The 144,179-nt window shown below is 36.1% G+C and overlaps 1 protein-coding gene and 1 non-coding gene across 2 annotated transcripts; one reads left to right on the top strand and one right to left on the bottom strand.

Moving 5' to 3' along the window:
• Positions 1–41,250: 41,250 nt before the first annotated feature.
• On the top strand, positions 41,251–115,402 carry LOC149832367 (pentatricopeptide repeat-containing protein At4g39530-like). Its single transcript, XM_090013233.1, has 5 exons — positions 41,251–42,708; positions 43,263–43,379; positions 43,477–43,547; positions 115,078–115,292; positions 115,380–115,402. Exons 1-5 carry the CDS (start codon positions 41,251–41,253, stop codon positions 115,400–115,402), a joined length of 1,884 nt encoding a protein of 627 aa, XP_089869359.1.
• LOC149832368 (small nucleolar RNA R71) lies at positions 66,600–66,702 on the bottom strand. The gene has a single exon (XR_016433453.1). It is a non-coding gene; the product is annotated as a small nucleolar RNA R71 (small nucleolar RNA).
• Positions 115,403–144,179: the final 28,777 nt, after the last annotated feature.

Here is a 144,179-nt window from a genome sequence, read left to right as displayed (position 1 = left end):
TCATTGGGTCCAAACCCATTTACACAAAAAAGTCCATAATAAAAAAATCCAATTTATATTTAATAATTCCCAAAATGTTCTAACACTTAAAAATAATTTTTTATTCTACTTTAATCATATCAAATCATGAATTTTAAATAATTAAATCATGCCACTGTGCTCAACATAGATAAAATGCTCAATTTATCAAATTTAATTTTTTAAAATTTTATGGGTTTTACACTCCATGAACAATTAATGTTGTACATAATCAGATGATCACTGTAGAAGATGCATATGACATAACTAGGTATAAGTTGGACTTTATAACTTATGCTTGAAATGTAAGTGTGATAATGATGACATTATTGTAACGCCCCCCAAGATTTTCAACCCTTAGAAAATACATGAATATTTAAATTTTTTCTTTTTTTATTAAAATTGTCAGTAGAAACATTTTCGAACAAGGGTTCAAAAACCTTGGGAGGGTTATATTATACTGAAAATGATTATACTAAATTTAAAAGAGAATAATATGACACAAATAAAATACTTTCATTCTAAAGAAAAGTGTATCATTTAAAATATTACAAAACCAATACAATATCATGTGTCTGAATTCAATGTCCAGGAAAGGAAAATGATTGGCTTGTCAATAGAACCACATCATTCCATGTCTACTCTGCAACTTATATCATATTTTTTCACATGTAATTGTCTGCCCATAAATAGGGTTAGACTTGTAAAAGCCTAGTAGAGTTTCATACCAATTTCAAGTAAATGCATAATATTTAATATTTATATTACAGTGTTTTAGATTATATATTTTAAGAACTCAATAGACATATAGAAAAACATGATTCAGAAATGTTAATATAGTGAACAAAAATTCTGATATTACAGTAAAATACCATTCAAATGTCATAGTTCATTAGCATGTATACATGCTTTAATCAGATGAAGGAACGTGCTTTAAGTATAGTAACACAATAAAATAATTAGGATGACCAAAAAGTTCTTATGTTTCGATATTTAACTCCTCAGTGAGTACCCACAGAAGAAACTTTGAGTCAACTGAGACCATATGGAGGTTTATTATGCTATATATTTCAATAGTTTGTATGACTAACTAGCTCTATGATCACAGAGGGGGATTCAATAACCGGGAGAAAAGTCCATCCTAGGTCATAAATAATGATGCACCCTAACCTTATTGTAAACACCCCAAATTTTCACCCTCATCTAGTGTTTGTCCATTTCATAAGTCATTACAGATCATTGCATGTCATTGCATGTATTCTGCATAGCATTGCATGTCATTGCATAGCATTGCAGGTCATTGCATCTCATTTTCGAGATCCAGCACTCCTATTTCAAAACATTCAATCCAGATTTGAATTTTAAAGCTTTTATTTCAAAATCAATTTCAAAACCTGGGTTTTTATTCAATACTCTGTCATTTTCCAACCCCAGGACTTTATATTTCGAAATATTTTCTCAAGGAAACAATCTGGATTCATTTCAAATTCAAATTTTAATCGATTTCAATTTACAGATGAAACCCATTGAGGTGGTGTCGCTTCTGAATTCCTCTATTCATCAAATTTCTCAAAATTTTGAAAGTTTCAGTCCGATCAGGACTCTGTATCAGAGTCCTGATCCGGTCAGGAGTCTGTATTGAAGTCTGTTTTACTTCCATTTTTAATCTTTTTCGTTTGTTTTCGAAATTTAGGTCATTTTACAGAGTCCAGTTAGTTCAGGATTCTATTTTAGAGTTCGGTCGAGTTAGGAATCTAACCCTGACTGTGTTTTCTGACTTATTTCATCATTTCTTGATAAAATCTTTTGAAAATTCTTTCATTTGGCCGTTAAAATTTAAAATTTCAGAGTTCTAACAGTTCAGGACTCTAACCCGGAGTTCCAGTTTGCATGAGACCCTATTTTCAAAAATCTTGAATTTCAAATGTCAATTTTAACCCTTTTTCAAAGCCATTTTCAGTGTTTATTTCAAAATTTCTAAAACTCGATGTGGGCCCACTCAGTTGGCACCATATCCAAAGGAATTCTAATTCAGTTAGGATCCTATATCATTTCAAAAATTTTAATTTCAAAGTTTGCTTTTGAAAAGCTTTTGAAAACTCCTTCAATTTCAAGTTTTAAAATCGTTTTTTTTTTTTTGAAAAACTCAAGTAGGGCCCACTCAGGGTGGTGCCATATTCGAGTCAGTCAGGGCTAGACTAGGGTTAGTGGATGTCTTGGTTAGTGTTAGAGGTTTAGAAGAGTCAAAACCATTTTGAAAAAAACTCATTTTGAAAGTTAGTTTTTAAAACTAGTGTTTTTAAAGGTTTTTAAAGGTTTTTTTAAAAAAGCCAAATGTAGAAAATGCCAAGTGGCATTACATTTGGGGATTTTTTAGGAGAGTCTAGGGGTTAATTAGGTATTAAATAGGATAATTTAGGCTAGGGGTAGGATAGTCTTTACACCCCAAAATCGCCCCCCTTAGAAGAGTCCAATTTTTTTAAAACATTTAATTTTTAACCTAAATTTTTTTTATAAATAGAAGGCTATAGGGGGTCGATTTTCCCAATTGGCTTTCCTTTGGATTCTTGGAGCTTCTCTCTCCTCTCCAGCCCTTCCTCCATTGCAGCAACCTCAAGGTAACTATTTTCTCTAATTTTTAGTTTTTATTTAATTTTTTTCATTGTTTTAAACATGATTTAGCCATTGGTACCATCATCTTCATGGATTAAACCATGGATTCAACCTCAAGAACCATCAAGAATCAGCAAGAACGATCCAAGAAGGTGATCCAACCCTGTTTTGGGTGATTTACAGAGATTTTAATCCATTAGAATTGATTTTAATATGATTCTTTGCATTAATAACCAATAAAATATATGATTTGCCCTTTTTAATGGGTTAAATCTATGTTTTAAAGGTGATATCAAATTCCAGCCATTGATTCCCTGTTTTTATTTTATTTTCATGGTTTATTCATGTTTGTTTTACGTTCTATAGCATAGAAATAATTTTTATTTACTGTTTTATGGTTTATTTTATTTATTTACATTAGTTAATGCATGGTTTTTTAAGTTTCTTAAATTTCTGTGTGTTCTAGGTTTAGAACAGTAAAGATGATGTTATTTCGGATGGAAGCACTCATTTTTTATTTCTGATTTTTTTATATGTGGTGCATGCATGAGCTATTGAGTTACTGTAGAAAAATCACAGGTTTTGGATCTCGGGAACCCTATCAAAAAAATCAGACATCAAATCGGGTTTTTAAAGTTTTAAAATCGTGGTTAAAATCAAGAAGGTAACTTGCTGTTATGATATTTCTCTCATCTTATATTCGATTTTAGATCTGTAAAGTGCTATGGATTCACATTGAGTAGATCTGTCTTATGTGAAATTTTCGGATTTTTTGATCACTGTTCAGTATTTTTCCCATTTTAGAGAATCTGTTTTTAATTTTAAAACTCGTTAGGGTTTACCAAAACCCTAATCAGACTTGTGTTAGTCATAAATCCCAAACCACAGATCCGATTTTAGATCGATAAAAAGTGAGTATTGTTATTTTTCTATCTACTGTTCACCATTGAAATTTCAGAGACTTTTGTTTAGAATTGCTATTTATGTCTGTATTTTCAATCTGGAATAGCTGTTTTAATCCCTGTTAAGAGTGATATATTTTATCTCAGATTGCCGGAAGGGTTTCTCACTAACCGGAGATGATTTTTCCGATCTGTAAATTGAGAAATCTTTGTTTTCCTTCCTAGTTAGTCTCTGTAAAATTTCATAAATTTACATGGAGATTTGACCCCTGGTTCAGGTCTTGGACTGAGACTGGTTGGTGAATTAGGTCAAAATAGCATATTTTTAGGGTTTAATGCAATTTTCGGATTAATTTAATGTCAAAAAATTATTTTTATAATTCCAATTCGACATTAGGGTTATAACAAGTTCAGGTACCAATTTTTTTGGATTTTGGAATCCATTTGATGGCTGAATTAAGCAAATTGCAAAACCGGGTTCCTGAAAGATCCAAAAACACTGCAAAAATCACAAAATGTGTGATATTATTGGATTTTCGTGCATAAGCATATATTTTTAGGGTTTAATCATGTTCATAATCATATTAGGATGCTTTAGGTTTAATTTTGTGCTCATTTGATTTCATTTAGTGCATAAAACCTAAGTTTTTACCAAAATCTATTTCTAAAAACCCTGATTTCAAGGCCATAGTCTTGCTATCGGGGGCAATTTGGTCATTTGACCTAAATTTCGAAATCCCTAACCCTAATTTCATATTTTTAATCATGTCATAGCATATTTGGTTTGAGTTTATTCCATTCAAATTTCAAAATTTGCATTTTATCAAAATATCTTTCTAAAAACCCTAATTTCAAGGCCATAGTCTTGTTATTAGGGGTATTTTGGTCATTTTGACCCCAATTTCGAAATTTCATATCTTCTCTTTCATATTTATTCAATTTTATTTCATACTTTATCATTTTTATTTAAGGAAATCAAGGAAGAGGCTTATATCTAGCAAAATCCAACAATTTCCTGATATTGTTGGATAAATCTAGAAAAGACAACATATATTCATTAACCAAGTTCTCTAGTTTTGCAGGTACATTGAAGACTTTATTTTTCATGTATTTAAATTTCAATAGTGATGTAATTTGTAATTAAACTTTGGAATAAGAATTTACATTTCCTGCTTAGCTTAGGTTGCATTGCATATAGTTTATTTTTATAATTTTAATGTGTGATGGATGATGATTCATGCATATTTTTACAAATTCACCATGGTCTACACGAATGGCACATGCACTAGCTTCTATGAAGTTTATAAACTTGGTGGAATTTGTATTTATGGCCATAGTCAGAATATGAATGATACTTAGATTTATGATCTTCACATTAGCCACATTCAGCCTACACTCTTAGGCTAACTTCAAAAATGCACTGCATTTCTCAAAAATACAAAAAGTATTTCTCAATTCCTCAAAATCATATTCATTCATTTCATGCATTTGCCAATTCCAATTCAAATTTCAATTCAAAGAAGTTCATTTTCTCAAAATCTCCTAAGTCTTATAGCAAAATCGATTTTCCCAAAGACATTGAATTTCAAAGGATATTTCAAGTATTTCCCAAGTTCCAAATTCAAATTTTCTAAGTTAGAATTTCAATTTCCAAGTTTGAATTAAGAGAAACCAAGTCTCTCAGAATCGATTTTCACCAAATGTCAAGGATTCCTCAAAATCAATTTTTATTTCTCTCAGAAGTATATTTCAAATCCCATTTCACGATTTCTCATGTGATATCATTTCCAAGATTTACATTTTCTAAAAATTTCAATCATTCAAAGCAAACATCATGTTTTCAAATGTGCATTTTCTGAAAATTCATAGCACATGCCTGATTCTTTGTGCATTTAGAAATTAGAATATGATTTAGACAAGTTGAATAGAGTAGAGCATAATGATCCTTGGTTCAATTACCCCTGTTAAAGGTGGCAGGAACGGTTGAACCTCGTACCGACAGGCGAGTCCCATTCTACGGAATTTTCCCGCATTTTAAAAACGGAGGCGAGTTATTTTCAAAAACTTTTTCAAAGGTCAGTTTGATTTGCAAAAGTAAAAATTTTGCGATGATAACAGGTTTGGCGACCGTGATGGGACCTGTCTTTGCCTGATCAATTTAATGCTCTACTTAGTTCAATTTGTCAAAATCGATTTCCATGGAATGTCAGCTTTGCTTTATGATATCATGTGAACCTAGGAGCCTAGACTTGAACCCAGCTGACATGGAATGCATATAGACTAGGTATGGTTTGGTAGGACCATATTGAGGAGAATTATTCATGCTCACATAGACTTAGGTCTAATACAACACTCCTCAATTTAGGAATTGTATGAAAACAATGTTTGCTTCTTCAAATATTTCAAAAATCTATCTCTTTAGGACTTAGAGCCTTCTGTTTGATTGCATGTGCTCATGTTTTTCAAAAATCACCCCACCTATATTGTCCCGGTCTTCACGTTGCTGTGCTCTCTTTTAGAACCATAGTTCGGGACAGAGCCTCACAACTGGGCCACTTATTTGGGTGAAAACCCCCCTGCCACGTACCAAGGGCCATAGTCCAACGTATATCGGCAGGTGCTCAAGGATGTTGGAAAACTTGAACCTAGAACCGGAGAAATTGATTTTATGTCACGTACATCGAGCCTTGGCTTGAGTATATAGGCATAACTGGATTGGATACAGATGATCTGAGCCTTAGAGTTAGGATTAACGTCCTACAGCCATTTCAAAATTTGTGCATCTAGAGTCAGCTTTTAGAGAATGTTGTTTGTGCATACTTGTTTGTGCAGAATGTGATTGAATATGTTATAGTCATCTCCTTTTATTTTCCATATTTTCCCCAATTTTCTAAAATACTGGACGATTTTTTTAAAATTCCCCAGTCCATGTCCATGTATTGTCCATGTTTTAAATCCTGGACGATTTTCAAAATACTTCATTTTATAAAGTACTTCCTTATATTTCATTAAACCCTGGACGATTTTCATAAAGTTCCTCCATTTTCTTCAAAACTCCAGGTGATTTCCCATCTTTCCTGTCTTCTGGATCTCGAATTTCCTGCTTTATTTTTATCCTGCCTGCATTTTTCTCAAAATTCCTGTATTTTCCAAGTCTTATTCCAAATTTTCCATGTTTTCCAGTCTATTCTGATGGCATCCAGTCAGCTTGATTCAGTCTTCCCCGAGGGTCACATCTCCTACGAGGTGCGACAACATCTTCCCGAACATCGAGTCCTCAGCACCGGATCCTTCTTTCCCCGGTGGTATTATTCATGGTTCAAAAACTTCTCTCGTATGTTTCCGGACCATCTGGATGAGTGTGGATTGGAACTGGCGTCCGCAGTGGGAAAGCAGACAGTCAACGACAACTTGATCCATGCACTAGCAGAACGGTGGAATCCGAGCACTTCTACCTTCTGGTTCCCGTGGGGCGAGATGACAATACTGATGGATGAATTTTCAGAAATCATGGGATTGCCCGAGCCAGCCAGTCAGCCTGGAGATCCATTGGAGAAACAGTTTCTGATTAATGTTAAGGGTCTGGACCCTAAGGATGCCTTAGCTCGCATGACAGGACGCAAGTCTTGGCCATTGATTGAAGAAGATGGAAATGAATATGTGGATCTGCTCGAAATCTACAGACAGCATGGGGCATTTGTGGAAGTCAGTTCATTGTCCAGGACACCTCAAGAGAGCATCAACAACATCCAAGAGAACATTTGCAATACCCGATGGTCAATACAAGATCCAGAAAGAAAACCACATCAGTTGAAGGTGTCGCATATTCAGTAACTTCAGAAGAAGAGATGGACTCACCTCGATCAATCCAGAGTTAGGGTCAGCAGGCGGATGATGGCATCGATCCCCAAATGTATATCATGTTCAAAAAGATGATGACCAAGATGCTGGCAGAGCAAGCTGTGGCCAGTACTGAGCAAATTCAAACTAAACAGAAAGATAAGGGTCAGGCCGTCAAGAATGTGAAGATCAGCAAAAAGCAGAGTCATCATGAGGAAATATCTGATGAGTCAGAATCAGCTGACGATGCTGACAAGGAATGTGAAAATAAATATGAATTCAGAAGGTCGACTCAGGGTCAGGGGTCAGCTTACAAATCCAAGAATCAGTCTGTTGACCACCCTACGCAGTCACAACTGAAAGATGTGATGAAAATGGTTAAGGATCTGCAGGCCCGCGACAAGGGCAAGAAAATCTTCACCAGCGAAGACTTCTATGATGGATTGGATGGGGATGATGATCTCGATAACCTCCCCAAGAAATTCATTAAGTTTGATGGTTCGGGTGACCCAAAGGCGCACCTCGCCCTTTTCTTTGCAGAGTGTTCCAAGTTCAGGAGGAATAACAGGGCCTTATTTCTTTGTTTCCCTCGCAGTTTGGAGGGTATTGCAGCAAAATGGTATTCAGAGCATATTAATCCCATAGAGCTGAAAGAGTTTGATAAAGTGGTCAATTTGTTTATTGAGCGCTTTTTATTCAACGCTGAGGCACTCCCGACCCTCAGCCACCTCTGTGGCCTGAAACAGAGAGAAAATGAAAAGGCCCGAGATTTTATCCATCGCTGGAGGTCAGCTTGTAATAAAATGAGAGATCCCATATCAGAGGGGCATGCTTTGTCCTTAATTCTAAGCAATTTCTCGCAGCCTCTGAAAGGCCTCATCTCCACCGCACCATCCAGAACCTTTATTGAATTAACAGAGCGAGACGAATGGCTCGAATTAAGTCTGGAGAATGGCTTCTATGAAAGTTTCACTTTCACCAAGAACAGCGGCCAGAACGAGTCAAAGAAGAAGACTCACTTTACTAATTCTGTCAATAATAATAAATGGAATCATCGCAAGGGGCAGAATAGAGACTTCTGTTATGGGGCAGGAGGTTCAAACAGGAATGATCAGAAAGGGAAGTCGATCCCGCAATTCAATAAGCCGCTTCAGCTGGAGCAGGGACCAAAACCCTTAGAAAAAGTGAAGCATGAAGGATGGAGCTATGACAGGAAATTCACCCCATTAGATCAATCACTCGAGACTGTGCTCGAGTACATGTTGACCAAGGAGATGGTCAAGTTGCCAAGGCTGGCCGATCCTCCCATTCCTATGGGAAAATTCAAAGACCAATTCTGCAAGTTCCACAGAACAGTGGGGCACAATACTGAGAACTGCTTTGTTCTGAAGAATATTGTTCAGGACCTTATTGATAAAAATCTTCTGGTAGAAGGCGCGGAAGATGAAAATATAGATATTCTAAAAGAGCCATTTCCTCGTCATTCTACAGTAGTCATCACCGAACAGTCGTTTCAACCACAGGAGCATATCAGGCCATGCTCTGAAAATGACATGCAAGCTCAGTATCAAGTCCTGGTATTGCAGCAGGCTCGGTCCAAGGCCCAGAAGATGGACCTTATTTCAGCTTTCGGCAAATTGAAAGTGTCTGACAAGTCCGCTGGGATATCTCCCGAGGTAGCCTGAAGTATGCCATGGCTCCCTAAGCATCTTATTAAGTCCATGTAAACACCCCAAATTTTCACTCACATTCTTGACATTGCCCTTAATCGGCACATTTCAGTTCTCCAGAAGCAATGAAGGGCAAAATAGTCATTTTTAAATATTGAACCTGGCAGAAAGTCCTAAATTTCACTCTTGAGCCTCAAAATTTCTATATTTAGGTTCAGAGACATCTTCAAATTGCAAAATTTCAAAATCCTCTTTCTGGACAAAAAGTTAGAATTTCCAAGTTCAAGCTCAGAGTGACATTTCATAGAACATGTCTGTGCATAGCATTGCATCATTTCACTGCATAGCATGTCAATTTGAGATCCAGAACTCCTGATTTTCCAAATTGTCAATCCAGATTTTATTTTTAAACTTTTCAAAATTGATTTTTAAAACCCTGGGATTTTAAAATTGCCAATCTTTCTCATTTTACCCCCAGGACTTTGAATTACAAAAATTTTCCCCAAGAAAACAATCTGGATATTTGGATATTGATTTTAAAGATTTTATTTCAAAACTTTTTGCAAAAGATTTTAAATCTCCTTACAAAATTTTTACATTTACTTTATCCATATTTTGCTCTGAAAAACCAATTTTTCCAAATTCTTGAAAAACAAATAATGTTTTATTTCGTATCTTCAAATAAATGGAGCGGGACCCGCCTTTGAACTAGCATTATACTCAGATTCCCTGGTAAGTTTCTTACTTTCAAGCGGGACCCACCCGGAGATCATACCAATTTGCAAATTTTTCTTTTTAAAAATTCTTATTTATTTTTTTAGTGGGCCCACACACATGTGGCACCTCAATTGAAAATAAAAGATTTACAAAAACAAAATAAAGCTTTACTTTCAAAAGCATTTTAAAAGTGGGTTGAGGTGGCATTTCCCTAAAAGCCTCTCATTGATTTCAATACTCATTTTTTATTTTATTCCTTTTTATTAATTTGTTTACATAATTTTATTTATTTATTTATTTATTTTTTAAGAAGGAGACAGCCTTAAATGGCATAGCCGAACTTCCAAAAAAAAAAAATTAAATAAATTTCATTTTACCTAAAACTTAGGTAAATGAAATGAAAATTTTGAAAAAATCACAAGACTCGCCCCTTTTGAAAACGGCAGCATTGAAGTTCCAATTTGAAATTTTTTTCAAAAACCATAACTGAAAACAAGAAGCTGCGTTTTCGTTTTTCTTTTGGAAAGAGGTTGAAGGTCTTTAAAGGACCCAACCATTTGATCGAGAAGGGGGCTGGGCCGATTGATTTTGGGGATTTTTTTCTGTTCTTATTGCAGGGGATTCACAAAGCTGGGGAGCATTTCCTTCAACCTAAGAGGGTCTTCCACCATCACCACCAGCGGCAGGACCTCCACCAGCTCTTTCCTTCTTTCTTCAATCCCAGCAGCAAAAAGCTCCTTCACGTTACCCCCAGTCAATTGCCTACCCATTTTCCTTCAGCCCACCTTCCTCCAACCGGTTGCTGCCCATCATCCATCTCCACTTCCTTCAGCCACAGCCCAGCGTGAACTCCATCACCATCCTCCACGTTACCTTCAGCCTTCCCATCTTCTCCAGCCAGCAGGAACCCCAGCCGATCGCCATCCCCACTTCAGCCGCAGACCATCTAGCGTGAAGTAGTTGTTCCTGCCGTCCTTCCTCAAACATCCGGCCAGACGCTGATTGTTGTCCATCCTCATTTCTGTCAGCCCAGCAGCAGAAAAACGATTTTCATTCAAGTCATTTGGAACAGGGATACACAGACAAATTCCTATTTTCTGGAGTTATTGATGGAAGGAATATCTGGGCTAATGATCTGGCTGCATCTGTTAGCACCGGCCTGAGCTTGAGGCTGTTGTAGGCAAGGGTACGCCATCATTCTTTGATCTTTTCACTTGATGCACTGCTTCAAGCTAGTGGTGGAAGTTAGTTTTTTTAAGGAAAAAGAAAGAGTTACGTGAAAGTTTGCTGATGTTGCTACTGTATATCTTTCATTCAGATAAGTTTGTTGTTTTCACTTCTTGCTCTTTGCTGCACACTGCTGTTGATCTAGCAAATGAGACAAAGATTGACAATGAAATCAATACATCATCTTAGGTTCCTGTTCATCTTGACTATATAAAGTCCAATTCTCTGATTTCCTGTTTTAACATGAGAAGAAAACCTAAATCATTATCCTAATGTATACTTCTAGTTTTCAATTTTTTAATAATTGCATGTCTAGAATATTTTTTTTTTCCATTCTTGATCAAAGTTGTGTGCTGGACATTAACAGTCTATTTGAATAGGTCCCTAAGTGTTCTGATGGCTGCATTAACTACACCTGAACTTTGTGTTACAAACCCACAGCTGATTGTGAGCAGTGAGCTGCGTGCACTTCAGCCAATTTTCTAAATATATGTCCACCTTCAGGTATTTTTTGGCCCTGTGGTAACATTCAAAGTTTTCGAGGACAATGTGCTGGTCCGGGAGTTCCCTATCATTATTCCTTATTTTCGTGGAATAGTTGTTTTTTGTGGAAAGAACTGGTGATCTTAATCATCTAGTGGAAGTACCGGTGTATAACATATCAAAGTTCCATTATATATACTGTTGCATTTTTTTTTTTATAACTCAACGATACTCTTGAATGTACTGCTGCATCTGCTTCTATTCCCAATCATGAAAAGTATGTAGAGAAGATATCTCACTACTTCTTTTTACCAAATCCACATTTGTGCCATTATGAAATTCTGTTATTTTTTTTTTTGGTGGGATTGAGTCTCACAATGCAAGTGCTGTATATCAGCACATACAACGTCTGGGCCTGTGTATTTGTAATGGCAGATTTCATTTAATCGTTTTCCTACATTTGTAAAGCCCATAGCAGGGGCAGCAAGCTGTAAATTTCTGTATATTGTCACTTCGTCAACATTGTCATGGCATATATTCAAGGTTGACTCCACCGATTTCCCTGTGCTTGCTGTAGCTATTAATACCTTCATTTAACATAGCAACAATCATATCCTATACTCATTTTAATTCAGCATTTCTTTTGTTATGCCAGCTTATGACAATATATCTTTTTGCTGCAAAATTCGGGCTACCCTTACCTCCGCACCTTCGTTCAAAGCTACTAGTTGTATATTAATACGTCATTCATGTATGTAATGACAAGTAATCATACCCTGCACCTTTGAAATCATTCCATAATACCTTTGCATCATGTGTTATACACGTTTTGTATATCATGCATTTAGCCACTCAATTTTCTGCAGGAGTGCAGTCTTGATATTCGGCCACGTTCATGGATGGATATTTTAATATCCGTTCATGATTTCTTGGCCATCTTTTGCACGCGTCATTATTGATATATAGGGAAGCTCCATACCCAATTTCGTTGAAAAATATGTTGTAATTTGAGAAATATGATTGTGTAAAGTCCCCTACAGAAACTGTATATACCTGTATTTTCTGGTTTTACCCATTATATGGAATTTCCATTAAACATATATATTTTCTCATTATATGTATATATATATCTATGTATATGTATATGTATATCTATTGTATATCTACCTATATATATGCGTATATATGTATATATATATATCTATATATATATATACATGTATATATACTTATATATATATATATATATATATATCCCTTCATGTGTACTTGTTATTGCATATATTTTCCTTTTCTCTTACTTTTGTAAATATATCTTCATTGTCATATATCATTCATCACAAATTCAAGTATTTTTATATCTATATGTATATCTTTGTTGTATATAGTATATATATACCCATTCCCTTGGTTATCTTCTACTAACTCTCATTTTGCAGGAAAATCTAGAAGATGCTGATTCCTTGGCTCCATTTCATTTTTTTTTTTTACTTTATGTTAGCAATGTAACAATCCAATGTAAACCTTGGAATAAGATTTACTTTTACTGCTTAGATTAGGCCGCATCTCATATAGTTTTGATTTCAGTAATATCCTGATTCTATGATGCATATATCTCAATTTTCCAAATTCACCGTGGATGAACACGAATGGCACGTGCACTAACTCTTAGAGAGTTGATGAACTCGGTGGAGTCCATATTTACGGCCCTAGTCGGAATATGGACGAGACCCAGATACATCATCTCTCTACCAGTCACGTTGAGCCTACACTCTTAGGCTATCTTGAAAATGCACCTCATATTTCCAATGTTTTCAAAATATTGTGAATTAACTCAAATAAACCCTGAATATATTCATGGCCACAGTCAGAATATATGAAGGATTTACTTTGGCTTAATCCACATTTTCCAATAAAATTTTCAGAAATCTTTGCAAAAGTGCATTCATTCATTCATATCATCTGCATCATTTGTTTTTCTCATGATTTTCTCAAAAGATTTTCACTTCATGGAATCGATTTTCTCAAGAAACTATGATGATATTCGAAGTTGGATTTTCCAAAATCAAAGTTTTTCCTATGATTTTCCTTGGAATGTTATTTTCTTAAGATTCTTTTCAAAAGGAATTTCTCATTTTTCTCAAAAATCAAAGTTGATTTTCAGACATTTCAAAGACAAGATTCTCAGGATTTCAATTTCCTAAGTTCTAAATTTTCTTCTCCAATGAATCTTTCCTATAAATTTCCTATCATTTTCTTAAGAAAATTCTCAAAATCCAAGTTTTTCTGATAAGTGTTTTTCTTTTCAAATGATCATCTTTTCTCAAGAATTCCTTCGTTTTCCTGAGATTCTTATTTTTTCATGGTTTTCTAAGTCTTTCTAAACTTTCTCAAAATTTTCTTGAGATTCTCATTTCTTCATGGTTTTCCAAAGACTTTATAAACTTTCTCAAGATTTTCTTGAAATTCTCATCTCTTCAAGATTTTCCAACTCTTTATAAACTTTCTCGAGATTTCAAACCTTCTTCGTCTGAGTTTTCCTGTGAGATTGATTTCCATCTTTTCCTGAGAAACGTTTTTCAACTCCAAATATTTTCTAATCATACATCATATTTTTCAATTTACATTTTCCAAAATTCTCATAGCACAAGCCTGAATTCTCTGTGCATATAGGATAGAACATAATTTCGATAACTTCACTAAGTCAAGCACGATTTCGGTCCTTGGTTCGATTACCCCTGTTAAAGGCGGCAGGAACGGTCGAACCTCGTACCGACAGGTCGAGCCCCATCCCATGGATTTTCCCGCAATTTTCAAAACGGAGGCGAGTATTTCAAAACAATTTCCAAAAATCCGGTCAAGTTTGAAGCGCGAAAGCATTTCCCTCTCTCTTCCGGAAGGAAGGGAAGACGGGAAAAATTTTGCGACGATAACAGTCCACCACAAAGAAAAGCGAGACATCAACTCTAAAGCCTATTACAACATTATCAAATGTCTCAATTTTGGACTTAACTCAAGCCTCCGCCAAGCATCAGCAGGTGTTGAATGATCTGCTACAAAAGATCAAGGTGAAACCAAGCACAACTCCTGAAAACATGGCCCATATAGTCAATCAGACCATGACTAATGCTCCAATTACTTTCTCCGATGAGGATCTCCCTAAACCTCATGTATTTCACAACAATGCCTTGTATGTTGTAGTTCGAACCAGAGGGATGACAGTTCCTCATGTGCTGATCGATGGAGGCAGCAGCCTCAATATATGTCCGAAAATGACCGCCAAAGCTTTGGGCATAAAAGAAGAAGAATACATTCCAGATCCAATCACCATTTATGGGTTTGACAATCATGGCCAAACAGCGAAAGAAAAAATATTCCTAGAGATCTTCATTGACTACTCGGTCCATTCAATTCTCTTTCACGTGGTCAATGTGCCGCCCACTTATAATCTACTTCTCGGGAGACCATGGATCCACAACACAAACGCAGTACCGTCTACTCTGCATCAATGCATCAAGTGGTCAAAAGGTGGTATGATCACGACAGTCTTAGGCGAAGATCCGGAGCAGAGGCTATCACAGCCCATGGTTCCCAGGCCCTCTTTCACTACTGATATCCCTAGCATTAGGGGTATTGAAGAGGTCAGCTTCGAAGAGGATTCAGGAATAATGCAGACGGCAGAGCAGCCCGAGCATACAGTGGCTGCGACCCGATGGGGAGGTCCACAGTTCTTCAAGATTGGAGGACGAATTGATTACAGCACTTTTAAGGGTCATCCCCTATTCTCCCAATTTATGAAGGCTAAAAAAGGATTTGATTTACTAGTAAAGCATGGCTACCAGCCTTTTCGAGGCCTAGGCAAAAATGAAGATGGTCGTCTTGAACCAGTGATTCCTCAGCACTGCCCTAAAAGAGCCGGATTGGGCTTTAATGGTCGAAGGTCTCAGAAAGGGACTGTTTTCATTAAGGGAGCACATTAGAAGAATTCCTATGTCTTTCTTTTTCTATTCTGTTATCGGGATGATATCCCATTTCATTTTCATCATTGTCATTTTGATTAATTCTATCTTTCAATAAAGTTGCCAGTTTCCTTTGTCTATCTTGGTGCCATTTGTCTCTTTGTTCCTCAGTATTAAATCTTCACAAAATTGAAATCATTTTGCTCTTTTATCTTTCCAATTATTTTCAATAAAAGCAATTTATTTCATGATGAGCAATTTCTCTAAATCAATTTATCCTCCAATTTTCAGAATGTCTTCCCGATCTATCAAGAAGCTCGTCTTTAATCCAAAAGCTTGTTCGAAATCAGCAGTAATTCATCAGGTCAGAATAAGAGCAGAATGTAGTCAAACTGCAAAGCAGTCAGAAGAACCCGCAGAGTTCGATTCAGCTCTTCAGGAACTGCCAGAATTTGCATCGATTCAGAGGCAAGATGAGCCATCATCCTTGGTTCAAGATCCGACTGAGGATATCAATATCGGATCAGAAGACGATCCTAGAATTCTCAAAATTGGCAGTGGTTTGAGCCCAGAAGAGAAAGAAAGGCTCACTAATTTCCTCAAGCAGCATGAAGAAGTATTCGCATGGACTTATGAGGATATGCCAGGTTTAGATCCGAAATTGGTGGAACATCGCCTCGTTTTGAAGCCTGAGGCGAAACCAGTCAAGCAGAAGTTGAGAAAAATGGATCCTCGAATCAAGCAACAGGTCAAGGAAGGACTTGAGGATCTGCTTAAAGCAGGATTCATTCGAGCAATTGATTACCCGGATTGGTTGGCGAATATCGTAGCAGTTCCTAAGAAGAATGGGAAAGTGCGAATCTGTATCGACTTCCGTGATCTCAATAAAGCCACTCCGAAGGATGACTATCCGCTCCCAAACATTGATCTCCTAGTCGATAGCACAGCCGGGCATGCTATGTTTTCCTTTATGGACGGATACTCCGGATATAATCAAATCAAGTTGGCCGCTCGTGACCAATCCAAAACATCCTTTACCACGCCATGGGGCACTTTCTGTTATACAGTCATGCCTTTTGGGCTCAAGAATGCTGGAGCCACTTATCAGCGCGCTATGGCCGTTATATTCCATGATCAGATGCACAAAATCATGGATGCATATGTTGATGATATTCTAGTAAAATCCAAAGAAGAGGAAGATCACATCGAAGCTCTCAATCAAGTTTTCAAGTGGCTCATTCTTTACAAGCTAAGACTCAATCCACAAAAATGTGTTTTTGGAGTCGAATCTGGCAAGTTGCTAGGCTTCTTAGTCAGCAAGAAGGGGATAAAGATGGATCCTGCTAAGGCCAAGGCTATCATTGGCATGCCGCCTCCGACTAATCTCAAAGAATTGCGTAGCCTTCAAGGACGCATGCAATCAATTCGGCGATTCATTTCTAATTTGGCCATGAGATGTGAGCCTTTCAATCATTTGCTCAGAAAAGGAGTGAAGTTTGAATGGGGACCAGAGCGTCAGCAATCGTTCGAACGCATCAAGAAATATCTTCTCAATCCTCCTGTTTTAAAGCCGCCAGAATTAGGGAAACCCCTATTGCTATACATTTCAGTTAATCAAGTTGCTTACGGCGGATTTTTGGCACAATACGAAGAAGGCAGCTTGACAGAACATGCCATTTACTATGTGAGCAAGACCTTTATTGATTACGAGAAGAAATACTCTCAGATAGAGAAAACATGTTTAGCTCTGGTATGGATGTGTCAGAAATTGAGACATTATCTATTGGCGTCTGAAGTCAAGATTCTATCTAAATTAAATCCTCTCAAGTACGTTCTTGAACAATCATTTCTCAGTGGACGGATCGCTAAATGGCAAGTCCTATTAATGCAATACGACTTGCAATATGTCTCTCAGCAATCTATCAAAGGCCAAGCAATTGCAGACCAATTAGCAGATTTTCCTCTAGCAGAGGATGTTAAAGCTGAGGATGATTTCCCCGATGAGCGGATCTCCAATATTCAACAATCCCCAATTTGGAATTTATTCTTCGACAGTTCCAAGAATATGGCAGGCATAGGAATCAAAATTCTGCTAATTACACCAGAGAAGGAGATGATTCCCTTTTCTCTTAAACTGGATTTTCAGTGCACTCATAATATGGCCGAGTATGAAGCTTTGATACAAGGTCTGAAAAATCTACAGGACTTCAATGTCAAAAGAGTGCATGCTTATGGCGATTCTTTGTTAATCGTCAATCAAGTTCTGGCCGAATGGCAAGTGAAAGATCAGAAACTACTTCCTTACCAGAAGATTGTCTCAGCTCTTGCCAACAAATTCGAAGAATTCCAACTTTTTCATATCAAAAGAGATTTCAACCAAGTTGCAGACAGTTTAGCCAATCTGGGATCCATCATGTCTTTCAGGAGTGGAGAATCTTGTCGCTCATTTGAAATTGGCAGACTTGATCAACCCGCTTTCGTTCCAGTAGAGCAGATAAACCAGGCTGAGCAGAAGAAGAACCCTTGGTATCATGATATCAAAAATTTCATTAAAACTGGCGAATTTCCTCCAGAATTATCAAAGAGAGAGCAGCGAGCAATTCAACACATGTCTGCTCGATATTTTATTCTTGCCGACGTCCTTTATCGTCGTGGATTCAGTTCTGAGTATTCCAGATGTTTGGACGAAGAAGAAGCCAAAGAAGTCGTGCAAGAAGCACATGAAGGCATTTGCGGTGGCCATGTTGGCTATCAGACTCTCGTCAAACAAATCATCCGAGCAGGATATTATTGAAGAACTATGCAACAAGATTGCTATCGTTTTGTAAAGAAGTGCGTTCAATGTCAGATGCATGCGCCTTCCATTCATGCGCCAGCGACATACTTGCAATCTGTCGTCTCGCCATGGCCATTTTCCATGTGGGCTTTAGATGTTGTAGGCCCCATCACTCCTTCAGCCTCCAATGGTCATAAATATTTTCTTGCCGCAACAAAATATTTTACTAAATGGGTAGAAGCAGTCACTCTACGCACAGTAGAAGGTCGACACGTGGTTTCTTTCATCCATAAGAATATCCTTTGCCGCTTCGGTATACCGCATGATATTGTGTCGGATAATGGCAGTCATTTCAAGAATGAGAGAATGAGGACATTCTGCTCAAAATTCAGAATTCATCATCATATTTTCGCTCTTTATTATCCTCAAGGGAATGATCAGGCAGAGGCCACCAACAAGATTCTGATTCGAATCCTGGAGCGAACTTTAGAAACAGGCCGTGACTGGCATGAAAAGATTCATGATGCATTATAGGCATACAGAACCACCATTCGAACTCCAACGAATGCTACTCCGTCAGAACTTGTCTACGGAACTGAAGTAGTGCTGCCTCTACATGTTCAGAAACCTGCTCTGAAATTTGCATCACTTCTAGAATTACCTCTTGATCAGTATCAGCAACAGCGACTGGTACAGCTTGATTTGCTTGATGAAAGAAGGCTCAGAGCAGCAGAGCATGCTCAATCCTATCGCCAGAGGATAGCCCGACAATATGCAAAATCTGTCATTGAGAGAAAATTTCGGGTCAATGATCTAGTGCTCAGATCAACAACTTATCTCAGGCATCGCCCGGGTGGCAAATGGTCGCCAAATTGGGAAGGTCCTTATGTTGTCAAAGAGGCACTACCTCGCAATTCATATCGACTCATCAATGCTGATGGAATAGAATTACCAGATCCCATCAATGCTCGACATTTGAAAAAATTCTATACTTGAACAATTCTCTATTCTTTGTAATCCTTCCAAATTTTCTTCAATAATGATCAAAATTCTTTTCCCAGTTACACTGGGGCATTTTAAAATTTTGTTTTTATTTACAAATATTCCGTATGCAGGCAGGATAAACAAATCTCTCATTTCACGCACTTGTGCACGCCTGTGCACCCATTTACATTCATTTGCATTTGCATGCATTCATTCGCATTCGTCTGCATCAATTTGCATTAGCATCGATTACCCATTCAGGATAAGGGATAAATTCTGAGACCCCGACAGTTGTCCGAGTCGTCGTGAGGGTGAAGACTGAAAATTTTCCATCAAAATCAATTAGTAATTCTTCAGGATCCAGTGTTCGTGCTGGTAATTTTTCAAAAATCCAGTGTTCGTGCTGGTAAACTTTCAAAAATCCAGTGTTCGTGCTGGTAAACTTTCAAAATCCAGTGTTCATGTTGGTAAATTTCCAAAACCCAGCGCTCGTACTGGTAACCATTTAAAATCCAGCGCTCGTACTGGTAACCATTTAAAATCCAGCGCTCGTACTGGTAACCATTTAAAATCCAGCGCTCGTACTGGTAACCATTTAAAATCCAGCGCTCGTACTGGTAACCTTTTAAAATCCAGCGCTCGTACTGGAAACCTTCCAAAATCCAGCGCTCGTACTGGTAATCTTCCAAAATCCAGTATCCAAACTGGTACATTTTTAAACCGGTATGCATACCGGTATCTTTTCAAAATCGAGCACTCGTGTCATGTCAGTCGACCTCTTGAGTTCAGTCCTCGTGCTGATCACTCATCAAATTCCCAATTTCCAAATTCCCAATTTCCAAATTTCCAATTTCCAATTTCCAATTTCCAATTTCCAATTTCCAATTTCCAATTTCCAATTTCCAATTATCAATTTCCGAATTTCCAAATTTCTAATTTCCAATTTTCCAATTTCAAATATCAAATTTCAAAATTCCAATTTCCAAAATTTGACCCTTTTGAGCCACCCAATACCAATTTCAATCATTTTCTCTTGCGAGAGACCCTTTGTATAGGGAGAGTTCGAGGGAGCTCGCTCTTTTCGCATGCTATCCAATTCGTTCACTTAGCCCCTTTTCAGGGAGAGTTTGAAGGGACTCGTGTCTCTGTGAACCGTTTGCAAAACAAAATTTCAAATTTCACACAAGGAACCCTTTTTATAGGGAGAGACTCGACAGAGACTTGCTTTCCTTGTGGCCCCATAATTTCAGACTAGGCCATTTCATCATGAAGGACCCTCTTTTCAGGGAGAGTGTGATGAACTCGTTCCTTCATGACCAATTTACCAACCTCACCAATTTCGGCCCCCTTTCCATAAGAGAAGCCTAATGTTAGGAAGTTTTGACGAAAGCTTAATTTCTCTTCGAAAGTTCGTTTTGCAAACACCTCCTCTTCAGGGAAGAGAGGAGTAATTCCCAATTCCAATTTCTGAATCTTCTCCTTTGGGGAAAGGAGAAGAGAGTTTTTGTCAGAGATGTGTTGCGTTGTGCTTCAAATGCTCGATTTCACAAAAGGATTTCAAGAAAGTTTTGCCAATTTGTCCTTAAATATTTGTTGATTTCAAAAATCTTTATTGCACAAAATTATTACTTCAGAATACCTCCATTATTACTTCCGAAAGGGTAATGTTTTCGCGAAAAAGGATTCAAAGTTCAAAATCTTTCTATTGGCCAACCAAAAGGATGAAGAATAAATCCTCGATATGGCCAGCAAAGAGAATTCAATGTTGTTGCAAAGCCATGAGTGATTGATATTGATCGCAGTCAATGGCACATTTTTAAAGACCATTCTTGAAAAATAAAGTAGTCGAAATATCCTGGGTGATACAGAAAAATCCACTCAATTTTCATATCTCCTTAATCACCTAAGCTGCAATTAAATATCTGCAAAAGGGATCTCTCAATTGTCGTCAAGATGAAGGCGAATTAAGCGAGTCGACCCCCGGGGCCAAAGAAGATTTGGATCATCTCCAAGATGACAGAGTTTGTGACGGATCCTTCCAGGGAAAGTTCAGATCACCGTCGAGATGAAGGCGAGTGTGATGAGCCTACCGACAAACCCTAAAAGATATTTGATTCCAGCTATCATCAAGAGATTCCCAACCAATGAGCCAATAACTATCAAGATAATCCCTGAGAGAAAAGAAGGATCAGAACATCTCTGAGATGAAGGAGTTTGTGACGTACCCTTCCTAAGAAAAAAGAGAGAAAAGTCAGGACATCTCCAGAATGAAGGATGATGTAATTCCCGAAAAATCCAAGAGAGCTCCAATCTGCTAAAAAAAAAGAGTGCAGAAAGATCATCATGAGAAAAGAATCCCAGGATATCAGACTGCCAAATTTATCAAGAATTTTCTTTAATTTTGTGAAATTCTTTTATCAATATTCTTTCACCAATAGCTCTCGCAATATCAAGAATATTTTCTTTCTCGTCCATATCAAGGAAATTGATAGCTTCCTTGAAAGAAAGCCAATCGCAAGCAATTTGAATTCGAATCTTGATTCTACGGAGTTAAGCTCAGTCGGAGGTAATACTTCAGGTAGAAAAGAGGAAATACTTTCAAAACAATACGCATCACTTTCAATTATTTTGAATCAACAATAATTTTCAACATTTTGACAATATTTTCTAGCTATCCTGGCGTGAAGCGAGAGCTTGAGGTTCATCTTTGGCACATCCTGACATCAGTTGTTATCCCTTTTAGGACTTGATAACGGGAGTTTTCAAGATTCCTTCCCTTCTTTGGTATAATCTGAGCGCACGGGCTCTCAGATTCGCACACTTCCCTGTGTCCCCACTGTCCCACCATAGACAGTCCAATTTTGGCTTGAGGTTAAGCCACCAATTCCAGCAAAAGGCAATTTCAAAAGTTAATTAGTCTCAGCAATAAGGCTCCCAAAATCAATCCCTTTTCAAACTTTAGGGACCCCAATTTCCTTCCTTTTGCAAAACCCCTATCGGATTCATTGTGCGGAAATCCGAAGGTTCCATCACGGTCTCTTCTTTCGAGGATTCCGTTCATTTTCTGCCCGATCAGGTTAAGGGTACAAACCTGAGCCTCCTTTGATGAGGTATTTCATTTTCTGCCCGATCAGGTTAAGGGTACAAACCTGAGCCTCCTTTGATGAGGTATTTCATTTTCAACCCGATCAGGTTAAGGGTATAAACCTGAGCCTCCTTTGATGAGGTATTTCATTTTCAACCCAATCAGGTTAAGGGTACAAACCTGAGCCTCCTTTGATGAGGTATTCCATTTTCATTTCCCGGTCAGGTTAAGGGTCAAACCTGAGCTTCGTTTCTACACAAGGTATTTTCTGTCCCATCCAGGTTAAGGGCAAAACATGAATCTCACTTCTTTTCGAAGTAAAATTTTCTCCTTATTCTTCATTTCATATCTATCATCATCACTTGAACTAATTCTTTCATACCCAGTCAGATTCATCTAACTGGGGCATTTTTATGATCCAAATTTGGTGTGTTTTCTTTGCCACTAAGCTCGGCTTTCAACCGGCTTAGCAGCAAAGAGGGGCATCTGTAAACACCCTAAATTTTCACCCTCATCCAGTGTTTGTCCATTTCATAAGTCATTACAGATCATTGCATGTCATTGCATGTATTCTGCATAGCATTGCATGTCATTGCATACCATTGCAGGTCATTGCATCTCATTTTCGAGATCCAGCACTCCTATTTCAAAACATTCAATCAAGATTTGAATTTTAAAGCTTTTATTTCAAAATCAATTTCAAAACCTGGGTTTTTATTCAATACTCTGTCATTTTCCAACCCCAGGACTTTATATTTCAAAATATTTTCTCAAGAAAACAATCTGGATTCATTTCAAATTCAAATTTTAATCGATTTCAATTTACAGATGAAACCCATTGAGGTGGTGTCGCTTCTGAATTCCTCTATTCATCAAATTTCTCAAAATTTTGAAAGTTTCAGTCCGATCAGGACTCTGTATCAGAGTCCTGATCCGGTCAGGAGTCTGTATTTAAGTCTGTTTTACTTCCATTTTTAATCTTTTTCGTTTGTTTTTGAAATTTAGGTCATTTTACAGAGTCCAGTTAGTTCAGGATTCTATTTTAGAGTTCGGTCGAGTTAGGAATCTAACCTTGACTGTGTTTTCTGACTTATTTCATCATTTCTTGATAAAATCTTTTGAAAATTCTTTCATTTGGCTGTTAAAATTTAAAATTTCAGAGTCCTAAGAGTTCAGGACTCTAACCCGGAGTTCCAGTTCGCATGAGACTCTATTTTCAAAAATCTTGAATTTTAAATGTCAATTTTAACCCTTTTTCAAAGTCATTTTCAGTGTTTATTTCAAAATTTCTAAAACTCGATGTGGGCCCACTCAGTTGGCACCATATCCAGAGGAATTCTAATTCAGTTAGGATCCTATATCATTTCAAAAATTTTAATTTCAAAGTTTGCTTTTGAAAAGCTTTTGAAAACTCCTTCAATTTCAAGTTTTAAAATCGTTTTTTTTTTTTTGAAAAACTCAAGTAGGGCCCACTCGGGGTGGTGCCATATTCGAGTCAGTCAGGGCTAGACTAGGGTTAGTGGATGTCTTGGTTAGTGTTAGAGGTTTAGAAGAGTCAAAACCATTTTGAAAAAAACTCATTTTGAAAGTTAGTTTTTAAAACTAGTGTTTTTAAAGGTTTTTAAAGGTTTTTTTAAAAAAGCCAAATGTAGAAAATGCCAAGTGGCATTACATTTGGGGATTTTTTAGGAGAGTCTAGGGGTTAATTAGGTATTAAATAGGATAATTTAGGCTAGGGGTAGGATAGTCTTTACACCCCAAAATCGCCCCCCTTAGAAGAGTCCAATTTTTTTAAAACATTTAATTTTTAACCTAAATTTTTTTTATAAATAGAAGGCTATAGGGGGTCTATTTTCCCAATTGGCTTTCCTTTGGATTCTTGGAGCTTCTCTCTCCTCTCCAGCCCTTCCTCTATTGCAGCAACCTCAAGGTAACTATTTTCTCTAATTTTTAGTTTTTATTTAATTTTTTTCATTGTTTTAAACATGATTTAGCCATTGGTACCATCATCTTCATGGATTAAACCATGGATTCAACCTCAAGAACCATCAAGAATCAGAAAGAACGATCCAAGAAGGTGATCCAACCCTGTTTTATGTGATTTACAGAGATTTTAATCCATTAGAATTGATTTTAATATGATTCTTTGCATTAATAACCAATAAAATATATGATTTTCCCTTTTTAATGGGTTAAATCTATGTTTTAAAGGTGATATCAAATTCCAGCCATTGATTCCCTGTTTTTATTTTATTTTCATGGTTTATTCATGTTTGTTTTACGTTCTATAGCATAGAAATAATTTTTATTTACTGTTTTATGGTTTATTTTATTTATTTACATTAGTTAATGCATGGTTTTTTAAGTTTCTTAAATTTCTGTGTGTTCTAGGTTTAGAACAGTAAAGATGATGTTATTTCGGATGGAATCACTCATTGTTTATTTCTGATTTTTTTATATGTGGTGAATGCATGAGTTATTGAGTTACTGTAGAAAAATTAGAGGTTTTGGATCTCGGGAACTATGTCAAAAAAATCAGACATCAAATCGGGTTTTTAAAGTTTTAAAATCATGGTTAAAATCAAGAAGGTAACTTGCTGTTATGATATTTCTCTCATCTTATATCCGATTTTAGATATGTAAAGTGCTATGGATTCACATTGAGTAGATCTGTCTTATGTGAAATTTTTGGATTTTTTGATCACTGTTTAGTATTTTTCCCGTTTTAGAGAATCTGTTTTTAATTTTAAAACTCGTTAGGGTTTACCAAAACCCTAATCAGACTTGTGTTAGTCATAAATCCCAAACCACAGATTCGATTTTAGATCGATAAAAAGTGAGTATTGTTATTTTTCTATCTACTGTTCACCATTGAAATTTCAGAGACTTTTGTTTAGAATTGCTATTTATGTCTGTATTTTCAATCTGGAATAGCTGTTTTAATCCCTGTTAAGAGTGATATATTTTATCTCAGATTGCCGGAAGGGTTTCTCACTAACCGGAGATGATTTTTCCGATCTGTAAATTGAGAAATCTTTGTTTTCCTTCATAGTTAGTCTCTGTAAAATTTCATAAATTTACATGGAGATTTGACCCCTGGTTCAGGTCTTGGACTGAGACTGGTTGGTGAATTAGGTCAAAATAGCATATTTTTAGGGTTTAATGCAATTTTCGGATTAATTTAATGTCAAAAAATTATTTTTATAATTCCAATTCGACATTAGGGTTATAACAAGTGCAGGTACCAATTTTTATGGATTTTGGAATCCATTTGATGGCTGAATTAAGCAAATTGCAAAATCGGGTTCCTGAAAGATCCAAAAACACTGCAAAAATCACAAAATGTGTGATATTATTGGATTTTCGTGCATAAGCATATATTTTTAGGGTTTAATCATGTTCATAATCATATTAGGATGCTTTAGGTTTAATTTTGTGCTCATTTGATTTCATTTAGTGCATAAAACCTAAGTTTTTACCAAAATCTATTTCTAAAAACCCTGATTTCAAGGCCATAGTCTTGTTATCGGGGGCAATTTGGTCATTTGACCTAAATTTCGAAATCCCTAACCCTAATTTCATATTTTTAATCATGTCATAGCATATTTGGTTTGAGTTTATTCCATTCAAATTTCAAAATTTGCATTTTATCAAAATATCTTTCTAAAAACCCTAATTTCAAGGCCATAGTCTTGTTATTAGGGGTATTTTGGTCATTTTGACCCCAATTTCGAAATTCCATATCTTCTCTTTCATATTTATTCAATTTTATTTCATACTTTATCGTTTTTATTTAAGGAAATCAAGGAAGAGGCTTATATCTAGCAAAATCCAACAATTTCCTGATATTGTTGGATAAATCTAGAAAAGACAACATATATTCATTAACCAAGTTCTCTAGTTTTGCAGGTACATTGAAGACTTTATTTTTCATGTATTTAAATTTCAATAGTGATGTAATTTGTAATTAAACTTTGGAATAAGAATTTACATTTCCTGCTTAGCTTAGGTTGCATTGCATATAGTTTATTTTTATAATTTTAATGTGTGATGAATGATGATTCATGCATATTTTTACAAATTCACCATGGTCTACACGAATGGCACATGCACTAGCTTCTATGAAGTTTATAAACTTGGTGGAATTTGTATTTATGGCCATAGTCAGAATATGAATGATACTTAGATTTATGATCTTCACATTAGCCACATTCAGCCTACACTCTTAGGCTAACTTCAAAAATGCACTGCATTTCTCAAAAATACAAAAAGTATTTCTCAATTCCTCAAAATCATATTCATTCATTTCATGCATTTGCCAATTCCAATTCAAATTTCAATTCAAAGAAGTTCATTTTCTCAAAATCTCCTAAGTCTTATAGCAAAATCGATTTTCCCAAAGACATTGAATTTCAAAGGATATTTCAAGTATTTCCCAAGTTCCAAATTCAAATTTTCTAAGTTAGAATTTCAATTTCCAAGTTTGAATTAAGAGAAACCAAGTCTCTCAGAATCGATTTTCACCAAATGTCAAGGATTCCTCAAAATCAATTTTTATTTCTCTCAGAAGTATATTTCAAATCCCATTTCACGATTTCTCATGTGATATCATTTCCAAGATTTACATTTTCTAAAAATTTCAATCATTCAAAGCAAACATCATGTTTTCAAATGTGCATTTTCTGAAAATTCATAGCACATGCCTGATTCTTTGTGCATTTAGAAATTAGAATATGATTTAGACAAGTTGAATAGAGTAGAGCATAAGATTGATCCTTGGTTCAATTACCCCTGTTAAAGGTGGCAGGAACGGTTGAACCTCGTACCGACAGGCGAGTCCCATTCTACGGAATTTTCCCGCATTTTAAAAACGGAGGCGAGTTATTTTCAAAAACTTTTTCAAAGGTCAGTTTGATTTGCAAAAGTAAAAATTTTGCGATGATAACACTTATGCAGAAATATAAAAACTACCAACTGAGGATACATATGTGGTAGATCATGTCCCGTATCTCTTATGGCCAAGGACGTCGAGTCATTATCACTTGAGGGGCATATTAACAACAATATTCATCAGAGTTTGTACCTCCTACTCTCTCTAAGGTAGGCCTAGCTCTGAATGGAAAACACATATTTTTTTCTTTCGTAGTAAGTGTTTTATTACTGTGTCTGTGGCTATATTTCCTCTTATTCAGTGATAACTCTATATATGTGAGCTTGCGCCTATGAAGACGGATACAACTTTATGTATGTGTATGGATTATCTTATCTTTTAGTGTTGCTCTGGGACTCTTGGCCTTTTTGAGCACTTCTTCTATCGGGCGGATTCCACTTCTATCGGGCGGATCCCAATTATCACATTTGACATGCATACAACCAAAATATTACAAGTTTCATGCTTTTCAATATAGATAATATGCCATACACCACATAATATTTAAATTAAATTAAGTGAACCCTAGCAATATGATTGAACTAATTATTTATTTTGCGTAAATCATGATTTTTATGTAAATGATTGCATGTGAGAATAGAATAGTACATGTGAAACTTGATCTTACATGCGAGCACATAATGATACATGTAAACTATAATTTTATGTAAACCAACGCATGTGAGCATGAAACAATACATGTGAAGAATAATTATATATAAACTAATGCATGCGATTATGAAACAATATATGTGAACCATAAATTTACGTAAACCAATGCATGCGAGCATGAAACAATACATGCAAACCATAATTTTATATAAACTAATGCATGTGATCATATGTGAAGCACAAATCATTGCATGCGAATAGAAAATAATACATGCGAACATATTTCCTTGTAATATCACATATACAAAAATATTTATTTCCTTGAAAAGTATTCATTCCCCTCGTAATATATTTATTTCTTTGAAAATATTCATTTTCCTTGTAAAATATTTGTAAAAGATTCATTTTCCATAAAATGCTTACACTGGTGCATTAATCAAATAAAACAACTGATAAAGTAAAGTTGAATACTGTCATTCTACGAGCATTTGGTAGACAGAGACCCTACCTTGGAATGTGTGCAGATATCCGAAGAAAAATGAAAAATCTCCAAAATACTCTGAGGGATTTTTCTTTGAAGCGCTCGTTGCCAGTCTAAATGCAATGAAGACTAGTGAGCGCCTAAGGTCTCGTGTCTGGCACAGAAATTTGCGTGAGTCCGATGATAGAGGCGAAGCAAGCGGATGGCACCGGAAGGTGGCGTGGCCAGAAAGGAGTTTGCCCAGGGTGATCAGCTTGCTGAAATCCAAAAAGAATAAGAAAAGAAATGATGGTGGCGGGTAGGTGGCGAAGAGAGTTGTTGGCCGATGACATGTGGGGTACCAGCAAGGAAGTGCGCAGTCAGGTGGGGCACCCGACTGAGCAGTGAGGAGCTGGGTGCAAAGTGGAGGTGATCCGGTGGTGTGGAAATGGTAGTGATGGTGGTGGTGCAGCACCATTAAATGGCGCAAGTACAAGGGAGTGGCAGCCAAGTTGGCTGAGTGGTGATGGTCATGATTAGAAAGTGGGTTCAGGTGCACAGTAGCCAGAGTTATGCAGAACCCACCTGCCATCTTTTTGACATTCAGCAGCTGCAAAGGTGGCTGCAGCATAGGAGACTTAAAATTGGCCCAACATTCAGTTCAAGTCCTTCAAGCAAAACAGTTACGGGAAGATGGCAGTGAGAAGAAAATGTTGATGATAACAACAACAACAATTACATTGGTCATGGTGGTGGTTAAAAAAAATAAAAGATGGTAATTAAGAAGAAGGATGATGACGATGGCCAATGGCAATGAAAGAGATGGCAATGTTAAACTTAACAACGATGATGTCAACAATGACAATGATAATGATGAAAATGAAAACAATGATGATGAAAAACATGACAATGATAATGATGAAAATGCAAACAATGATGATGAAAAACGTGTGCTTTGATTAACACGTGATGGCGACACCTTGTCACTACCCTCCTGTAATCTTGTTTTACATTGAATGAATGGTTTTTTATCCTCCTTTGAAAAAGACAATGAGAATCACAATATTAATGTCAACATAAGCAAATAATGGTAGTACCAATGAAGACAATAACGTAAGCAGATGATGATCATGACGAAATCATAAACAGAGGATGATGAAGCGTGTAGCTCTGCAAAAAATATGGACAGATCAAATCACTTTTTTTTTTGTTCAAAAGAACCAACGACAGAATAAGGGCACCAAACTGAACTGAACAACTATGAGATAAATGAAACTCATTAAGGCCACAACATGGATGCCCAACGAAAGTTTCTGACAAAGAAATTAAGAGCATGAAAAATTAGTAAACGCAATAAAGCCCTTGGGATATGCAATTACAAGATCTAACCGTCAAGCAGTAAGGAATTATAAAGAACTGTCAACAAATCTACCAAGAAATGAACCTGATAAATCCAGGAAGATTTGCACGCATTTGTATGAGGATATAAATTGTCCAGAGGTAACTCACGAGAGGGAGAGAGAAGAGCATTAAATGAGAGAGAGAGAGGCGTGGGCGTAAGATAGAACGAGAGAGTAAAGAGAGCAAGTGAGAAATGAGAGAAAGGCTTGTAGGTGAGGGCTATATATAGTTAGAGAAGAGAGCCAAAAAGAATGCCAAGTGATGTTCGTGGGCTACACCTGTTAAAAGCCATGCAAAAACCATGGGAGTTAATGGTTTTAATTTTTGTTTTGAGGAAACCATGGCTAATACGTGGTTTGCTTTTTTATGGGACTTTGGGTTGGATCTTGGAGTGAACAATCCAGATCTAGTTCATATCAGGCCCAACCAGATCTGGTCTGTTTTCAAGGGTGGTTTCAATTTAGTTGAGGGGGGTCTGCTTCTTTCTAACTAGATCCCAACCTATTTATTATATTTCCATCTAAGTACTATCAAGCCAATATTATTTATAAAATGATTATGATTATATATATAACATAACTGTGTATATATGGTTGACTAAACTAGGTCAAGGGCTTAGACGACTATGACCTTAAGATCACTACAAACCCTAAAATCTATTAAAATTATCATTATGCTCTTAAAACTTGTTGAGCATGTACCGAATGAATTTCAACTCCAATTTTGATGAATCAAAATTGTTCTTAGAATTTCAATCCGAATGCAACCATGTGTTTAAAAATCATAAAATAGACTTTCAAAATTATGATTTTGCCCTTGTTGTTGTCGAGTATATTCAGGACTCGTACAAACTCGGATTTCGACAAAATCACTTATGTTTTCTTCGAACTTTCAATGTGAATGCTATTTTATTCTCGAATAACATAAATTAGATCTTTAACTATGTTCATAAATTACTGTTTTGACATTACTTTTACTTGGGTTTAATCCAAACTCAATTTTTATTTTAGATCGGATCCACTTACTAGATCTGATAAAAAATATGATATCTAGATCCCTAGTTAAATAATTTAGTAGTTTCTTCGATAATCAGATTTCCTCTAAAATTTCTCAGATAATAAAAACTAACTACTATATATCCGAGATTTAATAATTCAACAACTTTAATAAATACTGAAATAATATCTATAAATACTTTGATTGCAACAGTTAGTGATACTTAATGTCAAAATAGTGTATTTATAAATCCAAAAAATTTATAGGTATTACAGTTATTTTTATGGTTAATCATAAAATTTAGAAATGCAAGAATGTTGCATGAATGAAAGCAAATGAAGTGATAAATAATATGATGACTTTTGATGTAGATTATAGATTTGAATAGTCAATTAGTCATAACAGTGATCACATTGACAATAGAGAATCAGATGATGATAATGACTATATCGTGTCTGATGATGATGACTTATAAAGAATAGAAGAGGACGAATACATTAATGACATGAGATAATTAATGGTGCATGAAAATGATGCATAAATGACAACTAAAAAGTTTAATCCTTGGTATGTTGTACAAGTTATGTGAGCATTTATTGTGCAATAGAATTATTATTTTTTATAATAATAAGATGTGCTTGGATAAGTTTTCATTCAATAGATTTTCATACAATGAAGAGTAATTGAAAATCATCGAAGTAAAGACATCTCAATTGATTGATGAGTTGTGTAGTCTTTCTGAGTTCAAGCCTTAGTGGGGACCATTACACCTAATAGGAGTGCCTTGAGATCTATCTAATCGATTGAGACCAAGGCGGAATTAGAGGAGAAAAATCTGGTGAAGTCGCGTGTCACTACCTTATACCAACCTAATTGAAGAAATGTCTAAAGTGTAAGAATAAACTTGTCAGGAAAGTCCTAACTCTTAAGAATAGTGCAAATAACAAAAATCTTTGATCCTAAATGATCAATCATTAAGGGTTGCTTTAAGATACCCATTCTACTACAAATGCATGGGTCTCACTGAATAAAGTTTATTGCATGTATCATGAGGCACCAAAGAGTCTAGTCATAAGGATCCTAAGTCTGAAGAATACCCAGAAAACTTTGTTTGATGACCCAAGTATACCTGACTCCCGTCACTAGGAGCAAAAAGTCCAATATCTAAATTGATCATCTTAGGAAGAGTATCTCTACCCTAAGGCCTTACTGGGGCAACTCTATCCTAACCATAAACCCACAAGAGGTGTATGACTCCTAGTATTTTCCTCCATGAACTTTCTACAAAATTCTAAATAATCATTAAAATGACATCAAAAATCAAAATAGGCCTAAAAAACATAAAAGTGAGCTACATATATCTTGTGCTATCCACGCCTAATGTTCAACATTTTATCTTCTCTTGCATTGAATACAATTTGTCGAGGAGAGTCAAGAATCATTATAGGTTTTCACCAAGTCAGCAATATCATGGCTCATTAGATGGTGCATCCTACCCAGCAACCTTCAGAGTCATCAGCTTCTGAGAAAAAACAATCCTTATGATGAGATATTCTCAATAGTGTTTGCAATTATAAATAAGGAGTCTAAGGATTCACGGGCATGATTTTTTGAGCATCTGAAGCATAAATTTATACACTTCAACGAGTTTAGAGAGAAAACATAATTGACTATTTTCTCAAATAAGGACCAAGGGTTATTATATGTCGTCCCTCAAACTTTCCTAGATGTTATGTTGGATATTACATGAAACATATTTAGTTCACCGCTCAATGCACTTTGGTGCCATAGACATGAAACTGAAGTTTTGGACTATATCTTACTTTCTAGGAAAAAGATATGGGCGTTTGATATCTAATATAGCAAAGTGCTTCAATTCTTGAATTCTTTCCATATATCTAGTGCCTCTGCTAGAAAGGCTTTGTCTTATGCTAATGACATTGTTTGAGAAAAAAAAGAATATTAGATAGAAAATGTCAGTTGTTGTGCATGTGGTAAAAGAAAAGGTAGATACACGAAAGAGAAAGGCACAACAACCCACCGACATTTGTACGAGGCCTACGACCGATCTCACGATTATAGTACGGATCTTGAAAAGATGAAATGTTATTATGAAGAATGACAGGTGGGTGAGATTTCATGCGAATATGTGGTTGCATGTATTTTGTATGAGGGCAAGTTACCAGATGATTACTGTGATGAATACTTCAAATTTGAATCGTATCGAGCTGCATATTATATATTTTCATTCTTTCTTATGATGGATAATGTCCCGCACAACGGTCTATTAACTCTTATTTTAGTCTATCCACCGAATGTGATGCGTAAAATAAGGCAACCTAAGGTGAAGAGACAGATACCAACAATAAAGGATGTGTCATATAAGTTGCAGTATATGTGTAAAAGTATGTTTGAACACTGCTTGTTGTGAAATGAGTGTGTATTTGTGTGTGCTTTTATATGTATGTATTTGTTAAGAATTGTTTGCTTCTTTGTATTTATCAAGAGTTTTTTAATGAACATATTTAATGTCTGATGTTTTTTGTGTGTGTATTTGTGAAGACTTGTTTGCTTATATGTATTTATCAAGAGTTTTTTAATAAACAGCTCCAATGTCTTGTCTTTTATGTATGTGTATGTATTTATTAGGAATTGTTTGCTTCTACATATTTATCGAGGGTTTTTTAATGAACTGCTCCAATGTCTTATGTCTTTGATCTGTGTATGTATTTGTTAATAATTGTTTGCCTTTGCGTATTTATCAAAAATTTTTAATAAACGGATCCAATGTCTTATGTCTTCTATGTGTTTCTTAGGCATTTTGGGATATGGCACCTAAAGGAAGACATGGCAATAGGAAGAGAAAAAAATGTTGATTATAACCGACCACATGAAAATAGTCCAGTTATAGAGTTGTCTGAGCATGATTTCTATATGGACACTTTGTTGTCCAGTGATGTAAATGTTAGATTTATATTTTTTTTGTTACGTTTGTATGTGGACTCATTTGAATCTAATATAAACGTATCATGTATAACGATTGTGTATCATCTATATAGATTTATAAAAATTCATGCAAAATCACCATTAGGACATGACAACAAGAAAAAAACAAATAAAGACCATTTACCTTACCTCTCATTTCTTGGTTTGTCTCCAAAATAGTAGTCCTATTTTTTTATCAACTAATAGAAACTAACTGCTTAACATTGTTCCCATAAATGGTCAAATGTGAATATACAAAAGAAGAGACTTATACTTTCTTGAAAAAACAAAATATATCATATCATTTTTCAAGAACATGACAATGTATCAGTTGAATAACATTGTATACTTACATTTACGTTTATATATAGATAAATTACTTATGTCTTGAACTCGATATATATTGACATCCACAACTGAAGAGTTAACCTTATCAATTGGATGACATTTACACATTAAAATATGCAAATCTGAAACCATATTTGTGAATTTGGTCACATATTTATGGATGTCCATCTTAGAGACTTGCAAGATATGCATAAAAATAACATGCATAGGTTCTTATATCTGCAAATATGTGACCATATTTATAACTGACGAGTTAACCTTATCAATTGGATGACATTACACATCAGAATATGTGAACTTGAAACCATATTTGTGGACATAGTCTGTAATGCCCCAAAATTTAAACCAAAATTTTAGGATTTTTTTTTAAATACACAACAAAAACAATTGTATGAAGTTGAAAAATCTTGAACAATTACAAATCAGTGCATTTTGGATCAAGTTATGAAAAATAAAACCATTCCATCAAGTTTTAATAATTATTACATCAAAAGACTTTCAATTTAATAAGAATCATCAAATCAATAAAGGTGGATTCCCAAATCGGCACAGAAGAGGTGAACACCATGACTCCAATTCTAGCACATCGCCACAGCTCCCAATCATTCTTCTTGACCTGTAAATTGGTAATATCGAGGGTTAGAAACCACAAACCACAGTAGAAAATCTCCTTCCAAGGCACACAAGAGCATGATGGAGTTAAACAAAACAATAATACATTGACTTTCAGAAGAACAATATTTAACACAGGCATAACAACAACTATTTTCATTTGTATAAACATTCTCATTTGTATAAAGTAAAATTGTGTAGTAACAATTACGTTTCACTTGATTAACCCCATTTGGGTACGCATAGTTCGAATACGTCGATACAGATGAGATCAACTGAGAGTCTATTATTCTTTGGGTGATTTAATACTCCAGTTGAGTATCTAAATCAGATTCCAAGAGGGGCAGTATAATGACCGAGAGAAAACCCCTTAAAGCTAAGAGAACATGATGCATCTGACTTCTGCAGAAGTTTTAGAACCTATCCACCTAGGATTTAATTTTGGTAGTCCAGGTCTCCTAACTCTTGTGGGCGGAGGATCGTCGAGCCATTGTCACTTGTAGCATGATAAGGAACATTGTATGTTTCAACAACAACCCACAAAATTTGTAGCACTGAGATTAGATGAGCATTAATCTTATCAATTTAGTGTTTATGACATTATTGGACCTACCTCTTTGGGCCACCAGGGCTTCAAGAGCCCACGTACCACACCAGGGTACACAAAAGTCTACCCTCATGGCCAAAACACGAACTACACTAGTGTGGTAGTCAATATATTATTTTATGGTATATTATGATCACCCATCTAGTGTATTCGTGGTGTCAAAATACTGACAAGGTTCAGAAACAAGTCTCGGTACGAAACCTGTTGGACCTTAATTTATGTTTATGTTCATGCACTTATTCATTAATGTTATCTTGGGCATACATAGAGTACCCCATTGATCCAATTCGACCACAAACCCAACTTGTGGGCAGTCACATAGGTGCACTCAAGACACCATCACAACATAGTATTGGCATGACGCATAAACACAGTCTCAAGTGCTCGTGTGGCACTATAGAGGTTCTACTGAACCCCTTTTGCTTATTTTTTATCTTTTGCATAATCATGAACCAACACATCCATACAATTTATCAAATGGATGCATTCAGTAATATGCATTCTACATTATGAACCATGGTCATGACATTCACATGCAAAAGATACATATTCTCATGCCTTAAATAGAAAAAGAGTTTGTGAGACTCGATTATGCCAAATAAATTTTGAAACATTTGCAGATGACTAGGCATCACAATTCTCATAATATATGTCCCAAAAAAACATTTAAGAAAATAATTCAGTCCCTTGATCATGAAATAGTAAGTATATCCAACTTTGTAAAAGTAGGTCTGCAATTATTGTTTCACATGAAATGATGACAAAAACTATTTCTTCAATGCCATGGTATTGTCATCGTACCTTGACCAAATGAATAGTCATAGTCCTCAAGGCTTGTTCCTTCATGTTATGATTTTCATTAGTTTCTCTTCTACTATCAAATCTTTGTGCACATCCATATCCTCATATTAAATTATATGGGATGGATCAGGTACGTACTTTCGTAAGATAGACACGTAGAAAACATTGTGTATCTGTGATTACTGAAAAGGTAATGCAACTCTATAAGCAATTTTGCCAATGCGCTCATGTATAAAAAATGGTCTGACATATTTGGGACTCATCTTCCATTTCTTCGTAAATCGGAAGATGCTTTTGTTTGGAGATACAATAACAAAGATAAAATCTCACACTTCAAAAGTGAGCTCTCTAAGTCGCTTATCTGCGTTGCTCTTCTGTCGACTCTAACTGACACGTAGTCTATCTCTGATCATCTGTACTTGTTGTATATAGTGTTGTCGCACTATTAGTGACTCCAATGTCCTCTCATCAACTTCATCTTAGTAAACTGAAGACTAACATGGTTGTCTATACAAAGCTTCATACGGTGCCATATCGATACTGGCATGATAGCTATTGTTGTATGCAAACTCTACCAATACTACATGTGTATCCTAGTCACCCTTTCAGTCGAGAATACATGCTCACAATATATCCTCGAGTGTTTGAAATGTTCTTTTTTATTGTCCATCTGTATGTGGATGAAAAGTGGTACTAAATTTTAATTTAATACCCATTGGCTTCTGTAATTGGCCCCAAAATTACAAGGTGAATCAAAGATTCTAGTCTGATATAATTTAAACGGGTACCCCGTGCAGCCTCACAATCTCTCTGATATACAATTTTGTGAGACTCTAAGAGTTTGTTGACTCTCACCAGTAAGAAATGCACTGATTTGGTGAGTCTGTCAATAATCACCCAAATCGACTTATGTTGTCATCGGGTCTTGGGCAATTCGAATAAGAAATCCATCGTAATATCTTTTCATTTCCACTTAGGAATCTTCAGTTGTTAAATCATACCTCCTGGCCTTTGATAATCAATTTTGACCTGTTGACAGGTCATATATCTTGAGAGATACTTGTCGTGTCAATATAACTGGTGATATTAGATGACATTCTTAAATTCCACCAGAAAACACTTGAGGATAAATAGACTTTAATTTGCCTGGCAATGTTTCATTTCATTCTGTTCCACCAATACTTTTGTTGCAGGTCTTTGTACATTTTTGTATCACCTACATGTATGGTGTATCTGGACTTATGAGCCTCCTCCAGCAGATCTTCCTCGATCTTAGGGTCATTAGAGACACATATTCTGTCCTTCATCCATAAGCTTTAGTCCTTCTTTAGCCTAAATGCTGCATTTTTCTAGAGTACGAGCACCTTCAGTTTCTCATATTGAGGGTCCATCTGTTGTGCCTCCATAATTTTAGTTGTGAACTCAGGCCAAATAGTCAAGTTAGATACCTGAATCGTCCAAGAAAGGTTCCAATTCATGAATTCTTTTAGCATTTTCCAACTTTGTCTCACTAAGCTAGACAAAGTACCACTAGCTTTTCGGCTAAGTGCATCAACCACGATGTTGGTCTTACTAGGATGGTACGAGATAGTGAACTCGTAATCCTTTATAAATTTCAACCAGCATTGTTGTCGCATGTTTAATTCTTTTTTAGAAAATAGGTACTTCAGACTCTTGTGATATGAGAATACCTTAAATTGTTTTCCATATAGGTAATGTTGTCATATTTTTAGTAAAAACACGATAGCTGCCAACTCGAGATTGTGAGTGGGGTAATTTCTCTCATAAGTCTTTGATTCTCACTATGCATAGGCTATAACTTTTTCATGTTGCATCAGGATAATCAGTTCTTGAGGTGTCGGTGTATACTATAAAACCTCTATGTCCCAATGGTGAGGTTAACACTGGGACCAAAGTGAGCTTCTGCTTCAAGTTCTGGAAGCTCTCCTTGCACTTATTGTTTCATTCAAACTTGGTACCCTTTCTCAGTAGCTTGGTTATGGGCAATGCTATTTGTGAAAAGTCCAGGATGAAATGTCTGTAATATTCTGCTAATCCTAGAAAACTTCTTATCTTATGTCCTTCGACGACTCCCAATTCAATACCACCTCTACCTATAATATCATATAAGTTATTGTTAGGGTTCTCAAAATTCTCAATTTTTTAAACTTTAAAAGGTTCTTTGTCGAGCATTTACCTTTGCAGGGTCTACAACCACCCCATCCTTAGAAATCACGTGACCCAAAAACATTACTTGTTTGAGTCAAAATTCACACTTGGAGAACTTCGCATCAAGTTGGTGTCTCCAAAATGATTCGCAAATGCTCTTGTTGTTGCTCTCTATCTTCGAAATTACAAATGAATTGAGATATGGGCAAAATACCCGATTCATCGAATCCATAAATGTTGTTAGAGCATTTGTGAGTTCGAATAGCATAACCACAAACTCATAGTGTCCATATCTGTTTCGAAATGCCATTTTCTAGACATCATCATCTTTAACCTGAAGCTGATGATAACCTGACCTGAGGTCGATATTTGAAAATACCTTCATGTTCCATAATTGGTCAAATAAATCCTCAATATGTGGCAACGATTATTTATTCTTGATTGTGGCCTGGTTCAACATCATGTAGTTGATGCATAGTCTCATTGACCCATCCTTCTTCTTTACGAATAGAATAGGCGCACCCCAAGGTGATACACTAGGTCTTATAAAACCCTTATCCATCAACTCCTGTAGTTGTCTCTTCAACTCTTGGAACTTAGTCGGCACCATTCAGTAGGGTGCTTTAAAATTGATGCAGTTCTCAGTACAAGTTCAATACCAAACTCCACTTCATGTGTTAGAGAAAGTCTAGGCAAATCTTTCAGAAGTACCTCTAAAAATTCTTGGACGATCTACACCTCTTCTATTGGTACATGCTTTAGATCCATTACTGTCATGCTAACCAAGAACATAATACATCCATTCTTGATATACTTCTGGGCCTTCAATGTGGAGATGACCTGACTCCGCAAAACATGTCTTGAGAATCTGAACTCAAATTTTGGACAACCAGGCCAAGATAACACAAGCTTTCCCTCTCGCTGCATCACACATGCATAGTACTCATACAAGTAGTCCATACCCAAGACCACATCATACTCAGCCATGCCAAGCATGATTAGATCAATAGGTAGATTGTGGCTCTCTATTTTGATGTTTATATCAGGTATATACATCACACACATTAAATTAAAGCCTATAGGGTTATGTACAACTAGTGCATGATTCAATGGTTCAATATGTACCCTAAGTAGTTTTGTAAACTCCAATGATATAAAAAATGTGTTGCTTCGCAATTAAATATGGCAAGTGCCCCATGTCTAATGACATAGATTGTAACTTGTACCAAGTTGCCCTTCTTTAATTGTTCGGTGGTGGTGGCATACACTCGCCCCTAAACCTTCTTTTGTGCGGTCTATGGTAGATGATGCACTTGTTGCTTCTTTTGGGCAGTCTATCCCTGAGCATCCACTATCCTTCTCCTGCAATCCCGGGCATAATGACTGACCTTTCCACAATAATGACAGGTGACCGTGTTACAAGAACACGACTGTCCTGGATAAAAATTGTTGCATTTTGGATATGTCTGGTTCTGCTTCTGTGGCAGACAATTTCCTTCTTTTGTTTTTGCTTCTTGTAGGGAGGTTGCCTATTTTTGCCATTAAATGGTGGATCGCAGACTCCACCCTTGCTACCAAACCTATTGTTGTCTTACTTCAATCTTTCTCACTCTTCACTCAAAGTGGTAGTTGCTTCGATGGCATCGTTGAACGTCTTAATTCATCCTTGAGTCCCAGAAAAATTTATTTTTCCTGGCCTAATCGTCAGGGAAAAGATTTGGGTAATAATACTCCAAGCTTTGGAACTTGGTGGAATATTTCACTAGACTCATATTGCCATGGGTGAGCTCCAAAAATTCTGGTTGTTTCTTTTGTCGCGCATGTGGAGGGAAGTGTCTCCAAAAATGCTATCCTAAAATTTGTTCCACTCCTGAGAATTGAACCCCTGAGACAATGTCCCATCACTTTCGAGCATCTCCCTTTAGTCGATACATGTCAAAGTCTGTCCTTCGGTCATCCAGCACTGGCAAAACATGAAAGACTCACTCAATTTCTTTGAGCCAGTCCAATTTCAAGAACTTCTCATAAGTCACCTGACCGTTATGTAAGTTTGCTTGTACTGGCACTGCCTAAATCGATATTGCATGTCCAGGGTTTATACAAGGTTGTTGATAGCCTCCATGACGAAGCCTCTCTACTGCTGCCACCCATTGGCATTAATAGCATTCATGTTTGTATTCTCATTCGTGCTCATGTTCGCATTCATGTTCTCGTTGGGATTTGCACGGTGACTCATCTATCATTTTAATCAGCTTTTGCCATGAGTGCTAGCCATCACATAACTAAGTATTACAGTTTCAATTCAATAGTTTTATTGATTAAGATGGTATAATATCAAATTAAATTCATCCTAACAGAAAGACTATCGTAGTTGCATTGAAAGATCACACTACAAGAAAAACCCTGATTAGCGACGAACATTTGTGATGGATTTTTCTGTCGCTAATTAGCGACGGAATTAGTGAGAGAACATTATTCGTCGCCAATCTTTGAAATATTTTTGAAATTAGCGACGACATAAATTTCATCGCACATCCGTTGCTAATTAGCGACAGATTGGTGACAAACAATTTCCGTCGCAAAAACTATAGCAACCTAACGACAGATTTAGCGAGAAAAATATTCTGTCGCAAATTAGCGACAGATTTGCGACGAAATATTTCCCTCGCTAAATCCGTTCCTAATTTTTGATTAAATCTACCAAATTAAGACACTAAATTCTTCCTCCTTTTGTCTCTCTCTCGCTACCCTTAGGGCGCTTCCCCTCCCTCCTCCCCCAGGTCGACCCACGTTGTCGTACGACGACCGACGCCGGGACCAACCAGTGACGGTCACCTGCCCCCCAGTGATGCACCTCCAGCGATACATCTTAGGCAACACCCGGGCGACAGGTAAGGGGCTTGTTTTACTTCTTTTTTTTTATGTCTGTCACCAGAGCTGTCGGTAAAACGACAATGCCGCCGGGCAGCCAGTGGCGCCAGCAAGGCCACCGTCATGCATGGCATTCTCGTCTTCCCGACGAGAAACCACCGACCGAAACCACAACCAGACGACCATGGGAACCAGAAAAGGGGAAAAGGGGGTTTTCAAAACCCTTTTCCGATTTTCTATCGCACCCCCCACTGGTTGCTTTAGAGAAGCACGCCAACTGTTTGACAGCATACCTCAGCGGAATCTCATATCATGGTCTTCGATCATTTCTGGTTTTGCTCAACATGGTCGTGGAGAAGAAGCATTGTTATTCTTCTCTCGGTTCCAGGCAACACACGAGAAGCCGAACCAGTTTGTTTTAGCTAGTCTTTTGCGGGCTTGTTCGAGGTTAGGCGCAGTGGAAGAGGCCGCCCAGTTGCATGATTATGCAATGAAATCGGGTTACCATTCATATGTCTTTGTGGGCACGGCTCTGATTGATGTTTACTCAAAGAATTGTTGCATTGAAGAAGCGCGATTGGTTTTTGATGAGTTGCCGGTGAAGAGTGAAGTTAGTTGGACTTCAATTTTTTCTGGATACTCACTTGTTGGAAAGAGCGAGGTTTCAATTAAACTATTCTGCCAGATGACAGAAACTAATATTCAACCTGATAGGTATGTCCTCTCTAGCGTGATTAGTGCTTGCTCGCTTCTTTCATTGCTTCATCATGGCAAACAAATTCACGCTTATATTACAAGGAAACAATGTGATTTAGATGTTTTGGTAAATAATGTGCTTATTGATATGTATTCAAAGTGTGCACAATTGAGTATTGCACGTAAGTTATTCAATCATATGATTGTTGTCTCATGGACTACAATGATCATTGGTTACATGCAGAATTCATTTCATTGGGATGCCCTACAACTATTTTCATTGATGAATGGACAGGGTTGGAGGCCAAATGGGTACACTTGCATATTTGTTCTGAATTCTTATGGTGCGCTTGAGGCTTTTGGCTATGGTAAACAGATACATTGCTACACTGTCAGGGCTAACGTTGACCATGATGAATTTGTCAGGAATGGTCTTATTGACATGTACAGAAAATGTGATTGTGTAGCAGATGAGAGGAAAGTATTTGATATAATGGTTGATCACAATGTGGTTTCATTTAATGCAATGATTGAATGTTATGCTCAACGAGGTGAGCTTGAACCAGTGGTTGATCTTTTTAATGAGATGAGGTGGACATCATTGAACCCGAGCCTATTGACGTTTGTCAGTGTGCTAGGAGCATCAACATCATGCACAAATGTATTGTTGAGCAAACATACCCATGCCCTCATCATCAAGGCAGGAATGTCATTGGATATTTTTGCTGGAAGTGCTCTTGTCGATGTGTTTTCCAAATCTTCCAGTGTAGATGATGCACGAACTCTGTTTGAAGAGATGCAGGAAAAAGATGTGGTGGTGTGGAATGCTATGGTTTCTGGATATGCTCAAAATGCAAATGGAGAGGAGGCGCTCAAACTCCTCATAGAAATGCAGCATGAAGGAATGATTCCCAACGAGTTTACTTATGTGGCCGGCTTTATAACAGCTAGTCAATTAGCTTCTCTCTTACATGGTTCACAACTTCAAACTAGTTATTGTGCCTTTTTTGTTTGGCATGGCCTTTTAGTATTCTTTGTTTGAATTGGACATTGAGAGTGCCAACAAAACAAACAGAGAACATTGCTTCCTTTCTTCTGAAATTTGAATTTTTATCTCTTGGTCTAAAATTTTATGACTTTATTAAGAGTGCTATTTCTGTTAGGATCAACAAGTTGATTTTGTTGAAAGAAAGGTAGTTCTTTTTTTTTTCATCATTGAATTGTTTTCAGTGGCTAGTTTCATTAAAATAGGAAGAAAAAAACAGCTGCCTTCATACACCAGTCATGAACTAGTTGAATTGTTTCCAAAGAGTGAGGGAAGGAGGTGGGTGGGTGGGAATTTTTCGACCTTATAAAGAAGTTATTTATGTTTCATCTACCCATGATGAAACTTGTAGATACTTTGCTTATGAGCTATCATTTGATGGAAGCTATACTTTGAGGAGTTTTATGATGCCATACCATATGCTGAACATCTAAATCTCCTTATTCAAAATTCAGTCCTGCAATCAACTGGGCTTGGAGTTTTTATCCCCTGAAAGCTTGGAGTCTGTTAAGCTGTCACAAGAAATCTGTTGTCTGCCAAAAGATCATGAAACCAAGAAGCATGCTTTGGAGGTTGTATCCTCAGACAACTCGTATTATATTTTCTTTCTACTTTGTTAACTTTGGAACTTTATTTGGTCATCTGTAATATTTTTCTCTTGTTGTTCAGGTGGGGAAAATGGCACTGTATGCTGCCAGTTGGGCTATAAGAGAAATTCAGAAGTTGGCACTTGATCCCAGGTTAGCAAGCACTTTCCTTTTCTGCAGAAGCGAAAAAATAGACATATTTTGTTATGTTTTGCACGATGAAAAGTACTTAAAACAAGTTTTAATAAACATTTCAGGCTCAATTCTGATATCCAAATGGAAGACAGAAACCTTACATCTCTAGTTTTGGAAAACTTGGAAAAAATCACAAAGCAAAGACAAATCACATGCAGCTGAGCTTTCATTATTTTAGTTTGCTAGTGCTTAAGCTTATTGGCAATGTATTATATGTAAGCTGATAATCATGATGGTATTTTGTAACATAGATTACTTACTGTTGACGTATGATATATTTCTTTATGTGGAAGTTATATTGGTGAGAAAATTAGCACAGTGCTTGTGAAGTTGGCTTTTGATTTTGAAATCCTGTTGTTGGTTTTATTGCTTTTCCTTCAGCAAAAACATAAAAAATAAGTTGCGGTGGTGCACAAGGCGCATGAGGTGCACGCCTCGGCTTGAGGCGCGCCTCAAGGCGTATGAGTGCGCACACCTTGGCTTGAGGCCCGCCTCAAGGCGTATGAGGCGCATGCCTCAGGGCTCTTTTTTTTTTTTTAAATTTTGTGACGGATTAGCGACGGATATTATCTGTCACTAATTTTCAGCGATGATATGTTTTGCGACGGATTGTATTCCGTCGCTAACTTGCCGACCAAAAGTTAGCGACAAAATTTATCCGGATATACTCCGTCGCAAATCCGTCGCTAATTAGCGACGGATTTGCGACGAAAATAAGTAATCACAAATCTGTCGCTAATTAGCGATGGATTTGCAACAGATAAATTTTATCAGAAATTACCGACTAGAATTATGCGACAGACGATATACGTCGCTAATCCATCGTTAATCTGTCGCTAAACACGTTAACGACAGAATTGGCGATGGATTAGCGACAGATAGAGTCTGTCGCTACTTGGCATTTTTCTTGTAGTGTCATTTGTCTAATAAAACTTTAGTTTTTTTTTATTTTTGATCATGCAAACATTTTGCATTTTATTCATATTATCCTATGCATGATCCAGTGAAAAATAGTATTAAAAACTGAGTCTTATTGGTATTTTTGAGAAACTATATTTAAATTGAAAATAAAGAAAAAACATATTTTTAAACCCTTCCCTATGATTTTTTTTAGAGTTTTAGTTATTTTAAAATGTTCTGATCTATAGCTTAGTTAGATTAGGAATGTTATTTACTAATTATAGATAGTTTAGAAGTAATTCTTTTTGTAAAACATGTTTTCCTTAGAAGAAGACCCTTTCTGAAATTTTGAAAACTATTTGGACTTTTTTAGAAAATCGTGTAGAATAAGGTTTTAGTATAAATACTAATTTTTAGAAGTAGCCTACATTTTTTCCTTCTTGAAGTTGATGCCCTCTCTCTCTCTCTCTATATATATATATATATATATATATTCCCTCTTCTTTCCCTCTTCTTCCATACCGGCTTCTTCTTTTCTTTCTTCTCTTCTTCTTCTTCTTGCCCCTATCTTCGTCGGTCTTTCTTTCTTTTTCATCAGGAGGTGTTTGTGATAAGTGAAAAAGTCATTTCTTCTTCTCAACCCCTCCATCGAAAGCGGATCGTACGGTTTGCTTCTTCTCTCCTGTTTCATCGTAGTTTAGTTTTGCATAGCATTGCATAGTATTTTATTTAATCATTGCATTATCATCATATTTAGATTAGATTAGTTTAGATTTAGCATCTAAAAAAGAAAAAGAAAAAATATATAGCTTAATATAGCTTAGCCGTTTTCTTGATTTATGCATAGAAGAACACTAATTTAGGCAAATCAATAGTTTTAACACAGTGTCTTCGTATCTTTTCTTGGTTTTTAATTAGTTTTAGGGTAGAGTTAACCTGCATCATGTTCTAAATATTCATTGTTTCATAGATTACTTAAATAAAATTTTCTTTATGAGTTGTTTTAGTATTTCAACATAGTTTTCTGAATATTGTTTTTTCATGGCGTCAAATAGTTCATAGTTTCTTGTTTTGGTTACTGATTCAATACCTGCTTCTAAGTTTTTATAAAAAAATAAAAAAATTAGAATAGTTTTTTTTAGTTAGTTAGATTACTTTATCTTTAGTAGTTAAATTGTCTACTAGATTAGGAAAGATTGGTAGCATAGAGAACAACAAATTTTTTATTATGATTAGTTATTCTATTCAGCCCAACATCGTAGTTTTGATTTTTGTTATCCCTTCTTAGTTAGACAATATTTTATTTTAATTTTTTTTCTCAGCTTTTAACTTGTTGCTTAGATTAGAAGTAGAATAATTTTGGTAGCCAAATTGTGTCATTTCAAATAATGGGTTTTCTTTAATGTGTGTAGCTTAGGTTAATGTTTTGGCTGTAGGTTGAACTCAGATTTCCAGCTGTGATAGTTTTGTTATTATTCATGTTAAGATTCTTTAGTTTTTACTTCAATCATATTATTAGAGTTAAGTTTCTTGTTGAATGGTAATAGCTGAACCGTGTGGTCTTCTTTTGTGCATTTTTAGATTAAGTAGAGTAAGTTAAGAATTATATTATTTCATAGTTTAGCAGTTAGCTTAATCTTGAATGTTGTACATCTTTCATTATGTGTCATTTGGCTGTTAGTTAGTTTTCCTTGCATTTAGTTTAATAACTACTTTTAATTGATTATGGTTAGTCGATTAGCATTTTTTATTAGTGATAAAACTTTTTCAATAAAGCATTTTAAAAATATATTTTCAGTAAAAACGTTTGTGCAAACCGTGCATCAAATAATAAAAATCGGCTCACATTAGTGGTGGAGTCTGGGTCGAACTCAGGGAACAAAAAATACTTTGTATTCAAGCACATAATTAACTACTCTTTATTGCTGAAAAGAAAAATTAATTAATTAAATAAATAAACTAAGAGTGCTGCCCCTGCAGAGGGCTTAAAAAAATAAAAATAAATGATTTTATTACAAACCCAAATGAATTAAATAAATGAAATCTTAATCTAAAAATAAGAGAAAAAGTCTTCAGTGCTTAAGCGCCTTATCCCATTTTATTATATTCTGCTTCCCTCTTGTTGTTACTATAATCTTTTCTTTCTTTGGAAGGTTGCTTGGTTTCTTGAAGGGCCTTTTGAGGGGACTCAGAGAGCTCTTTTAGGGTACTTTTGAGGGCTTACTTAAAGGAGGTTTATTAGTTACATTCGCAAAGTTCGTCTGTAATTGCGAAGGTCGTAATGTATTTACAAACTTTGCGAAAGTCCTCACATTCGCAACAAGTATTTGCAATTGTCAACAAACATTTATGGATCACCTTGAGAAGTATTTACTTATATGAGCTTCATGGGTTATATTAGTGAAGTTTGTACTATGTGTGATGGCCGTACTATATTTGCAGAGGTCTCATCAGAGTATGAAACTCGGGGATATTCACAACTGGTATTTGCGAATGACAGCAAATATTTGTAGATCTCCTCGAAGAGTATTTACTTAAGTGAGGTTTGTTGGTTATATTCGCAAAGTTTGTGTTGTATTTGCAAATGTCACACTATATTTGCGGATGTTCGCATAATCTCCTTTTTATTGAAGGGTTGCAAACTTCCTACAACATAGCTATATATTGTGCAAGCCTCAACAGGTTTCCATGTACGAAGGGCAAAAATATCCTTAAATAGTTGATAATAGGTGATTTTGAATACGCAAAGAATTTTGTCAAATTACAAGGTCTATATGATCATTTTCCATATTTGTGACAGCTCCTTTAGGGCCAAATGGCTAACTTACCTCGTTAGTGAGCGTAAGATCATTGTTCAAACATGGGGTGACTTTAGTTTAGTCTCTTCATCATATTCTATATATAAAAGGTGCCCTCTACTCTACCAGTTTAGGCTTCCTTTATGGGCGACAATTAATTGTCATCGTAGATTAATTGTGACGATATTATCGTAGATAAAATTTAGTCCCAATCATCTTTCACGCCTTCTTATTCATATTATTGACTCGATAAGGGCAACAATAGTTTGTCATCAGCTATAGATATTTTTATTACGACATTGCATATGATCGGGATGAATTTATTATTGATGACGATAATTTATCGTAGTTATATTTATGGTTGTTAATGATGTCTTGTAGTGCGTTTTGGCAAAAATGGTGCAATGATTAATTCAAGTTCTTTTGGGCCATTAGAGTAGAAGCAGCTTTTTAGTCTTTTTATAGTTTGAGTGCCCATTAACTAGGTTTGCAAATGGATCGGATTCAGGAAGGGCATTTTGCAAATTTTGACTGTTCTGGATCTGATCCAATCCGACTCCCCAATGTATTTTGTGATCCCAAATCCAACCGCCTCTATCACTTACATGAGAGAAGACAAAAGCTTTTCGTTTAGTAGGCACTTGATCATAGTAGCTGGCAAGAGAAGCCGGTATGAAAACTGATGCAAGAATTACGGATGCACATCAACCTGGGTGCTCTGTGGGCTAGGGCTGGTCTTCAATTTCAAGACCCCGCCCACCCCAAAGCAGACTTAGGCCTGGCCCGGTGATGGACCATCTTCCAGTCAAACGGCCCAGCCATTCCAGGTTGAGTCTGGGAAAAGATTTTAGCCCCTGGCCTGGCCCCAACCAGCAAGGACCAGCCCATTGCCCAGCCCTGCTTGTTGATGGGTCGGGCTGGGATACAATAAAATTGAAGCGTTTAGGAAGCAAAACGAGAAGAAAAAAAAGGACAATTGGAATGAGTAGAAAATTCCATAAAAATGTTGTTAACATTTGTATTCTCGTTTAAAGTGAATGTTGAGTTTCAATGCATATGCATATTTTACAATGAAACATAATGTTAAAAAGAAAATACAGTTTCTTTAAAATTAAAAAGTATTTCCAATATCAATGAAGTTTATTTTCATACAAAGACATGCAAGCTTTCTAAGGTTTTTGGAGTAAGCCTCTCATTTAGGTGGTGTGTAGAGCTGGTAAAATAGTGAACGAACCAAACAGGACATGTTTGGGCTCGGCTCATTTACCAGTTGATCGAGCTTGTGGCTTGGCTTTGTAGACACCTGAATCTTGAGTCATTGGGTAAATGGGATTTTGGATCGAATTTCTCAAACGAGTTGTTTCGGGTCAAAAACAGGACAAAATGGACTTGCAACGTGATTTTGTCCCATAAGATGGCATTTTTTACTTTTCCTCCCAAAAGGGTCAAATGTTAGAGTGTTATAGCTTCCAAATAAATGAAATTTGGGTCAAAATTGGATAATCATAAAAAGGATTTGTAGCCAAAACAGTCTAAGATAGACCTTGATTTTCAGCTAGGCCCCCACTTAGATCACGTTTTGACCTGTCAAATTATGTTTTTGTGTTTTCAGTTTAAATTAAAAGTTGGAGATAAAATTGTTATATTTCAAAAAAATCAGTTTAAAATGAGTTATATTCTGAGAGTTTTGATAAAAAAAATTTAAGTTATTTAAAACCTGGGCCAATAATGCCTAAGAAAATATTTTTTAGCCTAAACCAACAACTAAATCATGAATTTTCAAGTTTGGGCCTTCCAAAACCTTAGTATAGGCCTAGTAATCCTGTCAAAGTCCTTTTTCTTTCTTCCTAAGCAAACTCCTTAGGATAAGCCATGCAATCTCTGAGAGCTTGACATGCAATCCCATCAGCCAAACAAATTCAAGCTTCTATGTGTACCTGGATCTGGATAATTAAGCCCAAAAGTCCCATAAAATATCAATCCTGGGTATTAGATTCAAGGTCTAGACCCACTTAGAAAACTATAAATAGAAGTTGTGGTGAGTCTCTTTTTTCCTCATTTTTTTTTCTCAATTTATTTCATTTATTGTTTTTAGATCAGTTTGTTGTGTCTTATATTTTGAATTGTTTTTTGTGTTTTCTCCAGGCTTCGATGGTGCCTAGCACCATTGAGGTCTCGTTTCTTATTTCAAAAAATTGAATAGAGGTATGCACACCCGAATATGTAAATATCTTATTCAAAGAGCTATGATCCTGTTAGAGCAGATCCCTCGCCATTTATGGAGGAAAGACGATTAACTTGTATGCCGGTCACTCATGTTTTTAAAAATCCAATTTCAAAACCATGTTTATCTTTTTTGAAAACCTTTTTTGGCAGAATTCCCACATATCCACAGGCTCATGCCCGTGTTTAGTCAAGCCAAGCTCGAGCATGGCTCGTGCATGAACAAAACAAGCCAAACACGAGTTTGTTCATGTAAAATAATCCATGTTAATTATTACATGGAATATATATTATACTTAAAATTATATGTATTTTATATATTGTACATTATAATTCGTAATTTGTTTATATTTTTCATGCATCTTTCTCTTTATATTTATGTTCTATACATTCTTCTCTTTATATATTACACTAAAAATATATATTACACATAAAATATGTACATATTTTATCTATACAAGCTCATGTGAGCCGAGCCGAGTCAAACACCCTCTGTTTGGGCTTGACTCGTTTAAGTTGAGAATGCTGCTTGTGGCTTGGCTTGCCAGTTATATGAACTGATCATGAACGAGTATGTGATGCGCTGAACCGAGCAGAGTCACAAACTGCTCAGTTCATTTACCAGCCCTAGTGATGTGCGTATACATGTCTTTTACCGTGTTGTGTGTTCTCCCCCGAAGATGCATTGTTTGCTACGGTGCATGCTCGGGGTCCGAATGAGTATCACGTATATAAGCATGTGGGGCTCGTATTCCCGTGTGTGTCGGCATCACTTAGCATCAGAGTCCAGTATGGTTGCAAAGACTTAAGTACCCTTTCCTACTATTCTCGCCATAAAACAATAGTTTGAGAAAATGACAAAAATGTCCTTTATTCAAAAAAGGGAAACGACGGATCAAGAAAAGGACACAAATATCCTTCATCCAGAAAGTCGAGAATGATGTTAACTCTTCAAAGTCCAAACATTTCGTTTTCGCCCTAAGCAGTAAACTTTTGCACCATCTGTTGTAACATAAGCTCCCTTTGATGACACACCCTTTACCGTCGTCTGCTGCCACCAGAGCAGCCTTTGTTGTCATCTCGAGTCCAGGTTCCCGCCTTGGTTTTTAGCTTGTGTTACAACACATTGCCACCTTCTCGTTCCTGCCTTGTGTTATAAAACATTCTCGGGTTCGCGATCGACTGGTTCGATCATTTGTGGGCATCATAGAGGCATTTGTCAGCCATCTCTTTTTACAGTCTTCTCTTCTTTTTCGTTGTCGTTAGGCAGTATGGAAGAAAGCAATGACGCACAAACATTCTAACAAGTGCCATTAAGGCGTCATGAGTATCTTTCCATGTCATCATGCTATTGTTAAAGAATGCATGTCATCGTGAGTGCTATTAAAGTGTTGTTTTGTTATTGCAGTTGGATCTTGTCTTTTCGACAGTTGAAAAATGAAAGATATTTATAAGACGCTGGGACCTGTTGATAAGAATGCTTGTTTACAAATGCGAGGAAGGGCCTCTATCCCATCCGGTATCATCCATTCACTCAGTATATGCTATGTATAGCAAATCGCAGTTGTAGTAACAGACTTCTGATTTGTAAGATATTGTTTCGTTTGTTAATATTGATTTGTAAGCTATTATGTTGAATTTTTATATCGATTTGAAATATATTTTGTGATATGTATATCGATTTGTAAGCTATTATGCTTAATTTTTGTATCAATTTATAATATATTTTGCGATATGTATATCGATTTATAAGATATTATGTATTTTGTAATGTCGATTTGTAAGCAAAAAAGATGATTGCCATATTGATTTGTAATATATTATGTGATATGTATATCAATTTGTAAGATATTATGTGTTTTCTAGTATCGATTTGTAAGATATTTGTAGAAAGACTTTTAAAACATGTGTGCGGAAATACATTGTTGCGCGCTTGCAGTGACAATTTTCGTATTTAAATCACTACTCATTTAGCGTTTTTTATTGATTTCACTTCACAACGTCGTAGATATAATTAAATCGCTGTCACGTGAATCGCTATCGTCAACACACATATACGACAAATCGTTTCTTTTATTGTCATGGTAAGTAACAACTCAATGCATAGTATAAGCAAATAAGAAATCGTTGTTGCTTTTATACTGTGATTCATTCAATCGTTTCTTTGACTTGCTTAACCTTATCGGTATCCATTTAACACAAAATGATATCTTGCTTATGACAGTGGTGAGCTTATCACCTGGTTGCAATGAAGATGATCTATCTCAATCATTGGAAAGTTATAGAGAAGTGAACATGTGCACTAATGATGCACATGATAAGAAGGGTGCAGGCATTGGATTCACTCTTGACTTGAATGTTTCAGCAGAAGAAATGCAATTCGACAATGAGGTAGACGATCATGACAGTACACTTGATAAAAGGTGTAGGCACTGAGAATGAACATGATAGTACACTTGACTCTATTCCCGTAGAAGGAATGCAGTTTAATAATGAGGAAGCTGCATATAAATTTTACAATGATTATGCCTTAAAACTTGGCTTCAGTGTTAGAAGGTATTCTTGGTCAAAAAATGCACAGGGTGTCATGGTGAGAAAGACATATGTTTGTTCTAAGGAAGGTTGAAAGAAGTTAAGTAGAAATTCAATAAGGAGCAAGCCAGATTCAAGATGTGGATGTCCAACGAGAATGGTGTTAAGAAGACTTCTGAATGGGAAATATGTAGTTCATACTTTAATCAGTGATCATAACCATGATTTATCTGCTTCATTTATGACTCCTATGTTAAGGTCATATCGTAAAGTAACTGAAGTGCATGCTGCAATTGCCGAAATAGTTGATAGCGTCGATATTTCACCAAGGAAGACATACAATTTATTCGCGCACAAAGATGCTGATCGCAAGAATGTGTCATTCACACCTATGGATCTAAGAAACCACTTGAAAAGGAAGAGGACAGACAACATGAAGAATGGAGAAATATGTCCTTTGGTTGATTACTTACAGAAGAAATCAAGCATTGACTCTGGTTTCTTTAGTGCAATGCAACTGGATGAAGATGGATATGCTGTGAATATGTTTTGGGCAGATTTAAAGTCAAGAATTGATTATGAATACTTCAATGATGTGCTTATTTTTTATACGACAATGAAGATTAATATTGAACAGTGATCATTTGCATAGCTTGTCCGAGTGAACCATCACTCACAGGATTGTATATTAGGCGACACTTTTTTGTATGACCAGACCAAGGAAAACTTTGAGTGGTTGTTCAAAGTATTTACACAGACAATGAATGGGAAGCAACCTGAAGCTATACTTATAGATGGTGATTACGCAATTGCGGCTGCAGTGTCTCATGTATGGCCAGATACACATCATCGCCTATGTTTATAGCATATCTTTCAAAATGCAGCAAAGAACATAGGACACATATTTAATCAAAAGACAGGGTTTGACAAAAAGTTTATAAGGTGTGTACTTGAGAGCGTAGATGAGGTCACATTTATGTCTGATTGAGAGACAATGATTTAGATATACGACCTTGAATGTTGTCTATGGTTACAAAATTTATATATAGAAAAAGAGAAGTGGGTATTGGTATATGAAAGACAATACTTTTGTGTAGGTATGATAAACACATAAAGAGCTGAATCTTTGCATGCCACACTGAAGAAAACTCTGTATTCATGTTTAACAATGTTTCGCTTCATGGAACAATATGAATTGTTTGTAGACGATCTTAGACAGAATGGGCTTGAACAAGATGTGAAATGCTTCAATACACGCCCTATAACTTTGGGCATGAAAATATTGATGCGACCTGCAGATCTGTATACACTAACTATATTTGAATGGATTAAGGAGGTTATGCAGGTCATGAATTGCAACATAGAAGAACACATGCAAACTGAGAATATGCAAAAATATCATATTGTATGGGAGGATGAAGAGCATCTGAAAAGGAAATAAGCACATGTTACTATAATGTTGATAACAAAACAGTTGAATGTATGTGCAAAATATGAATTTAAAGGTATTTTATGTCGTCATACATTAAAGACACTTAATCAAGAGAAGATATAAGAAATACCTGAGTCATATTTAATGCGAAGATGAACGAGACAAGCAAAGATTGAACTGCTGGATACAAATAATGTCAGCCAATCTGGTATTGATGAGAAGTGCCACATAGTCTCTCGTTACAAACAACTATGTAGGTCACTTATACATGTTGCAGATTTGGCATTGAAAAGTAAAAAAGCCTATATATGCATGAGAAAAGTGTCAAGGGAGTTACTTGAAAATGTGCAGTTAATGCACCATCAGTCCGTTGTAGCTCATGAAGACCAGTCCAAGAAATTGGGAGCGAACAACAGAGGTAAAAAATATGCTTCCCTTGACACTCATGAGAAGTTGCGCTGAATTGCAAATATCATATTCAACAAGACAGGAGTGAACATTGTAGATTAAGATGGAAAAATTCACCTACCAAAGGGTATCAAAAGAAAACATGCCTCTAATCACAGTCATCGGAGTACAAAGGGTGCACTAGAATTGGTTGGCAAGAAAAGGTCTAAGAAACAACCAACCTCTAAGCAAAAGCAACAAAACCCTTCGCATGAACATGTATGTAATATATTATATTGCTTTCCATGTAAATTGCATTACGTGCAGCTTATCAATATCTAACTTGTGTAATTTCCAACATGCAGCAATACCCTACAGACGCGCACTATAACATTGTACCCTTCAATCCTCCCGACCAGTTTTTCCAGAATGATAGCTTCAATTTTACAAGTCTTTTGTCATGTAATTAATGTTGGGAGGATGTTTGCATTTCTTGTGAAACTTAATATAGTGTCTTACATTCTTCTGTTTCATGACAGACTCAGATCAATTCGAAAGCGAGCTATGGAACACATGAATCATGTGTGAATTCTATTTAAGTATTACTATAAAGTTAGTTGTTATTGAAAGTATTGTAGGATCGATGCAACGAGCACTAGAGGGGGTGAATAGTGCTTTTAATATTCGTCTTTGAAATTTGAAGGAATTTGAATACTGCAAAACAATCACACATAAAGAACACAAGAATTTTATCTTGGTTTGATCTTCCAAACCTACATCCAGTCCCCAAGCAAAACCTGTTTGAGATTTTCACTATTACACTTGTGTCACCACAAGATCAAACAGACCAAAACCGGTCTCACTTTCAGCAACAACCCTGCTGAAAGCAAACTTCTCCTTTAAACCAAGGTGACTCTGTCCTTTTACAAAAAAATTAAAATAACCAATTTACAATCAACCTGCGAGCCTTTCTTATGAATGCAAATGGAGTGAAATAGGATTTTAAGGTTGCTGAAATACTCAACTCACAATTTCACTAACTCACAGAAAGAATTTGAGTAAAAAACTAGAGTGAAAATACTCAGTGAGAGAAAATAAATACTTGAATGAATAGGAGTGAAAACAAATAATTTGATCTTTCAAATTAATGTAATTCGATTATTTTGAGTGTAGATCACACTCTTATTTATAGGTGAGGAATTCCATATGTTGGAGGTACGAAAAGGTGTCAAAACAGTCAGTTTTGAACGGTCAAATCATTTGAAAAATTGAAAAGATGCATCTATTAAAAGTTTCAGAAAACAACTAGAATAGTTATTAGTTGACTGAAATCAAATATTAGCAGACTGATAGTTAAAGTCAATCGACTACTGTATCTAACTGAACAATTTTGAATTCTTGATTTTAAAACTTAGTCGACTAAAGAAAAGTTAGTTGACTGATGAAACTCATTAGTAGACTAAAAACCTTACAGTCGACTATGCTAAATTTTTCAGAAATCGAACATTCTGTCTGGTCGACTAAAAAAACTTTCAGTCGACTGTTGATAAACTTTCCAAAAATCAAACTCTCGAGTCGGTCGACTAAGAGTCAATTAGTCGACTAATCAGAAAGTTTACATTTTGCTTTGAAAGTGGCACAAAAAAATTGGTCGACTGATGAGTCTATTGGTCGACTGATAAACCTAAAAATGTAGATAAAGAGCTTTCTAAAATGATTTTTGCCATAGATTCTTTTAGAAAAGTTTTTCTTAAGTATTTTTAGGTGAAATGCAAGTAAGATATGTAATCAAAGTAAGACTCTTACAAGAATCTAAGACTTTTTAAAGAAATTTACATTTGCACACTTGTCTTCACAGATTCTTCAACGAATTCTTTAATTCTTTTCATCTTTCTTCATTGCCTTAGCTGAAATTCAGTTGTTCCAGTTGTTCATCATCAAAATCTTGTACTTGATTTATCGTGTATAGCTTCCTTGTGAAAGTGCAATAGGATCGAGGCAACGAGCACTAGAGGGGGGGGGGTGAATAGTGCTTTTAAAAATTGTCTGCGGAATTTTGACGGATTTTGCAATTCGCAAAGCAAACACACAAAGAACACAATAATTTATCCTGGTTTGGTCTTTCCTGACCTACATCCAGTCCCCAAGCAAAACCTGCTTGAGATTTCCACTATCAACCTTGTGTAACTACAAGAGCATACAGACCAAATCCGGTCCCACTTTCAGTAACAAACCTACTGAAAGCAAACAACTCCTTTAAACCAAGGAGTCCTGCCTTTTACAGAAAATTGAAACAAGTAACAACTTACAATACAACCTATGAGCCCTTCTTATGAATGAAAATGAGATGCAATTGGCTTTTGAGGTTGTTGAAATACTATACTCATGAATTCACTATCTCTCAAAGAAATTTGAGTGAAAAACTGAAGTGAAAATATCACGTGAGTGAGAAAATGAATATGAGTGAAAAACAAAGAGTAATTGATTCAAATTGATTGAATTGCAGTGCTTTTGAGTATAGAATGCACTCATATTTATAATTGAAATATTTCATATGTTGAGGGTATGAAAGGGTGTCAAAACAATCCATTTTGAACGATTAAAACATTTGAAAAATGAAAAGACACGCCTTTTTAAAGTTTCAGGAAAAACAACAAAATTAGGCGACTGAAACAGTAGTTGGTCGACTAATAATTAGCTATTAATAGACTGACAGTTATCGTCGGTCGACTGATCTGTTAATCGAGCCGTTTGAAAATCTAAAGTTTTGAAACTTAGTCGACTAGAGAAAAAGTTAGTCGACTGATAATATCATCAGTAGACTAAAAAATCTTTCAGTCGACTACTGCTAAATTTTTTCTGAAAAACACAAGTTTTGTCCGGTCAATTGATAAAAGCATTAGTCGACTGCTGCTAAAATTTCTAGAAAACAGACATTCTGTCCGATCGACTAATAAAACCTTTGGTCGACTAATTTGATAAAAATGACATTTTGCTTAGAAAATTTGGCGTGAAAGGGTTAGTCAACTAGTGAGTCTATTAGTCGACTAATAAACACAAAAATTTAAGAAAACAGTTTTCTAAAAACATTTTCATGAAGGGTTCTATTAGAAAAGTTTTTTCTAAAGACTTTTTAGCTAAAATGCAACCGAAATATGCACTCTAAGTAAGGCTCTTACAAGAATCTAGGACTTTTAATGAATTTTACATTTGCACACTAGTCTTCAAAGATTCTTCATCGAATTCTTTAATGCTTGTCATATTTTTTTATTGCCTTAGCTGAAATGCAGTTGATTCACTTGCTCATCATCAAAACCTTGTACTTGAAGTATCATGTACGGCTTCATTGCCGTAACAATCTCTCCCTTTTTGATGATGACAAACTTAATCAAAGACGAAGCATTTAGATGCATAGATGAAGATTTTACTCCCCCTATCAATATGTTGCACAACATTAAAAGTTAGTGCATTCAAAGCACATATATCACATATTGATTGGTTTGCATTTTCATCATTACTTCATGCATTTTAAAAAAAATTTAATAAATGCAATTTTCAATGCTTTTGGTATTATGTAATTTTCATGTCATAATGCAATATTCAATTTCTATCTTTTTCTCTTAATTTCTCATTTCTCATGCAAAGTCTACCTTTTTCTCTTGCAATTTCCATGCATGTGTCTACCAAATCTCTATCTTTTTCTCCCCCTTTATCATAATAAAAAAGAGTAAGGGCAGAAATAGCATAAGCAAAATATAAATTCAAGTTCAAAATATTACAACCCATAAAGTATCAAAATTCAGTAAAGACAGAAAACAAAGATCAGAAAAGTGAGTTGAGCAAGTCCTTGATTGCAGTAATATCTTTCTGAATCGAAGAAAGTTGTTGAGCCACATCTTCACGAAAAGTGTGTTGATGCAGCTCCAAAGCTTTCAGTCGCTGCAAAACTTCATCATTGTCTTGACTAGTAGAAAATTTCTTTCGTTTTGCTTGAGATGAAGGTGTCACAGAAGATGGTGAGGGTTCAGAAATTGATGGTTCAGATGGTTCAGTTTGATCAAAGTTTAAAGGCGACAGATATTTGATTTTCATTCGTTTAAAAATACTTTGATCAAAGAACTCCTTTTGCTCAATATATTTTTCATTTGTTAAGGGTACTTTGAAATATCTGAAAATATGAGTAAGAAGACATCCATAAGGAAGAAATGGTTTTTGTTTCCACAAATTAGTAAAATACACGTTGGCCCAATTTACAGAAATATTTCTAAATAAGACATAAAGAGTCGTAGAAAGATCTGTGAAATAGTAATCAAAAGAACCAATTTTAGGTAGAACATTGTGGGCAAGGATTCATCCAGCAATGCGTGCACGAGTTTAAAGATTGGTATTTTTGAAAGGAGGCCAATGAGGTGCACCGAAAAGAAGAATTTGTTCAAAAATTCTTTCATCATTAAGTTCAATAGTATTGAAAAGAGTATCTGAAGGTGAAATTTCTAGGATTTGTCCAAGCAGTTTAGAATCAGACTCAAATTCAACTTCTCGAACAAGAGAGGAAAGAACTCTAGTTTCATGATCAATTTGTAAATTTGTGTAAAACAAGTGGATCAGAAAAGGATAATGAAGGGGGTCTGCACATGCATAAAAAAGATGTGAAATATCTGGAAATAATTCTCTGATTTTGTAACGAGAAAACATGTGAAAGAGGACATTTCAGCCTGGTAAAATAGGAAGTGCAGAAATCGATCCAAAAGTATCATATAAAAGAGGATTTCAGAGTAATTTGAGAGAAAATCCATGTCTTGCTGGAGGTGTAGGAGGAGGAGAACCTTTTGCAGATGCAGTCTTTGAATGAGGCATGGTTGAAACAAATTCACCCCAAAAAAATTTTCAATTGCAGAGAATGATTGATCAACATAATTGTTGAGAGGAACAATTGAAGATGGTGTTGATGTCGGCTTCCAAATGACGTCCGACAAGAGGAAGATATATGTCGTTGTGCAACAGAAACACTTTGTGCAAAGTGAACAATGTGCCTTCAAATTCGTTGGTAGTGGCCAAAATAATTAACAGTAACAACCCACTGAAGAGGGATGTTGATTCTCCACAGATTTTAGGCAAGAGAGAAGAGACGAGGAGAAGTCCACAGTAGATGATGGCAGGTGAGAGGAGGCTGCCACACGAGGATTCGAGTGAGAACTGAAGATTCACAACAAGAGGATTCCAGCGAAAAGTCAAGAGACTCCCTATCACGGCCAGAAGATTCTGGCGAGAAGAGGTTCGAACAACACTCCGAGGGTTTTTCGGAAAAAAGAGAAGAGAGAGAGAGAGAGAGAGAGAGAGAGAGAGAGAGAGAGAGAGAGAGAGAGAGAGAGAGAGAGAGAGAGAGAGAGAGGGTTTTGTTTTTCAAAGGATTTCGTTTAAGAAAAATGAAAAGGTGCGTAAAAAATGAAACGATGCGTTAAAAACCAAGGGGTATCGGGTCCTTTTAGAAAAAAAAAAATATCAGTCGACTAGATTTTTATTGGTCGACTAATAAGGTGCGACTCATTCTGTAAAATTTTTAAAACATCAGTCGACTAGAAATTTATCGGTCGACTAATACGGTGCGATTTTGAGATTTTGTTAAAAAATCAGCATTTTATAAATCCAAAAATGAGCAAATGCCTAGTTCTCTCCTAATTCTCATAAAATCTTCATTTTTAAGTGGTTTAGTGAAAATATCGGCATGTTGTTCATTAGTGGAAATAAAATTTAACGAAATATCTCCTTTTAACACTTGATCTCTTAAGAAATAATGTCTAACTTCAATATGCTTAGTTCTTGAGTGCTGAACAAGATTTTTCGAAAGATTTATAGCACTAGTGTTATCACAATAAATAGTTGTTGTTGAGTAATTCAAACCAAAATCTTTTAAGGTCTGTTTCATCCATAGTACTTGTGAACACGCTAAACTAGCCGCTATATATTCTGTTTCAGTTGTTGAGAATGACGTTGAATTTTGCTTTTTACTAAACCAAGAGACTAAGGAATTTCCTAAGAAATGACAAGTTCCGCTAGTACTCTTGTGATCAGATTTACTTCCTGCAAAATCTGCATCACTATATGAAACTAAATCAAAAGAAGATGATTTTGGGTAAAACAAACCAAAATCTGAAGTATCTTTCAAGTAACGAAGAATTTGTTTTACTGTAGTTAAATGAGATTCTTTTGGATTAGCTTGAAATCTAGTACACATACAAACACTAAACATTATATCAGGTCAACTAACAGTTAAGTATAATAGAGATCCGATCATACCTCTGTAGAGCTTAGTATCTACATTTTTACCATTTTCATCTTTATCAAGAGAAGTAGTTGTACTCATACGATTTCTTCTTGATTTTGATGAGTCCATCCCAAATCTCTTGAGAAGTTCTTTTGTATACTTAGCCTGATTAATGAAGATTCCCTCTTCAGTTTGCTTTATTTGAAGTCAAGGAAGTAGTTTAATTCGCCCATCAAGCTCATTTCAAACTCTTCCTGCATAGCTTTAGCAAATTCTTTATAAAGAGAATCATTAGTAGAACCAAATATTATGTCATCAACATAAATTTGCACAATAAGAATATCTGAATTAAGATTTTTAATAAATAAAGTGGAGTCTACCCGACCAATGAAAAAACCAAATTGTTCTAGAAAATTTTGTAGTCTTTCATACCACGCTTGGTGCTTGTTTAGGTCCGTACAAAGCTCTTTTTAACTTGTAGACTTTTTTCTGAATATTTCTCATTTTCAAAGCCTAGAGGTTGCTCTACATAAACTTCTTCATTGATGTGTCCATTTAAGAATGCACTCTTAACATCAAATTGATATAACTTAAAGTTCATGTAACTAGCAAAAGAAAGCATCATTCGAATTGACTCCAGTCGAGCCACAGGTGCATAGGTTTCATCAAAATCTATGCCTTCTTCTTGATTATAGCCTTGTGCTACTAGTCTTGATTTGTTTCGAATGACTTCACCATTTTCGTCCAGCTTATTTCGGAAGACCCATCTTGTTCCAATTACTGGATGATCCTTTGGTCTATCAACTAAATCCCATACATCATTCCTAGTAAATTGGTTAAGTTCTTCAGACATGGCCAAAAGCCAAAATTCATCATCACAAGCCTCATTGATATTCTTTGGTTCTATTTTAGATATGAAAGCAATATTTGCAATATATTGTTCTAATTGCCTTCTTGTTTGGACACCACTCTTTATTTCTCCAAGAACTTGTTCATGTGGATTGATGATGCATGAAATGCACATCATGTAAACAAGTTTTTCATGCATTTTGTATCAAGTTTAAGGTTTTAAACTCATGTTTAGATGTGTTTTGATAGTAAGGGGCTATGGTTCGAATTTCAGAAAAATCGGAGTTAAAATGAGAGAGTTATGGCTATTTCAGTGTTTGGGCACAGATTTCGAGGTGGATCGGATCCATATCCGACCCAATTAGGTCAATTGGACCTTGGATCAACTCTTAGAAAGCCCAAAACCCAACCCACACGCCTATCCAGATCCATTTCAAAAAGTTTTTCTGAAAACCCCCCAGAAAGAGGCGCCTAGAAAATATATTTTTTATAACATTGTTTTTGCAAATTCCAAAAAGTATAAATATACTTTTTAGAGAAGCCCTAGGCGTCTTTGGCTGTGTTTGGACGCCCCCTACAGTGACTCTACAGCAGAAGCTCCTTCCTCTCCATCTTCTCCAACGTTTTGGCCATTGAAGACCGGCCTATGCTTGGTTTCCAAGCATATTTCGATCCCCTTTGTGTTCTTTTCATTTCTTTCTTGTTCCTTGCTGTAGTATTCACCATTTTTCTGTATTTTTGCAGGTGTAGCAGAGGTGGAGACCATTAACCTTGGGCGGGAGTGCGCAACACACCACCAAGGTGAGCCGGCCCTACCTCCATTCGGCTTTCTACACCCTCCGATCGAGAATCGGCTCACATTCCATCGTCGGTGGATCTCCAACGTGTAGCAGCTGCAAAAGGTGCCGTTTTTGGTGAAGTACAACATTCTCGAACTGTATAGGACGTCCATCTCCAGCCATGGTCCGCTCTTCTTCATCCCCCCGGTCGTCGGATCTTCCAAAAGGTAGGTCTTCTTCTTCCTTCTCTTCTAGCTAAAACCGAAAGTGAGTGTTGGTTTTCTCTTCTTTATTTTCTGAGTGTTTCTTGTTTTCTTCTTGTTTTCAACCTTAGAATAGAGTTCGTGCATAGGCCAACATGTTAGCTTAGGTTTATTTATTTGATTGATTCATTGGAATTGAGTTTTTATTGATTTTTCATCCTTTTTATAAAAATCGGCTAGATCTTCATCTAGCCGATTCTTCAAGTTTGTCATAAGTGTTCGTGGTGTTGTTCTCTACAGAAAATCCAATAAAGAAAGTGTTCATTTTGATTCATCTTAGTCGGTTTTGTGTGTGGGTGGCATTTGGTTTTAATTAAAAAGAAAAATCCAAAAAAATCGGCTAGACTTATTCTAGCCGATTCTTGATTTTCACAAAAATATTTTTCTTTGTTCTGATTTTTTTATGTCCAGCATGTGTATTGTGTTATTTTGCTGAAAATCCTATTCTAAAAAGTTTATTTTAATTCATTTTGTTTGTGGGTTTTGCTTCTCTAGTTTTGATTTTATTTTTGAAAAAAGAAAAAAAAATCGGCTAGAATTGTTCTAGCCGATCTTTGTATTTTTGTTAAGTGTGTGTGTTGACATTGGAAAACCGTGTGTTTGCTGTGTGTTTTGGGTGTCAACAGCATCCTAAAGTTGTGTTAATTAATTTTATTCGTTTAGGATAATTCTCAATAATCATTTTTAGCATTTTGTGTTTTTGGTGTTTTGAATATATTGAAAAACAAAAATTACAAGAGTCGAATTTTTATTTTCTTTACGTTTTTAAATAAATTCCAGTATAGTGCTGTTCATGTTTGCATTTAGGGGAGTTAGGAGTCCTTTTCATCATATTTTAATTTAGTTCTATCAAAATAAGACTCCTTAGTAAGTCATTTTTTTTCTTTTAGTTTAAGTTTTTTTTTTTATTCTTTTCATTTTTTTTTTTAGTCTTCTTCTTCCCCAAGGAGGGCGGCAGCCATTAGAGCTCCCCTTGAGCTCTTGGTCGAATTTTTAGAAATTGTTAATTGTCATTAATTGAGTTAGGTAGGTGTAATTAGGTTGTCTAGGTTCAATGTATTAGGGTTTAGTGTCTTAGCCGTTTTTAGGGGTTATTTAAGTTAAGTTTTGGGGATTAGGTTAGTATTTAATCCTAGGAAATCGTTTTCTATTTAAATTCCTTTATTCTCTAGGTAAAAATTAATTGTATTAGTTTAGAAAGTAGCCCTTTTAGAGGTTGGTGATTTTTGAGAAGGGAGGCAATTAAGGCTTAGAAGTTGGCGATTTTGGAAAAAGGAGGTTCTTCAAAATTCGTGTGAGGCATTTAAGGAAAATTTGAATTTTAAATGGGTATTAAAGAAGGAGTTACTCCTTAACTTTGGAAAGTGTTTTTTGGCATTAAACAAAAATTCTAATCTAGGCTACACGATTTCCATAGAGTATTAAAAGCATTTTAATTCCATCTTGAAAAGCAAAAATCGTGTATTTTTAGATTGGTCTTTCCATTTTTCCAAAAAGAGCTTTAAAGGCAATTAAGGAGTATAACTCCCTCTTTAAATGGGGCGATTTTTGAGAATCCAACGCATTTCAAAATTTGAACATTGGTAATTATTACATTCCTTTTCCAACCTTCTCCATTAAAATCGTTAGCTTTGAATTAATTGTAGGAATTAAGAGGTTACTACTTTAGCCTAACCCTAACCCAGTCAACCCTAACCCTAGGTCGAGTCAAACCTAGTTCAACTCACTTGAGTCTAGTCAAGTCAACCTTAGTCTGAGTCAACCGACCCTACCTATTGAACCTAATCTAACCTAGTCAATTAGATTGACTTGGTTAGGTGCGCCTTGTGTCAAAGTCAATTTGAACCCTAGCCCAAGTCAAATACAACTCGAGCCTAGTCAAAGACCTAGACCTAACTCGAGTCAAACCTTAGTCTAAACCAAGTCGAGTCAACCGAGTTTACCTTACCCCATTCGAGCCTAGTCAAAATTAAGTTGGGTCAAACTTAGTTGAGCCTAAGTCAACTCGAACCTAGTTGACTAAGTCAACCCTAAACCGAGTCCACCTAAGTCAATCAAACCTAGTTGACTAAGGCAACTCAAAACCGAACCCAACTAGTTGAGTCAACCTTAGCTCGAGCCTATCTCTCTCAACCTAGTCAAAACCGAGCCTACCTACTCCAATCCGGGTTCATCCAAACCCAATCCGAACCTACCCAAGCCAAAACCGAGCCTAGTCGAGTCAACCGAGTGAACCCTAACCTTAGCCTTCGTTCTTTAGTGAATTAATCTCATTTAGTATTAATTATTTTGATTTTTGTACTAATTAGTTTATTTATCTACTTTAGTTGTAGTGAAGAAGTATGTGTGTGTATATCGTATTTGTTTCGTATGTGTGAAATGTGTTTTGTGAGTGTTTGAATTGATAATTAGATATTCTTTAACTTAGTAGGCATATTACATTTTATTGATTAGCATAGTTGCATTTGCATTGTTATTTAACGTAGTTCTAGTCATAATTTGCTTATCGTGTTTTGCTCGTCGTACATTTAGCATATTCGTAATCATCATCTGCATATACACTGTTATACAGTGTCATTTAGATTGCATTAGGTTTGATTTGTCTTTTAGAGTGTTAAAATAGATTCATAAAGTGAATAGTGCATTCAAATAAAATCCAGATTTTTGCCCTGTCGTACTCGCATTATTTTTTGTGCAAAAATTCTGTGTTTTCCAAAAATTTTTTCTTCTATTCACTTTATTGACTTGTTATTTCACTTCAGACCAAATTTCAGCTCATTCGGAGTTGATTTGGTCTGATTTTTAAGCGTTTTGCAAAAACCGCTTTTTCTGGATTTCAAATTACAGGACTTTCGATATCCTGATTTTTCCCAGATTTGAAACCCTTATATCTGGAGTTTCAGATATTGTTTTTTTATTCTGTAAAAACTGTCAGTTTGTTTAATCTGTCAGTTGCAGAACAGAACAAATTTCTAGAAAATCGGACCTCGTTTGCCCTGTCAAACAGCGGTTTTCCGATAACCTGTCAGAATGCTATTTTACACTAGTTAGGGGCAGTTTCGTAATTTTCTTAGTTTCGGCAATTTAGACTTGTTTTCAGTAGTTTTTGCATTTTAGGAGTTGCATAATCATCACACAGCATTAGTAGAATTAATTTGGTCAATTTTAGAATTAATTTAGTATTTTCTTTAATTTTTGTTTGATAAATAGCATTTGCTTTATTATTTTCGTAAAAGTAGAATTAGTTTTATTTATTGTTTGCATTATTAAAATAGTATACTAACTTTGTATTTTTCTGCATTTTTAGGTTGTAAAGTATACTTAGCTTCCAGGGTTATTTTTCAAGTGTGAGGAGCGAATAATTGGCGAAAAGACGGAAATACCCTTGGTGTGGAGCAGAAGACTGATTGCTTGTTTATTTTCATTTTAGTAATTAATTGTAGTTGTATTAACTTTATAATTGTAGATTGACATTTGACATTAATAAATTAAATTTTCTAGAAATATCGTGGTTAATTCCTGTTCCCTGAGGATTCGACCCGTACTTACCACTTTGTGGAAAGTTGGTTTTTATATTTTTGGTTGACGATTTTCCAAAGTCTTATTGAAAATAAGTGTTTTAAAAAGAGCATTCTAAAATATCAACCAAATTTTGGCGCCGTTGCCGGGGAACGGTGAATTAATTACTATATTTCTTAGAGTTTAATTTATTAATTTGTTTTAGTTAGTTAATTAGTTGTTTTCTTTTTAGTTAGTAGGATTAGTAAGTGAATATAGGATTAACATAGTTAGTAAATATAGGATTCACGTATTGTTCTTTTTAGGATTCACTTAATTATCATTCTGCAAGGAGCGATTAGACAGGTGGGTTTTAGAAAAACATAGTTTGTGATTTCCTGTATTTATTTGTTTTAGCATTTTAGAATAGTTTACTTTGTTACTTATTTATTTAGTATAGAATTCTGACATAGCTAGATAGCATATCTGTTTGTTTTTAGTTACTGTTATTTGTTTATTTACATTTTAGTACCTGTGTTAGTTTAGATTTAGAGTTAGGTCGTTTGCTTACATCTGGTCTTAGTACCAGTGTATGCAGGGTCGGCGAGGTCTAGGAACCCCATTACACCCATTTGTTGACAACCCAGAGAGAATTTTACATTCTCATCAGAGTTCGGCAACAATGGCTGACATGGATCCTCCACCTCCCCCCCAGTTCTTTCACGCCCTCTGCGGGAATACTTCATTCCCACAGACTATGTTCAGGCATCCTGCATTAGGAGACCCGATGTAGGAGCGCCGCATTATGAGATTAAGGCCAACATTATTCAGATGCTTCCATCCTTTTATGGCCTTAGTCATGAGGATCCCTACAGACATTTAGATGAATTCCTCGAAATCTGTTCTACTGTTAAGATACAGAATTTCGATGATGATGCTTTAAGGTTGACTCTATTCCCCTTTTCATTGAAGGACAAAGCCAAGTATTGGCTAAAATCCTTAGATTCTGTAGAAATAGAGTCCTGGGATCAATTGCAACAGGAGTTTCTTCGGAAATACTTTCCCATTGGTCGCACGAACCAATATCGTAGAGCCATCACTAGCTTTTCAGAGCTAGATGGTGAGCGCTTTCATGAGACCTGGGAGAGAATGAAGGATCTCCTCAGGAAATGTCCCCATCATCAGGTGCCGAAATGGCAACTGGTGCAGAGCTTCTATGATGGATTGTCTGACAAGAATCGTCAGATGATCGACTCTTCATGTGGAGGGACATTCATGCTGAAGAGCGAGGACGAAGCATGGAGGCTATTTGATACATTGGCCGAGAATTCACTCCACCATGCTTTGAGCTCTCATTCGGATAGAGCCATACCCAACATTCAGAAGAAAGCTGGTGTTCTTGAAGTTGGTCCATCTACTGCATTACAGTGCAAGGTAGACATGATTGCTGAGAAGCTGGACCAACTTCTCTCAGGACCATCCACTACACAGCAGGTGTGTACTCTTTATGCCAGTCCGGCACATGAGATCACTGAGTGCCCTTCGGCAGCTCAGTACCCTGAATTTGTTCAAGAACAAGTTCAGACAGCTCAGGGTTACGTCAGAGCGCCGAATAACCCATTTTCATCGACATATAATCCGGGTTGGCGTAACCATCCCAATTTTTCATGGAAGAATCCACAGTCTTCCATGCAGATGCCTACTTCCTCTCAGCCAGTTCGGCAGCCATCTTTTACTCAGCCATTCCAGAGACCGAGCTATTCTCAGTCTTCTTCTTCTTCAGTTCCTCCCCCGATTCAGCAGGAATCTGCCCCGCAGACATCTTTTGAGGAGAGACTTCTCCAGGCATTCCAAGAGGTGAAAACCTCTAATCAAAACGCCTTCGAGAAGTGTAGCCAGATCTTGAGCTCGCATACGCAGTCCATTGCGAAGTTAGAGTCACAAATGGGACAGTTAGCTGAGGCTATTAGTAGGAGACCCGAGGGTACATTGCCGAGTCAGGCTGTCATGAACCCGAAGGGTAAGGACCAGATGACTGGAGGCCTATTTCATACCGAGACACAGCATCAGGCTAAATCAGTTATGGCCTTGAGGAGTGGATGTGAGTATCACGTCGAGAGCAGAGAACGAGAGAGTAGAGAGAGGATAGAGGAGCCAGAGACCATTGTTTCACCTACGTTGGCTCAGCCATCATCCCCATCCCCATCATCATCTTCATCATCATCTTTATCTTCATCCTCAAAGAAGAAGAAGGATAGGAGCGAGCCTTCTCACAAAGAGGAGGAGCCAGCCGAGTATATTCCCCCACCACCCTATCCCAAAGCATTAGAGTCTTCTGGTTATAGAGGGAAGCAAGGTGCGAAGATCCAGGACATGCTTGACATCTTCAAGCATGTGCAAATCAACCTACCTTTACTCGATGCGATTCAGCAGGTGCCGGCATATGCCAAATTCCTGAAGGAACTATGTACGCAGAAGCGTAAATCTAGAGAGAGAGTTCCTAACAGGATCCATTTGACTGAGCAGGTGAGTTCAGTACTTCAGCATCAGACACCACCAAAGCTCAAGGACCCTGGAGCCCCTATCATTGTGTGTACCATAGGGAATATTCGGATAGAACGCGCATTGCTCGATCTTGGAGCAAGCGTGAACATTCTGCCCGGATATTTCTTTGATTCTTTCAGGCTAGAAGAGATGAGATCGACTCTGATTACACTGCAGCTGGCAGATCGTTCCGTCAAGGTACCGAGAGGTGTCTTGGAGGACGTGCTAGTTAAGGTGGATGATTTTTATTTTCCAGTCGATTTCATTATTCTTGATATGGAAGGAGTGGATAGCCAGCACCAGACTCCGATTATTTTAGGCAGACCATTCTTGGCGACTGCCAATGCGTGCATCAACTGTAGGACCGGAGCCATGGATCTCTCATTCGGCAATCGAAAGGTCAAGCTGAATATTTTCAATGCCACGATGGGACCAGCAGGAGACATGGACTGCTTTCATGTAGATATTGCACATGAGTTAGTGGAGGAGCAACCCGAGTTGTACATTACTGAGGATTCTTTAGATTGGTACCATATAGAGAAGAATAGCGGTGTAGATAGTGTAGATGTGTCTAGAGTGTCGTCAGAGAGACCACCTTGGGGAGCGGTCAGGGAGCCTCTTCCACCATTTGCTGAGACCCCCGCCAATCTTTGATTGAGTCACCTCCAAAACTTGAGTTGAAACCCTTACCGGATTCACTCAAGTATGCATACCTCGAAGATGATGAGACTCTGCCTGTGATCATCTCGTCCTTGCTCACTAAGGAGCAAGAACAAAGACTGCTGACTATTCTTCGAGAGCACAAGGCAGCGATTGGCTGGGGAGTTGCTGATCTGAAGGGGATTGATGTTTCATTCTGCATGCATAGGATCCATTGTGATGAGGAAGTCAAGCCATTTAGGGATATGCAGAGAAGGCTAAATCCTAACATGAAGGAAGTGGTGAAGAAAGAGGTGGTGAAATGGTTGGATGCCAGAATCATTTACCCTATTTCTGATATCCAGTGGGTCAGTCCGATTCAGGTTGTCCCGAAGAAGTCAGGACTCACTGTGGTAGAGAACGAGAAGGGTGAGAGAATTCCGATGAGGACCACTACAGGATGGCGAGTCTGCATCAATTATAGGAAGTTGAATGTGGCAACTAGGAAAGATCATTTCCCACTGCCATTCATTGATCAGATCTTAGAGAGACTCGCAGGGCAGAGCTACTACTGCTTTCTAGATGGATATTCAGGATACAATCAGGTAGCTGTCCATCCTGATGACCAGGAGAAGACCACGTTTACATGTCCTTATGGCACCTTCGCATTTAGACGTATGCCGTTTGTGCTCTGTAATGCCCCGACTACTTTTCAAAGGTGCATGCTTGCTATCTTCTCGGACATGATTGATGATGTGATGGAAGTTTTTATGGGCGACTTTTCAGTGTATGACTCTTCTTTTGAAGATTGCCTCCAAAAACTTGCTCGAGTACTGAGTAGGTGTGTGGAGACCAATCTCGTCCGGAGTTGGGAAAATAGCCATTTTATGGTCCAGGAGGGGATTGTGCTTGGACACATTGTGTCCAAGCGTGGTATTGAGGTTGACAGAGCGAAGGTGGAATCCATTTCCCGTTTGACTCCACCCACCTCGGTGAGGCAGATTCGATCATTTTTAGGGCATGCGGGATTTTACAGGCGGTTCATAAAAGATTTCAGCAAAATCTCTCGACCGCTTTGCACGTTATTGGAGAAAGACCAGCCCTTTGTTTTCGGTGAGGATTGTATGAAGGCCTTTGAGATTCTCAAAGAAGCCTTGATTACTGCACCTATTTTGAGACCTCCAGATTGGACTCTCCCATTTGAGATTATGTGCGATGCATCTGATTATGCTATGGGGGCTATTTTAGGACAACGCGTTGATAGGAAGCCCTATGTGATCTACTATGCGAGTAGAACTCTGTCTGATGCCCAGATGAATTATACTACGACAGAGAAGGAACTACTTGCGGTAGTTTTCGCATTGGATAAATTCAGGTCTTATTTACTTGGTTCGAAGGTGGTTGTCTATTCTGACCATTCTGCATTGAAATATTTGTTGAATAAGAAAGACACCAAACCGATATTGATTCGTTGGGTTCTACTACTACAGGAGTTTGATCTCGAGATTCGAGATAAGAAGGGAAGCGAGAATGTAGTAGCAGACCATCTGTCCAGACTGATCGTGGAGACCATGCAGGATCAGAGGCCGATCAGTGATTCTTTCCCCGACGAGCAGATCATGTCAGTCAGTACATCGCAATTACCCTGGTTTGCAAATATTGTGAACTATCTGGTTTCGAGGCAGATACCTGAGCATTGGAACAAGAATGAGCGTGAGAGATTCCTATCTCAGGTAAGGCACTATTATTGGGATGAACCAGAGTTGTTCAAATACTGTGCTGACCAGATCATTAGGAGATGTGTTCCGGAGGAGGAGTACCAGTCCATTCTAAATTTTTCCCATTCATTAGCCTGTGGAGGGCATTTTAGTAGTAGGAAGACGGCTGCAAAGGTTTTGCAGTCAGGATTTTATTGGCCCACACTCCACAGGGATGCTCATGAGTTCTATAGGCGATGCCTGCGATGCCAGCAGATTGGGAACATGTCCAAGAGAGATATGATGCCCTTGCTTCCGATTTTGATAGTCGAGATTTTTGATGTTTGGGGCATTGATTTTATGGGACCATTTCCGCCTTCCTTCGGAAATTTATACATTTTGGTGGCGGTTGATTATGTGTCCAAGTGGGTCGAGGCTGTGGCAACCAAGACCAATGATCATAGAGTAGTGCTTAAGTTCATTAAGCACAACATTTTCAGTCGTTTTGGTGTGCCACGAGCAATGATTAGCGATGGTGGCAAACATTTTAGGAATGTACAGATAGCTTCTCTTCTGAGAAGATATTCTGTCAATCATAGATTCACCACTCCATATCACCCGCGGACTAGTGGACAGGTTGAAGTGTCCAATAGGGAGATTAAGCAAATTTTAGAAAAGACAGTTCGTCCGGACCGCAAGGATTGGTCCCAGCGCTTAGATGATGCACTTTGGGCATATAGAACTGCATTTAAGACTCTCATTGGCATGTCCCCGTATCGCCTTGTATTCGGGAAAGCATGCCATCTTCCTGTCGAGCTAGAGCATAGAGCGTATTGGGCTATCAAGAAATTGAATTTTGACCTCACCCAGGCTGGCAAAGAGAGAGCACTGCAGCTCTCAGAATTAGAGGAACTCAGGAATGATGCATATGAGAATGCCAAATTATACAAAGCTCGCACAAAAGCATTTCATGATAAGCATATTGTCAGGAAAGTGTTTGAGCCAGATCAGAAAGTGTGGCTATACAACTCTCGTTTGCATTTATTCCCAGGAAAGTTGAGATCGAGATGGACAGGTCCTTATATCGTGAAAGAAGTATTTCCCCATGGAGCAGTGACATTATTCGATCCTATGACCCAAGGTACATTCAAGGTAAATGGGCAAAGACTGAAGCCATTCATTTCAGATGCCTTACAGGATGGTGAGTGTGAGATAGTACATCTCACAAAGGCATGAGGATTCGACCAGAGGGATGTATCATATGTATATTATTTATTTTTTATTTTAGTGTTTTTATTTATTTAGTATTTCATTTCACATGTGCTAATTTGTGTTTTGATGTATGCAGGATGAACTTAACATTTAGTGTATCAATTACCAGGCAGAGAAGAGCTTTCAAAGAATTCAAGGATCAAAGGAAAATCAACTTCAGAAGCTCAGAGCAAATCAGGTTGTATCTATCCTTTCTCCCATATTTTTGTTAGTGTCTTTTAGTGTGCATTTGCATTACATTTTTATTCATTTTGTATGCCACTAGGGACAATGTCATTCAAGCATGGGGGGGTTGTTTAGATGCATGCACACAAAAATTTCAATTTTTTTTTGTATGACTGGTAATCAAAGTAGGCATTTGAGAACAAAGTGTAGCATATATGATTGTTTTTGACATAATCTAACAGTTTATAAATTTTTAAGCCCCATAAAAATTTTATTTTCTAAACTGAGTCAAATAGAGTAGTTGTTTATGAGATAATTCAAAGAAAAGATAGTATTTGATTGTTAGAAAATTTTGAATCACTTTAGTATAAGTATGCACAGTATGTTTTGTGAAAGAATAAGCAATGGAAAGATATGTTTGAAAAATGAGTTTAAAAGAATAGAGCTACGTTTAGTTGTTGATGTCTTCGTGAATCCTAGTAGTGGAACTCAGACACGAGATGAAGTGTTTGAGTATCTTAACGAAAAGGATAACGAAGGAGATCATCTTCTTGTCTAAGTCGATATCTGTGGCCTTTGTAGTTCGAGTAAGTAGAATCTGAAGGGTGTTTTACACCTGGTGCCCCAAAGCCAGCTGGTTTGGGAGCCACCGGTTCGAAAGCTTGTTACATGGACTGCATAGAAAGCCTAAGAGATAGAGACATTGCACAAGACGAGAGGAAGACTATACGTAAACTATTAGAATAGAAGGTCTAGTGACTCGAGCAATTAAGTCTGAGGGATACTTTGTATCTAGTGCCCTAAGGTCGGCCGACTTGGGAGTCACTGACCCAAAGCTCACTACACGAGTCACGAAAACTGACTATTCGAAATAGTGCTCATATGAGAAGAATGCGCAAGGGATCAAAAGTTGAAAAAAGAGTGAAAATGAAAAAAAAGAATGTGCTGAATGAGAAATTTTTCATTGCTTAGGCATAAAATGTGTATTACTGTGCAGAAAATATATAAGTGAGAATAAATGAGTAAAACATGAGAATACTTGACTTTCAGAGAAAAATCATGAACTAGCTACAATATTAGAAAAGGGAAGAAAAAAAAATTTAACTGTGGTGGCATGAGATTTTTAAACTTGTTTTGAGAATGTCGATTACATGAAATATTTATTACAACTGCATTCTTAAGAGCCTAATATTTTTGAAAAATCATCTTCGCACTTCATTGATGTTTGTGGGTAGCATCTCTGCAAACCCTCACGAGACCTTACTCGTCCACTAGTGTAAGCTAGGGGTTTAAAGGGATTGTTGCATACGCTAAATGCAACCGTGATTCCTACGAAAGTGAGTTAGTATTATGCATTCATGCTTAGCATTTCTTGTCTTCAGTGCATATCATGATTAGGGTTTGTTAAGAGACTAACAAACATTCAAGCATGGGGGTATTTGATGATGCATGAAATGCACATCATGTAAACAAGTTTTTCATGCATTTTGTATCAAGTTTAAGGTTTTAAACCCATGTTTAGATGTGTTTTGATAGTAAGGGGCTATGGTTCGAATTTCAGAAAAATCGGAGTTAAAATGAGAGAGTTATGGCTATTTCAGTGTTTGGGCACGGATTTCGAGGTGGATCGGATCCATATCCAACCCAATTAGGTCAATTGGACCTTGGATCAACTCTTAGAAAGCCCAAAACCCAACCCACACGCCTATCCAAATCCATTTCAAAAAGTTTTTCTGAAAACCCCCCAGAAAGAGGCGCCTAGAAAATATATTTTTTATAACATTGTTTTTGCAAATTCCAAAAATTATAAATATACTTTTTAGAGAAGCCCTAGGCATCTTTGGCTGTGTTTGGACGCCCTTTACAGTGACTCTACATCAGCAGCTCCTTCCTCTCCATCTTCTCCAACGTTTTGGCCATTGAAGACCGGCCTATGCTTGGTTTCCAAGCATATTTCGATCCCCTTTGTGTTCTTTTCATTTCTTTCTTGTTCCTTGCTGTAGTATTCACCATTTTTTTGTATTTTTGCAGGTGTAGCAGAGGTGGAGACCATTAACCTTGGGCGGGAGTGCGCAACACACCACCAAGGTGAGCCGGCCCTACCTCCATCCGGCTTTCTACACCCTCCGATCGAGAATCGGCTCACATTCCATCGTCGGTGGATCTCCAACGTGTAGCAGCTGCAAAAGGTGCCATTTTTGGTGAAGTACAACATTCTCGAACTGTATATGACGTCCATCTCCAGCCATGGTCCGCTCTTCTTCATCCCCCCGGTCGTCGGATCTTCCAAAAGGTAGGTCTTCTTCTTCCTTCTCTTCTAGCTAAAACCGAATGTGAGTGTTGGTTTTCTCTTCTTTATTTTCTGAGTGTTTCTTGTTTTCTTCTTGTTTTCAACCTTAGAATAGAGTTCGTGCATAGGCCAGCACGTTAGCTTAGGTTTATTTATTTGATTGATTCATTGGAATCGAGTTTTTATTGATTTTTCATCCTTTTTATAAAAATCGGCTAGATCTTCATCTAGTCGATTCTTCAAGTTTGTCATAAGTGTTCGTGGTGTTGTTCTACAGAAAATCCAATAAAGAAAGTGTTCATTTTGATTCATCTTAGTCGGTTTTGTGTGTGGGTGGCATTTGGTTTTAATTAAAAAGAAAAATCCAAAAAAATCGGCTAGACTTATTCTAGCAGATTCTTGATTTTCACAAAAATATTTTTCTTTGTTCTGATTTTTTTATGTCCAGCATGTGTATTGTGTTATTTTGCTGAAAATCCTATTCTAAAAAGTTTATTTTAATTCATTTTGTTTGTGGGTTTTGCTTGTCTTGTTTTGATTTTATTTTTGGAAAAAGAAAAAAAAAATCGGCTAGAATTGTTCTAGCCGATCTTTGTATTTTTGTTAAGTGTGTGTTGAGGTTGGTAAATCGTGTGTTTGCTGTGTGTTTTGGGTGTCAACAGCATTATAAAGTTGTGTTAATTAATTTCATTCGTTTAGGATAATTCTCAATAATCGTTTTTAGCATTTTGTGTTTTTGGTGTTTTGAATATATTGAAAAACAAAAATTACAAGAGTCGAATTTTTATTTTCTTTACGTTTTTAAATAAATTCCAGCATAGTGCTGTTCATGTTTGCATTTAGGGGAGTTAGGAGTCCTTTTCATCATATTTTAATTTAGTTCTATCAAAATAAGACTCCTTAGTAAGTCATTTTTTTTTTCTTTTAGTTTAAGTTTTTTTTTTATTCTTTTCATTTTTTTTTTAGTCTTCTTCTTCCCCAAGGAGGGCGGCAGCCATTAGAGCTCCCCTTGAGCTCTTGGTTGAATTTTTAGAAATTGTTAATTGTCATTAATTGAGTTAGGTAGGTGTAATTAGGTTGTCTATGTTCAATGTATTAGGGTTTAGTGTCTTAGCCGTTTTTAGGGGTTATTTAAGTTAAGTTTTGGGGATTAGGTTAGTATTTAATCCAAAGAAATCGTTTTCTATTTAAATTCCTTTATTCTCTAGGTAAAAATTAATTGTATTAGTTTAGAAAGTAGCCCTTTTAGAGGTTGGTGATTTTTGAGAAGGGAGGCAATTAAGGCTTAGAAGTTGGCGATTTTGGAAAAAGGAGGTTCTTCAAAATTTGTGTGAGGCATTTAAGGAAAATTTTAATTTTAAATGGGTATTAAAGAAGGAGTTACTCCTTAACTTTGGAAAGTGTTTTTGGCATTAAACAAAAATTCCAATCTTGGCTACACGATTTCCATAGAGTATTAAAAGCATTTTAATTCCATCTTGAAAAGCAAAAATCATGTATTTTTAGATTGGTCTTTCCATTTTTCCAAAAAGAGCTTTAAAGGCAATTAAGGAGTATAACTCCCTCTTTAAATGGGGCGATTTTTGAGAATCCAAAGCATTTCAAAATTTGAACATTGGTAATTATTACATTCCTTTTCCAACCTTCTCTATTAAAATCGTTAGCTTTGAATTAATTGTAGGAATTAAGAGGTTACTACTTTAGTCTAACCCTAACCCTAGGTCGAGTCAAACCTAGTTCAACTCACTTGAGTCTAGTCAAGTCAACCTTAGTCTGAGTCAACCGACCCTACCTATTGAACCTAATCTAACCTAGTCAATTAGATTGACTTGGTTAGGTGCGCCTTGTGTCAAAGTCAACTTGAACCCTAGCCCAAGTCAAATACAACTCGAGCCTAGTCAAAGACCTAGACCTAACTCGAGTCAAACCTTAGTCTAAACCAAGTCGAGTCAACCGAGTTTACCTTACCCCATTCGAGCCTAGTGAAACCTAAGTTGGGTCAAACTTAGTTGAGCCTAAGTCAACTCGAACCTAGTTGACTAAGTCAACCCTAAACCGAGTCCACCTAAGTCAATCGAACCTAGTTGACTAAGGGAACTCAAAACCGAACCCAACTAGTTGAGTCAACCTTAGCTCGAGCCTATCTCTCTCAACCTAGTCAAAACCGAGCCTACCTACTCCAATCCGGGTTCATCCAAACCCAATCCGAACCTACCCAAGCCAAAACCGAGCCTAGTCGAGTCAACCGAGTGAACCCTAACCTTAGCCTTCGTTCTTTAGTGAATTAATCTCATTTAGTATTAATTATTTTGATTTTTATACTAATTAGTTTATTTATCTACTTTAGTTGTAGTGAAGAAGTATGTGTGTGTATATCGTATTTGTTTCGTATGTGTGAAATGTGTTTTGTGAGTGTTTGAATTGATAATTAGATATTCTTTAACTTAGTAGGCATATTACATTTTATTGATTAGCATAGTTGCATTTGCATTGTTATTTAACGTAGTTCTAGTCATAATTTGCTTATCGTGTTTTGCTCGTCGTACATTTAGCATATTCGTAATCATCATCTGCATATACACTGTTATACAGTGTCATTTAGATTGCATTAGGTTTGATTTGTCTTTTAGAGTGTTAAAATAGATTCATAAAGTGAATAGTGCATTCAAATAAAATCCAGATTTTTGCCCTGTCGTACTCGCATTATTTTCTGTGCAAAAATTCTGTGTTTTCCAAATTTTTTTTCTTCTATTCACTTTATTGACTTGTTATTTAACTTCAGACCAAATTTCAGCTCATTCGGAGTTGATTTGGTCTGATTTTTAAGCGTTTTGCGAAAACCGCTTTTTCTGGATTTCAAATTACAGGACTTTCGATATCCTGATTTTTCCCAGATTTGAAACGCTTATATCTGGAGTTTCAGATATTGTTTTTTTATTCTGTAAAAACTGTCAGTTTGTTTAATCTGTCAGTTGCAGAACAGAACAAATTTCGGGAAAATTGGACCTTCATTGCCCTGTCAAACAGCGGTTTTCCGATAACCTGTCAGAATGCTATTTTACACTAGTTAGGGGCAGTTTCGTAATTTTCTTAGTTTCGGCAATTTAGACTTGTTTTCAGTAGTTTTTGCATTTTAGGAGTTGCATAATCATCACACAGCATTAGTAGAATTAATTTGGTCAATTTTAGAATTAATTTAGTATTTTCTTTAATTTTTGTTTGATAAATAGCATTTGCTTTATTATTTTCGTAAAAGTAGAATTAGTTTTATTTATTGTTTGCATTATTAAAATAGTATACTAACTTTGTATTTTTCTGCATTTTTAGGTTGTAAAGTATACTTAGCTTCCAGGGTTATTTTTCAAGTGTGAGGAGCGAATAATTGGCGAAAAGACGGAAATACCCTTGGTGTGGAGCAGAAGACTGATTGCTTGTTTATTTTCATTTTAGTAATTAATTGTAGTTGTATTAACTTTATAATTGTAGATTGACATTTGACATTAATAAATTAAATTTTCTAAAAATATCGTGGTTAATTCCTGTTCCCTGAGGATTCGACCCGTACTTACCACTTTGTGGAAAATCGGTTTTTATATTTTTGGTTGACGATTTTCCAAAGTCTTATTGAAAATAAGTGTTTTAAAAAGAGCATTCTAAAATATCAACCATGGATGACTGGGAACTTCTTTCCAAACAGGTTGAAGATGAACATTATCTTGAGAAGTACTCTCTATCAAAGGTTCTTCTTGAAGTATTACTTCTTCTCCTTCGCTTAGAGGTATAACCTGCTCACAATTCTCATCAAATGCAATATGTAAAGATTCTTCAATGCAAGATGTTCTTTTATTAAAAACACAAAAATTTTTTACTTCTAGAAGAATATCCAAGAAATATTGATTCATCTGATTTTGAATCAAACATATAAAGATTATCTTTGGTATTTAACAAGAAGCATTTACTATCAAAAAATTTGAAATATGAGATCTTTGGTATACGATCATAATACAATTCAAAACATGTTTTATGTAAGATTGGTCGAATAAGAACACGGTTTAAAACATAACATGTTGTATTTATTGCTTCAGCCATAAAGTATTTTGGTAAATTTTTATCTTGAAGCATGGTTCTAGCACATTCTTGCAAAGTTCTATTCTTTCTTTCAACAACTCCATTTTGTGGAGCCGCTCTAGGAAAAGTAAAGTTGTGAGATATACCATGTAAATCACAATACTTTAGAAAAGATTCATTTTCAAATTCACCACCATGATCACTATGAATTTTAATTATAGATGTAGATTTTTCATTTGTAATTCTTCTACAAAGTTTGGAAAATTCAGAAAAAGCATCATTTTTGCTTTTTAGAAAAATCACCCATGTAAATCGAGAATAATCATCTACTATAACAAAAGCATACTTGCTATCATTCAAACTTTGAATTCTAGATGGTCCAAATAGATCTAAATGTAAAAGTTCAAGAGGTGGTTTTGTTGAAACTATATATTTTGTTTTAAAAGAACTCTTGATTTGTTTACTCCTTTGGCAAGCACCACATAAGTGATCTTTCTTATATGGTATTCTAGGTAGGCCTCTTACAAGATCATTCTTGGATAACTTGGAAATAATTTTAAAGTTAACATGTCCAAGTCTCTTGTGACATAACCATTGAATTTCATTTGAAACAATAAGACATTTTTCATTAAAAGTGGGTAACTCATCTAGATAAAGTTCATACACATTGTTCCTTTTTTTACCTTTAAAAATGATCTTTTTAGATTGAAAATCAGAAATTAAGCATAAATCATGTTCAAAAGAAACAAGAAAACCTTTATCGCATAATTGACTAATGGATAATAAATTATGCATTAAACCATCTACTAAAAGAACATTTTCTATCAAGGGAATTTTTGGATTACCAATATTACCAATACCTATTACTTTTCCCTTGTTATTGTCACCAAAGGTGACGGTTCCTCCATCCTTATTTTGGAGGGTGAAAAAAAACTCCGACCTTCCAGTCATATGTTTGGAACAACCGCTGTCCAATATCCATTTGCTTCTTATTTTGTGTACCTACAACAAAATTAGAAGACAAAGCATTTGACCCCTTTCTATTTTTGGGTCCATGAGAGTTAGTCTTAGGAACCCATATCTATTTGGATTTTGGTTTCCTTTGATAATAAATATTCTTTTTATAAAAAGATTTAGCATTTCTAGAATAATCATGTCTAGGCTTATAAGCATTATAAGTTCCATGATTAGATGCATTTCTATTAGAACTGGAAAATTTAGTTCAATGAACAAATGGTTGAGAATATTGTCTTTGATTCTTCACCACATAGTTTGGTCTATTTTGAGTATCAAAGAAGCTATATCCCAATCCGGTTTTATTAACCGAGCATCTTTGAGAACCAAGAAGTCTTTCTAGATTCTCTTGACCATTTGTGAATTTGGTCACTATAGAAAGAAGATCATTTGATTTTTCTTTTAGACTCGTTATTTCTTTTTGTAAGAGATTGGTTCTAATTCCAATTTCTTTTATCTCAATTGCTTGACAAGAGTTTTCCTTCTTGAGATTTTCTATCTCTTGAAGTAACACTTTATTTTGAGAGTCAAGAGTTGAATTTTCAGTTTTTAACTCTTTGTTTTTAGAACTTAGACTCTTAAATTTAGCATATAAATCATTGAATGCTTCTAATAAATCATCATAATCAAATTGACTTACCGAATCTTCTTGTGCTACAAAGCACTTGTTGGCGACTTCTTCATTTGATTCTTCATCGAAAGAGGAGTCACTATCATCCCAACATGCTTGAAATGCCTTTTTCTTCTTGAATTGGTCCTTGGGCTTGATTTTAAGAAGAGGACAATCTTTCTTGATGTGTCCTGCCTTTTTGCAGTTAAAGCACTTGACTTTATTTGGATTGGAAGAATCCGTTTTCTTTACCTTTCTTTGAAATCTTCCCCTTTTGATGAATCTTTTGAATTGCCTTGTGATGAGAGCAATATCTTCATCTTCATCTTCTTCTGAATTTTCAGAGTCAGAAGTGTCTTTAAAAGCAAGAGATTTCTTCTTGGGTTTTTCTTCTTGTCTGTCTTGAAGTTGGACTTCATATGCCATTAAGTTACCAACCAAATCTTCAAGAGTGAGAGTGTTTAAATCATTTGCTTCCTTAATAGTTGTAGTTTTTCTCTCCCATTGAAGAGTTAAACACCTTAGGATTTTTCTGACTAAATCCACTTATGAATATTCTTTTCCAAGGGATTTCAGAGTGTTAGTGATATCGGTCATTCTTGTTACCATGTCCGATATAGATTCATTTTGCTTTATTTTAAACAATTCAAATTTATGAACTAAAGAAGCGATTTTAGATTCCTTTACCTTTGACGTACCTCCATGAGTCACGAGAAGAGTATGCCAGATTTCATTTGCTGTACAACATTGAGAGATATGATTGAACTCTACCTTGTCAACGGCACAATACAATGCATTCATCGCCTTGGCATTAAGTGAAGCAGTCTTCTTTTCTTCATTGGTCCATTGACTGAAATCAGTTGATGGCATTTGGTACTTTTCCGAAACAACTCTCCAAATTTCAAGATCCATGGATTGCAAGAATATTGTCATTCTCACTTTCCAGTATCCATAGTTTGTTTCATCGAAAAGAGGAGGACGAACAGAGGAGCATCCTTTTTTGTGCTGAGATATTGTAGTTGTCATGCTAGATGATGGTCAAATCAAAATAATAGCAAACCTGCTTTCATACCAAATGAAAGTGCAGTAGGATCGAGGCAACGAGCACTAGAGCGGGGGTGAATAGTGCTTTTAAAAATTGTCTGCGGAATTTTGACGGATTTTGCAATTCGCAAAGCAAACACACAAAGAACACAATAATTTATCCTGGTTTGGTCTTTCCCGACCTACATCCAGTCCCCAAGCAAAACCTGCTTGAGATTTCCACTATCAACCTTGTGTAACTACAAGAGCATATAGACCAAATCCGGTCCCACTTTCAGTAACAAACCTACTGAAAGCAAACAACTCCTTTAAACCAAGGAGTCCTGCCTTTTACAGAAAATTGAAACAAGTAACAACTTATAATACAACCTATGAGCCCTTCTTATGAATGCAAATGATATGCAATTGGCTTTTGAGGTTGTTGAAATACTATACTCATGAATTCACTATCTCTCAAAGGAATTTGAGTGAAAAACTGAAGTGAAAAATATCATGTGAGTGAGAAAATGAATATGAGTGAAAAACAAAAAGTAATTGATTCAAATTGATTGAATTGCAGTGCTTTTGAGTATAGAATGCACTCATATTTATAATTGAAATATTTCATATGTTGAGGGTATGAAAGGGTGTCAAAACAATCCATTTTGAACGATTAAAACATTTGAAAAATGAAAAGACACGCCTTTTTAAAGTTTCAGGAAAAACAGCAAAATTAGGCGACTGAAACAGTAGTTGGTCGACTAATAATTAGCTATTAATAGACTGACAGTTATCGTCGGTCGAGTGATCTGTTAATCGAGCCGTTTGAAAATCTAAAGTTTTGAAACTTAGTCGACTAGAGAAAAAGTTAGTCGACTGATAATATCATCAGTAGACTGAAAAATCTTTCAGTCGACTGCTGCTAAATTTTTCTGAAAAACACAAGTTTTGTCCGGTCGACTGATAAAAGCATTAGTCGACTGCTGCTAAATTTCCAGAAAACACATGTTCTGTCCAGTCGACTGATAAAGTCATTAGTCGACTACTGCTAAAATTTCCAGAAAACAGACATTCTGTCCGGTCGACTAATAAAACCTTCGGTCGACTAATTTGATAAAAAATATATTTTGCTTAGAAAATTTGGCGCGAAAGGGTTAGTCGACTGGTGAGTCTATTGGTCGACTAATAAACACGAAAATTTAAGAAAAGAGTTTTCTAAAAACATTTTCATGAAGGGTTCTTTTAGAAAAGTTTTTCTAAAGACTTTTTAGCTAAAATGCAATCGAAATATACACTCTAAGTAAGGATCTTACAAGAATCTAAGACTTTTAATAAATTTTTCATGTGCACACTTGTCTTCAAAGATTTTTCATCAAATTCTTCAATGCTTGTCATATTTCTTCATTGCCTTAGCTGAAATGCAGTTGATTCACTTGCTCATCATCAAAACCTTGTACTTGAAGTATCATGTACTACTTCATTGTCGTAACACATTGTCTTAACAATCTCCCCCTTTTTTTATGATGACAAACTAGTCATAGATAGAGCATAGAAAACTTAAACTTACTCCCCCTATCAATATGCTGTCAAAACATAAAAAGTTAGCATAATATCGAGCACATTTATCAAACACATTCTTCTCATGCATATTGGTGTTCTTCTCCCTCTTTGTCATGATCAAAAGGAGTAGGTGAAGTCAGAGTATAAAAAAAATGCAGATATAAGTTCAAAATATTACAACCCAAACAAAATGTTATCAAAGTAATATCAGTAAACAAAGTTCAAGAGAAGTGTTGCTTGAGCATCTCCGTGATTTCAGCTATATAAGACTGAATAGATGAAAGTTGTTGATTAACATCTTCATAAAATGTATGTTGTTGAAGTTCCAAGGCTTCAATGTGTTTCAGAATTTCATCACCATCTTTTCCAGTAGAGAATCTCTTCCTTTTGCCTTGAGATGGAGGCGATATAGGAGATGGGGATGGTTCGGGAGATATAGGAGATCCAGAGGATGAGGGTACTAGATAGGAAAGTTTCATGCATTTAAGAACAGTTTCATCAAAGATTCTCTTTTGAGTAACAGACTTTTCAGTATCTAGAGGCACTTTGAAACATTTAAAGAATCAAGTAACGATTAAGCCATATGGAAGAAATGGTTTTTGCTTCCATAAAGTAGTAAAGAAGACATGTGCCCTGTTTGCAGATATATTTCTAAATAAGACATATAGAGCAGTAGAAAGATCAGTGAAAAAATAATCAAAAGATCCTGTCTTTGGAAGAACATTGTGAGCAAGAATTCTTCCAATAATTTGTGCACGAGGTTGAAGATTAGTATTTTGAAAAGGAGGACAATGAGGAGCACCTGGAAGTAGTATTTAGTCAAAAATCGTTTTATCCTCAAGTTCAATGGAATTAAAAAGAGTGCCAAAAGATGAAACATTAAGAATCTTTCTAAGAAGTTTGTAATCAAATTCAATTTCAACATCTCTATCGAGAGAGGAAAAAAAACTGGTATCATGATCTACTTGCAAATTTGTGTAAAATAAATGGATCAATAAAGGATAATAATCATGATCGGAAGAAGCATAAAAAAGATGTGAATTCCCTGTAAACAATGCCTTGAGATTATATCGTTCATAGACATGAAAAAGAATGTTTCGACCGGGTAAAATCGAAAGGGCAGATATAGATCCAAACCTATCATACAGAAGAGGATTTCGAAGGAGGTTAAGAGAGAATCCATGCTGAGCCTTGGCTGTGGGTGTGGATGATGAAGGGGAAGCATGCCCGGAGGCAGTTTTTTGATGAGGCATCGTTGTCAAGAAAGGGGCAAAGAATCTGGAACCTATAAAAAATGGTGTTGCTGCAGGGAGTGACGAGATGCTGCAAAAAATCTGGTGTGGCAATGACGTCTGACGCTGCAAATGTTATCCGGTGTGACAAAGATGGTCCAAAAAAAAAATGGGCACCAATTCACCAAGGGTTTTAGAAGAGGGGAAGAGAAAAGGGAAAGAGGGTTCAATTATTGTAGAGGTTGTTGTCGTCATCCGGCGAGTGAAAGAGGGATGTCAATTCACAGAGGGTTTTTAGAAAAGAGGGAAAAGGACAATTTTCTATAGAGGAGAGGGAGAGAGAGAGAAACACGATGGGGCTGAAGAAAAGGGTTGACTGCCCTTTGTTTTTAAAACAAGTAAGTTATTGAGTCTGAATTTAAAAAAAAAAATAACCAACTATCAGTCGACTAATCGACAAATGTCAGTTGACTGAAAAGTTTTGTTTTGAAAAATTTCATGAAAAATGAAAATTTTAAAAAACAAATTATAAATTTAATAATGATCAAATGCCTAGTTTTCTTCTAATTCTCATAAAATCTTCGTTTTTGAGTGGTTTAGTAAATATGTCAGCATGTTGTGCATTTATGGGTATAAAATTTAAAGAAATATCTCCTTTTAAAATATGATCTCATAAAAAATGATGTCTCACTTCAATATGCTTAATTTTTTAGTGTTGAACAAGATTTTTTGAAAGATTTATAGCACTAGTGTTATCACAATAAATTATTATTGTGGAGTAATTCAAACCAAAATCTCTTAAGATTTGCTTCATCCATAGTACTTGTGAACATGCTAAACTAGCCGCTATATATTCTGCTTCAGTAGTTGAGAGTGATACTGAATTTTGTTTTTTTTACTAAACCAAGAGACTAAGGAATGTCCTATGAAGTGACAAGTTCTACTAGTACTCTTGCGATCAAATTTGCTTTTAACAAAATTTGCATCACTATATGAAACTAAATCAAAGGAAGATGATTTTGGGTAAAACAAACCAGAGTCTGAAGTATCTTTCAAGTATCGAAGAATTTGTTTTACAACAATTAAATGAGATTCTTTCGGATTAGCTTGAAATCTAGCACACATACAAACACTAAACATTATATCAGGTCGACTAGCAGTTAAGTATAATAGAGATTCAATCATACCTCTATAGAGCTTAGTATCTACAGTTTTACTGTTTTCATCTTTGTCAAGAAAGGTAGTTGTGCTCATAGGATTTCTTCTTGATTTAGATGAGTCCATGTCAATCTTTTAAGAAGTTCTTTTATATACTTGGCTTGGTTGATGAAGATTCCTTCTTCAGTTTGCTTTATTTGAAGTTTAAGAAAGTAGTTCAATTCGCCCATCAAGCTCATTATAAACTCTTCCTGTATAGCTTTAGCAAAATCTTTGCAAAGAGAATCATTAGTAGAACTAAATATTATATCATAACCTTAAATTTGCACAATACGAATATCTGAATTTAGATTTTTAATAAATAGAGTGAAGTCTACCCGACCGATGGAAAAACCATTTTTTTTAGAAAACTTCATAGTCTTTCATACCATGCTCTTGGTGTTTGTTTGAGTCTGTACAAAGATCTTTTTAATTTGTAGACTCTTTCTGAATATTTCTCATCTTCAAAGCCTGGAAATTGTTCTACATAGACTTCTTCATTGATGTATCTATTCAAAAATGCACTCTTAACATCAATTTGGTATAACTAAAAATTCATGCAGCTAGCAAAAGCAAGCATCATTCGAATTGATTCCAATCGATCCACTGGTGCAAAGGTTTTATCAAAATTTGTGCCTTCTTCTTGGTTATAACCTTGTGCTACTAGCTTTGCTTTGTTTCAAATGACTTCGTTGTTCTCGTCTAGCTTGTTCCAAAAGACCCATCTTGTGTCAATTATCGGATGATCCTTTGGTCTATCAACTAGATCTCATACATCCTTCAGAGTGAATTGGTTAAGTTCTTCAGACATGGCCAAAAGCCAAAATTCATCATCACAAGCTTCATTGATATTCTTTGGTTCTATTTTTTATATGAAAGCAAAATTTATAATATATTCTTCCAATTGCCTTCTAGTTTGGACATCACTCTTTATCTCTCCAATAATCTGCTTATGTAGATGATTAGGAAGTTCTTTCCAAACCGGTAGAAGATTTTTAGGAATATTTTCATGTGAAACACTTTCTATCAAAGGTTCTCCTTGAGGTATGACTTCTTCTCCTTAACTTAGAGGTATAACCTGCTCACAATTCTCATCAAATAAAATATGTAAAGACTCTTCAATACAAGAAGTTCTTTTATTAAAAACATGATATGCTTTGCTTCTAGAACAATATCCAAGAAATATTGCTTCGTCTGATTTTGAATAAAACTTATCAAGATTATCTTTGGTATTTAACAAGAAGCATTTACTACCAAAAATTTTGAAAAATGAGATCTTTGGTATACGATCATAATACAATTCAAAACATGTTTTATGTAAAAATGGTCAAATTAGAACGCGGTTTAAAACATAATAACATGTATTTACTACTTCAGCCCAAAAGTATTTTGGTAAATTTTTATCTTAAAGCATGGTTCTAGCACATTCTTGCAATGTTCTATTCTTTCTTTCAACAACTCCATTTTAGAGAGCTGATCTACGAAAAGAAAAGTTGTGAGATATTCCATGTAAATCACAGAACTTTAGAAAATATTCATTTTCAAATTCTCCTCTATGATCACTACGAATAGTAATAATTGAGGTGGATTTTTTATTTGTAATTCTTCTACATAGCTTAGAAAATTCAGAAAAGCATCATTTTTGCTTTTCAAAAAAATCACCCAAGTAAAATGAAAATATTGATCTACTATAACAAAAGCATATTTATTACCATTCAAACTTTGAATTCTAGATGGTCCAAATAGATCTAAATGTAAAAGTTTGAGAGGACGATTTGTTGAAACTATATCTTTCGTTTTGAAAGAACTCTTGATTTGTTTACCCATTTGACAAGCATCACATAAATGATTCTTTTTATATGATATTCTAGGTAGGCCTCTAACAAGATCATTCTTGGATAACTTAGAAATTAATTTGAAGTTAACATGCCCAAGTCTCTTGTGCCATAACCATTGAATTTCATCTGAATCAAAAAAACATTTTTTATTGAAGGTGGGTAACTCATCAAGATAAAGTTCATATACATTGTTCCTTCTCTTTCCTTTAAAGATGATTTTTTTAGAACAAGAATCAGAAATTAAGCATAAATCATGTTCAAAAGAAACGAGAAAACCTTTGTCACATAATTGACTAATAGATAACAATATATGCATTAATCCATCTACTAAAAAAACATTTTCTATCAAGAAAAATTTTGGATTATCAATATTACCAATACCGATTATTTTTCCCTTACTATTGTCACCAAAGGTGACAGTTCCTCCATCCTTACTTTGAAGGGTGAAAAATAACTCTGGCCTTCCAATCATATGTTTAGAACAACTGCTCTCCAAAATCCACTTGTTCCTTATTTTGTGTACCTACAACAAAATTGGAAGACAAAGCATTTGACCCTTTTTTATTTTTGGGTCCATGAGAGTAAGTCTTAGGAATCTAAATCCATTTGGATATTGGTTTTCTTTGAAAATAATCACTCTTTCTAACATAAAATGTTTTAGCATTTCTAGAATTATAGAAGGAAGCATGATAAGATGAATAAACATGTCTAGGCTTATATGCATTGAAACTACCATGATGTGTGTGATATGTTTCTGCCATGATATACATATCTAGAAAACAGAGTTCTTTGAACCAATGATTGAGAATTTTGACTTTTATTCTTTACCACATAATTTGGTCTATTTTGAGTATCAACGAAACTATATCCCAATCCAGTTTTGTTAACCGAGCATCTTTGAGAACCAAGAAGTTTTTCTAGATTTTCTTGACCTTTAGTGAACTTAGTCACTATAGAGAGAAGATCATTATATTTTTCTATCAAACTAGACATTTCTTCTTGTAAGACATTAGTTCTAATGTCAATTTCTTTTATCTTAGATGCTTGAGAAACGTTTTCCTTCTTGAGATCTTCCATCTCTTGAAGTAATAAATTGTTCTTAGAGTCAAGAGTCAAATTTTCTGTTTTCAACTCTTTTTTTTAGAATTTAGACTCTTAAATTTAGCATATAAATCATTAAAAGCTTCTAATAAGTCATCATAGTCAAATTGACTTACTGAGTCTTCTTGTACTACAAAGCACATGTTGGCAACTTCTTCATTTGATTCTTCATCGAAAGAAGAGACACTTTCATCCCAACTAGCATGAAATGCCTTTTTCTTCTTGAATTGGTCCTTAGGCTTGATTTTGAGAAGAGGACAATCTCTTTTGATATGTTCAGCCTTTTTGCAGTTGAAACACTTGACTTCATCAAGATTTAGTGGTTTAATTTTCTTCACCTTTCTTTGATATCTTCTCTTTTTGATGAATCTTTTGAATTGCCTAGAGTCTAAAGTGCCTTTGAATGCAAGAGGTTTCTTTTTTGGTTCTTATTCTTATCTATCTTGAAGTTGAATTTCATATGTCATCAAATTACCAATTAAATATTTAAGAGAAAGGGTGTTGAAATCATTGGCTTCCTCTATTGTTGTAGTATTTCTCTCCCATTCAAGAGTTAAACACCTCAAGACTTTTCTAACTAAATCCACTTGCGAATATTCTTTCTCAAGGGATTTGAGAGTATTAGTAATATCGGTCATTCTAGTTATCATGTCAGAAATTGACTCATTTTGCTTCATTTTAAATAACTCAAATTTATGAACTAAATAGATAATTTTAGATTCCTTTACCTTTGACATACCTTCATGAGTTACGAGAAGAGTATGCCAAATTTTATTTGCAGTGAAACATTGAGAGATACAATTGAACTCTACTTTGTCAATGACACAATATAGCGCATTCATAGCTTTAGCATTGAGTGAAGCAGTCTTTTTTGCTTTATCGGTCCATAGGCTGAAATCAGTTGATGGTACTTGGTACTTTTTCGAAATGACTCTCCAAATTTCAAGATCCATGGATTGTATGAATATTGTCATTCTTACTTTTCAATATCCATAGTTTGTTCCGTCAAAGAGAGGAGGATGAACTAAGGAGCATCCTTCTTTATGCTGAGAAGACGATGTTGTTGCCATGCTAGATGATGATAATATCAAAAGATAGCAAACATCGCTCTGATACCAAATGAAAGTGTTGTAGGATCGATACAACGAGCACTAGAGGGGGTGAATAGTGCTTTTAATCTTCGTCTTTGAAATTTGAAGGAATTTGAATACTGCAAAACAATCACACATAAAGAACACAAGAATTTTATCTTGGTTTGGTCTTCCAGACCTACATCCAGTCCCCAAGCCAAACCTTGCTTGAGATTTTCACTATTACACTTGTGTAACCATAAGATCAAACAGACCAAAATTGGTCTCACTTTCAGCAACAACCCTGTTGAAAGCAAACTTCTCCTTTAAACCAAGGAGATTGTCTTTTTACAGAAAAATTGAAATAACCAACTTACAATCAATCTGCGAGCCTTTCTTATGAATGCAAATGGAGTGGAATAGGATTCTAAGGTTGCTGAAATACGCAACTCACAATTTCACTAACTCACAAAAAGAATTTGAGTAAAAAACTAGAGTGAAAATACTTGGGAAAAAACAAATACTTAAATGAATAGGAGTGAAAAACAAAGAATTTGATCTTTCAAATCAATGTAATTCGATTCAATTCTATTATTTTGAGTAGAGATCACACTCTTATTTATAGCTGAGGAATTTCATATGTTAGAGGTACGAAAGGGTGTCAAAATAGTCAGTTTTGAATGGTCAAATCATTTGAAAAATTGAAAAGATGCATCTCTTAAAAGTTTCAGAAAACAACTATATTAGTTAACTAGAATAGTTATTAGTTGACTTAAATCAAATATTAGCAGATTGATAGTTAAAGTCAATCGACTATTGTATCTAACTGAACAATTTTGAATTCTGGATTTTAAAACTTAGTCAACTAAAGAAAAGTTAGTTGACTGATGAAAATCATTAGTAGACTAAAAAACTTACAGTCGACTCTGCTAAAATTTTCAGAAATCGAACATTCTGTCTGGTCAACTAAAAAAACTTTCAGTCGACTGCTAATAAACTTTCCAAAAATCAAACTCTCGAGTCGGTCGACTAAGAGTCGATTAGTCGACTAATCAGAAAGTTGACATTTTGCTTTGAAAAACTGGCACGAAAAAATTGGTCGACTGATGAGTCTATTGGTCTTCTGATAAACCTAAAAATGTGGGTAAAGAGCTTTCTAAAATGATTTTGCCAAGGATTCTTTTAGAAAAGTTTTTCTTAAGTAGTTTTAGGTGAAATGCAAGTAAGATATCCAATCAAAGTAAGGCTCTTACAATAATCTAAGACTTTTTAAAGAAATTTACATTTGCACACTTGTCTTTAGAGATTCTTCAATGAATTCTTCAATTCTTTTCATCTTTCTTCATTGCCTTAGCTAAAATGTAGTTGTTCATCATCAAAATCTTGTACTTGATTTATCGTGTATAGCTTCCTTGTCTTAACAACTATGCCTCTTTGCATGACCTAATTTCCACATTGTCGGATTTGTTAAGAGTTTAACAAAACAGGAGTTGAATATACTTATACACTGGATGGTCTTATTAAGAAAGAGTTTTTGGATGAAGCCATTTTCATGAATCGTGAGTCACAAAAATAGAATTGTTAATATTTTTGTGGATCACCATTCATGAAAATGGCTTCATCCAAAAAGCTATGGAACACAGGAATGGCCTGTGAATTCTGTTTAATAATGTATCTTTCATATGTATAAATCATTGTAATATGTATCATTCACATATATAAATCGTTGTCTCATCTAGCCTACAGAGCTACAATTTTGATACTATAGGTAAATCGCCATTGCTCAATGCTTATACAATTAGTGAAAATTATTGTCTCATCTAGCCTTCACATATACAAATCGTTATACATATATTGTATCGTCTATATTGTATGGGAGGGCCTCTACCCCATTCGGTATCGTTCATTCACTTAGTATATGCAATGTATCGCAAATCGCGGTTGTAGTAACATACTAGCGATTTGTGAGATATTGTTTTGTTTGTTAATATCAATTTTTAAGTTATTATGCTGCATTTCTGTATCGATTTGTAATATATTTTGCCATATGTATATCGATTTATAAGATATTAAGTGTTTTGTAGTGTCAATTTGTAAGCTATTATGCTAAATTTCTATATCGATTTATAATATATTATGTAATATATATATCGATTTATAAGATATTATGTGTTTTCTAGTATCAATTTGTAAGATGTTATACCATATAGTGTTCTATTGTGATCTACACAATGACGTCTATGTCAGCCACAACTGGATGAAAATCGTAATGTACATGAGTACAAATAGCAATAAAAGTTTATGAATACAAATCGCCCATAAAAGTGATTAGGAAATATCGTTGACATAGACATATCATGTAAAAGCAAATCGCACTAGCACGTAGCCTTCATACGTCATTGTGTAAATCGCTATGATACGTATCATTCACTTAGACCAAGCTCATTGTCTAAAAGACATACGTCATTGTGTAAATTGTGATGGTATAACAATTTACATAAAAACATCTATGTCGGCCACAACTGGATAAAAATTGTACTGTGCATGAGTACAAATTGCTGTAAAAGTGCATAGTCAATGTTTGTGCAAATCGTTTCAGTCATTTATAAATGTTTGTGCAAATTGTTTCAGCCTTATATAAATGTTTGTTCGATTTTAATTTACTAAGGCAGATCATTACAATGATTTATTCAGTGACATTTGTGTGCTACACTTATAGAATGTCACATTATAGAAAATAGCTTGTTTTCACTGTACACAATGCTAATCGCTTTTATGATTTTCATTTACGAAAGGCGAACATAACAACGATTTGCCTTTACTACAAATAACAGTTCAACTTGTTGGCGTGTTTAGTAAAATTAAAATTTTAGTTATTTCAACCTAGAGAGATTTACATAATTTGTATACACAGTCTCACATATTTTTATACAAAATTTGGTTGTACAGTCTATAAAATCTGTTACAAGTAGATGTACATCATATTACTCCGGGGGGGGGGTCGCGTCGTTCATTGCCTACTAGGTATTCTTCTCAGCTGATTTTTTTTCTCTTCCACAATTAGAAACTTCGTTAATTTTTTGCATAGTTCTGTGCGAAATCCAGGTATATCATCCTACAACAAAAATGTCATGTGACACCAATATATAAATTGAGTCCCCAATAATAGAGGATAATAAATATCATACAACATCAAAATTAGGCAATATACTTTATTACAAATACGCCATAATCGACACCATTATTTTGTAAAGGAGCATCGTGTGCTGAGCGAAACCTCCACTCGCCAATGTCGACACCCAAAACGTCTTTGACGAATCCCACCTGTGGTTAATGCAGAAGCAAGTAAATTCTTGGCCACCGTATATGATATGATACCCTTATAGATGCAAACTTACCAAAGGCAAAATGTCATGATGTACACCACTATGAAAGTCCAATGAGTTGTAGCACTATATTTGTTTTTTCCATAAATCCATCACGTACAAGACCCAATGCTGAGAAGTTTGCTAGAGTGTAGGAATCAATATCTGCAAATTGATAAAATATCTTACAAATCGATAGTATAAATCATGTTAGAACTGTTATGCCTAAACCTTGGACAAAAAGTTTCTTCACTTGCCTTTTCACTTGACCAAAAGTCTTCGCAATGATCATCGTTACTCTAGTATGGTAGTCCATCTTGAAATTCAATGGAGTAGAGCAATCGATGAATGAAACTCTGTTAAAAGAAACAGTGATAATAGTAAGGTTAAAACATAAAGCAACAAGAGTAAATCAAAAAAGAAAATAAACATATAAGAGACCGATATACCATGAAATAAGGGGTGATGATTCGTCTAGTATTGGTTGTTGCGTTGCTTTAAATATACATGACAAAATCGGATATAGTCTGTTTGCAACAAATATGCACATGTTAACATACATACCCATGGCATACATAATATATAACTGATAGTGGTTTTATACATACAAAATTACTAATAGTGTTTCCTTCTGCAAATTCATTTTGCAGTCGTTTGATGTTATCTTGGAGCTCTTTGTTGAGTTTTCAAGCACCGCTTTTTGTGAATGTTCCACTAATATTAGCAGAATACTCAAGAAACGATATTGAAATTCCTTTCTACAGTACACAACATAAATCAAATATACTTCATAAAAGAGACAAATTTTGAAGAAACTCATCCCAAGGTTTAGACAATATATGCCTGATTCCCCATCGTTGGTCATGTAGCTGTCGTCTTCTCCTTCCTCGACATCGATACCCCTTTTGCGATGAAGTAGGTTATATATTTGATTCATGAACACATCATTTATAAAGAAACCGTTGGTTCGTCTATTCCTTGTTCATGAAGCAAAGCGAAGCGACACCGTCCTGAACTTGTGCGACGTGTCATTCATATATGAAGTAAACGTTGTTTCACATACCTTAAGTTTTCAAAAAGCGTAAGCAAATAAATTGCATTGTGTATTAATTAATTTAAAAAATATCATTTCATCTGCCTTTTACAGAACTAGTCAACACGATAGGACGTATCAAGCAAATCATGATAGCACGTATCGTTACAGTGAAATCGATTTGCAACTAAGTCTTAATTTGTAGTTTACTAAGTTTAAACATCGTGTCAATTTATTTATTGTTTTTCTTGACATATCGTTCACATTGACAAAGCTCGCAACAACAAATCACGATAGGACAAATTGTTAACATTACTAATAAACATCGTGTCGATTTGTTTTTTCATCCTCTTTTTTGTCTTTTAGCAGTCATTGTGTAAATCGTGATAGGAAAATTGTTAATATAGACAAAGCTTATCAAAGCAAATTGTGATAGGACAAATCGTTGCAGTGAAATCGATTTGCAACTGTGACTTAAATTGGTATTAAGTTGTAAATCGATTTGTATTTAAGAAGTAACCTCACTTTTTATTTAATCTATTCTAAACATCGTCTCATTTTTTTTTTTATTTTAGTTTTTCGCCTTCTATTAATCAGACATTGTGTAAATCACGATAGGATATATCGTTCACATAGACAAAGCTCGTCAACATAAATCCCTATTGTGTGATGGGTTTAGGTGGGGGTGATTAGATTGGGTTGATTGTGAGACCCATTTAGCCCTCAAGAAATCCAAACCCAATCTACATCCTAAAGCCTAAAGCCTAAACCCCTAAACCCTAAAACCCTAAAACCCTAAAACCTTAACACCCTAAAACCCTAAACTCTAAACCCTAAACCCTAAACACTAATCCCTAAACCATAGACCCTAAACCCTAAAACCCTAAAACCCTAAACCCTAAACCCTAAACCCATAAACCCTAACCCCAAACCCTAAACCCTAAACCCTAAACCCTAAACCCTAACCCCAAACCCTAAACCCTAAACCCTAAACCCTAACCCCAAACCCTAAACCCTAAACCCTAAACCCCGAACCCTAAATCCTAAAACTCTAAAACCTAAACACTAAACCCTAAATCCCTAAACTATAAACCCTAACCCTAAACCCTAAAACCCTAAACCGTAAACCCTAAACCCTAAAACCCTAAATCCTAAACCCTAAGCCCTAAGCCCTAAAACCCTAAACCCTAAACACTAAACACTAAACCCTAAACACTAAACATTAAACCCTAAACCCTAAACCCTAGACCCTAAACCCTAAAACCTAAAACCTGAAACCCTAAACCCTAAACCCTAACCCTAAACCCTAACCCTAAACCCTAACCCCAAACCCTAAACACTAAGCCCTAAACCCTAAACCCCTAACCCTAAACCCTAAAACTCTAAAACCTAAACCCTAAACCCTAAACCCTAAACCCTAAAACCCTAAACTCTAAACCCTAAACCCTAAACCCTAAACCTAAACCCTAAACCCTAAACCCTAAACCCTAAACCCTAAACCCTAAACCCTAAACCCTAAACCCTAAACCCTAAACCCTAAACCCTAAACCCTAAACCCTAAACCCTAAAACCTAAAACCTAAAACCTAAAACCTAAAACCTAAAACCTAAAACCTAAGCCCTAAACTCTAAAACCCTAAACCTAAATCCTAAACCCTAAACCCTAAACCCTAAACCCTAATCCCTAAACCCTAAACCCTAAACCCCAATCCCTAAAACATAAAACCCAAAAACCTAAACCCTAAACCCTAAATCCTAAACAGCTAAACCCTAAACCCTAAACCCTAAACCCCTAAAACCTAAACCTAAAACCTAAAACCTAAACCCTAAACCCATAAACCCTAAACCCCCCTAAAACCTAAACCTAAAACCTAAACCGTAAATCCTAAACCTAAACCCTAAATCCTAAACCCTAAACCACAAACCACAAACCCTAAATCCTAAACCATAAAGCCTAAACCCCTAAAATCCTAAACCCTAATCGCGATTGGGCATATGATGATGTTTGTTTTCTTCGATTCATAGTTTACTAAGTCTAAACATCACGTCGATTTGATTATGAATCAACCATTGTGTAAATCGTGATACGACATATCGTTCACGTAGAAAATGCTCATAAAAGCAAATCGTGATAGGACAACAAACCCTAATCCTGATTCTTACTAATATAGCATTATTGTATAAATCGTGTTTTTTATTTATGAGTGCTAAACGTGAGTTGATGATTTATAAAAATGTGTTCTTACTAATATAGCATTGTATAAATCGCGATAGGACATCGTTCACATAGACAAAGCTCGTAAATGCAAATCGCGATAAGACAAATCATTTTCACTTTATGTCCGTTGTTGTATAGATCGTCATAGAACACCTTCTATAAAATAGTGATAGTGATTTGCAACTTTTACTTAAATATTTATATCAAGTTGTAAATCGATTTGTACTTTACTAAGTCTAAATGTCGTGTCCATGGGCGTAGCTAGGGGGGGCAGGACTGGGCTGTAGCCCAGTCCTGCCTCCTGAAACAGTTAATTTTTTTTTGTTTTTTGTTTTTAAAAGCCCAGTCCTAGCCCAGCCTTGATTCCATATGAAATAGATTTTTATCCATTTTTGTAGCCCAGTCCAGTCCTAGCCCAGCCCTGACTACAACAAATAGTTTGATTTGTCCATATGAAATAAATTTTTATTAATAATTGTAGCCATTTTTTATTTTATCTCAAAAAAAAATTTTTAGGGGGCACTGCCCCCGAACCCCCGACTATCGCACAAATAAATTTTTTTTCCTACACCCCTGTTTGCCCCCCCCCTCACATGAATCCTAGCTACGCCCCTGGTCGTATTGATTTGTGTACACTTGGGTAAAACCCTATTCTATGTAAAACCCTAATATAGATCTGTGTAAAACCCTGTTCTATGTAAAACCCTACCCGACCCGACCCAACCCGTTGTCCACGTCTAAAACCCTAATCTATTTAGCCTCTCTTCCACTTTTCTGCGACAATGCAACTTCTTCTTCTTCTGTTTTCTCCTTCATCTTTCTCTTCTTCTTTTTCTTTTTCTTTTTCTTCTTTGGTCTTCTGTGTTCCTTCTATGATGTCTTCTTTTAAATCGTTGTAATTTTGAAAAGATTTTTATATGTAAAACATGTGAAAACCAGACATCAAATAATAAAAACCGGTTCTCACTAGTGGATGAGACCAGGTCGAACTCAGGGAACGGGAATATTTCGTATTCAAACACGCAAATCTAAACTATTCTTTATTGCTGAATTATTAAAATGTAAAATATTCCAGAAAAGTAAAAACAACTATCTATTACAACAAATGAATACCCTTCGCAGAGGGCGTAAAAAGCAATATTTACAAACCCAGAATTAAATTCCTAATTCTAAACTGGAAAGTAAAAAATAAGCTTCTACTCTCGCACCCTTCTGTGTCACGTATACGCTTTAGCTCCACTCCTGTGCTATCCTGCATAAATCAAACAAACACGAGCAGTACCAGAGATACTAATAGCAACTACACTAAGCAAAGTAAATGCTAAAATACTATGACTAAACAATTCACTAAGCAATTTTAAGAACTAAATTTAAAATAAAAAACTAGCTGACAACATTATCTTAACTAAGTAAAAGGAATTTCTAATTAACTAATATGCAATTAAATGACTAATAGTTACCAAATCACACTAATGCTAACAATTACTTAACCTATTACCACACACTTATCAGCTGACTATTCTATGTAACTAAGCAACTAACAAATCAATTAACAACTAACCTAACAACAACTACACTTTATAACATTTCATTAAAAACTTAGTTACATTTCAAATTATGCTAATTAGAATTCCAGACATTCATCAACTTGAAATCTAAAGATAATCAACAATAATTTCCACTTTCAATTTAATCCAATTTGTCAATAGCTCTTGCCGGAATTTGGATAATAATGAATAGTGATTTTCACTGATTTCCAGTAACGAACAGTGGAATGCCAACGATTTCCAGCAACATTCAGTGAAAGCACAATCCAGATCTTATGGACTTCACTGTAGTACAGTAAACATACAGTGTTCACCAGATATCAAATGTTCATTAACAATCAATGAAAGTATTCAGACATTAATATCAATTAACAAGAATTACTGATCATTTTTTTTTAATCTAAAACTCGATGGAATTTTCAATTCGTAATAGAAATCCTCCAGGAGAAACAACAACCGTGTAGAAATCTTCACGCTGATTGTGAAATTTCTGACTGACACAAGGGATTCCGATCAGCTATCCACTGCAAATCTAAAACTCTGATCGGTACCAGAATTCTTGATGTCCAAATGATCTAGATTGTCAAAGCAACATAATCACACTCTGTATCCAAAACAAGATTAAAAATCGATCCAGATGATCGATCCAATATTTGAAGAATTGTATTGGAATCCGATGACATATTTTTAAATCAAAGGAACGATGGATTTCAGAATGTAAATTGGAATTTAGAATTAATGTTCATCTAACTAAAGCATCAATTTCAGAATTGAAGATTGGGAAAAAAATTCAGAAACAGCAATCGAAGATCAATTTTTTTCTTTCCGTTTTTCTTTACACAGAAACACAACCTGAATTACATAGAAGAAGACAACCTGAATTCATTAACCAGAAGAAGACGCTAAATGTGGAAAAAGAAAAAGAAGAAGATCAGAAGACTTACCGTACCTTAGAGGGGTTAGGAAAGAATGGCCTCCACCGTGCGCCAGTCGCAGGACTGAAGATCCACCACCACCACTGGCTGGATATTGAACAGAGAAAGAGGAAGAAGAGGAAGAATGAGGTAAGAAATCACTGGCTGTGGTGGAAAAGGTGAGAAGAGAGGGAAAGAGGGGAAAGGGGAACCGATTTCAGGCGTACATGGGAGACAAATGAAAATTTTTTCATTCGTGGGTTTTAAAAAACTCAAACCGGCTGGAACCGGTTTGTAACAAAATTTTTTTAGTTTTTTTTTTTTTTTAAAACCCAAACCGGTTAAACCGGTTTGTTATTGTATATATTTTTTCAGTTTTTTCAATTTTCAAACATCAAAAACTGTGCAATGGTTTGTTTTATTATTTTCAAAAATCTAAAAAAAAACTATTTAAAGCAATTATATTTGCTAAAACCTCAAAACTTCATTTGATTATCTTTTTCTAAAAAAATATAACTATTCTAATCTATATATTTAATAAAAAAAATTCTTCTTTTCTATAAAGAAAACCAAAAATTATTTTATTAACTAAATTGCAAAATAAAGCTACTTTTTCAAGCATTTTCTAATTTTCAATCCTTTTAGCTCATTTACTGAAAACTAACATAAAACTGGGTTTTTGAAACATTTTTTTTCATAAAATCATGCATATTTTATGTTAATTAACCCTGAAATATATGCATGATCAAATACCCCCATGCTTATATTTTGCTAGTCCTCGAGCAAACTAGAAAAATGCAAGAAATCAAATTATCACCTAACTCACTTTCGTAGGAATCACGGTTGCATTTAGCTCATGCAACAAGCCCTTTAAACCCCTGGTTTACCCCAGTGGATGAGTAAGGTCTCGTGAGGGTTTGCAGTGATGCTACCCACAAACATCTCTGTCATGTATGCATAATATTACACATCCTCCTAAGTAGTAGGTAATTAAAGACTTTGTTTTCACAAATATTTCGTGTTACAAAAAAAATCAAAACATAATTAGAGTCTTTATATACACCACAGAAAAAGAATTTCTTTCACTTATCTAAATATCACAATTATTTATGTTTTATTCTTAGAAAATCCAATAAAAACAAGTTATTATTTATTTATCCTCACTCATATGTTTTCTACACAGATTTTCTCAATCACACTTCTAAGCACTGAACTTTTCTTTCTTTTTAAGCTCTTTTCTTGATTTTTCATTTTTTTTTTCACGCTTTTTCTTTTTGCGTATTCATTCTTCTCTTATAGCTTGCGTGTGGTCTGCTTTTATGCCTTGTGCAATGTCAATATCTTCTATAATTTTTCAATGCATACCAAAAGATATCAACTAAGACATACAAGTGACTTCCTTCATTCACCTTTATAACGTGAGAGTCAAACATTTCAACTTGTATATGTTCTCAGCTACTTAGGATCACGAAGTTTTCCACTCTTCTTTTCGAAATGAAATTAAAAGTTTCAACTTACATCTAAGTTCCATCTACTAAAGATTGTGGAATTATCCAAACAACCTAACACATGCTTCTTTTTTTCTCTTTTTGAGCTCATTTTTACACTTTTGTTCATTTGCTTAGTTTTTCAAAAATAGAACTGTGCATATTCATATTTGCGATTCAAAATAAATTCTAACATGCATTTTTCTTTGAAATCCGCATAAACAACCATAATTTTTAGATCTATGTCAGAAAATTTTTTCGTGGGGCTTAAAAATCCTCTTCTAAAAACATCAGATTTGAAATAACATTCATATAAGTTCAAACTCTTTCTTTAAAAACCTACTTTTCATGAGAGATGTGTAAACATGTGCAAGAACGTCAACAAAAATATCAAGGTGTGCAAACTATACCCTCCCCCATGCTTGAATGACACTGTCCCAGTGGCACTCCCCCATGCTTATATGAAACTAAGTGAATGCACATGAGAGGAAATAAATGAGGGAAAAGAGTAGAATAACCTGACATGAATTAAAAATGTACGTTCTATGAATGTAATAAATGCAATGTATACATGACAAAACATAAAACTCATAGAATGAAACAAAAAGAACATGAAAAACTCATGAAGAAAACTAAAAAGTAAAAACAAAATAAAATCTATAAATTCTAAGCAAATCTAATAATATACAAGATATGGGTTGCCTCCCATAAAGCGCTAAGTTTCACGTCCCCAGCCAAACAGATCCCTGGAAAAAACTTAATCGTCCATGAGATCAATGGACACGAAGTCAGGCTCAATCAGGCTCTCTATGAAAAATAATGTCATCTGTGACACTGCGCACTGTGTTCCCATCCTGTCTACCTCTAAATGGCTCAAAGTGCCCGATCCAACTCAAATCACCTATCTGATTCTCAAGTAGTTCTAGGTGATCCTCTTCTAGTGATTCCTTATCCTCCTCAAGGGGTGGATCACTTAATAACCAAGCATATTCTGCTTCTACGAGGTCTTGAATGACATCGACCTCGAAAGAAGCCCCCTCAATATCAGGCCCCATAGCAGCACGAAAAATGTTCAGTCGCATCTTCCTATTTCTGAATGACACATCCATCGCACCAGTGCGACAATTAATGCACGCATTAGCGGTAGCTAGGAAAGGGCGACCGAGAATAATAGGGGTCTATTGTGGGCTATCAACTCCCTCCATATCTAATATCACGAAGTCGACAGGGAAATAACAATCCTCCACCTTGACTAAAACGTCTTCAGGTATCCCTCTTGGGACCTTGATAGATCTATCTGCAAGCTGAAGAGTCATGGTGTAGGTTTCATCTCTTTCAATCCAAATTGGTCATAAAAGAAACCCGGCAAGATGTTAACACTTGCCCCAAGGTCGAGCAATACATGCCCAACAGTGATGTTTCCTATGACACATGAAATGATAGGAGTCCCCGGGTCCTTAAGCTTAGGTGGGGTTTGATGTTGCAATATTGCACTCACCTGCCCAATCAAATAAATCTTTTTCTGCACATGGGACCTCGACTTCCTTTTCTGCGTACAAAGCTCTTTGAGAAACTTTGCATATGCAGAGACTTGTTGGATAGCATCTAGTAAGGGGAGGTTTATCTGAACGTGCTTGAATATCTCAAGCATCTCTTGCATGTTCACTCTGGACTTACCTAATGCTCTCGGCCTTTCTAACGCCTCACGAAAGGGGGCTTTGGGAATGTAGGATGGTGAAGGCTCAGATGGAAGAACCTTCTCGCTTTCTTGAGGTAAAACCTTAGGGACAGACTACTTCTCACTTATCTTCTCTCTTTCTTCTGCAGCCTCCCTCGCTTGGTACTGCTTCCCACTTCTGAGGGTTACTACTTGAGCTTGCTCTTTATGTGCATCGGTCATATGCAAGCTACGCATGGGTTCCTTTCCCTTAGGGTTGACAATAGGCTGGCTAGGCAGTGTCCTCTCAGTTCGCCTGCTAAGCGCCTCGGCGAGCTGCCCCATTTGAGTCTCTAATTTTGCAATAGACTGATTATACGAGCTCAAATTCGCTTTAATATCAAAAAATGCTTGTAGCATCTTGTCCGCGAAGGCTCATGAGACTGGAGATGAGTATAAACAGGTTGGGCTGGGGGATAACTGGATCTCTGAAATCCAGATGCATAACCGCCTTGACTGGGTTGACTCTGGGAAGGGTTAGGGGGTTGGATCTGTGAGTTGCGCCATGAAAAATTGGGATGGTTTCGCCAACCCGGGTTATAAGTGTTAGAAAATGGATTGGGTGCGGGCCTAGCGAAGTTTTGAGCCATCTGAGCTTGCTCTTAGACAAACTCAGGGTACTGTGGCGCAACTGGGCACTGAAAAATATGGTGTGCAGGACTCGCACACAATGCGCACACCTGCATGGCAGGAGAGGGACCCAACAAAAACTGATCTAATTTCTGGGACAGTTGGTCTACCTTGTTGCTTAACTGAAGGTTTATCCCTATTTAAAAAATACCTGTCTTCTTAGTACTATCCTCTGCAGATGCAGCCCTATCGAACCGTGAAGTTGTCGCATGGTGCATAGAATTTTCGCTCAATATCTCAAAAAGCTACCACGCTTCATCCTCACTTTTTAGCATAAAAGTGCCCCCACATGACGAATCCACTATTTGCCTGTCCTTCTCGGTCAGGCTATCGTAAAAATACTGCACCAGTTGCCAACGAGGCACCTGGTGGTGGGGACACTTGCGGAGAAGATCTTTCATCCTCTCCCAAGTCTCGTAGAATTGTTCTCCCTCAATCTGCGAGAAACTGATTATGGCTTTACGAAACTGATTCGTCTTACCAATTGGGAAGTACTTTTTAAGGAACTCGCGCTGCATTCCTTCCCAAGTGGTAATCTGAACCGTATCGAGGGCCTTTAGCCAATGTTTAGCTTTATCTTTGAGAGAGAACGGAAACAACGTCAACCTCAATGCGTCGTCTCCAAAGTTGTTGATCCGCACTGTCGAGCAGATCTCCAAAAAATCATCAATATGACTATATGGGTCTTCGTTGCTAAGGCCATGAAAGGATGGTAGCATTTGAATAATACTGGCCTTTATTTCAAATTGATTGGCTCCTACATCAGGTCTCGTGATGCAGGAGGTGAGAGTGTATATGGTGAGCATGAAGTACTCCGTAAGGGTATGGAACAACGACCGATTTTTGGCCATGGTGATAAGATGAAGAGTTCTCCTAACAAGAAACTCGGGACTCAATTAGCTCGGGTCGAGTGATCGTTGCCTGTGCATACACCTTGAAGTAGACCGGTGTAGCACCCGTCCTAATTTTGGGTTTTCTACCTAACTAACGCGCTAGCGGCCAAACCACACAAACCACACAACGAGTAAACTAAAACAACGAAAAACTAAACAAACACCACGCAGTTGCATACAACAGGGATTATGCAAAATAAATAGAAATCTATGTATACGGTACCAATCGTACACAGTCACCTCTAAGGGAATCCTAGTGGGAGGGCTGTGCAGAAAAGTAAGCTCGTCTCTACGATATGCACATACGTGGTTCTAAACCTAAATGCAAACAAACACTAGGCAATAAAGTGAATACTAATATTACGCCGTTCCCCGGCAACAGTGCCAAAAATTTGATGTCTTCTTTTAAATCGTTGTAATTTTGAAAAGATTTTTATATGTAAAACATGTGAAAACCAGACATCAAATAATAAAAACTGGTTCTCACTAGTGGATGAGACCAGGTCGAACTCAGGGAACGGGAATATTTCGTATTCAAACACGCAAATCTAAACTATTCTTTATTGCCGAATTATTAAAATGTAAAATGTTCCAGAAAAGTAAAAACAACTATCTATTGCAACAAATGAATACCCTTCGCAGAGGGCGTAAAAAGCAATATTTACAAACCCAGAATTAAATTCCTAATTCTAAACTGGAAAGTAAAAAATAAGCTTCTACTCTCGCACCCTTCTGTGTCACGTATACGCTTTAGCTCCACTCCTGTGCTATCCTGCACAAATCAAACAAACACGAGCAGTACCAGAGATACTAATAGCAACTACACTAAGCAAAGTAAATGCTAAAATACTATGACTAAACAATTCACTAAGCAATTTTAAGAACTAAATTTAAAATAAAAAACTAGCTGACAACATTATCTTAACTAAGTAAAACGAATTTCTAATTAACTAATATGCAGTTAAATGACTAATAGTTACCAAATCACACTAATGCTAACAATTACTTAACCTATTACCACACACTTATCAGCTGACTATTCTATGTAACTAAGCAACTAACAAATCAATTAACAACTAACCTAACAACAACTACACTTTATAACATTTCATTAAAAACTTAGTTACATTTCAAATCATGCTAATTAGAATTCCAGACATTCATCAACTTGAAATCTAAAGATAATCAACAATAATTTCCACTTTCAATTTAATCCAATTTGTCAATAGCTCTTGCCGGAATTTGGATAATAATGAATAGTGATTTTCACTGTATTCTAGTAATGAACAGTGGAATGCCAACGATTTCCAGCAACATTCAGTGAAAGCACAATCCAGATCTTATGGACTTCACTGTAGTACAGTAAACATACAGTGTTCACCGGATATCAAATGTTCATTAACAATCAATGAAAGTATTTAGACATTAATATCAATTAACAAGAATTACTGATCTTTTTTTTTTAATCTAAAACTCGATGGAATTTTCAACTCGTAATAGAAATCCTCCACCAGAAACAACAACCGTGTAGAAATCTTCACGCTGATTGTGAAATTTCTGACTGACACAAGGGATTCCGATCAGCTATCCACTGCAAATCTAAAACTCTGATCGGTACCAGAATTCTTGATGTCCAAATGATCTAGATTGTAAAAGCAACATAATCACACTCTGTATCCAAAACAAGATTAAAAATCGATCCAGATGATCGATCCAATATTTGAAGAATTGTATTGGAATCCGATGACAGATTTTTAAATCAAAGGAACGATGGATTTCAGAATGTAAACTGGAATTTAGAATTAATGTTCATCTAACTAAAGCATCAATTTCAGAATTGAAGATTGGGAAAAAAAATTCAGAAACAGCAATCGAAGATCAATTTTTTTCTTTCCGTTTTTCTTTACACAGAAACACAACCTGAATTACATAGAAGAAGACAACCTGAATTCATTAACCAGAAGAAGACGATAAATGTGGAAAAAGAAAAAGAAGAAGAAGAATAATAATAAGAAGAAGATCAGAAGACTTACCGTACCTTAGAGGGGTTAGGAAAGAATGGCCTCCACCGTGCGCCAGTCGCAGGACTGAAGATCCACCACCACCACCGGCTGGATATTGAATAGAGAAAGAGGAAGAAGAGGAAGAATGAGGTAAGAAATCACCGGCTGTGGTGGAAAAGGTGAGAAGAGAGGGAAAAGAGGGAAAGAGGGGAAAGAGGAACCGATTTCAGGCGTACATGGGAGACAAATGAAATTTTTTTTATTCATGGGTTTTAAAAACCCCAAACCGGCTTGAACCGGTTTGTAACAAAAAAATTTTAGTTTGTTTTTTTTTTTAAAACCCAAACCGGTTAAACCGATTTGTTATTGTATATATTTTTTCAGTTTTTTCAATTTTCAAACATCACAAACCGTGTAATGGTTTGTTTTATTATTTTCAAAAATCTAAAAAAAAACTATTTAGAGCAATTATATTTGCTAAAAACCTCAAAACTTCATTTGATTATTTTTTTCTAAAAAAATATAACTATTCTAATCTATATATTTAATAAAAAAAAAATTCTTTTCTATAAAGAAAACCAAAAATTATTTTATTAACTAAATTGCAAAATAAAGCTACTTTTTCAAACATTTTCTAATTTTCAATCCTTTTAGCTCATTTACTGAAAACTAACATAAAACTGGGTTTTTGAGACATTTTTTTCATAAAATCATGCATATTTTATGTTAATTAACCCTGAAATATATGCATGATCATTCTACCTGTGCTTGATAGATGGGGTTTCATGCTGATAACATTGTTGTTTCACACCGTGAGGAAAGATTTGTATAATTTTTTATGATGATTATGGTTGTTATCTTCTGTGTATACATCGATATATTCATAACACATACGACTCTGGCATATTTGTCATGAAGTATATCGAAGCTTACACAGAATATAACGACTATAATCATCTTTAATCGTTGCCACCATATCGAAGCAAGCATAGATATTTTGCATGATAGACAGGGGATGATGTTGATGTCTATCTATTTGATCTATTCCTACTATTGGTTCCTCCATTATTCGCAAACCATACTTCGTAGTTGGAAAAATATCTACCTAATCTTCGATATACTTCATGACAAAATGGTGCAGTGCAGTGAGAGTATCCTCAACTGCACATAAAATCATTTTGAGCTTATTTTCTTGGAGAGGATGTACCCTCAGCTACACATAGAATCATTTTGCAGTAGAAAATGAACTCGATGATGAATGATATGGTTGTTTTTATGATCTCTTCTGTAAAAATGGGAGTCTCTAAAAGATAGATATGCGTTTGACAAAAATGTCCTCCCATAAATAGCTTTTCATGATGTATTGTAACTAGTGAAAGCCACTCAGTAAATTGAAGGTGCTAGTCGTGCGGGTTGCATCTTCTCTGCCTGTTGCAATCTATACCTTTGATATACTTCAGTTCTGCCTGAAAGCAAGCTGGATTTCATGTGCACCTGGATTGCACTCAAAGCACATAACTATTTGGATGTGGAAATGATGATAATGATATATGTTTTCTTTGATGATGAAGATCATGTATTGTAACTAAATACTCATATATTTTGTAAATGAATGTGGTTGTAATGTATCGTTGAAGTTAACTCAATTTATAGTTTACTAAGTCTAAATATTGTATCGATTTATTTATTGTTTTTCCTTTCCACCTTTTATGAATCAATCATTGTGTAAATTGCGATAGGACATGTTGTTCACATATACAAAGCTCATAAAATGAATTCGCGAGAGGACAATCGGTATCAAGCAAATCGCTATAGCAAATATCATTACAGTGAAATCGATTTGCTACTATTTCAAGATTTGTAGTTTACTAAGTCTAAACATCGTGTCGATTTGTTTATTGTTTTTCTTTTCTTCCTTTTATGAATTAGTCATTGTGTAAATCGCGATGTACATATCATTCACATAGACATAGCTCGTAAAAGCAAATCACTAGAGGAAAAACATTATTATGTTATGATACTTAAAGAATTGTGGTTCTAAGTAGATTTGTATTTATTCGCCATTATATAATGTATCTGAATCGTTATACCAGATATTGTCCCATTGTGATTTACACAATGACGTATATATCTTTGAAGTTAACTCGATTTTTTTATTTACTAAGTCTAAACATCGTGTCAATTTGTGTAAATCGTGATGGAATGTATCGTTCGCTTAGACAAAGCTCATAAAGGCAAATCACAATAGGATATTTAAACGGATTTAGTTTGATTATTTGATGGGTTTTAGTGGCATGGTTGTACAGATCGTGATGTAGCAAATCGCGATAGTGTGTAGTCTTTATACGTACAAAACGTTTCATCCTTTTATCAATGTTTGTATAAATCATGATATGAAGAATGCTTGTAAAAACAATTCATAATTTGCGCAGTACATAATGCTAAATGCTTCTTCGATTTTTTTTTTTAATGAAGGTCAAACATTACAACGATTTGTTCAGTGGCACTTGTGTGTTATGCTTATTAAAAAAAGAATTATACATTTATAGAATAGCACTTTACAAAAAAAAAAAATACAATTACAACAAAGAATTATAGAATTACAACAAATAAATATCGGGATAAAAAAACCATAAAATGTTTATTCAGTGGCACTTAATGACTCAGATGGACTTTGACATACAAATTGTCTCTTTCTTTTTCTTGGTGGGTTGTCTTTCCTTAGTGGCCTCTTGGTTCCCGCGATCATATTAAAACCACTGGTAATCATCTCTACCAATGACCGCATTTGTCTCTCCAAATTTCTCACTTACTTCTGTAACTTCTTATTCTCCCTCTCCAACATCTCAAACCTTATGGCAGAGTCTACCTTCTTTTTTATGAGTTGTGTTCACTCCTCATCGTGTACTGCAATTGAGGGAATCATTGTTGTAGCCGGAAGGATACAATGAACGTGTTTTCTATGCTGGGAGACGACATGATGGGGGACAAGAGGGACGCATGGGTTCCCAACATTTCCATATTGCTTATTCACAATTTCCAGATTTTGACGCATGGGTTCCCAATATTTTTTGAAATAGTTGGGTTCATATTATCGTTCTTTATAATCATACACTATGGCACAAACACCTCCTTTGTTCCAGCTATCCAATTGTTTTCTGAAGCGATCGTGCCAATTCATGTTCCTTGCTCCACCACTTTTCATCTTCCTTCTCACTTCCATAGGCTGCTTTGGGGTAGACTGTCTCAAGCCAGCTTGTAGGATAACTCGACTACCATGCTATAACTCGACTTCATAATTGCTAAATAGCCAAATATTGCAATCAGACAATCTCACAACCTGAGCAACAATCTTTTGGTCCTCATCCTCCCCATCTTCATACGGTCTCCACACAACCTGTATATTGGAGATTATGGTTTAGGTATATACATAATTATTTATGCTAATGAATGCTAAATATTAAAATGATTTATAATAACAAGTGCTAAATATATTATGACTGTTACTAATGACAACTTTGTATTAAAATGATTTACACTAATGAATGCTATATATTACAATGATTTACAATAACGAATGCTAAATGCTAAAAGGATAACGCTTTGTACTAACGAAAAAATAATTATGCAACGATCATTACTTAAAAAAGCTAACAATTACAATGATTTACATGCGATAACGATTTCTACTAAGGAATACAAAATCCTGCAATGATCATTACTTAAGAATGCTAACGATTACAACGATTTATACTAATGAAAGTTAAATGCTAAAATGATAATGATTTGTACTAAGGAATACAAAATCCTGCAACGATCATTACCTAAGAATGCTAACGATTACAACGATTTACACTAACGAAAGTTAAATGTTAAAACGATAACAATTTGTACTAAGGAATATAAAATCATACAACGATCATTACTTAAGAATGTTAAACATTTGAACGATTTGTACTAATGAAGTGAAAATCCTGCAACAATGATTACTTAAGAATGCTAAAAATTTCAACGATTTATACTAATGAATGATAAATGCTGAAACGATTATAAATGATTTTAAACCATTTACCTTATTTAATTGCAGACCATCTAAAATGAACTTAGCATTATCTTGCTTTACATTTATTCTAGCCCAGTGATCGATCTTTAAAAAACCACAAATCGTAGGGTCACACTAAGGATGTAAGGCGACAATATGCTTCCACAACCATGCCTACAAAATCATATATATTAGTAAAACTGTAACCTTTAACTATCTTAGTCTACAACTATAAAATGTGTAATAAACAATTATCTAGACAAATGGTTAAAACCCTATGATGGTTTTTGTATCATTACTCGCACGGTAAAGTTGATTGTATAAGTGTGTGAGCATAGCAGCACCCCATACATAGTTGTCGAGTTTATCTAAGTCTTCTAAGAATTGCAGTCACAGGTAACTTATTCTCGAACCAGACAAATTAGAAAATAAAGTAATTCCAAAAAAATAAAGAAGGAAGTCGCGCAACTCTTGGTTAGCTCTTTCAGATGCACATGTAGCAGACCGGCCTTCTTATTTATTACCGAAAGAATAAACTTTCATCGATGTGGAATTGCTTTCACCAAAAATACATTACCTCCAGTCCTCTATCGACATTCCTAGAAGGGTCATGCACTTGTCCCTTACGGTATAGTTTGAATCTTGTAATAAGGTAGCATTTCCATGACACTTAAGGCCCGTAATTTGTGCCACATCTTATAGGGTCATGGTGATATCAAAAGAATCAAACTGGAATGTGTTTGTCTTATTATTCCACTTATTTACCAGGTGGGTCATGGTGTTCCAGCAAGTTTCAAAAGAATGTTGGTCCAGAAGTTCGTCGAAGTGCATATTTCGCAATTGATTCTTCTGATATTCACTCAGTTGTCCATACCACGACAGAACTACAGGTCACTGGCATCGCCCTCTGAGTTTTTCACTTGGTTTTCTACTTCTCTTGTGACCTCCCTGTAACACAAAATAGCATATTATTTGTATCAAATCAAAATTAGTCTCACTTGTACTTTTACACATCGTTGTACACAATAATCACTATAAATAATAATCATTGCACACTCGCTATACATAGTAATCGCTATCACAGTAATCTCTATACATAATCATACCTATAACAGTAAATCATTCACAGTAATTGATATCATAATAAATCATTCATAGTAATCGCTATCACAGTAAATCATTCATAGTAATCGCTATCACAATAATTGTTATATATAATAATCACTATCACATTAATCGCTATATATAGTAATAACTCTCATAGTAAATCATGACAGACATGATCGATTTACGTACCTTGGTCACACTTTTCTCCTCTTTATCCCCTCCCGTCATCCTCTGACTTTCTTCTTCCTTCCTTCGCTCCTTCAACTCTCTACTCTGCTTTTCAATTACTTCCTTCCTTTCTATTTCCTTCTCTTCATCCTCCTGCTTTTTCCTTTTCCTTTTCTTCTCTTCATCCTCATGCTTCTTTCTTTCCCTTTTCTTCTCTTCCCCCTTCTACTTTTTCCTTTCCCTTTCTTTCTCTTCTTCCTCCTGCTTTTTCCTTTCCATTTCCTTCTCTTCCTCCTACTTCTTCCTTTCTCTTTCCTTATCTTCCTCGTCCTCCTTCTCCTTCCTTTGCCTTTTCTTCTCTTCCTCGTCCTCCTTCTCCTTCCTTTGATTTTCCTTCTCTTCCTCCTTCTCCTTCTCCTTCCTTCACCTTTCCTTCTCTTCCTCATCCTGATGCTTCTTCCTTTGCTTTTCCTCTTTCATCTTCATCATTTGCCTTTTCTTTTCTTCCTCCTCCTTCTTCTTCAATTGACTTTCCTTCTCTTCATCCTCCTCCTTATTATTTCTTTGCCTTTTCCTCTCCTCCTCCTCGTTCTTCCTTTGCCTTTCCGTCTCCTCTTCCTCCTTCTTCCTTTGCCTTTGTCTTTCCCTCTCCCTCTCATCCTCCTTCTTCATTTGCCTTTGCTTTTCATTCTCCTCCTCCTTTTTCCTTTGCTTTTTCTTCTCTTCGTCATCCTTTTTCTTCTTCTTCAGTGATTGTTCTTCGTCATGCTTCCTTTGATCTTCAATCTCAATATCTGATGGATATTGCTCTGCATAATATAATTCCAACGCTTTGTCCCTTTCTTTATCATTCTCAATCTTTATTATAGTTTGGTACCCTTCATAACACTCATATAGATGGAATGGTGGATCATTTCATTAAATCTCATGAAATTGAATGGCAGGGGATTTCTTGTCTGACGAGCTTTAGACATTGCTAACTTGCACAACACATAAATTTAACCGCATCATTATATATTACAACTGCCTTCCCAAATATATAATATTACAAATTATCCCATTCATTAAACAATCTCCAACATTACAAATCATCGCAATATTTGGCTTCATAAGTAAACATCTTTGTAAGATTTAGCAAACTTAAGTACAAATCAAGGTAACTTCATAAATACATATTGCTACTGCTTTAAATGTATAAATCGTTGTTGCTTCAAACTCATAAATCGTTATCGCAATCACAACCTTCATAAGTAAGTACATATTGTTGTAATGCTTGGGCTTCATGCATAAACATTGATGTACAATTTATCAAACTTATGTACAAATTGTGGTAATTTCATTAAATCGTTATTGCTTCAAACATATAAATCGTTGTAGAAATCACAACCTTCATAAGTACATATCGTTGTAACGTTTGAGCTTCATATGTAAACATTATTATATGATTTATCAAACTTAAGTACAAATCATGGTAATTTCATTAAATTGTTACTGCTTCAAACGTATAAATCATTGATGCTTCATAAGAACAAATCATGCTAATTGTTTTTTGACGCCCAAAAGGTGGATAGGTACAAATTGATTTGTTTTAGTATAAAAATAAGCGTTATTTAGCATGAATAGTAAAAACTAGTTGTAAGATTTAGCATTCAGATTTACAAATCGATTTGTTTGCATAACAAAACTTTACACAAAACTCACTGAAACAATAAGAGTTTTGGTAATCCGATAGTGGAAGAGAAACACCCAAAACCAGAAGGTAGACGCAGCCGATGGTGGCAACGATGCTGCCATTGCATAGACGATGACAAAGGATGTTCTGGCGGCAGCAGACGATGGCAGAGGGTGATCCAGCGACCGCAGACGAAGGCAAAGGTTGCCCCAATGGTAGCAGACAACGACAAAGGGTACTCTAGCGATAGCAAATGACGGCAAAGGGTGCTCCGGTGGAAGCAAACAATGACAAAGGAGGGCCCGGGGGCAGCAGATGATGGCAAAGGGTGTGTCATCAAAGGGAGCTCCTATTACAGCAGATGGTGCAAAAGTTTACTGCTTAGGGCAAAAATAAAACGTTTGGACTTTAAAGAGTTAACATCGTTCTAGAACCGACATTTTCACTTTTCTAGATGGAGGATCTCAAAGCATCATTTCACTTTTCTAGATGGAGGACATTTTTGTCCATTTCTTGAACCATCATTTTTTAGCAGGAATGGAAAGAAAGGGTACTTAAGTCTTTGCAATCACACTGGACTCTGATGCTAAGTGATGCCGACACACACAGGGATACGAGCCCCACAAGCTTATATATATGGTGCTCATTCGGACCCTGAACATGCACTGTAGCAAACAATGTGTCTTCGAGGGGAAACATATAACCTGCTTCATTTTCTTAATGTAAAAATCACTAACAAAAAATTTGACAAGATTTCAAGGTTTACACCAAATCAGTTAAAATCCAAAGCCACCATGACAAATATATTTACTTTGGTATAATTGACTTAGTAATACCTACACACCAAAACTTTCTACTAGAGTATGATACTTCAGATCTCTATGGTACCAAACGAAGTGCTACTGTTTATCTTGTATACATCAAAGAAAAAAAATGTCTAGGAGGACGAAGTCTTGTGGGCAAAATCTTGCCAGGAAAAAAAAGTCTTGCATGTACCTAAAAAGTTCCCTAAATGGAAAGGGTTAAAGAAAGAAAAATTGCCAATAGGCAGTTGATATGACATGGATTGCAACAGGTTGGGTCTGATTCTAACTAGGATCTATTTGGACTCAATGCAAAGCAGCTTGGATCCATTTATATATGTTCAATCGGATATAAATGGGACAATTTTCTACTTGGTTTGATTTTAATTGAACAATCTGGATCTGGTTTTGTTTGATTGCATTTGAATGGGTCTAGATTTGGCTTCCTTATGTTTGTGTTCACACATGAATGCTCTCTCTCTCTAGCTCTCTCTCTCTCTCTCATATATTGGTACTTGTGTAGTAAGGTTTTTCTCGAAGATTATGGGTTTGTGCCAAAAACGATCGATGTTCAAGATATTCCCCTGTTCTAGAATTGGCACTTCACATTGAATATCAGTTTATTAGATAAACCACATTTATCAGGTCTAGGCACTTAACCTGGTAAGCAGAAGCAAAAGATCAATAAAAGGGGCTATCCCAACTTATCAGGAAAAAAGGTCTTAAAAAAATCATCACTTCGTTGCGCGTTGCCAGTTGGAAACAAATGAAAGGTGGATTGATCTCTCTTCACATAAAAAGAATAAACCAAATTGCAAAGCAACCACAATGAAGCACCCAGAGGATAATGCTTGCTTCCCTTCCAATCTTCCCAATATTGGGCCATTGATATGTGGGTGCCGCCATGATCGACACCTCCACAGTTGTTGTTGTCACTGCTCAAGTGGCAAAAGCTGCAAAAATGAGATGGAGATACATGAGAACCATCCTTCTGTGTGGGTGATAAGGTAAAAGTGAGAGGGTGTTGCGTGTGCACCCCCAGAACACGCACTGTAGCTACAGTTCATGTTCCGGGGTCCCCACTGAGCGCCGCATGGCACTCAATGGGTTGTATGGTGGAGTCGTACATCAATCTGCCAGATGTACGGCAGTGTATGGCTCCCTCGTACATGCCATGCAGCCCTCAGTGGGGACCCCAGAACACGCACTGTAGCTATAATGTGTGTTTCTGGGGAGAACATATAACCTGCCCGAGTAAAAGAGGCAAACACGATAATGAATGGTAGTTATCTAAACTATCTTTATCGTGTATCTCATCCAAATGAGTTCTCGTCTAATGTGGATTGTGATAAGGAGATCATGTCTAATGTAGATACTTTTGGTAAAGCTGCTACAAGTGCACCTGGGCACGTTAATGTATTTGATACATTCAGGACTCCTATGAAGGTGCCGATCAACAAGGAATCCAAAGATATCAAGACTCATTAAATCAAGATTGTTAATCCTTATATGAGTTTTGATTCAAATGCAAACAATTATATCATCGAAAAAACCCTCTCCTCTCTATGCGTCAAGTAGAGAGAGACTCGTGGAGGTAGGTCAAGTTGAGTGAACCGTGTAAAATTTATGCTTTATTATGTGTTTGATTTCATTGAAATGTATGTTGACTTTTTATGGTATCAGAGCACATCTGGCTTGTTGCTCTCTTGTGTATTAAGCTTCTCTTTTTCCTTATTATCCATGGCTTCTGATTCATCATCATCTTCATCAACCACAACTTCTCTAATGCCAAATATGAGAGTTCAATGGAATGCTTTCTCGTCTCTAGTGTCTATCAAGCATGATTGACACAACTACTTGCTATCGAGGTCTCAAATTGAGGCAATGATGTTTTCTCAGGACTTACTAAAATATATTGATGGTTCATGCCCTACGCCAAGTCAGTTTGTGCAAGAAGAGAACAATGTAAAACCAAATCTCAAGTTTATGATATGGAAGATAGCAGATCAACAAGCTCTTAGTTGGATTCGTGCCACCATCACTTAACCTATGTTGGGGCAAATAGTTCGGATATCTACTGCTCATGAGGCGTGGACTATATTGGAACGAACATTCTCCTCCCAGTTGAGTGTTTGCATCCTTCAACTTAAAAAAAAATCTTCAAGATATTAAGAAAGAAAATAAAAGCATGGTAGAGTATCTCAATCACATAAAATTTCTATTTGATTCTTTGTGTTGTTTATGATCATGTCTCTGATGAAAATTGGGTCCATTATACTTTAAATTGACTTTGAAGGGATTATGAGAGTTTTGTTACTTTGGTAACAACTCAAAGCAACCTTCCTACTTTTGTAGACATTTATGAAATGCTAATTAATCAAGAGAAGAGGTTGAAAGTTATGAATCCTCTTGTTTCTCAAAGAGATACCTCCTCTGTTGCATTATTTTCTTAAAGGGGTCATGGCAGATGAGGTGCACCTAGAAGCGGCAGAGGCCGGTCCAGGAGGTTTGGTCGGTCTTTTGAAAACTCACAAAACTTTAAAAATCAAAGTGGCCAAAATTTTAAAAATCAAGGTGGTCAGTCTAACTTTTCTCGCTCTCCTCAAAACCAAAGATAAAATCAAGTTTTTTGTCAACTTTGCAGTCGTCGTAACCACACTGCTCGCACATGCTATGATATTCCAAAAGCTTTTGCAGCTATGACACTCAATAGTGTGCAAGATTTGTCTTGGTACCTAGATACTAGAACAACCCACCATGTCACTACTCAAGATCAAGGCATGAACAATAAAACTGAGTATGATAATTCTGATGGAGTTATGGTTGGAAGTGGTGCTCAGCTTCCCATCATTAGTACAGGTAACCTCTCATTACATCACAGAGCCAAAAATTTTAAGTTGAAAGACATACTTTGTGTTTCTACTATTAATAAAAATCTTTTATCAGTATCAAAAGTTCACAGGAGATAATCAGTGTTTATTTTAGTTTGATGCTAATGGGTTTTGTATAAAAGAACCATAGAACGAGACTATTCTCCTAAGAGGATCGATTAAGGGAAGATTGTACTCATGGCAGACCAGATCATTGGAGAAAGAAGCATCATCTTCATCAGTTTGCTTTGTTAGAGTAGGCACAAATAAATTTAAATTGTCCGATGAATTATGTTAATGTCATCTAGGACATCCTGTTTTTAAAACATTAGAAATTCTTGGAAAATCTAGAATTATTCCTTTTATGAATAAGAATAATGTTATGTTTTGCATGTGCAATCAACAAAAATCACAAATTATCTTTTTATAAGGCTGAGTACTTTATTCAAAATCTGCTAGCTCTTATTCACGTTGATTTATGGGGCCCTATGCCAACTATTTCACCTGATTATTAATGAGTTCTCAAAGTTTTCTTGGTTGTTTCTATTGATTAAAAAATCAGATGTTTTCTCTTGTTTTAAAATTTTCAAGATTATTGCTAAAAAACAGATTGGAAAAGAAATAAAGATATTTCATAGTGACAGTGGGAGGTGAATTCGTTAATGATATTTTTACTGATTTTTTGAATAGTCATAGGATCAAGAGATGGCTCTCGTGTCCTTACACTCCAGAACAAAATTGAGTTATTGAGAGGAAACACATGCATGTGGTTGAATCTAGATTAGCCATGTTATTTCATACTGGATTAGACCAAAAATTCTAGGTTGTTGCTTTTATAACCTCCATATACCTTATTAACTGAATACCCACTGCAAATCTTGACAAAAAATCATTCTATGAACTTTTGTTAAATCGTGCTTCGAGATATGAACATCTAAATTTTGTTTGAATGTACATGTTACTCATACCTTGTCTCATATATCAAATCTAAACTTGAACCAAGATCAAAACCCTACATTTTCTTAGGATATGGCTTCATTCGCAAAGGCTATGTGTGTTATGATCCCGTAACTAAAAAATCCTTTATTTTTTGGCATGTACTTTTTTATGAAGGTAGTTTTCTTTATGTTGGCAGCAAAAGACCTCTCACATTCAAAGAGGTTTCTAAGTGGATCCAAGATCAAAACCCAAGTCATAACTCAAAGCCTAACCCTCCTATATCAAAGCCTACCCTTCTAACTAGATGGATCCAACTTCTCAATCTGTCTGCTTCTATCCAAATGCCTAATCATATTCTTGAAACTCCTGAAGAGTCCTTATCACATCGAGAAACTAAGAACTTGTCACCTATAAAACTCGTTCATTCTAATGAACCAGCCATGCAGTCGTTACCCTCTAATCAAAACCTTATCATGGATGTCCAAAATTCCACATCCAATAACATTCATCATATGGTAACCCGATCCAAAGATGGTACCAGGTGACCCAAACTATTTTTCTGTCCTAGATACCCAATTGTTATTCTAAGTGAACTATGCGATGAAGAGAAAGAACCAAATAGTTTTAACCTAGCCATAAAAAAACCTATGTCGCAAGCAATGGAAGAAGAAATGAGAGCATTGCATAAAAATAAAACTTGAACTTTGGTTTCACTAGATAAAGTAACCAATATAGTTAGTTGTAAATGGATCTACAAAGTTAAAAGGCGGATGCAAGGTGAGATTGGTGCTCAAGGGATACAATCAACAAGAAAGGATCGATTACTTTGAGACTTTCAGTTCAGTCATCAAACCCACATCCATCTGAATGATTTTGTCTATTGTTGATAGTTCAGGTTGGCCCATTCATCAACTGAATGTTAATAATGCATTTCTATATGGAGTTTTAAAAAAAGAGGTATATATGGCACAACCACAGGGTTTTGAGGATAAGAGTCATCTACACCATGTTTGCAAACAAAACAGAGCTCTCTATGGGCTAAAGCAGGCCCCCAGGACCTGGTTTGAAAGACTCAGAGTGTACCTAGAAAAATTAGAATTTGTTGAATCAAAAGCTTATCCTTCCTTGTTTATTTATCATTCTAATCATTTACATATGTATGTTTTGGTTTATGTTGATGACATTAGAATTACAAGGGATAAGATAAATTGTATAATTTAAGGTTTTTACATTACTTTCATGGTATTGAAGTTGTTTCAGATCCAGGAAAGAGAATTGTTCTATGTCAAAGGAAGTACATTATGGATCTTCTAATAAAAACATGTATGACAGATTGCAAGCCTGTAGTCACAGTTGCAGATCCAAACATGGTATTATCAAGAAAAGAAGGGGTTCCACTGAATGATGCTACTAAATATGGTTGTCAGTCTTCAATATATCACATTCACAAGGCTAGATATATCTTATGCAGTAAATAAAGCATGCCAATTCATGCATGCTCCAACTCAAGACCATTGGACCCATGTGAAATGGATTCTATGGTATTTGAAGGGAATCAATATGGGTTTGAAAATTAAGAAATCAAGATTGTTAAGCATGAGTGCCTATTTAGAAGTTGACTGGGCAGGATGCCTTGATGATAGAAAATCCACACTAGGGTACCTAACATATCTAGGGTCTAATCAGATATCATGTAACTCTACCAAATAGAGGACTGTGGCCAGGTCAAGTACAAAAGTCAAATACAAAGCAATGGTTGGAGCCGTCTCTGAGCTAGTATGGCTCAAACAACTCAGTGACATGGTGGGTTGCTCCAGTATCTGGGTACCAAAATGAATCTTCCATACTATTGAGTGTCATAGCAGCAAAAGCCTTTGGAATATCATAGCATGTGCAAGCAATGTGGTTACAACAATCGCAGAATTGACAAACAACTTGATTCTAAGGTATTTGCAGGGAATTATCAATATGGGTTTGGCAATTAAGAAATCAGAATCGTTAAGTGGTCAGGTTTTGTAATTGTTATTTTAAAACATTATTTTATCATTGAAAGCATTTTGGAAAATCACCAATCAAGTAATAAAAACCAACTTTTCATGAATGTGGCGAGTATGGGTCGAATCCTCAGGGAATGGGATACATTCAAATTAAATCTAAAACTTCAATTTATTAATATAAAAATTGTTTACAACTAAATTAATAGTATAATTCTAATTGAATTACAAGCTAAAAATGAAAATGAACTAAAATAGATTGCTAAGTCTTCTTCGGATCACCAGGGGTATTTCTATTTTTTTGCCACATATGCATTCGAACTCGCATTTTGAATACACATGTTGATCTGTATCTAACTAATCAACCTAAGGCAACAAAAATAAAAAGTCAGTATGTAATCAATAAGTAATTATGAATTACATCTAAAATTAACTCTGAATTAATTACTAACCTAATACCAAAAAAAAATAAAATAAAACGCAGAACAAACTAGACTAACTAATCATATTAATTCTAACTAGTCTAACTACTGTTAGTTCATTAACTATATGTTAGAAAACACTAAAAACTATGGAAAATCAATTAACTAGCTAAATAATTGTTTTGCCCTTACATAGTGCAAAATTGGACTCTGATAGGTTTTTACAAACAGTAGATTTGAAGGGACAAACGAAGTCTGATTTTGAAGATTTTTTTTTGTTCGCTTTTTAACAGATTCACAAATTTGTCCGACTTTATGAATTCGAAAAACTCATCTGGAAGCTCCGGATATAAGTATCTCAAGTTCGTAGAATATTTAGAAGTCGTTTGTCCCAAAATTTTAAATCACGAAAATCCTGATTTTGAAAGATGCTAAAAAGACAAACCAAATCAACTTGAAACGAGCTGAATTTTGGTTTGCAAACAGTTAACACACTAATGAATAGAATAGAACAGTAATTTCAGAAAAACTCAAAAAATTATCACTTAAAATAATGAGTGTAAATTAGTGTAAAATTCTGGTTTTCAATTTAATACACTATTCATTTGTCAAAACCCGATTTATGCCCTATCAATTTAAAATATGGGTAACTACAGTCATATACAGACCTAAGACTAATTAACTAGCAGAAAAAAAAAATTTACACTAAGAAAAGAAAATCTAAGTGGCTACCTACAGTATTTGTGAGAAATACAAACTGGTGTTGAATTAAAATACTAATATGCATGCAATTGTTAATCTAAATGAAACTATCTTGCACATATGAATTAGACTAACTAAATTGCCGACATTAACTAACCTAATATAATTACTTAATGGAAGCTAATCAATTAACCTTGAAAAAAAAGAAAGATTAACTATAAAACTAACTATAAATTCAAGTTAAATACTAACCTAACCCTAACTAGTGCTAATGCAACAACCAGACTAATCCGTAAATACCCTGCATTAAGTCAATCTCAACTAATACCTAATCCAATTACTAATTAACATATAAAGCTACTGAAAACTAATGCTAAAACAACATTCAAAAAGCAAGTAATCAATCTTTCTCATTCTTTGTAAAACACCCAAATCGGCTAATATGGAAATGAGACTAATTACTTCTAATACCTCCTTAAACTAATTTCCCCCAATAAAAACCAGCAAAGGAATATTAATCTAATCTAAACTATCTTACTAACAACAATTAACTGAATATTATAACAATGCTAAAACAGAAAATAGCATCCTAATATGATACTTAATTCAAATAGCATCTAAAAATACCTAACATGAAAACTACAACTAGACAAGGCTAATGAAAGATTTAATCCAACACACAAGCAACCCCAGCAAGTAAAACTAGCCTAATACTTAACTAATGCTGAATTAAAAGATGTACTAATAACACCCAACTGCTAAACCAGAAAAGAGCTAAGTATATCCTCTTTGAAATCGCCCAAATTGGATAGCATGAAAGCAATTCGATTACAATAAAAAAAAATGAATCAAAGACAAGGAACTACCAACCTAAATTATCTATGCTTTACAGTTCATTGTAGAGTACTAAATGCTAATTCAGAATATGTTGACAAGAAAAATATGAACAATGAATACGCTAAGTTACCAAATGCCCAAATCGGTTAGGAAATCCTACCTATTTTTTGCATTTTGAATCTACCTAAAGCAAAACAGTAATTAAAACTCAAGCAACACTTCTACGAAATCAAAATCACTTCCTACACTATAGAAATAGAAATTAACTAAGACTAATTACTAAACTAAGCGCCTAAAGTAGAATACTACAGCCGGCTAGAAATAATCTAGCCGGCCATGGGCACAAAAGGAGAAAAACGATTCTAATTGGTTCAAAAACATCAAAATGCACAAATGGAAACAAAAATAAGTTCCTAGACTCAATCTAGGTGCTGTTTGACACACCAACATAGCTATAATATGGCTGTAACAAAATTAAAAATGCAGGCAATGAAAACATAAAAATGAACCACACGCAAATAGGTTTTTACACTATAAGAAAAGAAAGGAGGAAGACACACCTAAATCCGGACGTCCGAAGAATGAACGGGTAGAAGGGGAGTAGAATCTTCCTTGGAGACATGCCCAAAAGAGCCCTCGGTGGTGCTGGGCTGTTCTCTTTGCTGCTGAGTGCTGGAACTCGCCGGATGGAGATACCCCGAAGCGTGGCATGTTGGATGGTGGTGTAGAAGGTCAGAGAGGAAGAGTCGGCTGGCTGTGGAGGGGCAGACAACACCCCTTCCATAGCTGGTGTACTCCACGCTCAACTTCAACCTGCAAGAACAACATGAGCCTTCAGCTGCAGCATGGGGAGAAGCATGGTAGTTATGCAAGAGGGAAATGGAAGAAAAGGGGTGATGGCTCCAATGGAGGTTGCAATTTCAGCAAACCCAAAGGAGGATGAAGAAGGGGGGCGTAGGGTGGCTGAGAGTGGAGAAAGAGGGGCAGGATTTGGGCTCCTTGGGTGCATCTTCCAAGGTAAATACCCTCATTAGGGTTTGTTATGTGATTTTAAAGCTAAAGACCTCTTTTCTGGAAATTCCTGAGAGAGGATTAAAATTGAAATATCTGTTGGGCGCCTATTTTGGAGGGGGGGGGGGGGGGTAGCAATTACTTTTAAAAATCGAGTTTGGGGTTTGAGTGGGTGAGATTGTGAAGTTTTGGCCCAGATCCAAGGCCCAAATGGGCCATTTAGATCCGATTTGACCTATTTTGCCCCGAGGTCTGAACCACTACACTGTAAATGTGATATATCTCTCATTTTAAGTCTGATTCAAACGAAATTCGAACTGTAGCTCAATGACATCTAAGTGAGGGTTCTAAACTTATAAATGATGCATTTATGCAATAGAAATATATTATCATTATGAGTATTTTACGCATCATCATTAAGCTTGAGTGTCTGTTCAGATGTTGATTAGGCAAGATATCCTAATGATAGAAAATCCACAGGAAGGTACCTAAATATCTAGGATCTAATTTGATATGATAGAACTCTACCAAATAGTGGACTATGGTCAGGTCACGTACAAAAGCTGAATACAAAGCCATGGTTGGAGTTGTCTCTCAACTAGTCTGGCTCAAACAACTTTTAAGCGAACTTGGCATGACATCTCATGAACCTCCTTTTTAAAGGTGTGATAATTTGGGTGCCACGTAACTTGTTGCAAATCTATGTTTATCATGCTCTTAGCAAACATATATAAATCAATTATCATTTTGTTTGAGAAAAAGTTGCAAATGGTGAAATCAATATTCAGTTTATACCTACTCAAAATCAAGTGGCTGATGTTCTCACCAAATCTCTATCTGGCCCATCCCATGGAATGATCAATTTAGAAATAAGTTCAATTTCAAGGAGATTGGCTTGAGGGGGTATGATAAGGTAAAATAGATTGTTAGAGAATCAAATGAGAATAGTCCATCAAATGTGGACAACCTCAAAACATGTAATAAAGGATCTCCTCAAGATAAAGCCAAATATGAATAAAGCAGTTTACAAGATCAAGATTGCAACAAAGGATCTCCTTAAGATAAAGATGACAGATCCATAAAACAAAAGGTGAATCCTTCTGTATCTATACCTTATCCAAAGATGTCTCTATCTGTAGAGAAACTATATATAAATGAAAACCTCTCTCGAGAAAGGATTTGAATGAGAGAGAGAGAGGCATGATGGACGTAGGTTCCCTAACAGGAACTGAACCACGTTAAAAATCTGTGAGTTTCTTTCATGGTATCAGAGCTTCCAGGTATCCATGTCATCTAGCTCATCTTCAGCATTAGAAAATTCTTTCAGAAACACAGGATCATCGGCCCAATCTCAGTCCATCATGAGTTCGGGATTGACCTTATCTTAGGTACCCACCAATCTGCAACATTTTTTGTCCATCAAATTAATTGTTAAGAAATATTTTCTATGGGAATCTCAGTTCAAGCCCATCTTGATTACATATGATCTTTTGGGCTTCATCAATGGAAGTAAACCTTGTCCTCTCAAGTTCATAGTCGGGTCTGCTGAAATAAACCCAGAATGGTCTTTGTGACGTAAACATGACCAACTGCTCATGAGTTGGTTAATATCATTGTTAAGTGAGGTCGTTCATGGCCAAATCGTTGGAATGAATACCTCATATGAGGTATGGAACTCTTTGAAGCAGTCATATGATGCTCACTCTAGGGCTCATATCATGCAACTCAAGAGTCAGTTTTAGGATCTAAGAAAGGGCAATAAGACTATAGATGAATACTTTCATCATGCTAAGTCTCTTGCACATCAACTAGCCATTGCTTCTAAACTCGTGTCAGACGAAGATCTTGTGATGCAAATTTTGAAGGCCTGCCTTTTGAATTTCACGCTTTCTAAACTTCCATTGAGACGAGACCGGATCCCATCTGTGCAAATGAATTGCATGGTTTGCTACTCATTCAAGAATCCTACATTAAAGACCTTAATAAAAATGATTCTGAGCACATCAATGCTTTAGTTAACTTCTCCACCAAATCGAATGTTGAGTCCCAGAACCGTGAGAGCTTCAGTCTTCGGAAAAAAAAATAATCGAGGCAGATTTCGTGGAAGAGGCAGGGATCATAATGATAGACCTCGTGTAGTATGTCAATGGTGCAAAAAACCCGGCCACTCTGTCCGCACATGCTTTCAATTGACAAGAAACAATCAGAATAGGGTTGTGCCCTCTCCAGCTCAAGCCTTTCATATTTCTCCTCATAACGATTCAGTTGGGGACAACAATTGGTATCCTAACTCAGGAGCGACACATCATGTCATGAGTGATCTCAACAACTTATCTATTCATTCCAAATATCAAGGAGATGATGGAATCAAAATTGGCGATGGATCAGGTTTGGCTATCAAACACATTGGTTCTGCTTTTGCTGATGAATTTGTTTTGAATGATATACTGCATGCTCCTCAAATTACAAAGAACCTTTTATATGTGCAAAAGTTTGCCAAAGATAATGATGTCTACTTTGAGTTTCACGACTTTTGTTGTTATGTGAAGGATCGACCATCAAGGAAAGTCTTGCTTCAAGGAACAAGTGAGAAAGGTCTCTACACCATGGATCTCAAGCCGAATAAACAGGTTCATTCCTCAGAAAAGGCATCGATTGATTTCTGGCAAAAATGTATGGGTCACCCTACTTTTAGTACAATTGTGAACATTTTTAAAAAAATTGGTCTACCTTTTGAAAATCTCACCGATATTAAGATATGTGAAGCATGTCAGACTGCCAAAAGTCATAAACTTTCCTTTATTAATTCTTCTACTTTTGTCAAACAAGTGCTTGAAATAGTTTATTCAGACATTTGGGGACCTTCCCCTGTTGAGAGTGCTGATGGATACCGATATTATGTGCTCCTTGTTGATGCTTTTTCAAAATATGTCTGGCTATACATGATCAAACAATAATTTAATGTCTTGCCCATTTTTCAAAAATTCAAAGCTCATATTGAACTGATAATGGGCAAAAGAATTCAAGCTATTCACTCTGATTGGAGAGGTGAATATCAGTCTCTTTCTAAATTTTTAGAAACCCATGGAATTAGACATAGAATTACTTGTCCTCATACTCCTGAGCAGAATGGAGCCGTTGAAAGAAAACACTGCCATATCATTGAAACTGGCTTATCCATGATGACTGAAGCCAAAGTTTCATTAAATTATTGGACCTATGCCTTTAATACATCTAGCTTTCTCATCAACAGTACTCCCTCCAAAATTCTGAATGAAAAATCCCCCATTGAAAGTCTCTTTGATACTCAACCAAAATATGAGGTTCTTAAAATTTTTGGATGTTTCTGCTATCTGTATCTTCGACCCTACAAAAAACACAAATTAGAAGCCAGATCTGAAAAAATGTGTTTTCTTGGGCTATGCTCCTAAACATCATGGGTACTTTTGTATAAGTCTCAAATCAAGAAGAATTTTTATATCCAGGCATGTCGTGTTTGATGAAAAAGATTTTTCCTTTCATTCTAAGAGTAAAGAGTGCACGGGTGATCAGGCACAAACACCTATCATGTTCAATCCTTCTATCTCACTTCCAAGATTTTTTGAATAACATATCAATAACTCTCAAGATGAGAGACCAATGATCGAAGAAGAATCAAGGGAACTCTACCTGAAGAAGATAATACTCAACAAGCGGAAAATAGATTCAACCCCCATACTGTTGAAGAGAATAGTGCTCCTATAAGAACTCATCATATGGTTACTCGCTTCCAAGATGGGATGTTGAAACCCAAAATCTTCAACACGTCCAAACATAGACTCAGTTCGGCCTACATTGCCTTGTTGACTCATGACAAAAAAAAAATTATCCTTCAAAGAAGCCATTCAAAATCTAAATTGGAAAAAGGCCAGGGAAGATGAAATCAATGCTCTTAGTAAAAATCACACTTGGGTCCTTGTTCCCAGAACTCGTGATCAACATATCGTCAGATGTAAATGGATTTTCAAAATAAAACGGAAGGCAGACGGGTCTGTGATGCCCCAAACCCCGACCTTGGAAATATCTTTTGATTTTTTTTGAGGATTTTGTTTTTTGAAATGGTTTTACGATAAACAACGGAAATCAAAGAAAGAGGGGGTAAACAAAAGTAACAAGGCCGCAAGTCTGAGCGGACCACAGGTAAGTGATACATATCCATCAAAGTCCAAAACATACAACCCAAAGTGTTTAATTACAAAATGAGACAAAGTACATCACTTCTCACAGTCTCTCAAAAATAAGAGGAACATCCCCTCAAAACCTCAAACCAAAAAAGAGCCATGATCTACAACTAAGTGTGGGTCCTCAAGCCTCCACCGTGCGTCGTTGCATCGCCACTGTACCTATTCATCACCTACATCCCCATAAAATGGGGTCAGCACTCTTGCGAGTTGGTGAAGAATCAACATCATATCTCCATTTCTCAAAGGAAAAGCATGTATATAACATGGAACATGTGTCAACATATATGTGTGTGCGAGTGTCAGGTAAGTGTACATGCTATAATTATAAATAACAACAAAAGTACAAGTACAACAGGTTGTAGCAGTAAAACAAGGAACTACGCATCTACTGTACACAAGTAGCTAAGAATATTAAGGAAAGCAGAACGAGAGCAGTAAACAAAGTAGCAAGTAAAGAACTACTAAGGTATGTTAGTTGTGATTGGTTAGTATTTAAGTTCTTCTGATTACTCCTTTGGGTACGCGAAGAAACCTCGCATTCTGTAAGCCATGCACCCAATGTCTGTTATTCAAATTCTAATGTGGTACCTGAGGATGCTACAGACCGAGTAAGCCTCATGCGAGCAGCACGCAGCTGAGAGAAACCCTCACATAGGTAAGGATTGTAATTCATACTACTGCAGTAGTGAGGTACCTTAAAAGGTCACCTCAACCTCCCTAGCTCTGAGTGACTGGAGGTCAAAGGACGCTTCAGCTCCAATAAAAACATGTGTCGTAGTAACGAGTAGTCACTTAGGGTTGTACCATCCACCCTCTCTAAGGTGAACCGTTTTGTAAATGGGGCACAACGACTTTATCTTTCTTAGGCTCATTTGTCAAGTCATACCTCCTTTTAAGGCATTTATGCCTCGTGGTCCCCGCAGGGTATGCAAACGAGGACCTAGCCTGCTCATTCACGTGCTCAGCCTCACACGGCTATCAAGAGCACATCGCCTATGAAAGTGATCATAACACCATTTTATCATTTTCATTTCTAGGGTATAGACATACGTGAGCTCACTCATAAACATAGGGCCATCACTCAAAGACTACAAATAAGTCAAAAAACACAAGTGTATTGTTCATACCCTATGGTGTTCAAGTTTTCGTCATTCCTTACATCACAAGTGTATCATGCACCTTGTGCACTTATCCATGCCTCAAGCATGAGACCAATGTGTACCTCTCGAGGTATGTACTAAGTAGTACAAGTGTCAAGATATGCTACGTGCAGGTGCGAAACTGAAAGCCATGATTTATCAAGTCATTCACACTAGTAATGATACAGAGGCAAGATACATTTACATAACACATTTTAACAAGTGACAATGTGTGAGTGAGTGTACCAATTCTCATTATGCAAATCTATTAGCAGAACATAATCAGGTTTACATGACCATCAAGCTATATCAAGTGTCGCATACTTGAGCGTAAACCATATTACAATTTTCTAACAAATTGAACTTCAAATGTCATACATTGACAAATTTTGCTTAACAGGGCCAGTTCTATAAGAAAGATCCGTGATTTGTGATACACTCACATGTCGAGATTGAAATCTAAGATATTGTAAACACCCTAAATTTTCCACACTTGTTTCAGACACATCCCTTGTGTGAAGGCCAACCCTGTTAGGTCAATGTAGGAGTCAAACCTCGAGTCTATGTCAAAAAATTACCATTTTACCCACTTTTATTAGGAAAATTACCATTTTACCCCTAGGTCATCCCAGACCTCAGTCACTCGGAGTCAACTAAGCTCATTTGTAAACTCAGAACAATTAGAATGTTAGTCATTTCTAGCTCACCTATGTTCACAGTGAGAAGGTCATTTTTATTTCTGACCATTCCTGCCAAAATGGGATCATTTTTTTAGAAATGAGCTCACTTTTCACTCAAATCCAAGACAATTGTCTTCGATTCAGTCAGTCATGTTCCCCAGAGTCTAGCTTGAGTTCACCAAGAGTTTAAGTGCTCCAGTTTCAGTTCAAAACCATTTCCAGGTGTCCAGGTGTCCAGGAGCCCATTTTAGCCCGTTTCAGCTCTTTCAGCTAAAATTGAGCTAATTCAGTCAGTTGAGCTAGTGTTCGAGCTTCAGTTTTAGTTCATGTCAGTATTACTGATCTTTGCTTTAGCTCAAACCCAACTCAGATTCATAATTCACTTCACTCTAGTGACCATTCCGTATCATTTCTCTAAAAATGACAACTTTTCTTGAAAATTTAGTCGGAAAGGTCAGTTGAGTCAGTGTCTTGTCAGTCCAGTTGAGTTCTGAAACTCTAAAACTCAGCTCAATCCAGTTCATTTCAGTTCAATCTAGCTCACACCCTAATTGACAGTGTCACTCTGGTCCAGTAGAACCCGAAAACCATTTCTTGAATCATTTTGCAAATTTTATCAATTTTAACACTTTTTGAACTGGTACAACTGCCAATCGAGGTCTAATATCCAAATTTCTTCATTCAGGGTTAGCATTTCGCATGGCATTTCATGTCATTTCTCATCATTTCATATCATTCATCAACATTTCATAACATTTCATCACATTTCATTCCATTTTCGAAGTCCAGAACTCCAGTTTTATAAATTTCAATCCAAATTGAGTTTTAAAAGTTTTCAGAAATCAATTTCAAAACACTGGGTTTCCAAAATTGATAGTTTTACCCCCAAAGATTTTAAATTTGGAAATATTTTCTCAAGAAAAACAATTTGGATTTCTTTTAAAATCAAATTTTCAAATTCTAAACTACAATTGCTTCGCAACGGAGTATTAAACTTCAAATTCTGAGTTCATTTCAAAAACTGCCAAAATTAGCCCAAAGTTTTTTTGAGGAATTTTACAAAGTTGTTTTACTCTTTTTGCCTTTGTCACAAGCGGGACCCACTCTAAGTGGTGTGGCACAAAAGTTTTTTATTCTTTATTTTTGCATTTTCTTTTTTTAGAAATCGTGTGGGCCCACTCCAATATGGCACCCCGTTTTGAAAAACCATGTGGGCCCACTCCAAGGTGGCACCACATGTAAATAATAATAATAATAATAATAATAATAATAATAATAATAATAATAATAATAATAATAATAATAATAATAATAATAATAATAAAAATAATAAATCCAAAAATTTCTTTCCCTTTTCCTTTTTTTTTCTTCTTCTTTTTTTTTCTTTCCCTTTTCCTTTCTTTTCTTCCTTTTCTTCTTCTTCTTTCTTCCCTTTCTTTCCCTCTTTCTCATTCACGTACAACACTTTTCTCTCCCTCCTCTTCCTTCTCTTGTTTCTTTCCTTTTACCTTTTCTTCCCTCTTTCCTTTCTTCTTTTCCCTTTTCTTTCCTTCTTTCTTTCCCTCCTTTCTCTCTTTCCCTTCCCTATTGTCCAGCCACCAAAGAGACATTCATTCACGTAAACCAGCCCTCTCTCTCCTTCCTAAATTAAATTCTCTCATTAAAACTTAGATTTTTTTCTATTTTTTTTCCTAAGTGAGACAACACAAGGTAAAAAGCCATCAAGCATTACACGCTCAACCTCTTAGCTCCCTATCTCAGCCCCTTAGCTCTCTCATTCCCATTACCTCTCAACCCTAGCTCTCTAATACCTTCAACACACACAGCCTCTTGCCCTCCTTGGATCCCAGCCTCCATACATCTAACTTCCCTCTACCACATGGTTTGGTAGCCCCCATCTTCACCTTGTCTCCAACATCAAATCACACAAGGCAGCCCATCTTCAACTTCCAGCAAGCTCCCTCCATTGGTGCACCGTAGCAACAACCTAGCCATCTACAACACCTTCAAGGCACCCAACCAAGGCAGAAGCAACATCCTTCATCCCACGGCTCCAGCCAGCACCTTCATCGCAGCCACTTCAGCTCCACCACAACACACCCTTCATCGTCTTCAAGTTTGAAGCACACCACCAGCAGTTGCCATCCACCACCTGCTCCAACAAGAACAACCACTCCTCCGGCCTGGTCTATTTCCTTCTCCAGCAAAAGCAAGGCAGTCCCGCTACATCCAGTCTTCCTACAACCTTGAGGCAACCCCTTGCTAAACTTGAAGGAACCCTCCTTCAGTTGAATCAAGGTAAACCCGTGTCCCCCCCCCCCCCCCCCCCCCCCCCTTTATGCTGGACTAAAGTTTCTTCAAAATATCATGGTTGCCCTCTTTAGTGTGTTGAATCTAATGTGAAGAATCATGTTTAAAATCAGTTCATATTATCAAAAATTCTTATCTCTCATGATAAGGCTAAGTGTGTGAGGTGATCCATCTGATAGATGGATCAGATCCCTCTCATTAATTGTCACATCAAACAAGGTTAAGGTTAATATCTCCTTATTTTTTTGTTTTTTTTATTTTTTTGTTTTTAGCATTATTTTCATGATAGTTACATGTCTTATACACTTGGATTTAATTTGTTTTATTATCATGTAGATGATTTTAATGGTTTCATTAGCATTTGCCTAGAAGTCTATAGGTTTTAGTCTATGTATACGGTCCAGTTATGATTCCATGTGCAATTTTTCGTTAAAAGAAATCTTAAAAAATTTTCATGATGGTTGTGTTTGTTTGTCCTTAGTTTCCTGCCAAAATTTTGGGTTAATTTGAATTTTGAAACCCCATTAAATAGATCGAATCCAAAATCAGATTTTGCCCTTTTGGAAATTCCAATTTCTGTTTTAGCAGACAAAAACCATCTGGATCTCCTAGATGAACGATTCAGATTTCCCTCAAAAAAATAACATGAGTCCCTGTAGTAACCTACTATTTCCGAGTAAAATTTTAGGTTTTTACAGTGAGATTTAGGTTCTGCCAAAAATCAATTTTCCCAGACACTTGGGAAAATCTCACTTTTTCCTTGTCAGGGTCTAGACCGACCTTAACCCACTGTGTTCGTTCAATCCATAGGCTGTCAGTCAAAACTTTCAACATAGAAATTGTTCTTAACCCTTTCTTATATCATTTCCTAAAATTTGGGAATTTTTAAAATAATCTAGATATTTTTCCCAAAATTATCTTTCTTGTATGTCAGATTTTCGTGCCTGAGAATTTCAGAGATTCAGGTCTCTAATAATAGTGTGCTCATTTCCAAACCATAACCCGAATATTAAAACTGTAAAAATAGGAAACCTTCCTCTGTTTGTCAGGAACATTTTCTCAGAATTCCAGTCATTTTCTCATATTTCTACTATTTGTCCCATAATCTTTCCCAAAACCTGTCTGTCTGCCCTAGATCCTAAAGTCGTCGGATTCTGATTCGATTTGCCGGAGCTGTCCAGCTCCAATCATAGGTTAAAACCAGAATTTGTAAAAGGCAAAAATCTTTGCCCAACTATCCTTTATCACCCCATAAAATCTGGGAAATTTTTATAAAAGTTTAGTATCCAAAATCCTATTTAGAATCAACATTTTAGGCAAAATTTTGATTTTTAGGATTTTTAGTTATTTTCTATATTAAAAAAATAACAAAAACTAAATTTTTGAACTTTAATCTGTTTTTAGGTTTAGTTTAGATGTCCATGCCAAATTTGGCTTAATTCCAAGTTCATTTGCTTTGTGTGTTAGTTTATTTTTAAATTCAGAAGCGAAAATCATGTTAAATTCGATATTTTGCAATATTTTTGCCATTTTAGGGTTTTTATCATGTAAATAAGCATGTCATATTAGGGTTAATTTTAATGTCATTTGTATTTCAATTTCCCATTTTTACAAAATTTATTTCAGAAAACTCTGGTTTCAAGGCCATAGTCTTGTTATTGGGGGCATTTTGGTCATTTTGACCTAAATTTCGAAATTCCAAACTTCAAATTTCCAAATTTTTGTGCATATCATCATATTGCATCATATTATATTTGATTTTATTTTATTTGATTTTCAAATTTTCAAATTTTATAAAAATTCTCTCAGAAAACCCTGATTTCAAGGTCATCAGGGGCATTTTGGTTATTTTGACCCCAATTTCGAATTTCCAAGATTATTTTCGAAATTCATTCCTTATTTCTCATGTTTATATCAAGGGGGGTATGATTTTGGGTTTATATCTGAATAATATTCGATAATTTTTAATATTTTCGGATAAATTTAGATAAACCTACATTTCTATGCTAACATTGTTTTCTAGTTTTGCAGGAATATCCAGGAAGAAGACTTTTATTTTCTTTTATTTCAATTCAATGCAATATCGGATGTAATAATTTGGAATAAGAGTTACTTTTCAGCTTAGAATAGGACTGCATTGCATATAGTTTAATTTATGCAATTTCCAATATCTGATGTATGATGCATATGCACATTTTCCAAAATCACTATGGTTGACACGAATAGCACGTGCACAAGCTCTTAGGGAGTTCATAAATTTGGTGGGATTCGTATTTATGGTCATAGTCAGAATACGAAGAAAACCAAGATTTGTGATCTTCGTATTAGCCACATTCATCCTACACTCTTAGGCTAACTTCAAAATGCACTACATTTCTCAAAATTTTAAAAGGATTTCCCAATTTCTCAAAGAATTATCTTTCAAATTCATATTCTTTCATTCAATTTGCATTATTTTCAAAATCATGTTCTAATTCTATTTCAGAGAAACCGATTTTCCAAGAATTTCCAAGTCCTTCTCAGGATTTGATTTTCTCAGAATTCTGAATTTTCAAATGAGATTTCAAAGTATTTTTCAAGTTCAAATCAAGATTTTCCAAGATTTCCACATTCTCAATTTCATTTTCAAATCTTAAAATCGATTTTCCCAAAGTTCAAGTTTTCCTGAGAATTCATTTTTCAATGCAAATTTCTGATTTTCAATGAAATTCAATGATTTTACCAAGTATTTCTCAAGCATTTTTTAAGTACATTTCAGTTTTCCAAAGCAAACATCATATTTTCCAAACTTGCATTATTTTCAAAATTTCATAGCACAAGCCTGATTCTTTGTGCATTTTAAGAAAATAGAGCATAATTTAAATAATTTAACTTAGTTAAAGTGCACATTTGATCCTTGGTTCGATTACCCCTGGTAAAGGCGCCAGGAACGGTTGAACCTCGTATCGACAGACGGATCCCATTCCACGAAATTTTCCCACAAATTTTCAAAACAGAGGTGAGTAATTTTCAAAACCATTTTCAAAACTTTGGTCGAGTTTGACTCGCAGAATCGTTTATCTCACTCTCGCAGAGGGAGGGGGAAAATTTTTGCGATGATAACAGGTTTAGTGACCGTGATGGGACCTGTCTTCGTCTGACCAATTATGTGCTTTGACTTAGCTCAAATTATCAAAATCATGTTCTATGAAATGCCAACTTTTATTTTCTGATATCATGTGAACCTAGGAGCCTAGACTCGAACCCAGCTGACATGTTTTGCATGTAGACTAGGCATGGTTTGGTAGGACCATATTAAGGAGAATTATACATGCTCACTAAGACTTAGGTCTGAAATACAACACTCCTCAATCTAGGATTTGTGTGAAAACAATGCTTGCTTCTTTAAAATTTTTTAAAAAAATCTATCTCTTTAGGATTTTAGAGCCCTCTGTTTGTCTGCATGTGATCATTTTTCAAAAACCACCCCACCTATGTCTGCCCGATTTTCATGTTGTCGGGCTCTCTTCCAGAACCATGGTTTGGGACAGAGCCTCACAACTGGGCTAACGCCCCCCTGCCACGTACTAAGAGCCATAGTCCAACGTATATCAGCAGGTGCTCAAGGATGTTGGAAAAACACAAGCCTATAACCGGAGATAAATTTTTATGCCACGTACATCGAGCCTTGGCTCGAGTATATCGGCATAGCATGATTGGACACAGTTGATCTGAGCCTAAAGTCAGGATCAGGGTCCTAAAGCTCTTTCAAAACTGATGCATTTAGAGTCAGCTTCTTAGGGAATGTTGTATGTGCATAATTGTTTGTGAAGAATGTGATTGAGTGTATTATATTCATTTTCCTCTTTATTTTCCCATATTTTTTCCGATTTTTCCAAAATATGGGACAATTTTCCAAAATACTTCATTTTTTATCTTTTGTGAAATGTCTCCTTTTCTCAAAAAAACCTGGACGATTTTTCCAAATTATCCACTTTTTCTTCAAAACTCCAGGTGAGTTTCTATTCTTTCGTTCCTCTGGACTTTGAATTTCTAGCTTTTCATTTTATCCTGCCTGCAATTTTTTAAAATTCTTGTATTTTTTCTAAGTCTAATTTCAATATTCCTGTCTTTCAGTCCAATGGCATCTAGTCAACTCGATTCTGTCTTTTCTAAGGGTCACATCTTCTACGAAGTGCGACAAAGTCTTCCCGAGCATCGAGCTCTCAGCATCGGACCTTTCTTTTCTCGGTGGTACTATACTTGGTTCAAAAACTTCTCCTGTATGTTTTCAGACCACTTGAGCGACTATGGGTTAGAACTGACATCTGCAGTGGGAAAATTGACAGTCAACGACAATATGATCTATGCACTGATAGAGCAATGAAATCCACACACTTGCACATTTTGGTTCCCATGGGGCGAGATGACCCTACTGATGGACCAATTTTCAAAGATCATGGGATTTTCTGAGCCAGGTGGTCAGCCTGGAGATCCATTGGAGCAACAATTTTTGGTCAATGTCAAGGGTCTGGACCCCAAAGATGTTGTAGCTTGCATGACAGGGCGTAAGTCTTGGCCACTGATTGAAGAAAAATAGGAATGAATATGTGAGCCTGATCGTGATCTACCGACAGTATGGGGCATTCATAGAAGTCAGCTTGTTATCCAAGACATCTTGAGAGAGAATTCAGCATGCGATGGTTTTGTGCACTGTGGGACTCGCTTTCTTTCCAGATGGACAGAATTATGTGGATGTCAGAATAGTACAACTTTTGAGAAGATGGAGAAGTCGACAGACCAGCCGTCTCTCAATAGCCATGGCAGCACTTTCCTTTCTATACAGAGGATTGACTCGCTTTACGCTTGGATAGTCCATTCTAGTCGAGGGGTGTACTTTTGCACTTCAGTCTTGGTTCCTTTAGCATGTGCCGACTAGAGCTAGTTTATTCAGATACAATGGCAAGGAGATCCTTCCAGTGGTGCGATATCGGTTCCTGATTGATCATTTGCAGGAAGAAGTAGTGTGAGACTATTTTGATCGAGAGCTATCACCTCTCAGATACACTTATGCATACGTCAAGAGATTCAAGCTACTTGGTCCATTCTTCTGCGCTTACTATCATTCGGAGCAGTATGTCTGACAATTTTCTCAGAAAAAGACGCGCGTAGAAATGCGGCTGTTATCAGGAGTTGTGTCGGAGTTTGACCTTACATCAACACAGTGGTCCGGAACATACCATTCTGCCAGATATGGCTGGGACTCTTTTGTTACTCTTCCACTTTTTCCTGGTCCTTGTGTCTCTGCTGATTATAAAGAGTGGTGGCAAACTGTCTGTCTGTCCCCTCTTTTTCAAGTTTATTATTAATGCAATCATGTTTTTCCTTCAATAAATAAAAAATCTTTCAAATTCTTCATTCTTGGTTTGACAACCTCGACTAGATAACAAGGCATAATTTTCAGTTGTTTATTTTCTTTGCGAAGGAATGGCAACACAATTATCGTAATCTCAGTGACGACTCAATCCCTAGTAATGGGATATTCTTTCAATTGTCTACCAAATTTCTCAGCAAATATTTTCTTCCAATCAAAATCTCTCTCAAAAGCCTAACCATCAACTTTGCTCTGCAAAGAGCGTTCGTGATATTAAATGGTTCAGACGAGGTCAGGAAAGACAACTGCACTAATAGAAGGTATCGTGTATTCAACGGCCTCAGAAGAAGAAATGAACTCCCCTCGATTAGGCAGAAATCAAGGGCAACAGGTTGAGGATGACATTGATCCCCAAATGTATGTCATGTTCAAAAAGATGATGAGCAAGATGCTGAAAGAACAAGCTGAAACCAGTACAAAGCAAACCCAGGTCAAGAAAAAGGTAAAAGGCCGTGCAGTAAAGAAGGTTTTGAAGATATCTAAGAAGCCTGCTCAGAATATGGATACAACTCATGAAGTGGAATCAGTGGGAGACACAGATGAAGAAATTAAGACTCAGTAGATACTCCGCAAATCTACTCATGGGCAAGGGTCAGCCCATAAGTTCAAAGAACAATTCGTCAATGATTACGACCAACCACAGTTCAGAGGTATGGTCAGGATAGTTTGAGATCTGCAGGCCCACGACAAGGGCAAGAAAGTCTTCACCAACAAAGACTTCTACGATGGTTTGGACGGGGATGATAATCTCGAGAATCTCCCTAGAAAGTTTATCAAATTTGATGGTTCTGGCGACCCTAAGGCACATCTCGCCATGTTCTTCGCTGAATGCGCCAAATTCAAGCGAGATAATTAGGCTATTTTCCTTTGTTTCTCTCACAGTCTGGAGGGAACCACAGCTAAATGGTATTCAGAACATGTAAATCCGATTGAGCTAAAAGAATTTGACAAAGTGGTGAATATGTTCATTGAAAGATTTCTATTTAATGCTGAGACACTTCCCACCCTCAGTCATCTTTGCGGCCTCAAGCAGAGAGAAAATAAGAAGGCCAGGGATTTCATCCATCGATGGAGGTCGGCCTGCAATAAAATGAGAGATCCCATATCAGAGGGGCATGCTTTGTCCCCCTCATTCTAAGTAACTTCTCACAGCCTCTGAGGGGCCTCATCTCTACTGCACCATCAAGAACATTGATTGAGCTAATAGAGCGAGCCGAATGTCTCGAGTTAAGCATGGAGAATGGAGTCTATGAAGGGTTCACTTTCATTAAGAACAACAGTCAGAATAAGCAAAAGAAAAAGGATCATTTCACCCATTCTGTCAGAAATGATAGATGGAACCATCGCAAGGGACAAAATAGAGACTTCTGTTATGGTGTAGAGGGTTCAAATCCCCACAAAATGATCAGAAAGGAAAATCTATCCCCCAGTTCAACAAGCCATTGCAGTTAGATCAGGGACCAAAATCCCGAGAAAAAGTGAAGTATGAAGGATGGAGCTATGACAGGAAGTTTACTCCGCTGGACCAATCACTCGAGATTGTGCTCGAGTACATGTTGACCAAAGAGATGGTCAAATTGCCTAGGTTGGTCAATCCTCTGTGCCCATGAAAAAATTCAAAGATCAATTCTGTAAATTTCCCAGAACAGTGGGGCACAATACCGAGAACTGCTTTGCTCTCAAGAATATTGTTCAAGATCTCATCGACAAAAATCTTTTGGTAGAGGGTGCCGAAGATGAAAACATGGAAATTTTGAAAAAACCATTTCCCCATCATTCCACAGTGGTCATCTCTGAGCAGCCTTTTCAGTCGCAGGAGCATATCAGGCCATGCTCTAAAAAAGATATACAAGCTCAACATCAGGTCCTCGTACTTCAGCAGGCTCAGTCCAGTATCCAGAAGATGGACCTTATCTCGGGCTTTGGCAAAATGAAGGTATCGGCAAAACCTGCCACAACATCCTGTGAGGCTACCAAAAGAATTCTTAAATTTCTTAAAAACTTCATCAAGCCTGCCCTAGAGAAAATTGAGACACCTGCATTGTCCAATGTCTCAATTTTGGATCTAGCTCAAGCTTCCGCCAAGCATCAGCAGGTATTGGATGATCTGCTGTAGAAAATCCAGGTGAAGCCGAGCATAACCCCTGAAGACATAGCCTAGATAGTCAATCAGGCCATGACAAATGCTTCAATTACTTTTTCAGATGAGGATCTTTTGAAGCCTCATGTATTTCACAACAATGCTCTGTATGTTATGATTCGAACCAGAGGAATGACGGTTCCTCATCTGCTGATAGATGGAGGTAGTAGCCTCAACATATGCCCAGAAATGACAGCCAAGGCTTTGGGTATCAAGGAAGAGAAATACATCCCGAACCCAATCACCATTTACGAGTTTAATAATCATGGTCAAACTGCAAAAGAAAAAATCTTCCTAGAAATCTTCATTGATTATTCTGTCCATTCAGTTCTCTTCTATGTGGTCAATGTGCCGCCAACGTATAATCTATTGTTGGGACGACCATGGATCCATAACACGAACGCAGTGCCGTCTACTCTTCATCAGTGTGTTAAGTGGTCAAAAGGTAGAATGATCACAACAATCTTGGGCGAGGATCCGGAGCAGAGATTAGCGCAACCCATGGTTCCTAGACCCACTTTCACTATTGATATCCCTAGTATTAGGGGAATTGAAGAGGTCAGTTTCGAAGAAAATTCGAGAATACTGCAGATGGCAGAACAACTAGAGCATACAGTTGTCATGACTCGATGGAGAGGCCCACAATTCTTCAAGATTGGAGGATGGATTGATTACAGCACACTCAAGGATCATCCTCTATTTTCCCAATTTATGAAAGCCAAAAAGGGATTAGATCTGTTAGTAAAGCATGGCTATCAGCCTTTCCAAGGCCTGGGCAAGAATAGAAATGGTCGTCTCGAGCCAGTAATTCCTCAGCACTATCCTCGAGGAGCTGGATTAGGCTTCAATGGCAGAAGATCTCAGAAGGGCACTATTTTCATCAAGAGGACACATTAAAAGCATTTGCTTGTCTTTCCATTTCTATTCTTTTGTTTCCGCACTAGGATGATATCCTGTTTCATTTCAATCATTGTCATTTTGATCAATTCAATCTTTCAATAAAGTTGCAAGTTTTCTTTGTTTATACGGATGCCATTTGTCTCTTTACTTCTCATTATCAAATCTTTGCAAAATTGTTATTATTTTGCTCTTTTATTTTTCCAATTATTTTCTCAATAATTGCAATGTGTTTTATGATGGACGATTTCCCTGAATCAATTTATTCTTCAATTTTCAGAATGTCTTCTCGATCTATCAAGAAGCTCGTTTTTAATCCAAATGTCTTTTCGAAGCCGACAGTGAATCATCAGGTCAAAGTAAGAGCAGAATGCAGTCACGCTACAAAGCAGTCAGAAGAACCCACAGAGTTTGATTCAGCTCTTCAAGAATTACCAGAGTTTGCATCAATTCAGAAACAAGATGAGCTGTCATCCTTAGTTCAAGATCCGACTAAGGATATCAATATTGGATCAAAAGATGATCTTAAAATTCTCAAGATCGGCAGCAGTTTGAGCCCAGAAGATAAAAAAGGCTCACCAATTTTCTCAAACATCATGAAGAAGTGTTTGCATAGACTTATGAAGACATGCCAGGTCTGGATACCAAATTGGTTGAGCATTGCCTCATCCTAAAACCAAATGTCAATCCAGTTAAGTAGAAACTGAGAAATATGGATCCTCGAGTGGAGCAACAGGTCAAGGAAGGTCTAGAAGATCTACTCAAAGCAGGGTTCATCCGAACCATTGACTATCCAGACTGGCTAGCAAATATTGTCGTTATTCCCAAGAAGAATGGCAAAGTTTGAATTTGTATCAACTTTAGAGATCTCAATAAAGTGACTCCTAAGGATGATTATCCGCTTCCTAATATTGATCTTTTGATCGACAGCATGGCGGGTCACGCTATGTTCTCTTTTATGGATGGATATTCTGAATATAATCAGATCAAGTTAACCACTCGTGATCAGTCCAAGACATCTTTTACTACTCCTTGGATAACTTTTTGTTATACAGTCATGCCATTTGAGCTTAAAAATGCTGAAGCCACTTATCAGCGAGCTATGTCCGTCATTTTCCATGATCAGATGCACAAAATCATGGATGCATATGTTGATGATATTCTGGAGAAATCCAAAGAAGAAGAAGATCATATTGAAACTCTCAATCAAGTCTTCAAGCGACTCATTCTTTACAAGATAAGGCTCAACCCGCAAAAATGTGTTTTTTGAGTTGAATCAGGCAAGTTGCTAGGCTTTTTGGTAAGCAAAAAGGGGATAGAAGTGGATCCTGCTAAGGCCAAGGCCATCATTAACATGCCACCTTGACTAATCTCAAAGAATTGCGTAGCCTTTAGGGACACATGCAATCAATCTGGCGATTTATATCCAATTTGGCCATGAGATGTGAGCCTTTTAATCATTTACTCAAAAAAGGAGTAAAGTTTGAATGGGGGCCAGAATGCCAACAATCATTTGAGCGTATCAAGAAATATTTGCTTAATCCTCCTGTTTTAAAGCCGTCAGAATTGGGGAAACCCCTTTTGTTATATATCTCAGTTAATCAAGTTGTTTGCGGCGAATTCTTGACGCAATATAAAGAAGGCACTCTAATACAGTATGTCATTTATTATGTGAGCAAGACCTTCATTGATTATGATAAGAAATACTCTCAAATAGAGAAGACATGTCTAGCCCTAGTTTGGATGTGCCAGAAATTGAGGCACTATCTACTGGCATCTGAAGTCAAGATTCTATCCAATTAACTTCTCTCAAGTATATTTTAGAGCAACCATTTCTCAGCGGACGGATTGCCAAATGGTAAATCCTATTGATGCAGTATGATTTGGAGTATGTCTCCCAACAATCTATCAAAGGCCAAGCGATTGCAGACCAATTGGCAAAATTTTCTTTAGCAGAGAATGTTAAAGCCAAAGATGATTTTCCCAATGAACGGATCTGCAATATTCAACAATCTCCAGTTTGGAATTTATTCTTCGACGGTTCCAAGAATATGGCAGGCATAGGAATCGGGATTCTGCTAATCACACCAAAGAAGGAAATGATCCCCTTTTCTCTCAAATTGGATTTTCAGTGCACTCACAATATGGCCGAGTATGAAGCTTTGATACAAGGTCTGAAAATTCTACAGGACTTCAATGTCAGAAGAGTGCATGCTTATGGCGACTCTTTGCTCATCGTCAATCAAGTCCTAGCCGAATGGCAAGTGAAGGATCAGAAATTACTTCTTTATCAAAAGATCGTCTCAGCTCTTGCCAGCAATTTCAAAGAATTCCAACTTTTTCATATCAAGAGGGCCTTCAATCAAGTTGCAGATAGTTTAGCCAATCTGGAATCCATCATGTCTTTCAAGAGTAGAGAATCTTGTCGCTCCTTTGAAATTGGAAGACTTGATCAACCTGTTTTTATCCCAACAAAGCAGATAAACCAGGTTGAGCCAAAGAAGAAGCCCTGGTATCATGACATCAAAAATTTCATTGAAACTGGTGAATTTCCTCCAAAACTCTCAAAGAAAGAGTAGCGAGCAATTCAGCGCATGACTGCCCGATATTTTATTCTTGCTGATGTTCTTTATCGTCGTGGATTCAGTTTCAAGTATTCTAGATGTTTGGACGAAAAAGAAGCCAAAGAAAGTTGTGCGAGAGGCACACAAAGGCATTTGCGGTGGTCATGTTGGCTACCAAACTCTTGTCAAGCAAATCATCCGAGTAGGGTATTACTGGAAGACTATGCAGCAAGACTGCTATCATTTTGTGAAGAAGTGTATTCAATGCCAGATGCATGCACCTTTCATCCATGCGCCAGCAACATATTTACAATTTGTCGTCTCTCCATGGTCGTTTTCTATGTGAGCCTTTGATGTTGTAAGCCCTATTACTCCTTCTGCTTCAAATGGTCATAAATATTTTAATGCCGCAACATAATATGTCACTAAATGGGTAGAATTTGTCACTCTACGCATAGTAGAAGGTCGACATGTGGTCTCATTCATCCACAAGAATATCCTATGTCGTTTCGGCATACCGCATGACATTATGTCAGACAATGACAGTCATTTCAAGAATGAAAAAATGAGAATATTTTGCTCAAAGTTCGGAATCCATCATCATTTCTCCGCTCCTTATTATCCTCAAGGGAATGGTCAGGCAGAGGCCACCAATAAAATTTTGATTCGAATCCTGGAGCGAACTTTGGAAACAGGTTGTGATTGACATGAAAAGATCCATGATGCATTGTGGGCATACAGAACCACCATTCGAACTCAAACTAATGCTACTCCATCAGAACTTGTCTACAAAACTGAAGTAGTACTGCCTCTACACGTTCAGAAACCCGCTCTGAAATTTGCATCACTTCTAGAATTACCTCTTGATCAGTATCAACAACAGCGGCTAGTATAACTTGATTTGCTCGATAAAAGAAGACTCAGAGCAGCAAAGCACGCTCAATCATATCGTCAAAAAATAGTCAGACAATATGCAAAATCTCTCATTGAAAGGAAATTTTGAGTCAATGATCTAGTGCTCAGATCAATGGCTTATCTCAAGCACTGCCCGAGTGGCAAATGGTCGCCGAATTGGAAAGGACGCTATGTCATCAAAGAGGCATTACCCCGCAATTCATATCGGCTCATCAATGCCGACGGAGTGGAATTATCAGATCCTATCAATGCTCGACATTTAAAAAAATTCTATACTTAAATCATGTCTTATTCTTCGTAATTCCTCAAATTTTCTTCAATAATGATCAAATTCTCCTTTTCCAGTTACACTGTGGTATTTTAAATTTTTTTTTTCTACAAATATCTTGTATGCAGGCAGGATAAACAAATCTCTCATTTTGCACACATGTGCACTCATTTATATCATTTTGTATGTATATTTGCATACATCTGCATTCATTGGCATCGGTATTCATTGGCATTAGCATTTATTTGCATCAAATTCATTACCTATTCAGGATAAGGGATAATCCTGAGACCCCGACAATCATTCCTGTCATAATGCCCCAATATTTTTAAAGTGTCAGTCTCTTTCAAAAAATCAAGTCTCAATTTAAAAACATGGTACATTTTCAAAATCCAGTGCTCGAACTGATACATTTTCAAAACCCAGTGCTCGAACTGGTACATTTTCAAAATCCAGTGCTTGAACTGGTATCTTTCCAAAACTCAGTGCTCAAACTGGTACATTATAAAAATCCAATGTCTATGTTGATATATTTTCAAAACCCGGTATTCATGTTGGTGTTCTTTTCGAAATTGAGCACTTGTGTTAGTGTCTCACTGATTGGCCATGTCAGTCGACCTTTTGGGTCCAGTCTTTGTGTTGATCATCAATTAGAATTCAAGTTTTGTACCAATTTCGGCCCCTAGGCCACCCAATTTTCAATTTTGACCTTCGGGTCAATCAAATTCCAATTTTGACCTTCAGGTCAATCAATTTTCAATTTTGACCTTCAGGTCAATAAACTTCCAAAATTTGATCTTCGGGTCATTCAAATTCTAATTTCCAATTTCCAATTTCTAATTTCGACCTTCGGGTCAATCAATTTCCAATTTCGACCTTCGGGTGAATCAATTTCCAATTTCCAATTTCCAATTTTCAATTTCCAATTTCCAATTTCCAATTTCCAATTTCTAATTTCCAATTTCCAATTTCCAATTTCCAATTTCCAATTTCCAATTTCCAATTTCCAATTTCCAATTTCCAATTTCCAATTTCCAATTTCCAATTTCGACCTTTTTAGTCACTCAATACCAATTTCAATCATTTTCTCTTGCGAGAGACCATTTTTACAGGAAGAGTTCGAGGGAGCTCATTCTTTTCGCATTCTATCCTTTGTTCGCTTAGCCCCTTTTCAGGGAGAGTTTGAAGGGACTCATGTCTTTGTGAACCGTTTGCAAAACATAATTTCCAATTTCATATAAGGAACCCTTAGTTCAGGAAGAGCTTCGCCGAAAGTTCGCTTTTCTTGTAACCCCAATTTCATACTAGGCCATTTCATCATGGATGACCCTCTTTTCAGGGAGAGTGTGATGAACTCGTTCCTTCATGACCAATTCACCGACCTCACCATTATCGGCCTCGTTTCCATAAGAGAAGCCTAATGTTAGGAAGTTTTGACGAAAGCTTAAATTTTTATTTGAAAGTTCATTTTGCAAACACCTCATCTTTAGAGAAGAGAGGAGTAATTTCTATTTCCCATTTTTGAATCTTCTCTTTTGAGGAAAGGAGAAGAGATTTTTTATCAGGAATGCGTTGAGTCGCTGCAAATGCTCGCTTTCACGAAAGATTTCAAGAAAATTTTTCCAATTTATCATTAAATATTTTTTTATTTCAAAATCTTTATTGCACAAAAGAATTACCTCAGAATACCTTCAGTATTATTTCTGAAAGGACAAAGCTTTCACGAATAATGATTGAAATATCAAAATCTTTCTATTGGCCAACCAAAAAGATGAAGAATAAATCATCGATATGGCCAGCAAAGAAAATTCAATGTTGTTGCAAAGCCATAAGTGATCGATATTGATCGCAGTCAATGGCACATTTGTAAAGATCATTCTTGAAAAATATAGCAGTCGAAATTTCCTGGGTGATACAGAAAAATCCATTCAATTTTTATATCCATTCAATCATCTAAGTTGCAATTAAATATCTGCAAAAGGGCTCTCTCACTTGTAGTCAAGATGAAGACGAATTATGCGAGTTAGACCCTCGAGGCTAAAGAAGATTTGGATCATCTCCAAGATGAAGGAGTTTGTGACGGATCCTTCCAGAGAAAGTTCAGATCGCCGTCAAGATGAAGGCAACTGCGATGAACCTTCTGACAAACCCTAAAGGATATTTAATTTCTGCTATCATCAAGAGATTTCCAACCAAAGCGCCAATACCGTCAAGATAATCTCTGAGGCAAAAGAAGGATCAAAACATCTCCATGATGAAGGAGTTTGTGACGTACCCTTTCAAAAAAAAGAGAGAGAAAAGTCAGGACATCTCCAAAATAAAAGATAATGTAATTCCCAAAAAACCCAAGAGAGCTTTAATTCTGCCAATAAAAAAAAGTGCAGAAAGATCATCATGAGAAAAGAATCCCAGGATATCAAAT

Source organism: Nuphar pumila, chromosome 7 (genome assembly GCF_984573655.1).
Source record: "Nuphar pumila chromosome 7, dmNupPumi1.hap1.1, whole genome shotgun sequence".
Lineage (NCBI taxonomy): Eukaryota > Viridiplantae > Streptophyta > Magnoliopsida > Nymphaeales > Nymphaeaceae > Nuphar > Nuphar pumila.
This window is presented reverse-complemented; position numbering and strand designations above follow the sequence as displayed.

Excerpts from the sequence above, each read along its gene's own strand:
- LOC149832367 (XM_090013233.1), top strand. The coding sequence starts at position 41,251 with ATGGGAACCAGAAAAGGGGAAAAGGGGGTTTTCAAAACCCTTTTCCGA. Across the intron at positions 42,709-43,262 it reads ATGTGGCCGGCTTTATAACA|TCCTGCAATCAACTGGGCTT; the intron begins GCTAGTCAATTA and ends TTCAAAATTCAG. Across the intron at positions 43,380-43,476 it reads CCAAGAAGCATGCTTTGGAG|GTGGGGAAAATGGCACTGTA; the intron begins GTTGTATCCTCA and ends CTTGTTGTTCAG.